The sequence below is a fragment of the Carettochelys insculpta genome, chromosome 2 (genome assembly GCF_033958435.1).
Source record: "Carettochelys insculpta isolate YL-2023 chromosome 2, ASM3395843v1, whole genome shotgun sequence".
NCBI lineage: Eukaryota > Metazoa > Chordata > Testudines > Carettochelyidae > Carettochelys > Carettochelys insculpta.
The window spans coordinates 269,121,552-269,265,730 of record NC_134138.1 but is presented as its reverse complement, the minus strand read 5'-3'; positions in this window follow the sequence as shown (position 1 = coordinate 269,265,730).

Here is a 144,179-nt window from a genome sequence, read left to right as displayed (position 1 = left end):
AAGGAAGTATTCTCATGCTCAGCCAGTCTACTGTCTGCCTCTGATCAAAGGAAAGACATTAGCACTCAGATTCTTAGCTGTATTACAGCTTGCACAGTCATTTACATCTGTGGAAAGGGGTTACAAAACAGGATGATAAGTTTATATCTGTCAAGTATCAGAGGGGTAGCCGTGTTAGTCTGGATCTATAACAGCAACGAAGGGTCCTGTGGCACCTTATAGACTAACAGAAAAGTTCTGAGCATGAGCTTTCGTGAGCACAGACTCACTTCATCAGATGCTGGTCTTGGAAATCTGCAGGGCCAGGTATAGATAAGCCAGAGCAAGGGTGGGGATAACAAGGTTAGCTCAGTCAGCAAGGGTGAGGCTTACTACCAGCAGTTGATCTGGAGGTGTGAACACCAAGGGAGGGGAAGCTGCTTCTGTATTTAGCCAGCCATTCGCAATCTTTGTTTAAGCCTGAGCTGAGGGCGTCAAATTTGCAGATGAATTGTAGCTCAGAAATTTCTCTTTGGAGTCTGGTCCTGAAATTTCTTTGCTGTAGGATAGCTACTTTTAAGTCTGCTACTGTGTGGCCTGGGAGATTGAAGTGCTCTCCTACGGGTTTTTGTATATTGCCATTTCTGATATCAGATTTGTGTGCGTTTATTCTTTTACATAGAGACTGTCCAGTTTGTCCGATGTATATAGCAGAGGGGCGTTGCTGGCACATGATGGCATAAATTATATTGGTAGATGTGCAGCTGAATGAACCCACGATGGTGTGGCTGATCTGGTTAGGTCCTGTAACGGTGTTGCTGGTGTAGATATGTGGGCAGAGCTGGCAATGAGGTTTGTTGCATGGATGGGTCCCTGAGTTAGAGTGACTGTGGTGCGGTGTATAGTTGCTGGTTAGGATTTGCTTCAGGTTGTCTGTGGGCAAGGACTGGTCTGCCTCCCAAGGCCTGAGAAAGTGGGGGATCATTGTCCAGGATGGGTTGTAAATCCCTGATGATGTGCTGTAGAGGTTTTAGCTGAGGACTGTAGGTGATGGCTAGTGGTGTTCTGTTGGTTTCTGTCTTGGGCTTGTCCTGTAGTAAGAGGCTTCGTGGCACACATCTGGCTCTGTTGATCTGTTTTTTCACTTCCTCAGGTGGGTATTGCAGTTTCAAGAATGCTTGGTAGAGATCCTGTAGGTGTTTGTCTCTGTCGGAGGGGTTGGAGCAAATGCGGTTATATCTTAGTGCTTGGCTGTAGACAATGGATCGTGTGGTGTGTCTGGGATGGAAGCTGGAGGCATGAAGGTAGGTGTAGCGGTCAGTGAGTTTACGGTACAGGGTGGTATTGATGTGGACATCGTGTATTAGCACCGTGGTGTCCAGGAAGTGGATCTCCTGTGTGGACTGTTCCAGGCTGAGGTTGATGTTGGGGTGAAAGTTGTTGAAGTCCCGGTGGAATTCCTCCAGAGTCTCCTTCCCATGGGTCCAGATGATGAAGATGTCATCAATGTAGTGTAAGTAGAGATGGGGTATTAGTGGATGAGAGCTAAGGAAGCTCTGTTCCAGGTCAGCCATGAAAATATTGGCATATTGAGGGGCCATGTGGGTACCCATAGCTGTGCCGCTGATTTGAAGGTATATATCGTCGCCAAATCTGAAATAGTTGTGTGTGAGGATAAAGTTACAGAGCTCAGCCATCAGATGTGCTGTAGCATCAACAGGGATACTGTTCCAGACAGCATTTTATATCTGATTTGCCTGGGGGTAGGAGTGTAAGCAAGGTGCAAGGCAAGGGGGAAGTTTTAATATGGTGATGTAGTATGTAGGCCCATTTATTGGCCTGAGAAAGAATTTTGGGTTTGATATTCTTGTATCCTTACTAACATGTGCGAACAAACTGTGCATTGCATCTGCCCACAACCAGATGGGGTTTACAGCAGAATAGAAAAAGATAAGGAATAGAGTTAAAATGCTGCTGGGTTTGGTGGGAGTTTAATATACAAGTGTGCACTTGAAGGCTTCCTGAATCCTCTCCCAATCCCAGGTCAAGCAACCAGCTGGGAGAGCTAAGAGGCATAAGAGTAGTAAGATAAGGGCCTGAAACATAGGTCCCTAAAACACAGGCCTAATGAGAGACCTGAGATCTAGGCAGTAATGGTCAAGACGTTGCATCTCTAAGGCAAAGTTAAGCTGTGAGCACAAGGCAGGCCCTGCTCACCCAGCTTGGTAAGAGCAGGGTTGATAGTGTAGAAACACTCATCTCTCAAAGGTACTAGGCATAGGTTGTAAACACACTCCAGAGAGCTGGTAATGAAACACCTCATTAGGAGACATCATGTGCTTAGCTGGATGGTTCTTGCTCACATGGCCAGGGCCAAACTGACCAGGGCCATGTCTACACTAGCCCCAAACTTCGAAATGGCCACGCAAATGGCCATTTTGAAGTTTACTAATGAAGTGCTGAAATGGATATTCAGCGCTTCATTTGCATGCGGGTGGCCGCGGCACTTCGAAATTGATGCTTCTTGCCACCGCGCGGCATGTCCCGACGGGGCTCCTTTTTGAAAGGACCCCGCCTACTTCGAAGTCTCCTTATTCCCATCAGCTCATGGGAATAAGGGGACTTCGAAGTAGGTGGGGTCCTTTCGAAAAGGAGCCCTGTTGGGATGAGCCGCGCGGCAGCGAGGTGCATCAATTTCGAAGTGCCGCGGACACCCGCATGCAAATGAAGCGCTGAATATGCATTTCAGTGCTTCATTAGTAAACTTCAAAATGGCCATTTGCGTGGCCATTTCGAAGTTTGGGGCTAGTGTAGACGTAGCCCATGTGTGGGGCAGGAAAAGAACTTTTCCCCAAGTTTGCTTGGTAGTCACCTTGGGGGGCGGGAGGATATCTTTCTCTGCAGCATATGAGTGCAGGTCACTTGCGCCCTGTGGAACTCCTTGCCAGAGGATGTTGTGAAGACCAGGACTTTAACAAGGTTCAGAAAAGAACTAGGTAACTTCATGGTGGTTAGGTCTATCAATGCCTATTAGCCAGGATGGATAGGAATGGTACCTGACAATGAAAATGGAGTGTGAAAGTGTACACTGCTTCTCTGATGGTTTACCATGATCCAGACAAGCTATTACTGTGGCCTTGTTAGGATGTCAGAGGATACATTTTAGTCAGCGCTGTCAGTCAGTGATGCAGGCAGGAGATGTATGAGCTGCAGAATTCCTGCAGTAGATGGCATCACAAGAGAGGCTGGTCTGAGGCCCAGCAGTTGTATGATGCACAGAGTGGCTCTGGGGACTTCTCAGTGAGCTCACTGAAGCTGCTTGAATGCTACCTGCACTTCGACTCTACATTTTTTAGGTCAAGTCGAGAAGAACTACTTCGCTAAACATCTCCCCGAACGCAACCCTGATCTGTTCCCACCAGAGCACACAGTGTGCCAAAGGGTTTGGCAGGAGGAGCCCTTGGGAAACCGAACCAAATTGACTTCTTTCCCAGACAAGGGTGTGTTTGAGAGAAGAGGTCTGACCCCTCCACTGATACACATCCTGCTGCTTACTAGCCAGTCTGCAACAGTCTGTCCTCTGGAGGATAACTTTGGCTGCGTCTACACGTGCACGCTACTTCGAAGTAGCGGCACCAACTTCGAAATAGCGCCCGTCGCGTCTACACGCGTCGGGCGCTATTTCGAAGTTAACTTCGACGTTAGGCGGCGAGACGTCGAAGTCGCTAACCTCATGAGGAGATAGGAATAGCGCCCTACTTCGACGTTCAACGTCGAAGTAGGGACTGTGTAGACGATCCGCGTCCCGCAACGTCGAAATTGCTGGGTCCTCCATGGCGGCCATCAGCTGCGGGGTTGAGAGATGCTCTCTCTCCAGCCCCTGCGGGGCTCTATGGTCACCGTGGGCAGCAGCCCTTAGCCCAGGGCTTCTGGCTGCTTCTGCAGCAGCTGGGGATCTATGCTGCAGGCACAGGGTCTGCAACCAGTTGTCAGCTCTGTGTATCTTGTGTTGTTTAGTGCAACTGTGTCTGGGAGGGGCCCTTTAAGGGAGCGGCTGGCTGGTGAGTCCGCCCTGTGACCCTGTCTGCAGCTGTGCCTGGCATCCCTATTTCGATGTGTGCTACTTTGACGTGTAGACGTTCCCTTGCTGCGCCTATTTCGATGTTGGGCTGAGCAACGTCGAAGTTGAACATCGATGTTGCTGGCCCTGGAGGACGTGTAGACGTTATTCATCGAAATAATGTATTTCGATGTTGGCTGCACGTGTAGACGTAGCCTTTATGAAGGAAAAAGCTGGAGACCCTGCTCTTCTCTTTACTGAGCTCTGATGCTGGTTCTTCACCAAGGCATTGTGCAAGTCTCTGTGTGTGCCAATGGAACATCTGGAGAACAGAGCTCCCAGCCTCCTCCATTTCCAGCCCTTTACAAACAAGAGGCTGTTTGGTTATAGGAATAAGGGGATTTTGATGTCTGCCAGGTCCTTTTGAAAAGGACCCCGTGTAGATGAGCCACGCGTGATCAAAAGTGGCACTTTCGAAGTGCTGCAGCTGCCATTCATAGTAGTGCCTCATTAGCATCCCTCTGTCAAAAGGGGGGTGCTAATGTCGACAAAGCCTACGTGTCTGGACATGCTATTTTGATACAGCTGGGTGCTATTTCAAAATGCATCTTTGTGTGTAGTGGTGTTATTTTGAAATCAGCTACTTCAGAATAGCTGCTCCAGAACAGATTCTTTTGAAATAATGCTGCAGTGTAGACATAGCCTGATATATTAGATGGATGGAAGAGATGAGTTAAAGCCATTTATATGGGCAGACACAAACTTTGCAGCTACAATAATAAATTAGGCACAACATTTCACAGACTCTCTCTTCAGTCCATAGGGTTACATAAGAACATAAGAATGGCCGTACTGGGTCAGACCAAAGGTCCATCCAGCCCAGCATCCCATCTGCCGACGGTGGCCAATGCCAGGTGCCCCAGAGAAGGAGAACAGAAGACAATGATCAAGTGATTTATCTCCTGCCATCCATCTCCTGCCCTTGTTCTGAAGGCTAGGGCACCATACTTTATCCCTGGCTAATAGCCATTTATGGACCTAACCTGCAAAGTTTATCAAGCTCTTTTTTAAACCCTAATAGGACATGTTTGGACTATCATCATCCCCTATAATACCACAGTATATAACTGGCCAAGCACATCAATGGAAATTCCTCAGCCTTCTCTAAAGCAGCAGGTATCTGCCAATTTCTATGTTGTTCTTGATTTTTATATTAGGAATCTGTGGCCTCGGTTTATTACCTGCGATCTTGCGCAGTGAGGCCACCGGACACAGCACACAGTAGCACCATTCCAGGAACGAAAGCTGAGAGCTTTAATCAGCAGAGGGCACTACCAGGTTTCTCTTCCACTCAATCTACCTGCTTTATTCAGCTGGAGAGGAGAGAATGGGTCTGATTCTCCTGGGTGATCAGTTACACTTGTGCAAAGGGTATAAAATGCTGTCAGATCTAAGCACGCTATGCCTTGTGTCCTCATTTACATGTGTGCCTGGCTGTGTCCAGCCCCCTGGGGTTAATTCAGAACTGAAACAAGCTCCCTCTTTCCTTTAGATTTTTTTTATACCTGGAGTGGGTTTTTCTTTAAGGCACGTTTTGCTCAGCCTAGCTGTCTGCTGGGATCAGGAGCTGTCTGGCCAGCTCTTGTGGTGGTATAGTATGTGCTGTTCTCCAGAGCTGTGCTGTTTTGGAGAGGCTGCTCCTTTTGGGAGACAGCCCACCCCGTAGTGTGCAGTGTTATTGATCAAAGCCTAACTGTAAGTAATCCCTCTGGGCCCCATGCCAGGCTCCTGTCTCAATACAGCCCTTTGATACCTGGCAAAGAGAATCTCCTTTAAGGAGTCCTAATCCTATTTAAGTGCTTTGGCCTAGCGTTTAACTGGAGGGCTGTTGCTCAGGTGGGAAATGTCAAACACATTTCTGAAATAATCTACTCGGGTTTGGAAAAGCAGCTCGTTTTAATTTGCTGTATGATGGTAATAGGCTGGTGCAGCCTTGGATTGCTGTGCATTATTTCTTAAGACCTAGTGATGTTACTCAGTGCTCCCTTCTTCTAGCCTCAGAAGTTTAATTACAGAATTAGAGAAATGTATGACAGGACAAGACCTTGACAGGTGGTCGTGGATTTAGAATTCGTGGTGCTCTGGGACCAGCTTCATTTTCACCCCATTTCCCATAAGGATGCAGCCAAGAATAAGAACCTTCCCTCTTATCTCCCCCCTCACTCCCCAACCCCGGCAGTTTTTATTCTTACTTTCTTCCTCCTCCATCTGTATAATAAGAAATAGGAATAAATGAAAATACAGGGACGTACCTGGATTGGGGCAATGGGCTGGGGTGCAGGGGGGCTGCAGGGTCTGGCTCTGGGAGGGATTGTGGATGCTGTACAGGGGCTGGATTGTGGGGGATGGTTGGGGTGCAGGTGGGGGTGAGGGTGTGGGTTCCGGATCTGGGAGGGATTGTGGATGCTGGAGCCAAAACAGACCCCATGGAAGGCACTGCGTTGCCACCAGCCCCATTAAGCAAACCATGGCCCAGCCATCTGTTTTCCACGGCCAGAACGACAGGGCCGGATTCTGCCTTTCCCAGCTGCTCGCCTGGGCCCCACCCTGGCGGTCAGAAGAGGAGCGAGGGACGCAGGAGGACTTGGCCTGTCCTTACTGTGCCGGACTGCAGAGGTGCGTTGTGCTTAGGTGCCCCCGGCCTGCTGTTGCCCTGCTCTGTGCACTCAGTCTGCCCTATTTCCAGCTGTCTTTATAGTCTTTATAGACTCACCAACAGGAAGGTGACACATGAATCCACGCACAGCCCGTAGTGACTTGTAATGATTACTTACTATTAAAGTATTTGTGCCCCCCACCTGCCGTCTGAGAACAAAGGCCCAATCCCACGGAAAACTTCCACCACCGGCTTATGAGCCCTTGACTTCAGAGTACCACTGCGTGGTGAGTCCCCTCTGGGGTACACTGGAGGCAGCAGCTTTTACTGACACTTTTTTGAACCAAAGATGGCGAATTCCCTCCCCAGTTATTACATGGGCCCAGTGACAATGGTGCTTGTGTAGATGGGTAACCCACACACCTATGTGTGGTTCACTGTCCCATGTAGTGGTACCTAGCCCACTTCACAGACAATGAGTGTCCTCTACAGAGTGAGCTAAGAGCCAGCTGGCCATTAACTCCCACCGCAGAGGAGCCTGCAGTAAGCTCCAGAGGTTCCAGGTTTGAGTTTGTCTGTGGGTAGTTTACAGATGCACCCAGAACAGGTGAGGGCACAGATGCTACATGCATTAACATTAGAAAGCCCTGTGCTAAGGAAACCTAATAATCCCATTCAAGCAGAGAGGCAGTCAAGTCACCCCACGTGGACAATCAGCTTGAGAGCCCCAGCCTCTGAATAAAACCCCCCAAGTAGGGCAGAAAGCTGGCTGATTATAGAACCCATGTAGGCTCTGTTTTGAGTTATCTGTGGTGTACCAAACCCCAGGTGGCTCATCCAACCCTTGGACATGTCCAGTGATCACAAGCACAAATTTTGTTGTTTGTAATCATTACAAGATTCCCAGCTGTTGTTCAGGAGGCTCTGCGGGGTTGGGATGACTCTTCCCAATGTTGGCAGAGGTGCTGAGAATATCAGTGGAATATAATAGAGTTCTGCAACTGAAGTGTCTCACAACTCTTCTGACTTCATATTCTGGTATGCCCAGTGCTGACAGGAGTCTCTTGCTCATCTCAGGCCATTTTCCTCTGGCCCCCAGGGGGAAGCCAAAGTATAGTACCTTTTTCGCACCAGTCAGGTTTTGGATTCGGGCTGACAACATTCTGTAGTGACGGACTTTCTCTGCCGCTGCATCATTGAATACTTGTTCTTTGTATGCAAAACGTACTGTCACATCGACCACCAGGGCTGTGCCATCTTTGACAAAAATGAGATCTGGTTTTCGCAGTTCGTTTTCAGCTCTGTGTAAACATGGTTCTTGATAAACTGACCATTGTAGTTGACACGCTTCCCTTTTAAGTATGTCACAGAGCGTATTATGGCGGCTTATGCGGGCCCTTTGTACAGTTGGACACTGTCCCAGAATATGTGATAGTGATTCTTAAGTGGCAGAGCAATGTCTGCACTTAATGACGTGTCCCACATGGACAGTCAGCTTGAGAGCCCCAGCCTCCAAATAAGACCCCCCCAAGTATGGCAGAAAGCTGGCTGAGCTATAACAGGGCCCACGCTGCTCCTTTTAGAAGCCAGCCTTAATGCTATCTCTGTATAAGTATGCTCAGGCAGCAAGTGATAAGTGCCTTAGAAATGCAGACAGCAGTAGTTTAATCACGTACATGCATTCTTATGAATATATGCAGCCTCTCTGTCTTGCTAGCTGCTTGTCTGCAGTTAATGCTGCACTGCCACAGGTTTGTCCTCTCCTGAGTGAGCAGAGGAGCTAGGGAACAGGAGCAGCAAACGGGTGGGCGGTGGGGGGGAATTTGCAAGGGAGGTCTCCAGGTGAGGGAGGCGTGAGTACATGACTCTTCAAGTGAGCTTGTTGATTGTTTACTTGCTTGCTGCTTTACTGTAGCAAATTGTGTGGTCTCTTTGGGGGGTGGTGTGCCAAGTTGAGTACCTGCCAGGCTTGCTGAGAACTTCTTAACAAGGCTTTGATCACTAGTCTCTTTAGAGTCCATTAACCAGGGGCAACTCTAGGAGAGCAGGAGGTTAAACACTGGCTCCAAAATGACCAGAGGAGCTACAGAACAGGAGCAATGCACAGGAGAATTTTGTTAGGGGACTCAGAGAGGGCAGTGAGTGAGGGAGCCAGCTATACCCAATATTCTCTAAGCTTGGGGCGATCTACTCTTGTGCATGAAGCTCATGGCCCACAGAGACCTGGTATGGGCTCTTAATTGTAGAGTCATAGACGATATGGTAGGGAGAGTCCTCAGGAGGTCACCTACTCCAACCCCCTCAAAGCAGGAGCTACCCCAACTAAATCATCCTCACCAGGCTTTGGTCAAGCCTGGTCTAAACTCTAATGATGGAGATTGGAACACCTCCCCAGACAGCCCAGTCCGGTGCTTCATCACCCTGCTAGTGAAACAGTTGTTCCTAATATCCAACCTAGGAGCCCCTCCCCACAATTGCAACTTGAGACTATTCCTCCTTCACCAGGAGCTTCTTGCACCTGATGAAGTGGGTCTTTGCCCACAAAAGTTTATGCTCCAAAAAAATCTGTTAGTCTATAAGGTGCCACAGGACATCTTGTTTTTGCAGAAACAGACTAACATGGCTACCTCTCTGATACCTGTTGCTCCTTGTTTTCTGGAGAGCAAGGTGGTTAGACTGGATGACAGCTCATGAGCTGGAGAGGCTAAGGAAGACAGAGGGATAAACAGATGAGACTTTCTGGGACATAGGATGACAGTCTCACTAATAGTCGGACAGCTTCTATGCTGTTGAAGAGGATTAGAGACTCAGGGAAGGAGAACATTTGAATCCCAGTTATTAGGAAGAGACAGGTCATAGTAATGGTTGAGTGGATCATTAGAACTACAGATAGATGGGTTTGTGATGTGTGGAGAGCTGCCCGATGAATTGATGGTCAGGTGCAATGATTGTAGCTCTTCTAGGTCAGTGGTTCCCAACCTTTTCCATAACATGGCACACGTCAATGAGACAAACAATTCCAGGGCACACCCACCTTTCCCAGCTGAATCGATTGCTCATAAATGTCACATTGACTTTGGTTTACTATGGTTTCAGAGGATGGAGACACTTTGTCACGGGGTGCAGGGTTGGTCAATTTCCCCCCAGCACCAGCTTTGCAAAGCCTTTGCGAGGGGAGACAGACCAACCCCAAGGCAGCTGGGAACCAGGCAGCCTTGCTGTTTGAACCCCCAGCCAGTGCAGGGTTGGTTAATTTCCCCTCCCCTCAGCTCTTTGCAGAGCCCTGGGGAGTGGGGGCAGGGAATTGATGACTCCAAGGCATTTAGGGGCTCAAGCAGCAAAGGTGCCTGATTCCCAGCTGGCTTGAAGTTGGTCAATTTCCCCTAACAGAGGCTTTGCAAAGCCGCAGGAGGGAAACTGACTACCCCACACCAGTGGGCATTCAGGCACCCTTGCTCATTGAGCCCCCAGCTGGTGTGGGGTCATCTAAGTACGCTGTGAAATTTCTTCAATTTCCCACCCACCCTTGGCTCTGCAAAGAGCTGGGGCGAGGGGAAACTGATGAAATTTCCACAGCACGCTTTGACAATCCTCACAGCATGCCAGTACGCCGCAGCACACTGGTTGAAAACTGCTGATATAGGCAGATGCTGCAGTGCTGGGGAGGAGCCAGTGATCATGGGTACACGTCAGTGCCAATGATATAGGTAGGACAGAGATCCTGGAGGCCAACTTTAAGCTGCTAGGACCTCCTGGTGCATTCTCTGAAACGCTTGATTCCACTCATGGGGCCAATTAGACAGGCAGAACTTCAAGGTCTCAATGTGTTGATGAGATGATGGCATAAACGTTTAGGTTTATTATGAAATGGGAAGCCTTTGGGGAAAAGAGAAGCCTAGTCAGAAAGAACGGGCTACAGCTAAATCAAAACCGAATCAGATTGTTGACATCTAACATTTAAGAGATGAAGATTTTTTTAAACGAAGGGCTGGGAGAAAGCCAGCAGGTGTGGAGTTTACTCACTCCCACACACACCATGCATGGCCTCATTTGCCTGACTGGAGCTGCACCACCAAATATAGAAGTGAAACTATGGCTATGCATGTCACCTCAGGATGGGTTACAGAGACAGTTTCTAGACAGCACTAATAACTACTTCTTGGAACAGCTTGTCGTGCAACCCACAAGAGGAGAGGTAATTCTTGATCAGTCCTAAGTGGAGTGAAGGAGCTGGTCCCAGAGGAGAATAAAGCTGACCTGCTTGGTAGGCCATAACATAATTAAATGTAACATCCTTCTTTGTGTCTTTGTGGTGGGACGGCCAAAGGAAAAAAACATGATAATGTTTAAATTCAGAAAGGGGAACAACACAAGAGGAAGTTAGTTAAAGGGAAATTAAAAAGAACAGTCACAAGAGTGAAATACGTTCATGGAAACTTTTTGAAAACACCACAATACGGGCTCTAATAAAATGTACACATCAAATTTAAAAGAATAGTAAGGGGACCAAAAAATGCCAATACAGGTTGAACCTCTCTAATCTGGAACTCTTTGGTCTATCAACATCCATAATCTGACATGATTTTAGTTAGCTGGACAACCACTTATCATGGGTGTGGCCAAATTTCTCGTGGTCCCATAAAGTTTGTTTATAGCCACCAGTCCTGGCTCTCAGTGTTATGCACTGTTATTTAGCTGTAGTTTACCCCAGTATGCAGTGGAAGTGTTGATAATGCTGCTAGACAATATTGACCTCCTGTAGTGTGGCAAATTCTCTCATCTGGCACCATCAGGTTGAGAGGGTGCTGGATCGATAGGTTCCACCTGTATGAGTAAACAACAGAGTAAAGGAAGCAGTTAGGAGCAATCAGACATTGTTTAAAATTTGGAAGTATAATGCTACAGAAGAAAATAGAAAGAAGCATACACTCTGGCACGTCAAGTGTAAAGGTATAATCAGGCAGAACAAAAAATGGTTTTTAGAATGGAGAGTGGTAAATAGAGTTGAAGAGTAACTGGTTACTTGATTACTGGCGGGAGGGCAGGGAGGAGGGGAAGGCAACTCCAGAGAGCAGGCTCCCCGCCCCACCAGCCCATTGGAGCTGCAACAAGGCATTTAAACCACGCCCCCCGCAACAAGCTCCCTCCCTGCCCCACTTGCCACAGCAGGGATGGGACATGGGATCCCCACCAGCCCGTTCAGGCTGGGAAGCAGCATTTTAGTGAGAACAGGCTCCTGTGGGGTCTGCAAAAAAACACTATGAGGGGAAATTGACAAACCCCGTGCCAGCAAGGCTGCCTGAGTCCCAGCTAGCACAGGCTCAATTTCCCTTTATCACAGTGAGGGGAAATTGAGGAAATGTCACAGCATGCTTGGACAGTTCTCATGGCACACCAGTATGTAGCAGCACATGGGCTGAAAACCGCTGGCTTAAAGACCTAGTCTTTGGCATTTTAACCATCATGTCTTCTCACCTGGCTCAGCCCCAGCAGCAAGTCTGCACGAGCTTTCCTCACACAGCTGCTTCTGACTGAACTGCACAGGTGGCCGTAGCAACAGGGAATGTCAGTGAACACGGTCGTTCATAGACAAGGCCCGAATATTGGAATTGGCAGCAAACAGATGAATCCATTGCCAGCAAGAACACTTGCTGTGTGAAAGCCTTTGTACGAAATATTTACCAGAAACCTTCTGGCTTCGAGGCGCTTGTGACTTCCATCTGCCTCTGGGTTGGAGTTAACTTTAGCTTTGCAGTACTCAGAGCCTTTCACAGGAGGTGGGTCAGTGGCTGGAAATCTTTGTTAGGATTTCTCAGTTGGGATTGTGGGAAAGGTGCCTGGTGCTGGACGTAGATGTGGCTCACACATAAAAGATTTTGGCCTCCAGTTCTCTCTGTCCTTCATGCCCTTGCCCTGGTTAAATCCATCACTACAATGAAAATGTAAAATTAGCCCAGGCAGAGCTGGAGTCTCACACACAAGCTGGTGGTGTTGGTCAGCAACTCAGTACTTCAATCAGAAAAAGGACAGGGATTGTAGTGGGGGTGGAGGGTTTGAGTCTATTATCTTTTCTTGAACATTTTGTCTTCTGAGGGGACGTGGAGGGGTCGGTCTCTGTTAGTGACAGCTCCCCACTCCAGCCCATTCACTCCCAGGCCCTGACACAGGAGGGGGCATAGCAACCCAGGCAAGCTCTAGCACTGTGCATAACCCATGCAGTGGGAAAAGGTCAGAGGCACCGTACCTCTCCACTTTCCTTGGCATGGGCTGTGCTTACAACTGGGACCTTTATTAGGAAAACAGTGGAATGGCATGATGCCCATGGGGCCCTGCAGCGCTTGTACTGACTTTCACAGGCTCCTTTCTCCCACAAGCTCTGCCTCCATTATCATTTGGAGAGTATCAGCCTGTGGGCGAGCAGTCAGCTCAGCCTGCCAGTTTCAGGTGGGTCTTGCTTTTCACCCGTAGGGTCTGCTCACCCTCACCATGGCTGGCAATGCATTCAGATTGCCCTTGGAGGTCCTGAGAACCTCAATGTTACTTAGTGTAGTAACAGAGAGTGAGCTGTGTTAGTCTGTATGCCAAAAAAAAAAAAAAACCCAGCAGAAATGTAGTACTTTAAAGACTAACAACATGATTTATTCAGTGATGAGCTTTCGTGGGACAGACCCACTTCATCGGATCAGTCTCATTTCCAATACAGACTGACATTTATAAGTACAGAGGACCAAAAAAAAATTGCAATAAAAACTGACAAATCGAGTACATGTTACTAAGTGTGGATCTCTAAGGGTAGAACTTAAAAGCAGACACCCTGCATGCTTTAACAAAGAAGCGTCACTGGGTCTCGACTGACAAGCAGAGGAAAGGTTTGTCCCATATGCTTGGTGAAAATATCTTCTCCTTCTGCTACTCTGCACCCAAAGGTCATTGAGCTCTCAGCCCAGAAATGATTGCATCTCCAGTGAAAGATTTTGTCATAAAGGCTGCTCAGAAAAGTGTCCAACTCTGATTTGGGGTCAAAAGATTTTTTTCCCAGAGGTAAAGGGGTTTTTTTTGACCAAAAGGAGATTTTTTTCTATGTGGAAAATTGTTATGTATGTTGGTGAAAATATTCCAGTTTTTCAACAATTCTCTCTTCTCTCCTTCCACCTCGCCACCCCAAGACATTTTTTTCCATTCGTCTTCTTCCAGTGTTGGAGGGAAGGAGGCATATGAAAAACATATAGTTTTCAAAATAAGTAGGAGTAATACGAAGCCTCTTTCACTCTGACATCTTGGGGCATGGGCCACTGATGACTCTTCGCTAGCGTCCCCTGTCCTGGGCGATCTTTTCTATATCTGACTAGGTGTATTCCATCTTTTTAGTGTCTGCCTTTTCTTTAAAAAAGTATGGAGATATAGCTATTTCATAAAACTGGAAGGGACCTTGAGCGGTCATCAAGTCCAGTCCCCTGTCCTCACCGCAGGATGCTATATCACCATCCCTGATAGGTCTCTACGTCAAATAAAGTATCACAAAAAATGAACAAAAATACTAATGATGCTAAATATTTTTCTCCTGGTTCAGGATGTTTTGTGGGAAAAACAGAGCAGTTTTGGGGCCAGAGCTGCTCACTACTATTCGTTCGTTACTCACTGGTTCACGAGAAGTAAGAATGGAAAGATAATAGGGATCTTAGAATAGTTCTACACAAACAGATCTCAGTGCAGCAGGAGTTTGTGGGATGGGTGGTAAAACTCCCCACTTGGGCATGACAAAGCTCAAGAGGCCATACAGCACCATGTCTCAGGTGGCACTGGTTCTGCTTTGAGAGCTCACCTCATTTGGTGCCACATGGGTAAGAAAGAAATCAAACCATTCATCTCACTGGCACCTGTCTAATTAGATTGTGCACAAGTGCTCTCCACCTGCAGGCCTGAAGGAAAAAGGAACGGAGACAACCTGGGGATAAGGGTGATCCATTGTAGCCCTTGTGTGTCCTTTTCCTGACTGAAGTCACTTGGCCAGTAGTGAGTGAGGAGAAATAAGCAGGGGTGGAGATGCTGAATATTGCTCTCCACTAACATGCCCAGAGTCTGAGATTTCTCTCTGGTGCTTCTCATATATCCCTAGTATGGGACTCGGAGGGCTACACTCAGCTAGAAAAATGACTGCCTTTAAAACAGGAACAACTGAATCTGTGCTGTGTCACTCTCCAATTAAACTGTAATGAAACAGGGGCTTAGTTCTGGGTACCTTGGCTTAGGTCAGAGGCTGGGTTCCCCGGAACAGAAAATGCAGGCCAGATTTTCAGAAGTACCCTGTGATTAGGTTGTCTAATGGGTGTCATTCAGCTCCTGGGAAATGCAGCCCTGTACCAGGAGGGAAACTGGGGTAGCAAAGGACACCTGAGCCCTTTCTCCCACCCACAGGACAGTAGCTAGCCAGCGAGTCTTCCAAAGCGAGTGGGTTGGTCAGAGAAAATGTATGGGTGTGCTCTCCCCTGGGGTATGCTGAGTTAGCACATTCCTGGTTGTCCCTCAGAACCCAGCAGGCTACTTGAAGCACTAGTTGAATGGGAGGCACTAGTGGGAGGGGCTATTTCTTTTAAACCAAGGGGGAGCGATAGCTCAGGCCTTTGGACATTGGCCTGCTAACTCTCTCATTGTGATCTCAATCCTTGAAGAGGCCATTGAGGAGCATGGGGCAAATAGGTTTAAAAAAAAAAAAGTCTGTTAGGGATTGTGTTTAGCCCTGCCAGGAGGGTAGGAGACTGGACTCAATGACCTCTCAATGTATCTTCCCACTCTATGAGATGTGTAATCTGCTAGGATACATCTGCACAGCAGAGCTAGTACCCAAAAGAGCCAATCCATGCCTTTGAAACATACCCTTCATTTAGAAACACTTTTTCCAAAATAATGGGAGGGCTATTTCAGCATCCCTGTGGCCCTCATTGCAGGAGGAGTAAGGGATGCCTTGACAGAGCGCTTTATTTCAACATTTGGCATGGTTTAGACAGTGCCAAATGGTGAAACAGCCTATTTCAAACTGCACTCAAAATAAGCTCTGCAATGTGCATAGTTAATTTTGCATTTAGGCTGTCATATAAACATCGCCCGAGTGTACCTGTAACTGCCATTAGGCAGACCTGAACCTACGACCTCTGGAGCTTAGTGCACAAGCCTGTACAGTTTGAGCTAAAAGTCAGCTGCCTCTCAGCTAAGGCTGGAGAGCAGATGCCTCTCTGTATAAAAGATCTAGGTGCTAACACCTAGTTGGATGTGTTACAGGAGCATCACCTCCTCTCCTCATTGACATGATGTATCTTTGTGAAATGGGCACTTGCTCATGTGTGAATTACATTGTCTAATGAGTCTATGTATGTGTCTCATGACAACGCCTCTTGATGCAGTGAATGAAAGCCAAGATGCTGTGCCACTCTCTTCAGCTGAATCTCACTCATGTTCCACAGCTTGGTGAGAAAACAAATCTGATGCTTTTGCATCCTCAGGAGAATCTTAGCGATTCTGTTCTGGACACTGCACGGATGGATCAACACCCCTTACATGAAATCTCCTTCTTCCTTTGTGTTTGTGAGTTCAGCCTGGACTGGCGGTGCCTGGACCAGCTGTCGGGGCTTGGTGTCCTGGCTGAAGTTCATTCTATTTGCTGAAATGTCTGCTGCCATCTTCATTTGGAAATAATGCTCTTTCTTTTTTCATTCATTAGGGAACCTATCACATGGAGCAACGCATGCAGAATGCTGCTGCTTTTCTAAGCCAATGGTGCCCCTAGCCATCCCACAAGGTAAAAGCTGTGTAAGGCGCTTTGGGATGCAAGGTGCTATAAACTCATTAACTGAGTCCTTGAGGTTGAATCTGACCTGATCTCGCAAGATAAAGACTTTGTGTTTTCATTAAACCATTGTCCAGATTTATGGGTGTCCCATAAGAAAAACCCATCTAAGGGAGACATGGGTCAGATTGTACTGAGGGAGATTAATTTAAAATAAGATACATGTAAAAAAGAGGATTTTGGAAAACCTGGTGAAGTGTTCTGATACCAAGGTGGTGACAAGCTGGAGAGAACGGATGGCACAGATCTGTAACAAGGTTATTTTGAAGGCAATGGTAAACATAGCAGGAAATCATATTCCATTCCCACAGGGTAACAACACTGCATTTCTTGAGGCACCCAAGCACTAGTCACTTTCTCTTCTCAGGAGGAGACAGAGCCTTCCAAACACGTCTAGCCTGGAGAGCCCAGTGGGAGGAGAGAATTGCATTAGGTGAACAGACTGAGGAATAATGTTGGTGGAACACCCACCCCTCTGGTGCTGATTTACCCTGCTAACCTAAGAACTAGAGATGGGTCTGGTGATGGTGGTGGAGTGAGTTCTACACACCTGTTGGCCATTTTAGCCAGTGCAGCCTTACTAAGCCCCTTGCCACCATGAGCAGTCTACGTTTGTCCAGGATAAGGACACGTTCTGAGCGTGTCTCAGCTTCGGGAGCTAAGCTGCATCCAACTGGCCACTGAACAGGGCTGCATTGCCGTAACCTGAGACAGAGCTGGCCTTTATCAACTCTGGCCCCAGTTCTCCCAGCTCCCAACAGTGCAAGCGTGGAGTTCAAGAAGTGAGGTGGCGGTGGGATCTCCAAGGCAGGAACTGGTTTATTTCTAAGAAAACATGTTCTTCTTCAGCCACAAGAGATGAGCTGGAGCTGGGTGAATTTCTATGGCCTGGGTTAGACAAGAGTTCAGACTAGATCATCTAATGCTCCCTCCTGGACTAAGATCTGTGGGGCTGTAATCCTGTATCTGCCCCTCACTGTTCCCCATCCTAAATCCTTTCTTGTCTCTCTGCATGCACCAGCAGCTGGCCTCCTCCCCTCGGGAGCCCACTCCCTCGACCGGTCTCTATGCTGCTAGTCCACTGAGACCACCTTCAGAAGGTAACACAGACGGAGCTTCCAAAAACCTGCCTTATGACAGCACCTGCATCTAGACTAGTGCCTGGCCATCAACATGTCCGTCCCTCCCTGGGCCTTATTTACTGGGGAAAAGAATCTTTTTCTAGGCCAGTGGTGCCCCTTGGGATGCCTAGAAAGCAGGTTGCAAGTGGGCTGCATTGTCAAGGGTTCTCAGACATCATTGCTCCTGGGCCCCAGACTCACATTTGGGGTGGGATGGGGGGAAACATCCCCTGTATGGGAGGGACCAGGGAATTTTTTTATTCAGAACGCTTAGGCTAGCTGGTTTCTTCACAGGCCATGAGAAGAAGAGGATATACAGACTGTGCCCATTGCCCTCAAGGGCACCCTTTGGGGGGCTATTAGTGGTCTACAGCCCCCTAATGTTTGAACCTTTGGATTTCATATTTGAGATCTGCTTGAAGCACATGCTTTAGCTTTCCTCTGAAACTCCCATTCATAACAGAAGGCAACAGCTAATAGCCAGGATGGGCAGGGATGGTGTCCCTAGCCTCTGTTTGCCAGAAGCTGGGAATGGGCTACAGGGGATGTATAATTTGATGATTGCCTCTTCTTTTCATGTCCTCTGAAGCACCTGGAATTGGCCATTGCTGGAAGACAGGATACTGGGCTAGAAGGACCATTGGTCTGACCTAGCATGGCCATTCTGATATTCTTATATACAGCCCAAAGTATATGCCTCCTTCTGCAATGCCCTAGATCAGTGAACACCAAACAAGAATATTTTTATGTGCAACACCTATGAAAATTTTCTTCAAAAAATTGTCAGACAACCTGTCCCCCCCGTCACCAAACTGCAACACAGACAGCAAAAACAAAATGAAGTAATTTAATCAGGTATCATAGCAATGAAGAAGTAACCTTCCATCTGGTTTTAATAACAGAAAAATATATACTTTGAATTATTTTTCAAAACACTCACGGCACACCTGCGAGTTGTTCATGGAACACCAATGTTCTGCGGGAACATAGTTTAAGAAACACTGCCCTTAACCCTACTCCCCTTCCAGAGCTAAGTTAGTAACAAACTGTACCCTGTAAGCCGTGCACTTGTGTGGCGATGCGGGCGAAAGTCCAAGGCCACACAGATGATTACCAGTTGCCCACAGCCAGGTTATTGTTTCTACTGTGGGTGCACATTCACACAATCCGCAGCACACATAAAATTTATTCTGCATATGGATGGAAAAAACTCGGCACAGGGATGGAAAAGGTTAGAGGGACCATTGGGAACAAAGTAAGAATATATATTAAAATGTTAAGGCTAACCAATGTTCCTTTAGTGACTTGCCACAAGATGTCAGATTACGTTAGTATTTGAGCTGAGTGGGTCTAACATTTATTTAATTTTCTTTCTTTTATATAGGAATTAGATTGGACACAATGCTCCCGTCAGTGAATTGCTAAATTATCTCCCCAAAAAACTAGAGTTTTCCAGTGCCTTAGCAGCTTTTGGAAAGAGCTGATGTGTGTGTGGGGGGGCAGATGGGGGTCACCTTTCCACCTTTTGTTGCTTGACTTGTACTGAGCATGCTCAGTAACACTGCTGAAGTGGTTGTCCTCAGTCTGCTCTCCATCACAGCATGCACAGGTTGCCCAGTCTCTCCCAAATCTAAAATGCCACCCCAACAGCCCCCCTCAGTTGTGGATCCCCAGTCCCAACCGGCAGAGGTGTAAAGTAACCAAGCACAAATCCTTGCACTACCCAAGTACATTTTTTCAGGATCCGTACTTTATTCAAGTCATTTATTTTCACACCACTTGTACTTTCACTTGTGTTTTTTTTAAGAAAATACTTTACTTTTTACTCACCTACCATCTCCAAAAGAATTTAATTACTCACTAATTCCATCATCCCACAAGCCAGTATTCCAGTTTGCTACAGCACAGCTGCACATGCATATTATCCAATCATCATGCAGTGACATGTTGCTAACCAGGAGCTGCTGAAGGCAGCTGGGGGCTGAGGTTGGGGTAGTCCCATCCTGTTCCCAGGGGGTAGATAATGCCCCTCACCCCAGTCCCTGTCCAGCAGGACTGTCTCCACTGTGTCAATTAGGGACCGAAACCACGTCTGACCCTGCAGCAGCTGCACTGCATCCATGCACACTGAGATATGATGAGCTGCCCCTCCTGGAACACAGCCCCTAGATACCCCCTGCCTGCACCCTGAGCTGTCTCTCTCTGCACACAGCCCCTAGATACCCCCTGCCTGCACCCTGAGCTGCTCCTCTCTGCACACAGCTCCTGGATACCCCTTGCCTGGAGTCAGTTCTTTTCTTGGTCACCAGCTTCCCTGTGTGTCTTTACCGCACTCCCCACTCATGCCCCAGTGAAATGCAGCCACCTCTGGGGTGAAACGTGGCAGCTGTTGAGCTGCACAACCTTACACCACAGTTTAGGCCAAGAAATGATGATGAATGGCATACCCAGTCGGAAGAGCTAGGAGTGGGATTTAATGAGGCAGGATAATTGCTCCTTATAACTGGTCAGGAATTTTCTGACTAAAAGGTTTTACACTGGAAAATGTCAATGCCAGAACTTCTCAAGGTCATGTATCAGTTTCAATGAAACGTTCCCCAGGAAATGATTTCACTGGTCTAGGAGAGAATTTCTGGCTGAAGCCAGAGAGGGATGGGGAGACCAAGGGCAACCTGCTCAGACTAGCTGTTAGCCCCAGGATTAGTGTCCCGTTGGGAATATTTGAGGTACACAGGGTGAAATCTTGGTTTGATCCAGAGATTGGGCTTGAATCTCAGTCTCCCATGCCCCCGTGCACAGGCTATTGTGGGCTGGGCTGCGCTCCCACATTTTTTCACAAAAACCTCACAAGGTCTGAGTTGCATCCTGATACACAATGGCAAACACTTTGATATCTCAATCATTTTCACGGTGTGTGAAAGCCATTTCTCTCCCAGTTATGCTCCTCAGATTGGAATTAGGTCAGGGCACCGAGGATAACACCTCTATTCTGGTGTATAGTGCAGCCTTGTAGAATATGTCATGACCATTTACCAGTCCTGACCTACAGTTTCATCCATTAGTTCTGAGTTACCTTAAAAAGGTCTTGTTTTCAGGAAGTGCAGCGACTCCTTTCCAGTGCCTCAAATTAGTCACCCACCAGTATAATTAACCTCTAAGCAGGCCAAAATCTATTTGCTTTTCTCGATCATAATGATTAACAATAATTAAAAACTAATGATATTTTACCCATCAGAAAAAAAATGCCTCAAGCAAGAAGACGTTTGCAAGGCTGGAATTGTGCCTTGGGACCTTTTGATATATTGCAAAGCCACATAACTATATGCAACAATCCTACATATATTATATTTATATCAGACCAAAATACAAATGTGGTACAGTAATAATGCGTATTTATTTCTTCTCTGTTAATATGAAAAATAGATTGGAAACACCACAAAATATTTTTTTTAATTATTACTTTGCAGCTGTCCCCATTTGTCTGTTGGGTGTACTGGGACTTTTTTTTCACATACAGTGTTTTTTAAACTGGTTTATTCCACAAAGCTTCTTCCTGGGCCCTTCCAGCTGATAAATGAGAGCTAGAAGAACAGTCACACCAGGAACGCTGGACCCACGTGTCTATGTTTCCAAAGTGCCAAATTGCACCCAGCATGGCATCTGTGTGGTCTATTATTTCAGCCTCTGCCAGATGTTGCAGAGACCTTATTACTCATAGATCAAATATGCCATGGATAAACTATTCCTGTAATCTGCCTCTTGGAATAGGCATTGCCTGTAAAAGCAGGGGTGGTGGGTGAACCATTACTATTACTATCTTTGCTGTATGATGAGAAATGAGCCTGCAGTCTCTGGTCCTATGGGAGAATAATCTGCAGTGTAGCGAGCAGGGTTTAGGGAGAGGTTGTATAATGACACTAGATAGCACAGACTGCGTTTAGTTAGTCTGGGAAAACTATAGCATTGTGTCCCGCACTGTCAGGGCACAACGTCCTTCCTGTTGATTCCAGCAGAGTTCAGTCCCTTTTCCACCAGGAAGTGTTAAATCATCTCATCAGATGCTGTTAGCTGGCCCTTTCACTGGCAGTTTCAGCAAGGAGAGATCAAGGATCGTATGTGCAACTCTAGTCAGTGTGTATTAAATATCCCCTTTGTACCTGATCCACAGAGGATGATGATCTGTTAGTGTCCACTTCAGCTCAGACAGAGGGAAGGGTTAGCTATGGAGTCCCTAGTTTAACCGCTGGTTTTGGAAGCTGTTATGTGAAGGGTGTTGTCTCTTTGTCCAGGAGACGCATCCGACACAGTGATCAGTGTAAACTGAGACTGGACTTCCTTCTCATCCCATCCCTCTGTGTAAGTACCTAACTGGTGAGGTCTGTGTTGCTGCTCACACTGGTCCTACATTGTGATCAGACAGAGAAGCAGCACTCATCATGGAAGGGGCCACACAAGTACCCCAAGACAGATGGCTTCCATACAGACAAACAACAACAATAAAATAACCACAGATTGCCCACTTCCAGTCGTCCCCTGCCAGTGCCACCCCATTCTGGACCCCCTAAGGTGTATCAATAAATATTACAACCCATTCCTGGCAGCATCCACACCCTGGAAGAGAGATTTCCCAGCTCCCCTCTCATGGGCTTCCAACTTAATCTCATTAAAATCAACGTCAGAAGCAAGACTAGGACATACCATCTCCAAGTGACACCAGGCAGTGCTAGAACAACAGACACAAAACCTGCAGCCATAGTACCACCGCTAGGATAATCAATACCTCCTACAACACACCCTTCAGCATCAACAGGTGCACACATGCCTAGGGCAACATGCGGTGTACCTCATCCAGTGCACTAAATGCCTCAACAGCAATGATGTGGGCAAAACCAGACAATCACTACAGTCACGAATGAGCTCACAAGGAAAATGACAAAAGACATAAATGGCCCACACCAGTGAAGTGTTCACTGACCGGCTTATGTGTATTGGTATCACCATCACTGGACCTAAACATGTTAGTTACAAGATCAAAGGCACATTCACGTGCACTTCCAGCAATATTATATAGGCCATTATGTGCCAACAATGCCCTGCCACTATGTACAATGGACAGACTGGGCAAAACCTTCGCTAAAGAATACTCAGACGCAGAACAGACATCAAGAAACTCAATACACATCAGCCAGTCAGTGAACACTTCAATGGAGTGGGCCATTCTGTTAAAGACCTGAGAATTTGTGTCCTGGAGCACAGAGAATTTAAAAGCCAATTACAGTGAGAAATTTGTGAGTTGGAATTCATATTCAAATGTGACACATTAACACACGGTATGAACAGAGACATCAATGACCTCACACATTACAAGGACTGCTCCCCTCCCTTTGATACTCTTAATTATCTCAGGCAGGGATCCCTCCTCCCACTCCTTCAGTCCTATGTGATTGTTAGTTTTTATTGCATTTTTGTTGTTGGTCCTTTGTACTTACAAATGTCAGTCTGTATTGGAAATGAGATTGATCTGGAGAAGTGGGTCTGTCCCACGAAAGGCCATCACCAAATAAACCATTTTGTTAAAATGCTACATTTCTGATGTTTTGTTTTGTTGGAGTACAGATTAACATGGCTCCCTCTCTGTTACTATTCATTTTAAGTCGTCATCTACAACATGGGTAAACCCATTACGCTTATCAGTCTTCCCCACCTTATAATTAGCTTGGAGACTCTCTTTATCTTTTCCAAGCCTAAGGAAAAGCTGGGTGAATCTTGAAAGCTTGTCCCTTTGACCATCACAAGTCTTGTTTCTCCCACACTGGCTACAACAACACTGCAATCAAAAGGTGTCAGCTTGCAGGCCCCTTTTCATTAGTGTTTAACAATTCACTCAAAATAAGTTAGGGGTTGAGGGTGGGTGGAAAAATGAGATAGGAGAATGATTTAATTGTAGGTCTACTCTCTTACCTATAACGCTGGTCTTATCGTACAAAATGATGGCACTTACAACGTGCTTGCTTGGGTCCAGATCTGTCATTTCTATCCAAACTGAGTAATTTTGTTATGTTGATACCAAGTCCAAGTCCTTCCCAAAATAGCATCTGCTGCTGCATTGTGCAGTGAAGTCCACTTGCTTGAGACAACAGCCCATTCATAATAATTGTTGTATGTGCTGTGTGCTCAGTAACAGCATGAGAGGACTCCATTTCAGCACAATGAAATGGGATCTTTATTAAGGAACTACCTAACTACCTCCTGCCTGCACCCTGAGCTACCTCCTGTCTGCACACAGAGCCTTGCTACCCTTAGCCTGCAACCTGAACTACCCCTCTTAGCACACAGCCCTAAGCTATCCTTTCTCTGTACCCAGAGCTACCCCCGCCCCCTGTTCCATCCACAACATTCCACCCACGTGCATGCAAACTGGGTATTTGGTGCCTTCTCTAAACTCTTCCCACCTGCAATCTCTGCTCCTCTCTTCAGTTCCAGGCAGATCACTACAACGTTAGTCAGCAATGGGTGAGCCGAATTTGGTGGTTCTCACAGTATTTCATTCAGTCTGTACTCAAAACAACCTGCCCGCCCCCCCCCCCCCCCGCCCCCAACTGATTTTGCCTGACCAAGGACTGTGCAAAGGCCTCAGGATCTTGTTTTGACCGGGTCATAAACCTGACCCTTTCACAGATGAGATCCTTCTTGGTTTTATTGTGCAGAGCCCCGAAGGGAAAAGGTCCACCAGAGAAGGAGGTCACAGTGGCTGAAACCTCCCCTGTAGCCATGGGCATTAAAGAAACACCATCTAAAAATGCCTCACTGTGGTGGGGTATGAAGGGTGTGAGAATTAGGAAGGAGCCAGCTTATAGAGCAGTGACAGAAATAAGTTCTCAAACCCTGAGCAGAAGGTGACATCACTGCCTGGCCCTGCTCTTGGGTGAATGGTCTGTGGAATGGAGGAGGATTAGAATCACAGAACACTGGAACTGAAAAGGACCTCAAAAAGTCATCAAGTCCAGTCCCCTGCCCTCCCAGTAGGACCAAGCATCCCTAGTAGGTGTCCATCTAACCTACTCTTAAATATCTCCAATGATCAAGATTCCACAACCTCCATAGACAATTTATTCTAGTGTTTAACCACCCTGACAGTTAGGCAGTTTGTCCTAATGTCCAACCTAAACCTCCCTTGCTGCAATTTAAGCCCATTGCTCCTTGTCCTATCCTCAGAGGCCAAGGAGAACAATGCTTCTCCCGCCTCCTTGTAACTCTCTTCTAGGTACTTGTAAACCACTATCATGTCCTCTCTCAGTCTTCTCTTTTCTAAACTAAACAAGCCCAGTTCTTTCAGTCTCCCCTCATAGCTCATGTTCTCTAAACCTTTAATCATTCTTATTGCTCTTCCCTGGACCTTTTCCAATTTCTTCACAACCTCTTGAAATATGGTGCCCAAAACTGGACATGATACTCAAACTGAGGCCTAAACAGCACAGAGTGGAAATATGATTTCTCGTGTCTTGCTCATAACACGCTTGGTAACACATCCCACAATCATGTCTGATCTTTTCCAACAGCATCACACTGTTGACTCATACTTAGCTTGTGGTAAGCCGGTAAGAGAAGAGCAGTTTATAACTCCTTCATGTGAATCTGGCCCTACATCTTCAAAGCACATTGCAGGCATGTTGTAAGTTATATGAATTATTGTGACACAAGCCTGGGATTAGAAAGACCCAATAATGGTTGAGTAAGAAAACTAACTCTTAAGAGAGAGATGGGATGCCCTGAGGTGATGACAAGACAACTCAGAAGACCTGAGCTTACTGCTTGGTTGTGCCACAGACTCCCTGTATAGCCTTGGGTGAGTCATTTATTCTTTGTGCCTCTGTTTCCCCAGCAGCCAGTCAAAATAATGCACATCCCTCACACAGCTATGAGGAGAAATTCATTGATCTTTGCAAGCTGCTCAGATATGATGATGACATGCCAGGAGGCAAACCACACAAATGTATTTAACAATTTTTGATGGACAACACAAAATAAAGATTTAAAACCTTGCTGTAAACACCACTTCCTATAAATGGTGCTACAGCACAAACAGCTCTTTGAAAAACAGTAAGGAAGATAAACCCCATACCACTGTGTCAGTCACAAATGGCAACAGAAGGGAACGCTTAGGTACTAGCCTTGGAAACTGTATTTTCCCAGTATGCAGTGGCAGGGAGGGAGAGACAGGAGGCACATAGTCCAGAGCTATTTATATTCCTGCTGCTTTGGATGGTCACGCCTCAGAAGACATACAGCCCTGCCTGCTTTCTGTAAGGACTTTCATGTGATGAGACATAAAGTATGAAATTAGACGATAGCTAATGAGGCCTCCATGGTAATAAGAGAACAGAATGGTCTCATTACTAATCGCTGTTTACAGTAGCTCCTTGACCCTCTTAGGGATGTATTTATTACGGGCAGTGGTAACTTGGGCATGCAATGTGTGTTCTCCAGGCTTAAAATAGCCCTTGAGTCTATTTCTGTCACGGAGAAGGGAGCTGAGCAAAGCAAGTCTTTGTTCAGCAGTTGTCTTTGACTTCAGGGTAGCTTTGAGTCTCAGCATTCCAAAGACAGACGGAAAAGGTTTGTGTGAAAATCGAGGGAGCTAATTTTAGAGCATGTGGTGAACAAAGTCAGTGAGGTAAAGATAGCTTTAGAGAGGTAGGGCTTCACATGTGCTACTTCAAAGGGAACACTGGACACCCTGCTGACTCTTGTTGCTCCAACATATTCGGTGAGCCAGATTCTCCATTGCCTTGACTTGCTGGTGCAAAGAGAGTATAAAATTCTACTGCTGGGATTTGGGCATATTGTAAAGCCTCTGCACTTGTGAGGCAAGCAGCAGAGCACCTAATCTGAGGGAGTCATTGAGCGGCAGAGGGGCAGGAAAGATGTGGAATAGCTCAGTGGTAAGAGCATTGGCCTTGTAAAGTCAGGGTTGTGAATTCAGCCTTCAAGGGATCTTTCAAGGGTCTGGGGCAGGTTAGATTTAAACAAAAATAATACTAATCTGTCAGGGATGGTGATAGGTCCTGCTGGGAGGGCTGGACAAAACAACCTCTCAAAGTCCCCACCAGTTCTGTGATATCACATGATATGATGGAGAAGTCGTGAAGGAAAGGGGCAGCATTATCCACTCCTGCACTTTTATTGTGAGCCTCAGGATATTTGGTTTCTTTTCTTCCACCCCAGCTCCTGGCCTGTTACTCTCGCGAGAATCTCCAGTTTCATATGTTTGTGGAGGGGTTTGAAAACAAAGTGTCTAGCTCTGATGGTTACAGAGTTAAACTGGGAAACGAGGTCCCCTCACAGTTTATAATCTAGAAGTCAGGCAGAAGAGGCTCAGGGGTATTTTATTTCAAAAAATCTCATGTTTTAAGCTCAGCCCATGATTTCGGGGGAGATAGGCTTACCATGATTGGCTGTGTGAGGCTGGCAATACTGATGACACTTTCCGATCAAAGTTATGGGAGAGGCAGGGACTGGAACCACTCAGTACCTTTAACCACTCCGTACCTTTGGAGCAGCTGTACCATGTGTTTCACCTCTCCGACTTCTGACATGTCGGCTGTGCAGATCAGGGAGCAGGAGGTTAATTAGAGCTAGCTGCATCAGCGTTGTGCAAGCTGAGGCTCCCTTGTGGTGGAAAGCACCCTCTGTCCCTTTACAGCAGTGGAGCCTGTTGCCAAGAACTGGGGTTGGACATTGAGTCCTGCATCTCATGCTATTGCTAATCTCCTTCTACACTTCATCATCTCCAAGCCAGGACACAGCGTATCCCAGACCAAATCCCAATTTAGAAAAAACTCTGTAGGGTAAATAACACTGATTGCTTGAGAAAGGATGGAGGAAAATTCAGCTAAACCCACCCTGGATCTGGGTGGTGCTTCTTGGCCAGCTGCACAACAATCGGTTTAGTCTAGTGGTTAGTAAAGCTGTGCTGGGAGTTTGTGGAAATTGGGTCCATTTTTGGTTTGGATGTGAGGTCCTGAAAGACATAACAGGCTGGTGCCTCAGTTTCCCTGGCTGTAGTATGAGGTTAATATTTACTTTCCTTACAGAGGCAGCTAGTGAGAAGGCACCTGATCCCCATCCAAGGGCCAGGACAACCCCCTTCCACCCTAGCCCATGCCTCTCCCCTCCCTGGCTCTGCCCCCCCACCTCTTCCTGCCCTCTCCACCATTGCTACGACACTCCCTGCCCTTGCTCTGCCCCTGCCCTGCCACATCCCCTCTCTGCCTCTTCCCCCAACACAGATAGCCCGGTGCACTAGCATGGCTGGAGGGCCAGTGATGGCTGCAGGGGTCCTCCCCCATCCACCGATAGTGGCCGGATAAGTGGGGCAAGGCAGCCCCAGCTGCTTCTCTCCCCTTGCCATGTCACTCCACTTCCCACTAGGGCAGGCAGGCTGGTTCCGGCCCCCACCCCCAAGTCCAGCACAGCAGAGACAGCAAAGGAGCTGAAGCCATCGGCCGCGTCTACACGTGCACACTACTTCGAAGTAGCGGCGCCAACTTCGAAATAGCGCCCGTCACGGCTACACGTGTTGGGCACTATTTCGAAGTTGAAATTGACGTTAGGTGGCGAGATGTCGAAGTCGCTAACTCCATGAGGGGATGGGAATAGCGCCCTACTTCGAAGTTGAACGTCGAACTAGGGCATGTGTAGCCAATCTGCGTCCCGCAACATCGAAATAGTGGGGTCCGCCATGGCGGCCATCAGCTGAGGGGTTGAGAGGCGCTCTCTCTCCAGCCCCTGCGGGGCTCTATGGTCACCGTGTGCAGCAGCCCTTAGCCCAGGGCTTCTGGCTGCTGCTGCTGCAGCTGGGGATCCATGCTGCATGCACAGGGTCTGCAACCAGTTGTCGGCTCTGTGGATCTTGTGTTGTTTAGTGCAACTGCGTCTGGGAGGGGCCCTTTAAGGGAGCGGCTTGCTGTTGAGTCCGCCCTGTGACCCTGTCTGCAGCTGTGCCTGGCACCCTTATTTCGATGTGTGCTACTTTGGGGTGTAGACGTTACCTCGCAGCGCCTATTTCGATGTGGTGCTGCCCAACATCGAAGTTGAACGTTGACGTTGCCAGCCCTGGAGGACGTGTAGACGTTATTCATCGAAATAGACTATTTCGATGTCGCTACATCGAAATAAGCTACTTCGATGTAGCATGCACGTGTAGACGTGGCCATCTTGAGCCCTTTATCCTCTCTCTGCTGATAGGGCGGGGGTGGGGGAGGTGCAGGCCTCTGTGCTGGTGCCAGCCTCCCCCCCCTACCCCCGTAGTTCTCTCTGCAGCTGCTCGTGCCCGGAGCATTTGAGGCACACATGAGCTCTCATGCACCTCTGCACGTAGCCCTCACCTTGGCTCATTGCGAGCCTTCTAAAATGCTGTGAGTGCCTCACGTGAAAGGGGCTACACAAGCTTAAATATTTTACGGTTCATGTTTCCTCACCTCGTCGCTGGCCTCTCTCACTCCAGATTCCCTGCAGACAGGAAGGCTATGTCTACACTACCAGATTAATTCAATTTTTAATAAACTCGATTTTTTAACCTCGTTCTTATGAATTCGAATTTAAGTGTCCACAAACCTAGAAATTCAACCCGCTGTTTTTCTGTGGCGAGTTTTCCCAAGTTCAACAGCATGAGCAGTGCATTGTGGGTTCCTCATCCCACAGTGCCTTAGCCCCAGTGGCTTGTGGGTGCTTCATGTTAGAATGCCAGAATGCAAAGCACCATTCCAGAATTCAGAGCACCCAGTAACAGAATTCAGCCCTCCACCGAACCCACTGGGGTTTCCTGTATCGTGCATCCTCTGTGGACCTCAGTGTAGTTGCAGGCAACTGTGCTGTCAGCACTGTCCACGCCTGCCTGGCTCTGTCAGCTGTGCATCCAGACCTTTATATTTGCAGGCCTGGGCACTGCAGAATTCTAATTCTAATTCTACTTCAATCAAAAATTCGCAGGCTTCCTGCGACCTTCTTCCTGCGCGCCTAGATGAAGAGCAGTGGAGAAAGAAGTGGCTATACAAGGAGGGTCACTGCATAGCTTTGTGGGATATGGGACACTTCTGGAAGCTAATAAATTCGAACTAAAGACATGGCACTTCCACATTAGCCTTTATTAGAAATTCTAAACTCAAATTAATGCTATACCCATGCAGTAATATCGACATTTTGTTATCAGTATTAGGGCTCACTAATTCGAGCTAATGATATTTACAGTGAAGACAGTGACATTTTAATATTGAGCTAATGCCTTTAAATTTGATTTTATCTCGTAGTGTAGATGCAGCTGAAGATTGTTTCTTCTGATAATCCATTGCTCTGAAGTATCAGAGGGGTAGCCGTGTTAGTCTGTATCTGCAAAAACAACAAGAAGTCCTGTGGCACCTTGTAGACTAACAGATATTTTGGAGCCTAAGCTTTCATGGGTAACGACCTGCTTTGAAGCAGATCTTTGCCCAAGAAAGCTTGTGCTCTAAAATATCTGTTAGTCTATAAGGTGCCACAGGACTTCTTGTTGTTTTTGATGTGAAATAATTTTTTTTTAAAAGGCTAAAACTCCACTGCCATGGACTTACATTTATTCAACCAGTGAAAATTCACAGTGACTTTACTGAAGTCAATGATGACCACTTCTTTACACCAGCATGAGAGTGCTCAAAATCAGGCCTCAGGTAAATGAGAAAGGATTTACTTCCATGTTTAGTGTTCTAAGTGGAGGGGAATATCATTTCGTTGAATCCGCTCGGCGTTTTCCATCAAACAATACCTGTGGGCTTTATTTTTCTTATCTGTTGAGTCAGTGGCAAACACTTGCTGAAGCCAGAGATCAAGTTTAACGTTGCAGTTTATTATACTTAAGGTAAAGAAGAATTAATATAAAAATAGATGTTTCAGCTGTAAATCACCACAGATTTGTTCACTTCAGTGGGGCTATAGTGATTCACACTAGTGGAAGATCTGGCTCCCAGTTCTGGAGAAATTGCTATTTTATGTAAGCCTGATACATTTTTAGTATTTTTAGTAATATTTATGGGAAAAGTCGTGTGGGTTGGTGTAATTAATATCCAGTCACTATCCATCACCACCAGCTTATTGTTATAAATGGTGATGCACATGCTGGCAATATGTGCAAGTTCAAAAGATCCTTCTTTTTTCATTACTGCTGTGATACACTTCGTCTCCCAGCTGCCATTCCCTCTGTCTCTCCATTGCCAGAAACCTCTCCTCCTCCTGGCCCCCTCAGTGCCAAATTCTGCTGTCCGACTACAATATCCTGCTCTGCATACTGTCACATCTATTCAATCACTTTAGTCCACCCTTCTGACATAACGTCACAATATATTTGAATAATACTAATTCTTTAACTCATTCAGGGTGTCAGAGATTTCTTAAGGCCTGAAGCAGTGATTATGATAAAAATCCCGTCACCATAGATAGCAAGGGATAAAATTAGAAGTTATGAAGTGCAGAAAATTGATAAGGGAAGCTAAGGATATTGTGACTAGTAGGGTTAAGGACAAGAAGGCGTTCTTATGTTTATTAGGAAATCTTAGCACTGACATAGGCCCATTGCTAAATTAGATGGTAGACATGCTAATAATGACGCAGAGTGAGACAAATGTGTTCAATAAATATTTCAGTTCTCTGTTTCAGAAGAATCAGGATGGTATACTCCTATCATATGAGGAAGAAGAAGTACTGTCTGGTGCAATGCAGATATGATCCTTAGATATATAAACAGAGTGGTAGTGAGTAGGAGTTAAGGAAATGATTTTATCTCTGTAGACAAATATCTGGTGTGACCAATACTGAAATATTGTGTCCAGTTCAGGCATCCAAATTTTAAAAAGGATGTTTGAAAAATTGGAGAAGGTGCAGAAAGAGCCATAAAAAGTGATTTTGGAGGGGGAGACATGCCTAATGGTGAGAAATATAAAATGGTCCATCTGTTTAGTTTCTCCAAATGAAGGTGACTTGATTATGGTTCCTGAGTACCTCAATGAGGAGAAAATACCACATGCTAAAGGATTCTATGCCAGTGCAGTGTGGGTCTTAAGCAGGGATATTTGGCGGGGCCTCCCCTCACAATGTATACTACTAATAATAAGGGGGCCCTCTGAGCTCCTCAGGTCTCAAGCAATTGCTAAGTCTGCTCACACCTAGGGTTGGCTCTGCTTTAACCTCTAGGAGAGATGCACAAGAGGCTAGCACTAAGGAAATTCAAATTAGACAGACGTTTTCAACAGCAAGGATGGAATAACCTAGGTGATAGGCTGCCCACCTCCTGATGTCCCATCAAAATTATCTGTCTTTCTGGGCGGCATGTGCTACTCACACACAAGTTATGGGGTTCAATACAGGCATATCAGGGCTCAGGATGGTTGGGAAGGAGGAGTCTGGGGCAACCCCCTCCCCCCAGTGTCCCAGGCATGGGGCCTGAGGCGACCTCCCCCACACTGCAGGCCCCGCCCCTCTCCTGCTCCTCTCTGCCCCCCACTCCCTAACCGTCTCCCACCCTCAGGCAACAGGGCCTGGGGACTAGCTGGGGTGAAGGGTTAGGCAGCAGAGGCAGCAAGAGCTGTCTCCCCTCCCACCTGGTGGTGGGAGCAGCAGCCTGCTCTGCCTTGCTGCACTGCACTGTCCTCCTGGCCCCCTGTGCCTCATTTCTCCTCAGGCTGCAGAAACCAGAGGGGTGTCTGCTTCCTGCCACTGCAGAGAAGTGAGGCGCAGCAGACTGGGAGGGCAGCGTGGGGTGGTACAGCAGGGCTACTGCTCCCACCACCTCCATGGGGAGCAGGGAGGAGAGGGGAGGTGACCCTGCTGCCTCCTCCATCCAACTCTTGGCCCCATGTAACTCACCGTCCCTCGCAACCACAGGATGGTTGTGGTGGCCACTATGGAGTCCCCAAAAGCACAGGGCCTGTGGTGCCCCCCCCAGTTTGTCATATGGGCAGGGCAGCTCTGTTGGGGCTTGTGGCATACGGGCCAGATTAGATGATCTAATGGTCTCTTCTGACCTTATACTCCATGATGTAAATCTAAACTGAGCTCCTGCATAACACAGGCCACAGAACTTCACCCAGTAACATCTGTATCAGGCCCAGAACTCCTGTCTGAGCTGTAGAATTTCTTTTAGGAAGATATCTAGTCAGACAAAGATCTGAGAGCTCTTCACAAGTATTAATACCTCTTGAGTCCCCCGTGATGACCTTTATCGCTGTATTAAAGATCGGACAATGAGGCACCACTACTGATTGGCCCAAGATTCAGCAGCAAAGAGCTGGGATGCAAAACCCCATAGTCTTGGCGGTTAAGCTCCTGCTTTTACCACTGGACTACTCAGTCTGTAGGTTTCCTTTATTTCTGGAGTCTAGAATACAATCTGGCTAATGGCTGGCTAACCTAAACTACTGTCTTGTCAAAAGCCCAGTGGACCACCCTGCTGAAACCTACCATCCGTATCCACAGTGGCTGAGGTACAGATGCTTCTGCATGCTCACTGCAAATCTCTGACTGTCGCAGTTGGGGAATGTGATGGGACACATATTTGTTACTGGGGAGACCTGAACACTGTAAGTCAAATTAATCTCTCGTATACAATCATGCCACTGTCATTAGTAGGGTAGAAGCAGGTATGAGCTTGGCATTGGGTGGTGTCATGAAATGGCTTTACAGACAGGTAAAACATGATAGATATCTGAGAAGCTATGAGAGTAAGCAGTGTTTGTCTCTGATTTGCATCTGCATTCATCCAGAGGGGCTCCCTGTCAGCAAAAGCTTTTTTCGCTTCTTCAGGCCATCTTGTATTTCATTTGAATGTTGTATGGCTGGGCGGGATTCTCCCTCACCAACCTGAGTGGAAGTTGGGTGGCTACATCTCTTGCATCTCTCTGAAGACTGAGAAGAATGAGCCTCAGCTGGTTTCACTTTGGGTCCTTGCAGCTGCTTGGAACTGCATTAATGCCAGCTGGGGTCCTGAGAGGTACTTGTCATTGGAGCGCAGACCAAATTGTCTGATTAGCGTGAATGAAGCTGAAATAGAAGTGGTAAATGGATGGCGTTGGCTGACTCTTTCCCCAAGCAACTGTGTGGGTCAGAGTGGCACCTGCACTCAGAAGAAAGGGCAAGATCAGGAATAGCTCCTTGCTGGTAGGAAGAGAAGAGGATGAGTTTAGAGCTGGTGAGAAAATACGGGAGTTTCTATAGGAAAAGTTTGATTTTTATAAAGTTAAAATTGGAATTCCAAAACCTGAAATATTATGGAATCTTCCTGCAGTGCCTTATGGGAAGTATGGTTCATGCTCCTACTATCTGTGGGCTGGACACATGGATTTCAAGTGACTTGCTCAGGGTCACCTAAGGAGCCAATGCAAAGTTTGGATTAGAACCCAGAAGTCCTGACTGCCAATCCCTGTACAAGTCAGTAAACAATAGCTCTTCCACCCTAGGAACAGAAAACATTTCCAGTAAAAACTCTCCATTGCTTCTGAGATAAAACATACATTGACAAAGGGGCCTAGAATGGGTCTCACCCCGATCCCACAACATTAAAATTAGCTACATTCATTCTGCTGCCTGGGTTGGCAGCAAGAGGTAACTACATAGAATAGGCTAGATCCTGTTCTGGTGTACATCAGCCCCGCTTCATCCCTTGGACCCCAGTGAGGATCTGTCCCAGTTTTCCAACAGAAGTTGTTTCAGACCCAGGAGAGCAGAAGGAACACTCTATGCTAAAATGTTGCTGCTGGGGCATGTCAGGACTGAGATTGTGTAACAAGCTTCTAGTAGATCACTTATTTATACATAGCACAAAGTAGGCCAAGGAGAGAGCCCAGAGGGACATCCATAATTCCATGTTACTTGGCAGGTTTCTGTCTTATCACAGACTGAGGGGAGCCTTTCTTGTCCCCATGGCTTTCCAAGCTCTCGCCCTGAGTCTCCCAAAGAGCTGAGGGGTCATTGAACGACAACTTTCCTTCGCTCTCTCTTAATCAGTCTATGCCCTTGCCAGATTAGACTGAGCTCTATGAACTATAGGAAGCCACTCAAGGGGAAGCTTATTTATGAAGCAATTGTACACTAGACAGGCCTGTAAGTGATGGTGAGGACTAGTGTATGGTTCAGCACCACTGTTCAGATATAACAGAGCTGGAGTAGGGAAGCTGGTAGCAATATGTAGGAGCTCTTGAACTAAACTTGGATAACAGATGGACACAGGCCAATTTCTGTCCTGAAGGAATAACACTGCACATTGGTGGGAAGTTAAAATCTGAATTAGGAAGCATGACAACATTTTGGCAGAACGCTGTATCTGCAAATACTCAGCATCTGTAAATCTCATGCTGGATGCTTTTGATGTCCAAGGCGTTTCAAATGTCTTTTGAAAAGTAAGATCATGATTGCAGAGGTGCTGGCAGGAGATGAAAAGGGCTGCTGAGGGGCTTGTGGGTCTTTATTTTTTTATTTTTGTGCACAAGTTGGATTCCAAAAGATATAAAAAAAAATGGTTGAACTGGGTATAGAATGAAGTTCGAAGGTCGTTTGTTGCGAGGGGAGAGAAGCTTTTGCGATGTTTTCATTATGCAGCCCAGGGCAGAAGATTTTAGGATTTTCCAAATATATTGTGTTTCCCATGTTGGGTTGATGCTGCTCAGTGTTGAGGTTTCAATTTGTAACCTTCTCATGTGAGTCAAGGATTCTGTGTCACTGCAGTAATTTAATTAGTGCTTCCTTGGTTTTGAGTCCAGACTCTAACCCTTAAGATTGCTCATTTCCATTCATACCTATGGATTAGAATGTGCTTTGATGCTGAGCCCTGGGCAAAGGTGGCAGAGACAGGGACAGTACAGGGAAGGAAACATTCCACTGAGACCATGCTCCAAGAAGCATCCACCTCTTGTTAGTTGTACCGGTAGCACATTGTTGCTCATGCCCCAACCACTAGGATGGGATAAGGAGCAGGCACTCACCTCCCATTGACCCCTATGCTCCTGGTGGAAGCCATGCAGGGAGAAACCAGGCTGTGTTAGGAAGTTGCGGTCACTTGGCTGGCCAGGAGCTGCAGAGAATCCAGAAGCAGAGGAGATAGCCCCACCCCTCCAGTAATTCTGCAGAGCCATGTGTAGATCAGGCTGTGACTGCTCGCCGCTACAGCTGGGTGCAGATGTGTGGAGGGCTTGTGGGAGAGCAACAGCAGCTGGACATGGAGCCAGCGCAGAGGGGCCCCAGTGAAAGACGTTAAGTGGGCCTGGCTTGGAAACGGAAAAGCTCCTATGTGACTCGTCTGGAGCGGGAACCCAAGGCACTATTTCTTGTCTGGGTTGCCCAGGAGACCAAACAAGAACCACTATCACTCACTTGGAGCTCTAACCATCTACCAGGGTATTTGCTGCCTTCCCTTTCCTGGCAGTCCTGGTAAGATACATGTTCCCTTTTGGGGCCCCACCAGCGATAGCACCAGCAGGCCCTAACTGCTGAATCATAGGTACTGACTCCTTGGGTGCTCCGGTGCTGTGCCAAGCACCCATCAGCAGGCAAGCTCCTGCCTCACCTCCTCCCACCATCTCAGACCCTCTTGCTCCCTGGCAGCTCTGCTGACCCTCTCCTCCCCCCCCCGCTACAGACAGCTGTTTTGTGGCATTCATGATGCTCTGGGGCGGGCGGGGGGAGCTGGGATCGAGAGCACTTCGGGGAGGCAGGCAGGAAGAAGCAGGGTGAGGGTAGGAGGGTGGGGGAAGTGGGGGAATGGGGCCAGGGCAGAGACAGGGTGGGGAGTTGGGGAGTAGGATGGGGCAGGAAGGAGGCAAAGCAGGGCTAGCGTTTGGGGGCAGGGGTGTAATGGGGCCAGGCTGGAGGCAAAGCAGTGGTGGGAAGAGGAAACAATGGGGACGTGGGGAGGGAGTGGAGTGAGGGTGGAGCCTGGGGCAGAGTGGGGGTTGAGTATCCCCAGGAAGTACCGTGAGCAGCGACCAGCATCCCTGGGCCACGGGACAGGAATGTCCTGGGAGGAAGGACATGTGCGGCCTGCACAACAGGCCCTACTGCATGTGGGCTCCACAGTGCCTCTGGGACCAGCCTACCCACAGCGCCCCCCCGCACTCCCTTGCTTGATGGGCTGGTGGCCAAGGGGGCTGGTGGGTGAGCCCAGAGCACTCTGGGTCTCCCAGGTGCCCTCTCCCACACACACTGCAGCTCGCAGCATTCTCTGTGGCAGTGGGTGCTGCCTCTTGCCTGCGGGCACGCCAGGTGCCACACTCCTCGGTGTGTCGGGGGCCAAGTCAGCACCCTTGCGGCCAGCCTGCTTCCAGCCAGGGCAGGTGGTAGCAGGGCCTTCCCCCTGAGGCCCGGGGCTCATGCGGCCTCCCACGCGGCTGGTAGCAGGCTGGTGCTTGTGCCTGTGGGCTGTCTACTGAGTCCGGGTGGTGCACACTACCCCGCACACGGTTGCCCGTGCCACGACTGCAGCACTAGGTCCCACCTGAGCCGGCGTGTCAACGGTCGGAGCACACCCCGTCCATTCCTCCCCCACGTTCTGGGGTGTGTGGCCCGTGGGGTACTTACCAGAGGGACCCTCACCCAGCACCGATGAAACCTGGGAGGTGGCCTGGCTGGTGTGGACCAACTCCAGCACTATGAAGAGGCTGCTGCTGTCCTCCAATGCCATGTCTGACTCCAGCTCTGTCGGGGGCTGGGGCTCAGAGGTCTATTCCTCCTGCTGGGTGTGCTCCAGCAGCGGAGAGGGGCTTCCAGCACCATGTTCACGCTGTGGGTAAAGGGTGATGTGCCCCCCCTGGATGGAGTAGAGCTCTGTGTAATAGGGGCAGTCAGTGGGCCCTGCCCTGGAGCGACAGGCAGTGTCCTGTGCCTGGATGTAGATCAGCTTGAGCTCCTTCACCTTCGCCCGGACCTGCTGCATGGACTGGGGGTCGGGGGCAGTTCTGCCAGGAAGATGGCCATCTGGGCATAGATGGGGACATTGCGGCACTTCACTTTGGAGTCTTGGACTATGTTCTCCTCCCCACACAGGTCCAAGAGGGCCTGGACCTCAGCCCCGTTCCAGGAAGGGCCCAGCTCCTCAAGCCCCAGGGTGACTCCTGGGACCCCTCAGGCTGGTCTCTCAGACTTTCATGGCATCTGTGTGCCTGCCTGCTGCTGGCTGGTGTGGCTGTGGGCACACTGGTGGGAACCACAGAGCACACTGCTGCTCCAATGCTCAGCTTCCTGCCGCCGGGTTTCCCAAGCTCCCTGTGGCTTTCAGAAGGGCCAGAGGCAGGAACCATAGAGCGCTGTTTGCTGTGGATCACTGATTGCTGCACGGAGCCCCAGAGGCCTTTTCTGCCAACAGAAGGCGCCCCAGAACATCCAGACCTGCCTTCTGTTGAAAGAGATCTGTCAACAGAGGCTTTCTTCCTCATGGGTGGTAGGATGCGGCTGTTGACAAAAGTGCTGCATTCTACCAACTTACTGTTGGCAGAACATGCTGGTGAATCTGGAGGGTCCCTGGATTTTGTTGACAAAATGACCATTTTGTTGACAAAACCCTCTAGTGTAGACATAGCCTTAGATTTTAGAGTCTAAAGGATTGGCACAGCGTGCTCTTTAGAGTAAGATCTGAGGTATACATTGAATGGCTTTGGGACTGGAAGAACTTGTTCAGTTTTAGTGAGATTGGTTTTCATAACCTCTCATCTGTGTAAGGAGTGGTACTGGTTGTGGCAGAAGAAGGAAAAGGTGTCATGTCTAATGGGATTGCTTGGGTGACTTCTTGATGACTAGCTGGCAAACAGAAGTATTCTTTAATAGCAACGAAGGGTCCTGTGGCACCTTATAGACTAACAGAAAAGTTTTGAGCATGAGCTTTCGTGAGCACAGACTCACTTCATCTGTGAAGTGAGTCTGTGCTCACGAAAGCTCATGCTCAAAACTTTTCTGTTAGTCTATAAGGTGCCACAGGACCCTTCGTTGCTATTACAGATCCAGACTAACACGGCTACCCCTCCGAGAAATATTCTTTGTGACTGGTTTGACATGTCATATGGTGGAGGACCCCCAATCAGGAACTATAAGCGGCCCTGGCTTTAAGCAATTCACCTTGATTTGGCTCTCTCAGTGGTGCCCCAGAATCCCACTATATTACACTCTAACACTGAACAGCCTCAGTGTTTATGTCATAAATAAGATATAAATAATTCTCTGCCTCAGCGGGCTCTGTGTGGATGGATTAACATTTGCAATGCACTCCAAAGATGTAAAGAGCTGTGTAGTGTGACTGCTGACACTGGAATGTTTCAAAGGGGCCGAATGTAATTTGGTACCCATCTCCCACTGACTTCGAACTCTTTGAAAATCGTCTCCTGAATATTAACAAGTGCAGCTGCCTCTAGGGTGAGAGGCAGAAACAGTTTACTTGTGCACAATGCAAAACTGGTCCGGATGGAAAGTGCAGAAGCCTGCTAGAGCCGGAGTTTAGGCAGGCAGAGTGAGATTACCCAAACTGCCAGGACTCCAGGGTTGAATAGCCCCTTGTGAGTACTGTCACTGGATCATGCTGAGGAATTGCTTACTTATACAAACGTGTGCAGTAATAAGTACTTTTGGTTTGAGCCAGTGCAAAATATTCCCAGGGTCCTATTGAAATGACACTTTGTTCTTTCCCGTGCAAAGCTTACAGAATGTGTCAGCAACACCACATGGGCAGGGCACCAGGCCTATCACCCCTTCTTCATGCCAACAACACCACGAGCACCTTCATGAGCCCAAGGGATCAGTACCTCCCATCTCTTCTAAAACGTGGCAAGTCCAGGTCTCCCCGCCTTGTACCCCATGCAATTAGCCCTTTGCCAAGTGTGTGTAAAATGCTACTGAATCAGAATGGAAGCACATTGCATAGGTACATATGACTATGAGAGGGGTGAGACACACTCTTTACCCAACAGCAGAGTACCCCTGTGAGGAGCAGGCCCTCTAGAAGGGCCCTACTTGAAGAGAAAATAACAATTTAATACTGCCTAGCCCTTAGATAGAGCTTCGCACCTCTTGATGTCAAAGCCCGTGACATAGGAGGGGAACAACATTAGTCTCATTTTACATGAAAGAAAACCAGAACACCAGAAGCTGATGTAGGCAGTAGGGATAGCTCAGTAGTTTGAGCACTGGCTTGCTAAACCCAGGGTTATGTGCTCAATCCTCAAGGTGCCTGTTTAGGAATCTGGGATAAATAGATTTAAAAAAAAATTAATCAGGGACTGGGGTAGGGCCTGTTGAGAAGTCAGGGGACTGGACTCAATGATCCCTCAAGGTCCGTTCCATAAGATAGGTATATTTATATGATAAAGCCAGAGCTAGAACCTAGTTCTCCTGAGTCCCAGACTCAAATGTTAGCCATTAGACCTCCCTGGTGACCTTCATGCTCTCTCATGAAGGTGCTAGAACTTTTCTCAGGCAGCCTTTTGTGCAAACACTCACCAGATCTTACTCTGCTCAGATCATGAGAGAGTTGGGCGTAACATAGCTGTGTCAGGGCATGGGAACATTTTAAATTTAAAACAAAAATACTGTATGGCACATTTAAAGTATATTGCAGCTTTACAGTAGAAGAAAATATGTAATTTAGAGTAGATGCAAAACGCATGTCTGTGCCTGACAACTCCTGCAAGAACACACCTATTTGCTAATTTGAGTGGCGTGAAATGTGAAGAATGTTGTTACTCTAATTGTGTTTTTATGCATACATACTCATTTCCTATTAGTGACAAAATCGTACTGGCTTCTGCCTAAAGGCAAAGAATTACCAGTGGACAGTTTAATCAGGATGAAAGAAGGAAAATAAAATTAATGTAGCATGCACCAGGCTCAGACGTTCGCACTGAAGAATGGTCACCTCTTTGTGGAGTGAAGTTGGGTCATGTTTATCTTAAAATATTGGAAATCAAGGTTAAATGATTCCAAATTAGAGGTTACAGAGAAAAGATTCACTGTCTGCCTAAGAGTCCTTATCAGCAGCCAAAGGTTCACAAAAGATAGGATACAATATACTACAGTTTTACCCAGTGTAATTCCATCCATGTATTTTATTATTGTATTAGCATGGTATTTAGAGTCCCCAGCTGCAGCTGAAGCCCTGTTGCATTATTCTAGACATTGTGGAAACGCAGAGTACAACGTAGCCCAGTATTTCTCAACCTTTTTTTTAATAAAGTACCCTTTTTCCAATAAATAACTAAATAAGTAAATACTCTCACTGCCTATAATTGTCAGATACATAGTTTATTTTCTACCTTTGTAAAACATTTGTTTTTAACAACTTAGTCATAACTGGCTGGTTGGAAGAAATTGCTGCTAGGCAATAAACTTGCCATTGTACGTAGGACTGTTCAAAAAGGAAAAACAAAAAAAAAGTCAGAGGAATGTAAAATCCAATTTTTTTTAATTTATAAAAAGGTTGAGAAATGTTGAGTTAATGTACCCCCTGGAAGAGCTCTACATACCCCCACGGGTACATGTGCCCTTGCTTAAGAACCACTGACATAGCCCATCCGTCATACAGAGTAGTAACTTACTGAGGCTGACCCAGCAGGACAGCTAAGCTTATCACACAAATGTCTGAGTGAAGCATCTCTTCACTAGAGCACACGGCCATCTGTACCTATTGCATTACTGCTTAGAGCTCTTCAGATCACACAATTGTCATACGGTCTTTCACAAGCACAAAATTAACTGGAAAAAACTCAAGTGAATGCCCCACAAGACAAAAAACAAATGTGGAAATGAATATGAGCTGGGAAACAGCACCACTTTTGTTTACATTTCTGTCAGCTCTGGCATCTATACAAGAATTCTATTCTGACATGATCAGTCTGACAGGAGGAATTTTCGTTGCCTGCATCTATTTATTTGAACATTCAATGCCAAGTCTGTTTTGTCAGGGAGGAGTGGCTTGCAGAACATGCAGTCCATGGACAATTTATCTTGTCCATGAGCAAATTAAGCAGAATGAATAATTAAATGCAACAGCTCAACCCATTTTTCTCTAACAATTCTCTGCCACATCTTGCCTCCTTCACCCACCGCTACCCAGATGATTTCAAGTAATGTATTCAGATGAATTACTTCAGGTGTTTAATCTGACCCATGCCACTAATGGCCAAAGGGCATTATTATCTAGGTGGCCAATTTGAAAGAGTTCAGTCAGCTCAATAATATTCTTAGAAGAAAAATCTTCACAGCACAACCCACCTTCACTACCACATAATTCATATTGACCAGGCCTGCTTGCTGGAAATTGTGTCAGGGAACCTAAGGACTGTGTAAACATAGAAAAGGGATGATTGTTTTACCAACAAAGGTGGTTCTTCCAGAACAGGATTTGAACACATTGACAGGTGAGCTTTCAGTGCTGCTACTTGTGCCATCGCTATTTGTCAGCTAAACAGAGGGTTCTGCTCTCCAGGGTTCTCATTGTGACTCCTGTTTCTAGTATTAAATTCACTTGATTTTAAAGGGAAATTCAAAAAAAAAATTAAGCCAAGACTTCATTGGAAGGGGTAGGGGTGGAAGAGGGGTTGTGTTGGTTATACATGGTACATTATACATGGAGAAAAGAATAAGCAAGAGATGGAAATCTGATTGTCCCCTGTGTGACATGATTCCTGGTGTGCAGCCTGGGACTGTGGGAATGTTTGCCCCATTAACTCTCCAGCCTGGGCTGTCTCTTATAATGCTTTGCTAGTGGCAAGCAGTAAACCCCTCCAGGTGCTATCATCGCTCGGCACAATTGCATGTGAAACCCCAAACCCAACTAACTTGTATGAATGCTCCCAGATCCACTCATGAATCACACAGACAAAGGCACCAGCCAAATCCCCATAACTCCCAGCCTTTTCCCTCAGGAATACACCCTCTTGCACTGCCCAAAATGAGCTGTGTAAGTTTATTAACTGGTTCACCACATCATCAGTGGAAAATACACCAGCCTCTGTAAAACTGAGTAGATTTAAACACTTCAGGAAAACTCATGGGTAAAGATAAACAATAAAACAAGTTTATTGATTACAAAAGAGAAATTTTAATAAGTGATAGGCAAAAAGTCAGAGTCCTTGCTAAAAGACAAGAAAATATAAGCATGCACTGTAAACTTTCAGCCCTATTAGACTGGCAACATCTAGATTAAGCAGTTTTTCTCACCCCACTGGATCCTGCAGCTCATGGAATATAGGTTTCATCTTTGAAAGCCAGGCTAGTCTCTTCTGTTGGAGTCTTTGGTTTTTGGAGTGTTTTTGTTGCTTATGGCATAGACTTAAGGAGAGATAGACAGGCTGGAGGGTAGGGATAGGGTCAAAAGTGACCTAGACAAACTGGAGGATTGGGACAAATGAAATCTGATGAATTTCAGCAAGGACAAGTTCAGACTCCTGCACTTGGGATGGAAGGATCCCATGCACTGCTACAGCCTAAATAGCTAAGCCACAGTTCTAAAGAAAAGGACCTGGGGATCACAATAGATGAGGAGCTGGATTTGAGTAAACAGAGTGCCCTTTTTGCCAAGAAGGCTAATGCATAAGTAGGAGCATTGCCAACAGCTCAGGAAAGTGATTATTGCCCTTTGTTTGGCACTGGTGAGGCTACATCTGGAGTACTGCATCCAATTTTGGGGCCCCCGCTACAGAAAGAATGTGGACAAATTGGAGACAGTCCAGCAGTGGGCAACAAAAATGATTAGGAGTCTGGGGTGCATGACTCACGAGGAAAGGCTGAGGGAAGGGGGCTTATTGAGTCTGCAGAAGAGAAGAATAAGGGGGGGAATTTGATAGCAGCCTTCAACTACCTGAAAAGAGGGTCCAAAGAGGATGGAGCCAGACTAGTCTCAGTAGTATCGAATGACAGAACAAGACACAATGGTCTCAAGTTACAGTGGGGGAGGTCCTAGGTTGGATATCAGGAAAAACTATATCACTAGAAGGGTGGTGAAGCATAGAAATGAGGGAGTATGGAAGCTACATCTTTAGACATTTGTAAGGCCAGACTTGATGAAGCCCTGGCTGGGATAATTTAGCTGTAGTTGGTCCTGCTTGAGGAGGGGGTTGGACATGACCTCTTGAGGTGTCTTCCAACTTTTGTCTTCTAGGATTCTATGGCCATGTCTACACGTGCACGCTACTTCGAAGTAGCGGCGCCAACTTCGAAATAGCGCCCGTCATGGCTACACGTGTTGGGCGCTATTTCGAAGTTGAAATCGACGTTAGGCAGCGAGACATCGAAGTCGCTAACCCCATGAGGGGATGGGAATAGCGCCCTACTTTGAAGTTGAATGTTGAAGTAGGGCACGTGTAGACGATCTGCGTCCAGCAACATTGAAATAGTGGGGTCCGCCATGGTGGCCATCAGCTGAGGGGTTGAGAGATGCTCTCTCTCCAGCCCCTGCGGGGCTCTATGGTCACCGTGTGCAGCAGCCCTTAGCCCAGGGCTTCTGGCTGCTGCTGCTGCAGCTGGGGATCCATGCTGCATGCACAGGGTCTGCAACCAGTTGTCAGCTCTGTAGATCTTGTGTTGTTTAGTGCAACTGTGTCTGGGAGGGGCCCTTTAAGGGAGCGGCTTGCTGTTGAGTCCGCCCTATGACCCTGTCTGCAGCTGTTCCTGGCACCCTTATTTCGATGTGTGCTACTTTGGCGTGTAGACGTTCCCTTGCAGCGCCTATTTCGATGTGGTGCTGCCCAACGTCGAAGTTGAACGTCGACGTTGCCAGCTCTGGAGGACGTGTAGACGTTATTCATCGAAATAGCCTATTTCGATGTCGCTACATCGAAATAAGCTACTTCGGTGTAGCGTGCACGTGTAGACGTAGCCTATGTATTAATGAGGATTTTGGGAGCTACAGAGCACTCTTTAAGGTAGAGCGTGTCACACCCTGCAAAACTATTTGGTTGGATTGCTATGTATGGGATTTAGAAAGTGTCTAACAAACTCCCACAGGAATGAAGAGGCATCACAAATCTCACTACCTTCTGTTGTAAGAGCAAGGCACATGTCCTTGAGCTGTGTGGACATATAACACATTACATGCCTCAGTTACACCAGCTCAGGATCTGGACCCATATTAATATTTTTTAAACAAATTCCAAATTTTCCTGGGAAAGTGAAAGAGAGAGATCCACAACTGGACCAGATGCCCATCAGACTGCTTAGCACACGTCTGGATGGTATATAGATAGTATGGTGATGGCAGCCGTAGGAGAGCCTGATTGGAATAGGAGTGGTGCGAACAGGAGGAAACAGAGAACAGGGCTGTAGTTGTGAGAGGAGGCTTTTGGACCTTTTATCCATGTTCTTGTTCCAAGAATATTTGTGTTTATTGGGTGGGTGGTGGGAGAAGGGAGGTTTCATTAGTAACCTGAGGTGTTACAGCCACTTTGCACTGAATTGTCACTGCATTAAAATCAGCCCTGCGGGATAAGGGTAAGATCCTGATTTCACCATAGTGATGGTATTTCATTGTGAGATTCCAAATCATGGAATTTTTCATGGGTGGCAGAGATTAATATGACTCAGCTCCTGACATGGAGAAAGGCCCAGACAGAATGGCTAGTACCACACTGGTGAAGGTAAAAAGCAGCAGTTGTGGCTTGTAGTAATCTGCTTTTTCACCTCTACCTAGGGCCCTTGTGGTGAACCAAGCACTCTGCAAAGCCCATGAATTCTGACACATCATTTCACATCATTCCCAAAGGATGGGATGAAAGCTGGCAGGACAGACCTTTTATGAATGGTTTCTGGAATATATACTGAGGGAGCCGGTCCTTGAAGACAAAATTACCTTCACAATGTCATAAGCAGAACAAACCAAGCCAGCCATTCAGCCACTGTCTGCACCTCCATAAAGGAGTCATGTGGAAGAATGTAATGAGCACCTGTGGGAGAATGTAGCTTGTCCAGATAAAGAAAGTGAAAGTCTCCTGTAATATAAGCATACAAACACACTCATGGAAAGAGATTTTCTTAGGACCACATTGAATTCCCTGGAACACATCCTCAGTTGCTATGAACTACACTGATGTAGCTACCTCCGTGTCAGTGAAGATGTCTCAGTTACACCAGCTCAGAATCTGGACCCATATTAGTATTTTTTAAATAAACTTCTCTTTAAAGTTTGAGGTAAATCCTTTTTGAAGTGCTTTTAAAATGCATGAATGCTACATCTGGATCATCTCCAAGTTCCCAGCCTTGCTCCCAAGTCGAGTTTGCAAAAACAAGTGCTGACAGCATTTCAGTAACAATCCAAGAGAGCCTGCAACCATCATAACTGCCAGTTGGATTCACGAGCAAGTGCTATATGATTCTTAATCTTGGCTTAAAAGAATAGGTGCCCTGCAGAGGTTGTACTATTGTGTTGATAATCACAGTATTCAAATGTGGTATGATCCTGCTAGGAAACTAAGATGGAACCTGCCAAATCAAAAGAATCATTGAACTCCAAGGAAGTTTGGATTTGGACCCAGGGAAGCCTGTTCATAGACACCAAAGAATTCATGGCTGGCTTCCCTCTGGACTTTTCCCTGTCTCAGTTGGGCAATGATTACCCTTCCTGGAAGATGCTGTATCTTTTGGTAGGAGAAGGAGATTGGTAGAGACAGAAAGCAGATTCTTAGTCACGGGAGCTACATCTACACTAGACAGTTTTGTCAACAAAACCCCGGTTTTTTTGACAAAATTTGCAAAGCGTCCACACTAAAAACGCATTTTGTCAACATACTGTTGACAGAACTCAACACATTTGTCAACAGACTTCTGCCTCTCCCCCATCAGGCAGAACACTTTTCTCGACAGAATCTGTAAACAAAAAATCCATGTGGATGCTCTGGAGGTGGCGTAGGGTGTCCTCTGTCAACAGGCAGGGCTTCCAGGTCATTGGCCCACCCTGTCTGCTGTGTTTCCTGTTGGCTGTTCTGTTGAGATAGTGGCTGGGCTGTCCAGCCACTCTCTGTCGATAGAGCAGATTGACAGAGCGATCTGCTTTCATGTGTGGCCTTGATCTGTCGACAGACGTTTTGTTGGAATATCTCTTCTGACAATAACGTCTGTTGTGAGAGCGCTGTAGTGTAGCTGTTGCCTTAGGGTATATCTACGCAGCAAAGTTATTTCAAAGTAACGGCCGCTATTTCAAAATAACTGTGAGTCTGAGTGTAGTTCTGAGTTGCTATTGATGTTTGGGAGGCTTTTGTAAGACTCAGGTTGGACTGCATCACGCTGGCTCAGAAACCTGGCATTTTCTGAGGGTGCTACCCTTTGTCCACAATCTCAGCTTTGCTTTCAACCTAATCTGTAGACAGCCTGAAACAATAGGTCAGAGCAGTACTAACTACTTGTGTTCGTTTGAGTGCTGTGTTAGTCAGATGCTCCAGGACAGTAATTTAAATGTTGACATTATTGATGTCACAGCTGATCAAAGCAAATACACCAGGGCTGTGTCTGCGCAAGAAGCATCTGTCAACAGAAGTGACTGTCAGAAGGGTTTTTCCTGCAAAACTTTTGTTGATTGTTTGTGTCTACGCAGAAAAGCAGATCGAAAGAGCCATCCGCTCTACTGACAGAGAGCAGCCAGACTGCCTGGCCCTCTCTAGACAGAATGTCTGACTGAAAGATTTGCAAACAGGCTGCCGGCTGAATCAGAAGCCCTGTCTGTTGATAAAAGGACCTCATAGCATCTCCACAGCTGTTTTGCTGACAGAACACTGTTGAGAGATGTGTTATACCTGAATGGGAAGAGGTACAATGATGCCGGCAGACGTGCTGGGTTTTGTTGACAAACTGTCAACAAAGCACATTTTGCGTGTAGACACTCCGTGTTTTTTCCTGACAAAAGCCCAGTTTTGCTGGGAAAAGCCACTCATGTAGATGTAGCCAAGGAGGGGGCAATCAAAGTCTGAAGATCGCCACATTTATCGGTAAGTGGAATCTCATTTTGACAGCTCAAGTGTGCAGGGTTTGGCTAGTGGGTGGAACTTTGGTGGGTCGGGGTGGGCGGGTTCCCTCTCAATTTGAGCCCTGCCTTAGCGGCATTTTTTGTTCATTAAACTTCCCTGTTCACCAGAAATTCCACCTCCCTGTTTTCAGGGTGCCTGCGTAAGTCCCAGCCAAGCAAAACTTACACCTTGTGCTGGATTTCATGGGCCATTGTCAGTACTTTGTGACTGATTTGGCAGCATATGAATTTGACCCCCAGCCCGCTGCCTGATTCTCAAATGACAGCATAGCAGCCAGTGCCGTCCTGTTCATCCATGACATTCTGGGGGAAGAGCCAGGAAATGTCTTATAGGCTAAATAAAGAAGCATAAAATAAATTTGCAGGGAGCTTGGGAAGCAGCAAGCATACCAATTAGCCAGCGCATAAGTAATACATTTACATTTTTTGGATTTGCTTAGTTGAAAGCAGGCAAAATTCACAATCTATGGAGTGCCAGACACAAGGCTTAAGGAGGTTACCTTTAGAAGAATTGCTCTGTTGGACACAAGACGTCATCCAGGCATACATTAAAGTGACCGTGATCTACTTTTAAGTGTTTCTGGGCAAGACAATGACTGTTAACCAATAGGCATCACAAGCAGCAAACAGTGATGGCATCAAAGTTTAATGCAGGGTAAAAAACACCTACTGAGATTAAAGATTAAATCCCTAGCTCAAAAAAATTTGCATTTTAAGGTTATACTACGAGGCTATGGTTATACGAGCAAGTTTTGCTGACAAAACCCTGGGTTTGTTGACAAAACTGGTGGACTGTCCACACACAAAATACATTTTGTTCACAGTCTGTGGACAAAACTCAGCACTTTTGCTCGCAGCGTTCTGCCTCAAAGCCATGAGGCATAACACTCCTGTTGACAGATTCTGTCAACATAAAAGCTGCGTGGACGCTCTGGGGAGAGCTTCTCTCGACGGACAGGGCATCCAGAACAATGGGCAGCTCTGTCTGCTGTGCTTCCTGGTGCCTGTTTTGTTGAGAGAGCAGTCTCCCAATTTGCTTTTTTGTGTGGCCACACTCTGTCAACAGAAATTTTGTCAGGAAATCTCTTCGCACAGCGACTTCTGTTGACAGAGTGCTGTAGTGTAACCATAGCCCATGTAAAGAAGTTAGTCAGAGAAGCCACATTAGAGTTGAGAGGAATAATGATATAAATCCTTCTGGGTCAAGACATAACAGCAAGCCACCTGACTGCCCAGGATTAGAAAAACAAAAAACCCTCACTCTACTGGGGGTTTGCAAGCTGTGTTTTCTACTTCATAATTGTCATTTGGGGGGTTTCTTACACCTTCCTCTGAGGCAGTGATTGCTGTCAGAGACTCAGTGCTAACAGAGGTGGACCATTTGTCTCAGGTGATTGTTGATACTCTTCCTTATCTGTGGCACGTTGCCAAAAGTGCTCCTCTGATCCCAGGTCAGGAAGAACGGCCCCTTTTGAAAGAATCTTTCAAAAACAAACTTGTGTAGGCGCGCCACGGACTGCTCTTTAGAAAGAGGAGTCCGCCATGGCATCGGCCAGCTGGCTTGCGGAGACGCCCTGGACAACGGGTGGCAGCAGAGGTCTATGCTCCCTGCATCCAGCCATGTTTCAAGCCACAGGGACCCAGAAACCCCGTGGCTGGAAGCTGAGAGAGTGCTGGTAGCAGGGAGAACACAAGCCAGGCACAGCATGCCCCCGAAGCCATCCCTGCAGGCCAGATGCCCCACATGGCCAGCAGCCAGCCCCCCTGAGAGCCCCTGGGAGCCCCCGCAGAGGCTTCACAGGGCTCACAGATGGCCAGGAAGCTCCCCAAATGAGGTGCCCCTCCTGGACAGACTCTGAGCTGCGGGACTTCCTCTGCCTGTGGGCGGAGGAGGAGGTCCTGAGAGAGATGTGCAGCAAGCAGCGCCACATGGCCACCTTTGCCTGGCTCGCCACCAGCCTTGCCACCCGGGGACACCTTGCCCACAGATCTGACCTAGTGAGGAGCAAAGTCAAGGAGTTGTGGCAGGGCTATGCCTGGGCCCAGGACTCTGCTGGCTGCTCTGGGGTGGGACCTGAATCCTGCCCTTACTGTCAGGATCTCTGCAGCCTCTTGGGGCCCAGGGACAGCTCCCCACCCCGCCATCCTGGACACCTCGGCAGGTGAGCCGCACCCCTGGGAGAAGCAGGAGCTGGGAGCTGATGACCACCCCATGCACCCGGAGCCAGAGCCAGAGCAGGCCACTGAGGCCTGCAGTGAGGAGAAGAACATCGTTATTGACTTGCCATCCCAGTCTTTGAGCCACGCGATGGGCAACTGGACATCCCCGGACCTTAGTGAGGGACCCTCTGGTAAGTACCCAGCAGGGAATACCCACCAGATCATGGGGCAGGGTCACCACAGCCGCCAGCAGGCCACCTACACACCCAGTGGACCCAAGACAGACACAGCACAGATGTTCGTGGCTCCCAGCTTGCTGCCACAGTCACTGGCAATACTCAGCAACTGCCCCAATGGACAGCACCATGAGCTGCATGTGCTGGAAGGGGTTGGGTGGGGCAGGACCATACCCGGGAACTGTCCCACATGGGCAGGGACCCCCACAGCATGCGCAACACCTCAAGGCCACCTGCTGCTGGACAGGGGATGGTGTCTAAAGGGGGGTAGAGGGGGCTCATCCCCCATGCCAGTAACAAGGAACTGTCTCTTCTTCCCCTTTCCCTCAGCCATGCCTCAGGAAAGCCAGGAGAACCCCACCCACTCTGTTGTCTTGGACAGCCATGCAGAGGAGGTGGACCGGTCATCACCCCCAGCAGCACCAAGAGGGGCCTGGAGCAGGAGGGCATGGTGGCAGCCAGCAGAGGATGACTCCTCCCATCGCCAAGCAGAGGTTGTGGAGCAGCACCTCTGCATGGACGAGGCCGACCGCGCATAGTGGAGGGCTGCGTGGGACACCCTGATGAGCCACCTGAGTGACATCATGGTGGTCCTGTGGGAGCACACGAGGAGTGTGCAGGTCGCGGGTGCTTGGGAGGGGCACTTTAATGGAGCAGCTGGCTGAGGCCCTGGAAAGGCCTGTCACCCATGCAACCCCATCTGCGGAGTTTCCTTCTGGTTGTGTAGACGCCCTCTTTCAGAAGAGCGAATCTGAAGAGCAGCTGCTGCTTGTGTGTGGACACGATCCTTTGAAAATCGGGTCGAAAGTGCGATGCACTTTTTTGTGTGCATGGACGTGCTCTTTCGAAAGGCGCTTTTCTGGGGCCATCTTCCAGGAGATCGCCTTTTGAAAGCATGATGTAGTGCAGATGTAGCTCTAGAGAGCCAGTCCCAACCATACAAGACCAATCAAGGGTTATCATATTTGAATTTTCAAGAGAGGACACCCCCTTTTACTTCTGACTATTTGATGAACTAGCTTTCAGAGACCCTCCACCAAAATCTGTATCTTACTAAGATATAGAATCCTTTGTGATGCTGAAAATCTTTGGAAAGATATTTTAACATAAACATAGAGAGAAATTTCATAAGCATGTCTTGCTTTGAAAATCACACAAAGTAAATTAGTCTTCTAAAAGCAAAGCACTTTGTTATGAACACACTAAAGGGCTCTGACCTATTAATTTCACATAATGTCTTTGTTTCAGTGAATTTAAATAAGTAGTAATCTCGAATGATGACTTTAGGAAGACTTAAGTGTATATGTAAAACATAACATCAGCTTTGAAATACTGATGAAGAAAATGTAAAACAGAGAAGAGCTGCATCATGTGTTCCATACTATTTAATGTATTCAGCAGGACATGTGTCTTGCCCTTCCTACAAAAGTTTTGCAAATAAACCTCTGATGCACTTCAGGTTATCTCACAAAACATGTGACTGAAAATTTTTATTCCAAAATTTAGTGGCTTTAATTAGGCACCTTCTGCATGTTCAGTCCTCAGAGTCTGGCAGGCAGTGGAAAACATGGTCCATCTTCTTTAGAAAGAAATTTTAGAAGAGTATTTTGCCCCACATGGCATGTGCTACATTTGGGTCCATGGATTTGGCTGGAATGGGTGAGCAGAAAGAAGAGGTAGACAGTGGGGAAGGTATGGGGCAGTGAGGAGGGGGCAGGGCCTAGAAGGGGCAAGGGTGGAGTGTGGGTAGTGCCATAGGCTGGAGAGCTTGCCTCCTCGTGCAGCGGCTTCACCCACCACCCATGCATTTCTCCCTTTGTCTTCCATCCAATGTGTCTTTGAGGAGTAATTAGATGGCTCTTTTTTCTGCACATCATTCTGGGGCAAACTGACCTGATCATGGGCTAAGACCCACTTCATCAGATGCATGTAGATGAAGACGTCCACTAGAAGATGCCACAAAAGCTTATGTTCCAAAAAATCTGTTAGTCTATATGGCGCCACAGGACTTCTCGTTTTTTGGTGAACCTTGTGAGTTCTTTGAAGAGGTCTCAGGCGTGCATATTATTTTGTGCGTTATATGATCTCTGTCAGTGCTTTGGTCTTTATTTATGTTGCGGTCCTTATATAGCAGACTTGTGCAAACGCCTCTGAAATCTTCCTACAAAATTCCCTGGACTTTAAAACAGCTTATGGCTTTGTCTACATTTATGGCCTCAAACTGGTGAGAGTTAGAACCAGGAATGCCCAAAGCAGCTTTTCAACTCTTAGATCTTGCTTGGTTTTCCTCCTGGATGTCTGTTCATGTGTGCTGAATATTTTAACAAGAGGGTCTCTTGGGAGGCATCAGTAATCTTGTTTATTATGGTAGTGTCTAGGGACCAACTGGGAATGGGGACCCTTGGTGGTAGGCACAGAATAAATACAGAGGTGCAGATGGGTGCTGCCCTGAGGATTTGCAGTCTAAGCAGACAAGACAGCCACTGGGCACGGGGAAGGGATAAGACACATGAGCAGAATGAACAATGTGCTTGCGATAAATGTCATTAGTTCCACAATTTGTTGAGGGTGAGAGATTAGTCGGGAGGAATAATTGTGAAGGGATATTTATAGAGAAGGTGAATTTTAAGGGTTAGATTGTCACAGTCCTTCCAAGGATGTGCAGAAGAAAGGCACTTGCTGCTACCTCCCTTGCTCAGGGGTGTGACTCTGGCCCTGGGCAGAGAGCAGGGAATAGTACTGGGATTCCCTCTGTTAGAAGCAAGAGGGTGGACAACGGACAGAGCTGGGAAAGGAGAGGAACGCTTGGTCTTCCTCAGCTTTACTTATTGACCATACCTGCTCCAACCAGCAGAGGGAATCACTCCCTCCCTGAGCAGGGGTGGAATGGCAACTGAGTCACAGTTCGTATTCCACTCTGCTCCTCTGACGTGCAGCTGTGTACAGTCCCTCAACTTGGGGCAGACTGTGCTGTTACAAAGCTCCTGTTACTAAGGCCAAATTTGATGCTCTTACCAGTGTTCCCGCTATTTCTTTCCATCCACGGGCAGAATAAATTTTGTTAAGTTCACTGAGGCATGTGCGAATGTGCACCGCCAATAAAAACACATGATGCCCACTGTGGGTGGCAGTGAGAGCTCTGCTAATCAGCTGGGTGTCCCTGAATTTCTCCAGGGTGGCTGCCCAAGTGCTCAGCTTACAGGGAATGCTGGTCCTTACTACTTCCATTATTCAACACCCTGTGACTCCTATTAAGTTAAAGGAAATGTGTGTAAGTCTGAAAATCATTTCCAATATCTTACTATGCAGCGGGATGGCTTGTTCCTGTGCCTTCAGTAAGACTTCTTTAAAATACTGCCAGTTTTCCTGAACTCTCTTCCCCTTCATCTTCGTTTCCCAAGGGATCCTGCCCATCAGTTCTTTCAGGGGCCGTGGCTACGCTAGCCCTTCCTTTTGGAAGGGCTATGGTAATGTGGTACTTAGGAATATGTTAATGGACCAGGTATAAATAAGCCAGAGCAAGGCTGGGGATAACAAGCTCTGGCTTATTTGTACCTGGCCCTGCAGATTTCCGTGGCCAGCATCTGATGAAGTGAATCTGTGCTCACGAAAGCTCATGCTCAAAACTTTTCTGTTAGTTTATAAGGTGCCACAGAACCCTTCGTTGCTGTTACAGATCCAGACTAACAAGGCTGCCCCTCCAATACTTGGAAGATTCAGGTGTTCTGGCCATTTTCCCTTCTTTCTGGAGACAGCTGATTCCTGACAGGTTGTCAAGGACATCTGGATGCCACCTTTTCAGATGTGACTTGCCCAGGACTGATGGCCCTCTTTCTGGCCCTAATAGGGCCCAGAGGATTTGGATGGTAGACTTCTGAGACCCATCCAGGATCCTTACCACATTACTCCTTCTCAACTTCTACCAGATGCATCAGAGTATTAGGAGGATATTGACCCAGATCTGCAGGTACTGACAGGAATCTCATTCTTGTCTCTGGAAGAAGCAGTCACTCTTTCCTCTCCATCTCGAAGGTAGGCCAGGGGCTGCTTCAGAGAATTGTTGATCTTCTGATATGGCTAGAAGAGGTCCTGGATACACCATACCGGATCATATATATTTGGCAACCTGTAGGCCTAAGTAACTTGGCACTTCCAATTAAAGAGGCCACCATGAAGCTGGCTGGATTAGTCTAGCATATTCCATCATCTAGCATCCCACACTAAAAAAGCTAAGAGGTGTTATTTCATCCCTACCAAAGACAGCTGAATTTATTTTCTTCCATCCTACTGCCAACTCTCTGGTGGTTCAGGCAGCTGCAGAGGAGGCTAGATCACCCTGATTGGTTAGAGCTCAAAGACCTGTTGGAAAAACAGGACATTTTCTACCCCAGTCCTGCAATTCCATATCACTAACAGGCTTTGTTACCAACGATATGATCTTAACCAATATTTCAGGCTGGTGGACTTTAAGGACAAGCTTCCCAATGAGGATGGAGCCCAGTTTCAAATGCTTCACAGAGGAGAGTAAGTTAACGTTAAGAACATCCCTTCAGCAGATCTGGCATCCAGAAGTCTGGCCATTGGTATAATTTCAGGAGAGATTCTTGACTACACTCTTCAGGTTTCCCCAGGGAGGTCAAGAATACCATACCATTGTTGTCTTCAACAAGCTGAATCTCTTCAATGAGAAATCAAAAGAGTCTCTACACCAGGGTTCAGTAACCCCCGGCATGGATGCCAAGAATGACACGTGAGTCTAATTTTCATTGGCATGTGAGGTGGGAGCTCAACCCCCCTGTTCTTCCCCATGCAGCCAGGAGCATGCTCAAAGCCAGGCTGCCCGTGAATTATCAAAAGGCCAGCTAAAGCTACCAACAGTTACCTAAACGGTAAAGCTCTTCCTCTTAATTTATTTATTAACGAAGCTGTTGTACGTAGGACTATTAGTGACTTTAAAATGTATCACTAGCAGTCAGACAGTATATAGAGGTCAAAGGTCAATTTTTGGCAGCACTCCACCTCAGAAAGGTTGCTGACCCTTGCCCCACACTCATTCAAGGATTTGACGCAGATGCTTATGCTCCTTGGGGATTTACAATCAGATCCCAAGGAGAAAACACCAGAAACAAGCCTAAAGACTGAGCCCCTGTTCCCTTTAACCATTCTACCACCAGCATCCAGCCAAGCATCTGCAGAAGCTTCAGAAGGCTCAGAGGCCTTCATTCTTCGATCTGTCTACCTGAATTTGGAGTGAGTTCTGAAAAGATTCTAAGCTACAGAAATTTAGTGTGTGAGTTCGTCAGGACTTAAATCTGTGTATTCACAATAAAGTTACCTAGTGCAGGGTTTCTCTCATCCTGGACCATCTCTTGTGTATGGTCACTGGGTGAAGAACACCATTGTGTGACCAGGTGTTCTTCCCATGGCTTTAGCTCAACTGTGGGTTAAAATCTCCAGGGGTGGAAAAAGTCTGTCTTGGAATCGTGTACACCAGCAAAGATTTTGCACAGTTAGTATGGCTGCAGCAGGGATGGGTTAAAGTTAATGGGAACCACTTGTTAAAATTATTCTATATAGGTTCTTAAATCATGTTCATCACCCTTGTATTGGGGCATCTTCCAGTTGTGCGTTAAGCAATAGTGCTAATGCTTGTTTATTATGATTCCTTCTCATTCTTCCTCTTCCCAAGGGAATAATTATGGGTGCAGTATTGTACCTTCTTTCAGCAAGATTTTGGGTTTTAAGTGCATATGTGTCTGTGTACACTGAAGAAGGAAGGTCAAAGAAGTATCCCTTGCCTTTGGAACGCAAAGCAATGAGGCTTATGAAACTCCACCTCCTCCCTCAGAGACAGGGAAAAGCTCCTCCCTCTTGACAACTCTCCACTGAGTTTCGTCCCCAGGACTGCTTTTTTGTCTTCTGGAAACAGTGTATCAGTAAGTCTAATAAAAATACTACTATAAAGCAAATACGTTATCTTTGCGGGATACACCTAAGGCTTATTTCATGAGAAAATGGGGATATGCTAAATGTGGCTGCTCCTAGAGAAGCAGGGAGCATTTGGTTCCATTTGTCAAGCATGTCAACCATGCAATGGAGGGCTCTCCCTGCCTCTGGCCAACTTGTTGTTAGATGCTCACAGAGTCCACATGGTGGCACTATGCCACAGCATCCCTAATAACTCATATTAGCAGACACAATATTCAACAAGACATTGTGTTCAATGTTGTAGAACACTAGAACTGGAAGGGATCTCCAGAGGTCATCAAGTCCAGTTCCCTGCCCTCTCCACAGGAACAAGCACCATCCCTGAGAGATTTTTTTTAAAAGGCTTATTTGCTCATAAATAGCCTCCTCAAAGACTGAGCTCACATCCCTGGGTTTAACAGGGGAATGCTCAAACCACTGAGCTATCAACACGAACAAGTTGCATGGGTCCCCTGGTGGTTGATGGTGCCATTAAGATTTAACCACATCCAGCCATCGTGAGGATACACAACTTACATTTGTCTGTGCGATCTTCAAGGTCATGTATTAGTTAGCATGACCTCTCAAGGTCATGTTTTATCATTGATAAAATTTAGGAGGGCATTTCCAAACAGTTCCCAATTGAAAATCTGCTTATAGCTTGACCAAACCTGGGGGTCAGCAACCAAAATAGCAAGAAAAGCCATTTTTTTTTTAATTTGCTGAAAACTCAATAATTGAAGAGCCATAATGCATGGAATATGAGACAGTCCTTAGTAAATAACATCATACCATACTTTTTGTAGAGCCTATTTTAAGAACAGCGCACACAATTGGTAATAACACAGGGTAAGCCATGCTAGTCTATAAACTATCAAAACAAAAAGCAGTCAAGTAGCTACTTGACTGCTTTTTGTTTTGACAATTGGTAATGCGATATATGTTTACTGAAGGACATTCACTAACTCTTTATATATTCTATTTCTTCACACTTTACAAGTGTATGTTTGTACCACTGTCATCCTGACTTTCACTCCCGAACCCACTTTAATTATGCCAGTTTTACTTCACGTTTAATTTCAGTTTTCTTTCTTAAAATGCATGTTGCCCTTCACAGCAGGAATACCATAATCTTGCCTTTTCTTTTCAAACTCAAGACTATTAGCAACACAATCAAAAGACAGACACAGCCTCATATCCCACAATGCACTGCACATATTAAAGGGAGAGTTATCTAGCATTTTGCGATCATGTATTGTTTGCTAGTTAGATATGAGTTGTTCATTGTTGGGCTTTTATACATTCACCAGGAGGTTTTCTTTAAACTTTGCAATTGCAGTGTCAGGAGACACAAAGAAATCCTTAAAGAACCACAGGTTGCAGACCCCTGACTAACCCATTGTGTATGACACAAGCTGAATGCTGTGCTGTATTATCCTATGCTTCTCAGTTTTTCAGGAAATTTCTCCTCTCCCCTCAGTATCTCTTCTCAGACAGTGATTTGTTTAGGTGGGAAAGCAAGAGCCCTGAGTCCCAGAGCCCTCCTTGTGCCACACATAAGTGGAGTGTGAGCGGTTCATTACAAGCCATGTGGAAAGGGGGATTTATGCAGGAGACACTTATTAAAATATCCCCCACCCCTACCAGACAGAGCTATTGTTGGAATCTTTTTCGAACAGTGACCTCTGATTGGAAATCACCAATAAATAAATAAATAAATAAATACATTGAATTATGGCTGCACTGATTTTTTAATGGAGAGCTCTAATTTTGACGAACACCCTCTGAAACGTACTTTGACATGTAGATCCAGAGGATCTGTGTTCCCTCCCTGCAGGTGATCTGACCAGGTGTCTCATTATACTTGTATGTGGCTCACAATGGCAATGATTTTCCAGATACAGACAACGAAATGCTTACAAACTCCATAATATTATGTAAAGATCCTTCTCACATTCACCCAGTGGTTTGCCTTACCCTCATGGCCTCCTGCTGTCTCTAGGGAAATGTGTTTCCAGCCCCATTCTTCTTGCACAGCTGCATGTTTATGTCCCTGCTCTTGTTTGGTGCTCAATAGCTCAGACATATATATCTTTGAAACAAAGGCAGCTCTGTGACTGCGCTGGCTTTGGAGGTGTGACTAATAGATCACCTGGAACTGAAGCCTGGGCCATTTTGTAACTGTTGTGGCAGAGACGGCAACAGATCATTCCAGATGAATGGAGCCTTAAGTAGTTAAAGTTCTTAGGAATTAATCAAGCTGTTCACTGCTGTGTACCTCATTTAAAACAGCAAAGCACTCCCTAGTGGAATCAGTTGGTGTCATTCTATTTTCATGGCAGGGAACCTTTGAGCAGCATTGCAGAGAGCTTTCCCTCACCCTCCCATCCAAATCCGGGATGCAGCCAGGAATTTTAAGTTGAGGCACGTATAGCAGGTCTGATCTGCCACTTCTCTTTACCTAGGGGCACCTGTCATGAGCTCCCACAGTAGGCATACCATTTCCACATTGTGAACATAGCACAGTCAGGCTACGTCTACACGTGAAGCCTACACGATGTAGTGACATCGAAATAGGCTATTTCGATGAATAACGTCTACACGTCCTCCAGGGCTGGCAACGTCGATGTTCAACTTCGACGTTGCACAGCCCAACATCGAAATAGGTGCTGCGACGGAACGTCTACACGCCAAAGTAGCACACATCGAAATAGGGATGCCAGGCACAGCTGCAGACAGGGTCACAGGGCGGACTAGCGCTTCCGGGGCAACAGCTAGCTGCTCCCTTAAAGGGCCCCTCCCAGACACACTCAGCCTGCACAGCACGCGGTCTGAGGAGCCATAGGCACACAGACCCCGGGCAACGCAGGCATGGACCCCCAGCAGCAGCAGCAGCAACAGCAGCAGCAGCAGCAGCAGCAGCCAGAGGTCCACCCAGCCCTCCCGGCAGGAGCAGGGCTTGCCCTGCTCCATGCCATGCGGGAGGTAGCTGAGCACCTCCTTGCTACACCGGAGGAGGAGCTGCCCCCAGGGCAGCAGGGCTCAACCCCCAACCCTGCAGCACCCCGCCCCCACCCCCGCCTCACACGCCGGCGGCTGTGGAGCTACCCCACCAGCACTGACTGGTGGGAGCGGCTGGTGCCTGGGGAGTGGGACGACGACCGCTGGCTCAGGATCTTCAGGATGAGCCGGCAGACATTTATGGAGCTGTGCCAGTGGCTCACCCCTGCACTCAGGCACCAGGACACCGCCAAGCGGCGTGCCCTCATAGTGCAGAAACGGGTCGGCATCACTGTCTGGAAGCTGGCCACTCCCGACAGCTACCGATCCGTGGGGCAGCAGTTTGATGTCGGCAAGGTCACCGTCGGGGCTGTCCTCATGGAGGTAAGATAACCCACGGGGGGAGGGCAGGGCAGGGGAAGGGGGTCCGGGCAGAGGAGGGCAGAGGAGGGGAGGGGAGGACGGGGGAGGGCAGGGCAGGGCAGAGGAGGGGAGGGAGGGCGGGGGAGGGCAGGGCAGGGCAGAGGAGGGGAGGGGAGGGCGGGGGAGGGCAGGGCAGAGGAGGGCAGGGCAGGGCGGGGGAGGGGAGGGGAGGGCAGGGCAGGGCAGGGCAGAGGAGGGCAGGGGATGGGAGGGCAGGGCAGGGCCACGCACACCCTGCTCACCCCTCATTGGTGCTGTCCCACGTGCTTTCCCTGCAGGTTGTGTGTGCCATCAATGCCATGCTCCTGCACAGGCTCGTGAGGCTGGGGGACCCAGATGCCACCATCGCGGCCTTTGCCACCCTTGGCTTCCCCAATTGCTTCGGGGCTCTGGATGGGACTCACATCCCCATCTGCGCCCTGCATCACAGTGGAGGACGCTACATGTATCGCAAGGGCTACCATTCTGTGGTCCTCCAGGCCTTGGTGGACAGCCGGGGCCGTTTCCAGGACATTTATGTGGGCTGGCCTGGCAGCACCCACGATGCCCGGGTTTTCCGGAACTTGGGCCTGTGCCGCCGGCTGGAGGCGGGGACCTACATCCCCCAGTGGGAGATCCCTCTGGGGGACACCACCATGCCCCTCTGCGTCATCGCAGATGCGGCATACTCCCTCCGGCCCTGGCTCATGCACCCGTACACGGGCCATCTCTCTGCTAGCCAGGAGCACTTCAACCAGCGCCTGAACCATGCGCGCCAGGTGGTGGAGTGCTCATTTGGCCGCCTGAAGGGACGCTGGAGATGTCTCCTGACCCGCCTGGATGCAGGCCCCAACAACATCCCCCTGATTGTGGGTGCCTGCTGCGCCCTGCACAATTTGGTGGAGAGCAAGGGGGAGGCCTTTTTCCAGGGCTGGGCTGTGGAGACCAGCAGGGCCGATGTGCAGCCACCCGCTGCCCCCAGTCAGCAGGTGGACCCCGAAGGGACCTGGGTCCGGGAGGCCCTGCGGGCCCACTTCGATGATGAGGCCGCGGGGTGAAATCTGCCAGGCCCCCCACTGCCCGCCCCTTCCTCCACCACACTCCCTGCCCCAACGCCCACACCATGGAGCACCCAACCTCACCCCCTTCCCACTTTTCCTGGACAAATGACAGCACGCACTTGTGGCTGAACTTAAACTGCTTTTTCTTTTAGAACTTTTTTTTTAAACTATAAATATAAAACAAGAGCAAACTATACAAAACATGTGGAACCAAAGTAATATGTACAAATAAAACAATAGTAATAAAAAAGTGTGCTTAGTAATAAGAAGAAAACCAGGGATGATAAAGGGGAGAACTATTTACATGGGGGGGACGGGGCAAACGGGGGGCACAAAATAATAAGTCCCAACTATATACAAGGCGGGGGGCCATGTCCCGGGCCCCTCGCCCCTAAAGTCCGGCACTGGGCGTGGGCGGCCGGGAGCCCCGCCGCGGCCGCAGCCCTGTCCGGGGCTGGCTGGGGGCGGGGCGGACCGGAAGATATGCCCGGCGAGTCTCAGCTGGCTCCAGGGGTCCCTCGGTGCTCCGGCCCTCGGCGGTGGGTGGCGGGGTGACGGCGGACGGGACGGCGATGGGCGGAGCAGCTGGTGGTGCGGCAGGTGGAGCAGGCACGTCGGGTGCTGCGGCGGCCGGCGCGGCATGGGGGGCCAGGTAGTCCACCAGGCGGTTGAAAGTCTCCATGTAGGCCCCCCATGCCTCTTGGTGCCAGGCCAGCGCCCACTCCTGCAGCTGCAGGTGCTGCTCCGCGACCTCCAGCTGCCGACGGTGGATGGCCAGCAGCTGGGGGTCCGTTGCCGTCGGCTGTTGGTGGCGCGGGGTCCGCCGTCTAGCCTGCCGTGGGGCCAGTCGGTCCTCGGCCAAGGGGCTTGCCTGGAGTGATGGCCCCGGAGGGCTCTCCGGGACCACTGAGGCCTCGCTGGCGCTCTCTTCCAGTCCTCCTGATGGTGCAGGTGCGGGACACGGGGCGGGGGGGAAGAAGAATGGAGACAGGCGTTAGTGTGGGCCCCGAGCCGTGGCCTTTGTCCCCCCAGCCCTGTGCTGCCGGTTCCCCATCCCCGTCCCCGGGAGATGCTGCTGTGATGGATGGGGTTCAGGGGTCCCCCTGCACTGCACCCCGTCCCCTGGTGGGAGCGACTCTCACTTCACTCCGCAGGGTCTGACAGGAGAGGTTTCTTAGGCCACAGATGCCCAGTTTCTCCCAGGAGTGACAGCACCAGCTGTCGGAAGAGACAGTCCTTCCAACCCGTCCTGGGGAGAAGACCCCAAGGGGGGCCCCTCTGGGATGCAGCTTTCCCCCTCCTCAGGCTGGCTGCCTTCCAGCTCTCCCTTCCCCCAGCCTCTACCTGTGGCCCCCGCCCTCCCCCCCCGCATTCAAAGCCAGCTTGGCTCCTCCTTCCTCTTTGTTCAGGGCAGATGTGTCACCTGCCAGCTGTAGCCCCAGGATCATCCTTTGCCCCTGGGAGCTATTCGGCTCTTGTTGCTCATATCTAGCCTGAGTCTCCCTTTTGCACTCCCCCCACTCCATCACATGCTGCTGCTGCTGCTGTTGCTGCTGCTGCTGCTGCTGCTGCTGCGGGGTGTCCCACCCGCTCCTTCCGGGGGCCCCTCGAGGTTCCGCTCCCCCCTGCCCCGGAGATGGGGCATGGCACTGTCATGCGGGGTGGGGGGGGCAGGGGCTGATGCAGTGCTGTGAGGGCCATGGCCCTGCTGTCCTTGGGGCCATGGCCATGTGAGCATGTGGGGGGCCCTGGACACATATCTATTACCCCCTGCCCCTCAAGCCCAGGGGTGTACACCAGAGGGGGGGTACATACCTGTCGGTCCACTCCCATAGTCCGGAGATCCCCGGGGGGCGGAGGCCCGGCTGCTGCTCCGGGATAGCAGGAGGAGGATCTGCAGCCCAGATTCTGCGGAGGAGGAGCCCCCCTCCTCCTCCTCCTCCTCCTCCTCCTGCTGCGATGTCCCGGGGGTGGGCGCCGGGGGGGGCCCCCGGGGTGCAGGGCTTACCTCCGGGGTGGACTCCGGCTGCAGGGCCTGCTGGGGCTCGTCGGCTGAAGTACCAAGGGTGGCCGGAGGGGAGGAGGTGTGCCGGGGGCCCAGGATGTCCCTGAGCTCCCTGTAAAAGGGGCAAGTGACAGGGGTGGCCCCAGATCGGCCGGCCGCATCCCGGGCCCGGGAGTAACCCTGCCGCAGCTCCTTCACCTTACTCCTGACGTGATCAGGAGTGCGGGCAGGGTGACCCCGGGCAGCCAGGCCGTCGGCCAGCCGAGCGAACGCATCTGCATTCCGCCTCTTGCTCCCCATTACCTGGAGCACCTTCTCCTCGCTCCAGAGCCCCAGCAGGTCCCGCAGCGCGGCCTCCGTACAGGAGGGGCCCTGCAGCCGCTTGTCAGCCTGGCTGCCCGCCTGGCTGGGCTGGCTGCCCTGGCTCCCCTTGGGGGGGGTCCCCTGGGTGTGCTGGGGGGTCTGCCGGGCAGCCATCGCTGGTGCTGGCCCTGTTCTGGGTGGCTGAGGAACGTGTAGGCTGGCCGCGTGTCTGGGCTGCCGCCTGCACATTCCCTCAGCTTCCTGCACAGGAAGGGAGGGGGAGGGGACCTTTAAGGGGCCGCTCCACGCGGCCACCATTGAGCTGAGGGGCTGCAGAGAGCGTCTCTCAACCCCTCAGCTGATGGCCGCCATGGAGGACCCCACAATTTTGACGTTGCGGGACGCGTAACGACTACACGGTCCCTACTTCGACGTTGAACGTCGAAGTAGGGCGCTATTCCTATCCCCTCATGGGGTTAGCGACTTCAAAGTCTCGCCGCCTAACGTCGAAGTTAACTTTGAAATAGCGCCCGACGCGTGTAGCCGTGACGGGCGCTATTTCGAAGTTAGTGCCGCTACTTCGAAGTAGCGTGCACGTGTAGACACGGCTTCAGTGTGTTAAAAAGAGAACTAACAGCAGCTCAACAGAAAACCTGATGAAGAACAAATCCTCCCTTGTGCCCACCAGTCTCCATATGCAATATGTACCAGAGGGATGGCTGAGTTAGTCTGTATCTTCAAAAACAAGAAGTCCTGTGGCACCTTATAGATTAACAGATAATTTGGAGTATAAGCTTTTGTGGCCAAAGACCCACTTCGTCAGATGCATGAGTCATGCATCTGACAAAGTGGGACTTTGCCCACGAAAGCTTGTGTTCCAAATTATGATAATCTATAAGATGCCAGAGGACTTCTTATTGTACATGAAACACAGTCGCTAGTTCATAGAAATCATCCCTGGGGGCCTACACCTGCCTACACCTTGGAGCAAGGATAGGGACTGCAGGCATGATTCTAAATCAGGAGTAACCCCATGGAAGTTAGTAGAATTACATAATCGTGAGTGAAAGGAAAGATAATGTTGACCCTACCAAAGAGATGACACATTGTAGTTTACCCCTTCTCCCCAGCCCTGCCCCATTCTACCCCCTCTTTCCCTCCACAAACTCAGGCTGGAAACGCCACTTTATGGGAAGCACTCAGTAGTACGTGGATGATGTCTCTCCCCCAGGAGAAATGTCATTACACCAATACTACCAGTCGCTTTAAACCTTCAGGATTTGGAAATGTGCAAGTTGTATCCAACAGCAGGTCTTCCCTATGACAAGCAACACAGTTCCACATGGCCCCACAGTATGGCAACATTTTTATGGCTGACCTGGAACAACGCTTCCTCAGTTCTTGTCCCCTAGCGCCCCTCCTCTACCTGTGCTCCACTGATGACATCTTCATCATCTAGACCCATGGAAGGAAGCTCTTGAAGAGTTCCACCGTGATTTCAACAGTTTCCACCCCTGCATCAACCTTAGCGTGGACCAGTCCACACAAGAGATCCACTTCCTGGACACCACTGTGCAGATAAGCGATGGTCACATAAATACCACCCTATAACGAAAACCCATGGACCACTATGCTTATCTACACACCTCCAGCTTCCACCCAGGGCACACTACACAATCCATTGTATACAGCCAGGCACTAAGGTACAACCGTATTTGCTCCAATCTGTCAGACAGAGGCAAACATCTACAAGACCTTTACCAAGCTTTCCTCAAACTAGAATGCCCATCTAAGGAAGTGAAGAAACAGATTGACAGAGCCAGATTGGTACCCAGAAGCCACCTGCTACAAGACAGGCCTCACAATGAAAACAAGAGAACACCACTCGCCATCACATACAGCCCCCAGGTAAAGCCTCTCCAATGCATCATTAGTGATCTGCAACCCATTCTGGACAATGATCCTTCACTCTCACAGACCTTGGGAGGCAGGCCTGTCCTCGCCTACAGACAGCCTGCCAGCCTTAAACAAATCCTCACCAGCAACTCTAGACCACAACACAGTAACTCTAAACCTGGAACCTATCCCTGCAACAAACCTCGCTGCCAGCTCTACTCACATATCTACACCAGCATTCTCATCACAGGACCTAATATCAACCAAACCATCAGGGGCTCCTTTACCTGCATATCTACTAATATAATATATGCCATCATGTGCCAGCAATGCCCCACTGCAGTTTACATTGGCCAAACTGGACAGTCTCTACGTAAAAGAATAAATGGACATAAATCATACATCAGAAACAGTAACATACATAAACCTGTAGGAGAACACTTCTATCTCCCTGGACACTCAGTAACAGATTTAAAAGTAACAGTCCTACAGCAAAAAAATTCAAAAATAAAATGGAGAGATAAACCTCTGAGCTGCAATTCATTTGCAAATTTGACTCCATTAACCAAGGATTAAACAGAGACTGGGAGTGACTGGCCCCTTACAAAAGCAGTTTCCCTGCTCTGGAAGTTCATACATCCACATTAGAATTTGACAATGGGCCACATCCCCCCTAATTGATCTGACTTATTTTTAATCCTCTCTTGATGTATACTACTGATAATGGGCCATTTCCACCCTGACTGAATAGACCTTGTCAGCTTGGGCACTCCCTTTCAGTGGGACCCCCACCCTTTAAACACTCCTCTGCACTGCCCCCCTCACTCATGCATCTGAGGAAGTGGGTCTTTGCCCACGAAAGCTTATGCTCCAAAAATCTGTTAGGCTATAAGGTGCCACAGGACTTCTTGTTGAATATGGTTCTTGTTGATATTGGCCTTCTAGTGATGTCACATGATCAGTTCCTTGGTGTAGCCTGTTTGCACTTAGCTACCTGGATGAGAGGCTCTTCAGAATCCCCTCAGAGACACCTTGAAGGAGTCAGCCAAGTGAACCTGCAATGGGCATCATACAAGGCACCTCTATATGCACAACCCAAGGTGTTATTCAAGGAGACACATGCTTCATTAGAGAGAGACGTTAAATCTTTAACAGAAGAGTAGCCTTTGCCCCATATTACATATACTGTAAAAGGCTTTAAATAATGTTTGCTCCTATGGCCCTGTAAAGGTCACCAGGTGGCTGAACTCTGTAAATCTGGGCAGCTGAGAAAATGAGAGCTGCAGAAATAAGGTACCCAGGGCATGCAGAAGCAACCACTGTGGTGTTCTGCTGCTCCTCATTGAAGGGATTCATGCAATCTCTAGCAACAGGGCTGCTTGAGGAGGGGCACAGAGAGGGAGTGGCAGGAGAGTGTAGTGTCCCAGCTATCTTCTGGCTCCTTGGGGAGTATAGCCACCTGGCGCAAGTTAGATTTCCTCCATCTCTGGGATGCTCTGGGTCAGGGGTGTGCAAATGGGGGGTGGGCTCCTTTGGAGGGGCGTGAAATTTCATAAGGGGGGTACAGCACAATCGGTTGCTGGGTCTCAGGCTCACCCATCTCATTAAAAATGTTGAAATCGGTTACTGGTTGTATGTCTGTGTATTCACATTTATATACCGATTACCACAGGTTTTACATTCTACAGACTTTTTTTCTTACACACGTTGAAAGTTTTTTTTTTTTCCTCCCATAGGAACATAACCAAAATTTCCATCAGTTTGGGTTATGTTAGGCAGGTGTGTAGGGGCTGCTAACTGCAGAGACAAAAAGTGAGGCCCAACATAAAAAGTTTGTTCACCCTTGCTCTGGGTGGCTATATGAGAAAGAAGAGCCATCTTTTCCTACCTGCTCAGGCAGAGCCAGTCAAGCTCCTGTCGGTGCTCTCCCTCTAGCTGTTATAGCCTGGCAGGGCAGCTGGCAATGGAGTCACCAGAGCCGCTAATCTCCTCTGTCCTCTGTGATGCACCAGTTGGCTAGGGCATGAACCAGCTGCTGTGGGGCAGGGATAGTAGCTACTCAGACAGGCACTGCCAAGTTCACAACACAGACACTGCTAGGGCAGTCCGGGAAGCAGTGGTATCCGGTGCCATCTGCCCCCGCAGAGTGATGCAGCTGCGTCAAACACTTCCATTTCAGCATCACAGAGTATAAGGCTCAGGAAACACATTTGCAATTCCAAATCAAACACGTTTTCTGCTTAATACACAGTCCGTCTAGGAGCCACAGGTCCAGACTATGGCTTGATCAAAACCTCCTCATAAAGGGAAGACTCATGTAGGAGACAGTTAACCAAAGCTGCTAATATGGATCCGGCTCCTATAAGAAAGTTAGAGACAGGGACCCTAACACCGCTCTTATGTCCGTTCTATGTTTAGATATTTAGCATCCATTAACATAGAGCCCTCATAATCTCTTTAAAGTGGATTTATCTCCCCAACAAACCTCTGAGGGAGCACATAAGAACATAAGGACAACTGCACTGGGTCAGACCAAAGATCCATCTAGCCCATTACCCTGTCTTCCAAAAGTCGCCAATTCCAGATACCCTCAGACGAGTGAACAGAATAGGGAATCATCAGAGCGATCCCTTTCCTTCATCCATTTTCAGCCTCTGGTGTCTAGGGATGCCATTCCTATCTATCCTGGCTAATAACCATTGATGGACTTAACCTCCATGACTTTATCTAGCTCTTCTCCAAACACTGTTAAAGTCCTGGTCTTCATGACACTGGGAAGAGCAGGTGGGAAGAACTAGCAAACCACAGATGGGGAAAGGAGGCAAAAACCATGTGACTTGCCCAAGGTCACCCACACAAATTGGTGAGAAGAGATAGAACCCAATTTATCTGTGTGACTGCCAAGGAGCCTTTTTAGTCTTTGGGCATGTCTACGCTTATGGGAATAGAGACATGTGGGCAGTCGATCTTCCAGGGTTCAATTTAGCACACTTAATGGAGACACGCTAAATCAAATGGTCAATGCATCACCACTGCTCCTGGTGTTCCTGAGAGTTGTAAAGTGTAAGAGAAATTGAGTGGAGACCTTCTCCCATCAACCTCCCACTGCTTGGATGGTGGCAAAAATCGATTTTAGGGAAGCTGACTTCAGCTATGGAATTATCTTAGCTCGATGTGCACATCTAAAATCGATCTTACCTCCTCGTGTTGACCTGGCCTCACTGAAGATGGAACCATATTGCAAAACCCTGACACACATCCAGGAGTCAGTGCTATGTGCTGTGCAATAGAAACAATGCCCCCACTCCACGGCCTGCCAGGGGTTACTCTGAGCAGACTGCATGTGCTCTGGCAACAAGAAGTGATGCAGAACTAAGAAGAATGAAAACGGCTGCATAGACAATCTGTGTTTCTCCACCACTGGAGGCACTGAGAAGAAAAGCATCTGATAACGATTCCCAGTTGGAGGCTAGCTCCTGCTCAAAGTGCTCAGCCAGCTGTGGCAACAGAGAAATAGGAGTGCTGAAGGACAGCTTTTACCCCCACCCCCACTCTTAAAAGCAACCTAGTTAGCTAGAGCCAGTATAAAAATCAGACATCTGTGTAGCAGATAGACACAGCTCCCTGTGTGTCTCTGTTGAGTCACCTGCAGCACGTTACATTACATTGTGAAGAAGAAAGAGACGGGAACTATTAGACAGCCCACAGCATAATTAATAATCAAACATGTTTTTTTTCTTTTTTACTTTGCCCTAATATTTCTTCCTTGCTTTGCAGTCCTCTGTCCTTTTTAATTAGCCTGATAGAGAGCTGGCTAGTCTGGCAAATATAAGGAGCTATTTTTGTTTTAAAAGAAAGTTTCTTCCGCTGTTTTTGTAAAAGGTCCTCACGTCTCCAATTTTCTCCAGCTAAGCATTAGTTTCTGACCCATTTTGCAAGAGAAAAGTGATGTTTTCAAGTTGAGAACAGATTTGATCTAAGACGGCAGCTCTCTAGCTGTGGCCCGGTGACCATGTCTAGTCTCTCAAGCCTAAAGGCCTAGCCTACAGAAGGGCACATTTGGAAAACTGAACAATAATGAACTGGGGTGATGACAGGGAAGATGGTCTATGAGAGAATGTCCCCCTTAAGTGATCCACGGAGAAAGGGGAAACAACTGGAGAACCACTAAGCTACAATAAAACTTCCCCATATCTGCCAGCAAATGCAATTGCCTGTGACAAAATTCCATCCTGTGGGGAAAATTGTACCCATGCAACATGTGGTAATTTAGTATGCTTTATAGATAAATGTCAGCATTTTAGCAGCCAGAAGTGCTCCTAGCATTAAAATGATCCTTTTCTGTCTCCAGAAACAACCATTTTTCTCTGTATAAATATTCAGAGGAAAGATGACTCAGAAATGGTAGCAGGATAACAAGTCTTCACCATTGTATACCCTGTTCAAATCCAGCTGTGGTCACCTGTTGCTCTCTTACAATACTTTGGTATTTGAAAACTGAGTTGATGGTTCCATTGCATTCACAAGACTGCAATATTATCTTGGAGTCACAAGATGATGTCGATACCAAAACATCTTTCAGGTTCAGCTTATCTGACCGGGTAGCCTGTTAGAACTCTGAGAAATGAACTGTCATGCTGTACATGTTTTTAGAAGTCATTGCATTTGTCTGTGGATCTGGTTTTATGTACAGTGAGCTGAATACCTTTAAAAATATTTGTGTTCCATGACTCTGGAACTCAAATAATAAATTGAAACTGCTTTGTGTTTGCTTAATATATCCTGGGATCTCATCTGCTTTTTTTCACAGCTGCATCATATTAGTGGTGTATAGTCATCCTATGAATGTCCTGTACACTCAGGACTCTCTCCTCCTCTGTCATGTCCAACTGATAAGCCCCCAGCTTGCAGCGGAGATTTTAATTAGACCCCAAACACTTGACTTTGCTCTTTGTACTACTGAATTTCATCCCATTTCTGTCACGCTACTATACAAGATCACCCCAATCTTTCTGTATAACATTCTGATGTTCTTTTGTGTCAATGATGGCTACCAATTTATTAGTGGATTTCATTAACATATTCGGATTTTTTTACTAAGGTCATAAATAAAAATGTTGGATAATGTTGGTCCAAAGTCTGATCTCTGAGGAACTCCACTGGTAACCTCCCTTCAGTCCAATAATTCGCCTTTTAGCTCAACCTGTTGCTTTTTTCTCTTCAACCAATTACTTACACACCTTACAGTTCTTGTTCTGATCCCACCTTCTTCCCTAAGTTAACTTAATAATTTCCCACATGGCTTTGGGTCAAATACTTGACTGAAGTCCAACTATAATCGATATAGTACATTTCCTTCACCTAAAAACAAGAAAAAAATCACTTCTTTTCTCAAAGAAGGAAATCAGGTAAATTACTCTTCTCTTCGCAATGTGTGCTAAAATTGCATGCTCCACACATGTCATACTAGTGGGGTAGCTCGGATCCCTTTATTTCCTCTTCTTAGATATACGTATGACATGCAGTGGAGATTGGTGAGAGAACTCCGGGAATGGACACTGACCACCTGCCCCCCTGCAACTTCCCCGTCCTTGCTCCACCTTGCCCCTCACCTGCCCCCTCTCCTCTTCTGCTCTGCCCCTGCCCATCACTGTCTGCCCCTCCCCACCCATTCCTCTGGTAGCTCCATGCCACTTCTGATGAGTGCGAGGATGGTCCCTTCCCACCTAGGGAACAATGTGGACTGAGAGCAGGGTGAGCTGCTCTCCAGGGAAAGGACAGGACTGCCCCCACACTTGCCAAAAGTGGCACAGTGTTTGGGGGTGCCTGTGATCCCTTGTGCATCTTCCCCCTACACATCACCCCAATGTTATTCTCCAGTCATATAGGCCTACCTGTGATTAGATAGACATGAGAAATCCTTGCCATTGAATTGGTGCTCTCTGCCATTTTCATGCAGAGAAGCAAAGGGCTGACCCAAGTCTCACTGAAGTCAATGGAAAGACACCTAATGGCATCAGGTGACATCGTACCAAGCCCTATATTGTCACAGATATTCTTCCCCTTGTCTAGCCCTAGCAACATTCTCTCCAGAGCAGGGCTGTTAACGCAGATGGAGCAGGGCAGGGGAGCTTTCACCACCCATGCTGTGTTTGTTTTGAACCAATCAGCTAGAGGGATGAAGGGCTGCAAGCGATAGAACTTTCTGTTCAGCATCTGACCACTGTGTTTTCAAGTGAAATTCTAATATTCCATGGAGGGTTTGTGGGGGATGGGTCTGGAAGGGCAATTCCCCCCCCCCGCCCCCACACACACAGAGCTGTGCTCACCCCTGACAGATTTAGGTCAAGCTCTTCATGCTGCAATAAGTGACAGTTGAATGTTGTGGCTCAACAACTTCCCTATTTCTGATGAGACTGCTTTAAAAACAAAATAAAACTGAACCCCCCCCACCACCACAGCCAAAGCTGATGCTATTTTCCGGGTAGCTTTTCCCATACTGTCTCTTCAACCCCTCCCTTGTGAATCTTGCCTAAAATAGACAAGCAACCGCAAATAGAGCAAGAGCCTGAGGAGCAGTTATTCAAAGCAGCCTCTTCTCTTTTGATATAACCCCTGTATCCCTGACCATCAGTAACAGTTGTGGGAAGGAGAGTGCTGGTAACACTGAAAATGCTGCACTTCGAGAGCTATATGTGGAGTTATACCAATCTCATTGAACTGGAAGGGACCTTCAGAGGTCATTGAATCCAGTCCCCTGCGCTTGCAGCAGGACCTGTCACCATCAGGGACACTTTTTTTTTTTTTAATCTATTTGGCCCAACTTGCTCAATGGCTTTCTCAAGGACTGAGCTCACAACCCTGGGTTTAGTGGGCCAGTGCTCAAAGCACTGTAACAAACACATTGTTCGCAATGACAGAACTCACCCTTGAATTTCATGGATTCACGGGGGTTTGGGGTTTTGCTTTTTAGTCCACAAGGGACAATTACAATCATCTCATCTGATCTCCTGCATAACAGGGGGGATCTCCTGCCTTGCAGGGTGACTTCTATTGGGTACTACTAAGTTCCTGCATAACACGATCCCACCGGGAAGAATGATATGACTACTACATTGCAAAATCAATGAAGTTTGACAGCACTAGCACATGCTGTTTGCCCCCTCATCCTCCCAAGGTATTATGTAGAACTGAATCCCATCCACTTTATTAAGTGGCAATCAGTCGGACTGGTCCTTAGGAGTGAAGGCCTGCACCGGTCACATTGAAGTCAAATGAGAATTTTTCCATTCACTTCAACTGGGACAGGATTTCTCTAGGTGGATGTTGAAAGGCAAACAGATTTCTCATCAGAGCAGAAGTTTTCTTTGGTGTCCTTGTCCTGGTTTTGTCTCCTTCCTATCCAAAAGCTGCCAATTGTCCCGAATTAGAAAGGAAGGGATGCCCTTAATTTTCTTTCTAAGTCAGTGGTTCCCAGCCTTTTCAGTAACACGGCACACTTCTACGAGACAAACAATTCCACGGCACACCCATTTTTTCCAGAATAACTGATTGGTCATAAAGGCCACATGTACTTACTTTTACAATGGTTATGGTCTCACTTGAGAAGTTTGTAACACATAGAGCATACAGCAAACTAAACAAGGATCAAATGTATTAATGTTTCAAACCCACCACAGAATACACCCTCTTTTAGGCTACGTCTACACGTGCACGCTACATCGAAATAGCTAATTTTGATGTAGCGACATCGAAATAGGCTATTTCGATGAATAGCGTCTACACGTCCTCCAGGGCCGGCAACGTCGATGTTCAACTTCGACGTTGCGCAGCCCAACATCGAAATAGGTGCAGCGAGGGAACGTCTACACGCCCAAGTAGCACACATCGAAATAGGGATGCCAGGCACAGCTGCAGACAGGGTCACAGGGCGGACTAGCGCTTCCGGGGCAACAGCTAGCCGCTCCCTTAAAGGGCCCCTCCCAGACACACTCAGCCTGCACAGCACGCGGTCTGAGGAGCCATAGGCACACAGACCCCGGGCAACACAGGCATGGACCCCCAGCAGCAGCAGCAGCAGCAGCAGCAGCAGCAGCCAGAGGTCCACCCAGCCCTCCTGGCAGGAGCAGGGCTTGCCCTGCTCCATGCCATGCGGGAGGCAGCTGAGCACCTCCTTGCTACACCGGAGGAGGAGCTGCCCCCAGGGCAGCAGGGCTCAACCTCTAACCCTGCAGCACCCCGCCCCGCCCCCCGCCTCACACAGCGGCGGCTGTGGAGCTACCCCACCAGCACCGACTGGTGGGAGCGGCTGGTGCTTGGGGAGTGGGACGACGACCGCTGGCTCAGGAACTTCAGGATGAGCCAGCAGACATTTATAGAGCTGTGCCAGTGGCTCACCCCCGAACTCAGGCACCAGGACACCGCCATGCGGCTTGCCCTCCCTGTGGAGAAACGGGTTGGCATCGCTGTCTGGAAGCTGGCCACTCCCGACAGCTACCGATCCGTGGGGCAGCAGTTTGGTGTCGGCAAGGCCACCGTTGGGGCTGTCCTCATGGAGGTAAGAGAACCCACGGGGGGAGGGCAGGGGAGGGGAGGGGAGGGGAGGCCAGGGCGGGGGAGGGGGGCCCGGGCAGAGGAGGGCAGGGCAGGGCAGGGCCACACACACCCTGCTCACCCCTCATTGGTGCTGTCCCATGTGCTTTCTCTGCAGGTTGTGCGTGCCATCAACGCCATGCTCCTGCACAGGCTCATGAGGCTGGGGGACCCAGATGCCACCATCGCGGCCTTTGCTACCCTGGGCTTCCCCAACTGCTTCGGGGCTCTGGATGGGACTCACATCCCCATCCGCGCCCTGCATCACAGTGGCGGACGATACCTCAATCGCAAGGGCTACCATTCTGTCGTCCTACAGGCCTTGGTGGACAGCCGGGGCCGTTTCCAGGACATTTACGTGGGCTGGCCTGGCAGCACCCACGACGCCCGGGTTTTCCGGAACTCGGGCCTGTGCCGCCGGCTGGAGGCGGGGACCTACATCCCCCAGTGGGAGATCCCTCTGGGGGACACCACCATGCCCTTCTGTGTCATCGCAGATGCGGCATACTCCCTCCGGCCGTGGCTCATGCACCTGTACACGGGCCATCTTTCCGCTAGCCAGGAGCACTTCAACCAGCGCCTGAACCACGCGCACCAGGTGGTGGAGCGCTCATTTGGCTGCCTGAAGGGACGCTGGAGATGTCTCCTGACCCGCCTGGATGTGGGCCCCAACAACATCCCCCAGATTGTGGGTGCCTGCTGTGCCCTGCACAATTTGGTGGAGAGCAAGGGGGACGCCTTTTTCCAGGGCTGGGCTGCAGAGGCCGGCAGGGCAGACGTCCAGCCACCTGCTGCCCCCAGTCGGCAGGTGGACCCCGAAGGGACCCGGGTCCGGGAGGCCCTGCGGGCCCACTTCAATGATGAGGCCGCGGGGTGAACTCTGCCCAGGCCCCCTACTGCCCGCCCCTTCCTCCACCACACTCCTGCCCCAACGCCCACACCATGGAGCACCCCACCACACCCCCCTCCCACTTTTCCTGGACAAATGACAACACGCACTTGTGGCTGAACTTAAACTTCTTTTTCTTTCAGAACTTTTTCTTTTAACTGTAAATATATGAAACAAGAACAAACTATATACAAACGTGGACACAAACTAATATGTACAAAAATAAAACAATACTAACAAACAAGTGTCCTCAATAATAAAAAGAAAACCAGGGAGGATAAAGGGGAGAACTATTTACATGGGGGGGACGGGGCAAACGGGGGGCACCAAATAAGAACTTTAAACTATATACAAGGGGGGGGGGGCCACGTCCCGGGCCTCTCGCCCCTATAGCCCGGCACTGGGCGTGGCCGGCCGGGAGCCCCGCCGCAGTCGCAGCCCTGGCTGGGGCTGGCTGGGGGCGGGCCGGACCGGAAGATAGGATGCCCTGTGAGTCTCAGGTGCCTCCAGGGGTCCCTCGGCGCTCCGGCCCTCGGCGGTGGGTGGCGGGGCGATGGCAGACGAGACGGCGACGGGCGGAGCAGCTGGTGGTGGGGCTGCAGGAGCAGGCAGGGCGCGCGCTGCAGCGGCCGGCGCGGCATTGGGGGCCAGGTAGTCCACCAGGCAGTTAAAAGTCTCCATGTAGGCCCCCCATGCCTCCTGGCGCCAGGCCAGGGCCCGCTCCTGCAGCTGCAGCTGCTGCTCCACGACCTCCAGCTGCCGTCGGTGCATGGCCAGCAGCTGGGGGTCCGTCGCCGTCGGCTGTTGGTGGCGCGGGGTCCGCCGTCTAGCCCGCCGTGGGGCCGGTCGGTCCTCGGCCGAGGAGCTGGCCTGGAGCGATGGTCCCGGAGGGCTCTCCGGGACGACTGAGGCCTCACTGGCGCTCTCTTCCGGTCCTTCTGATGGTGCAGGTGCGGGACACAGGAGAGGAGGGGGGAAGAAGAATGGAGACAGGCGTTAGTATGGGCCCCGAGCCGTGGCCTTTGTCCCCCCAGCCCTGTGCTGCAGGTTCCCCATCCCCGTCCCCGGGACATGCTGCTGTGATGGATGGGGTTCAGGGGTCCCCCTGCACTGCACCCCGTCCCCTGGTGGGAGCGACTCTCACTTCACCCCGCAGGGTCTGACAGCAGGAGAGGTTTCTTAGGCCACAGATGCCCAGTTTCTCCCAGGAGTGACAGCACCAGCTGTCGGAAGAGACAGTCCTTCCAACCCGTCGTGGGGAGAAGACCCCAAGGGGGGCCCCTCTGGGATGCAGCTTTCCCCCTCCTCAGGCTGGCTGCCTTCCAGCTCTCCCTTCCCCTAGTCTCTACCTGTGGCCCCCGCCCTCCCCCGCCGCATTCAAAGCCAGCTCGGCTCCTCCCTCCTCTTTGTTCAGGGCAGAGGTGTCACCTGCCAGCTGTAGCCCCAGGATCCTCCTTTGCCCCTGGGAGCTATTCGGCTCTTGGTGCTCATATGTAGCCTGAGTCTCTCTTTTGCACTCCCTCCACTGCATCACATGCTGCTGCTGTTGCTGCTGCTGCTGCTGCTGCGGGGTGTCCCACCCCCTCCTCCCGGGGGCCCCTCGAGGTTCCGCTCCCCCCTGGCCCGGGGATGGGGCATGGCACTGTCGTGCGGGGTGGAGGGGACAGGGGCTGATGCACTGCTGTGAGGGCCATGGCCCTGCTGTCCTTGGGGCCATGGCCATGTGAGCATGTGGGGGGCCCTGGACACATATCTATTACCCCCTGCCCCTCAAGCCCAGGGGTGTACACCAGAGGGGGCTACCTACCTGTCGGTCCGCTCCCATAGTCCGGAGATCCCCGGGGGGCGGAGGCCCGGCTGCTGCTCCGGGATGGCAGGAGGAGGATCTGCAGCCCGGATTCTGCAGAGGAGGAGCCCCCCTCCTCCTCCTCCTCCTCCTCCTGCCGCTATGTCCCGGGGGGGCCTCCGGGGGGGGGCCCCGGGGTGCGGGGCTTACCTCTGGGGCGGACTCCGGCTGCAGGGGCTCGTCGGCCGAGGTGTCAAGGGTGGCCGGAGGGGAGGAGGTGTGCCGGGGGCCCCAGGATGTCCCTGAGCTCCCTGTAAAAGGGGCAACTGACGGGGGCGGCCCCAGATCGGCCGGCCGCATCCTGGGCCCGGGAGTAACCCTGCTGCAGCTCCTTCACCTTACTCCTGACGTGATCAGGAGTGTGGGCAGGGTGACCCCGGGCAGCCAGGCCGTCAGCCAGCCGAGCGAACGCATCTGCGTTCCGCCTCTTGCTCCCCATTACCTGGAGCACCTCCTCCTTGCTCCACAGCCCCAGCAGGTCCCGCAGCTCGGCCTCCGTCCAGGAGGGGCCCCGCTGCTGCTTGCCAGCCTGGCTGCCCTTCTGGCTGGGCTGGCTGCCCTGGCTCCCCTTGGGGGGGGTCCCCTGGGGGCACTGGGGGGGCTGCCGGGCAGCCATCGCAGCTGGGTGGGTGGCTGAGGGACGTGCAGGCTGGCCACGTGTGTGGGCTGCCGCCTGCACGATCCCTCAGCTTGCTGCACAGGAAGGGAGGCGGAGGGGACCTTTAAGGGGCCGCTCCATGCGGCCACCATTGAGCTGAGGGGCTGGAGAGAGCGTCTCTCAACCCCTCAGCTGATGGCCGCCATGGAGGACCCGGCAATTTCGACGTTGTGGGACGCGCAATGACTACACGGTCCCTACTTTGATGTTGAACATCGAAGTAGGGCGCTATTCCTATCCCCTCATGGGGTTAGCGACTTCGATGTCTCGCCGCCTAACGTCGAAGTTAACTTCGAAATAGTGCCCGACGCGTGTAGCCGCGACGGGCGCTATTTCAAAGTTAGTGCCGCTACTTCGAAGTAGGGTGCACGTGTATACACGGCTTTAGACAGCCAGCATGTTGGATCACAGAGTCTAGACACCACGTATGAGGCAAGCAGGAGGGTTTATTACACACAGCTGGTGGCTGTCACCTCGCGTATTAGGCTCAGTGATCCCCATCAGACAATAGGTTACAATCGCTTATATGGATTATTGATGGACAGGGGGTAACTACGGCATGGGTGTTACCCAAGCCTGGTTAGGTCCTACAAGCAAGATGAAATGAACACAATAAGCCAATAATATGAAAAGGTTACAGAGTATCCCCAGCCATAGCTTATAGAACATCTTATCTCTAGTACAGGTGGTTTTCTTTAGCACATTACTTAAACAAAGCAGACATGCAATAACATCTCTGTGTCTAATTGGATGGATGATGCATCTACAAGAGCAATGATGACGCCTTTACACAGGCACATTCAGGGGAGCTTATCTAGAAGATTAAAGCAAAACAGACAGTAACAGCATAGAGCAATAACACATTTGTTTTGAGTGACAGCGTGGGATAGCAAATGGGATGGTGCCATATCCTGGTTCTCACTTGCATGGCCTTGTCTTGGAATCTGGTTGCTAGGGCAACTATCCCTCCCTCCAAACTCCAAGGCCCTGTCTGAGTTGGGGTGACCTTCCCTGGATCTTGTGAGTGAGATGTGGTGAGGGGGCAAGTGTGGGTAACCTTCCACTCATGCTAACTGGGTTCCTGAACTGTAGGACTATAGGCCTGCTCCAGACTTTAGGATTCGAATAGGGGGTCTTTAGCAGAATACCATAACCTGCCTCAGAAATTTCCATCCTACAGAGCACAGACACGTTTTCAAAATCTGCTCAGTGCCATGCTAGGGATGTCGAGTATACAAGTAACCATTGAAAGCCGGCTCCCCTCACCGCCAGCCCATTGGACATGGCATTTAAACTGCATCCCAGTTCCAACAGGCTCCAACCCTCCCTCCCTCTTGCCACAGCAGGAAGTGAGGACGGGGTTCCCACCGGCTTGTCTTGGCTGGGAAGCAGCATTTCAGTTGCCTCCTAGTGTGAATGGGGTCCTGCAGGGTCGGCATTTCCCCTCGTGGGGGCTCTGCAGAGAGCCACAGTGGGGGGATGGGTGTGTGTGTGGGAAATTGACAAACCCCGTTCCAGTTGGGACTCAGGCAGCCTTGTTCCTTGAACCCAGCTGCTACAGGGTCATCAATTTCTTCCCTGCTGTGGCTCTGCAAAGAGCCACAGCAAGTGGAAATTAACAAAATTTCATGGCACACTTGGACAGTTCTCACAGAATACCAGTGTGCCACGGCACACTGGTTGAAAACCACTGCTCTAAGTGTCCCTAGAGTGCTGCCCCCATGACCTAGTAGAATAGACTGCTGTTGCACTTAGGTTTACCCTCCTCAGGCAGTAGGTCTGTTAGGGCATATGATTTAGGACATGTGGACTTTAGGCTTGATGATGCCATTAGGTCTCAGGAGATTTGCATAGTTTGCAAAGCCTGCGCCTTATACTTAGCAAGGTGCAGTTTTGTATCAGAGCCCAAGATCAAGTTCTTTAATCGCACGTGCTGCTAGTGGGTCCTTTCATTTAGCTACAGAAAACCACAGACTGAAGGCAAGTCTGGATAGAAGGCACTTGCTGAGCCACTGAATTTTGTAGGTATGGCCAGATGTTCCATCAACCTCACTAGACTGTGCCTGCAGGGCAGATGCTGTGGAAGAACAATTGAAGGGTTAAATTTACTTCACCCCCCCTCTGCCTGGAGTGGTGGTCTGTCCTTTACTCGCATTTCCACTGTGTGAGGTTGCTGTGGCCAAAAGGCTTTGATGCACTGTGCAGCCGAGCTGGGTCTGGGACAGAAGAAAATGAAACGACTTTTTAGGGTGCCCACAATCACTGTCTGTCAGTCAGCACATACACAACTGCAAATCTTATCAGGCTGCTCTGCTGCCACTGAGTGTCTTGCTATCCTCCTCGCCATCAGCAATATATAGAAAACGGTTGTGCAGCTTAGCGACACCTAAATTTTGGTAATTCATCTCCAGATCTCTGCACAGGAAAGGACCTTCATTCTTGACTTTCTTGTACAAGAAATGGCTGCCAGTGTAGCCCAAAGGTTGTGGCTGTCTTACTGGATTGCTAGAAAGAGGGCAATGAAGAATGGAATAATGGGGATCACCATGTGCTCTGGCAGTGCACAGATCCTTTCAGCCAGCATGGCTCCCACCAAACACATCCCTTTGTCCATAGCATGGTTTGGAGACATTTGCAACCCATCCAAAATCCACCAGTCACCCATCTCTGCCATGTCCTGCAGGGTGGGTTGCAGGACTATGCTGCTTTGCAGGTATAAAATATATACTTCCATCTCCAGAGTTCTTAGCAAAGGCATGCACCGGGGGTGGAGGGTAAAAGCTAGGAGGGCAGCTAGTGCAAGCACGCTGTGCTGCAAGGCATGTGTGCGTTAGGGGCAATTTGTACCTAAGGACACTTCAATTAAATCTGTTATGAAAATGCCATGGAACCCTTAATATCCAAGCAGACCTCATGGGTGCTAGGCTGTTAAGGTGCCATCTGCAAGACTCCCACCACTAAACTGCATAGAATTCCACACAGCTATCTAATGGGGAGAGCAAACCAAGGTGAGCTTCCTACTGTTCAAACCTCCAGGAATCAAATTCGATGCTTAGATCTCTAAGTTTTTGTACTAGGCAGCATGTGGGTCTGGAGGTGGTGCTGCAGCATGCTGCAGCTAAGGAAGCCTGTGTGATTCACAGGCTAGGAGTCAGGGAGTTCTAGTCCTAACTACCTTCCTTGCTCTGTGGCCTTGGAGAAGTCCTGGACATCAGCCAAGTTTTCAAAAGCAGATGCTGAGTTTTGAGTGCTTCAGTTTTTGGATGCCAGCTCAAGACACTGAGGGCTGACACATAAAGAAGAGTAACAGAGAGGGAGCCGTGCTTGTCTATACACTATCAAAACAAAAAGCAGTCAAGTAGCACTTTAAAGACTAGCAAAATGGTTGCTGTGCCCACTTCTGAACTGCTCATGTGTCTCTATTTTATCATCTGAAAAATGCAGATAACTCCCATCTTCTGGGTGTGTGCACATGAGCAAATTGAGGGCAGATCCTGTGCTCTCTGCTTGAATGAAGTTTTGAATGAATGGTTGAATGAAGATTTTAGAAGCCAACAAAGTTTGAGCTGAGAAGAGGCTGGTGCTGGTCCAGAAATTCTGCACAGCTTTTGGACCCTGGTTACCCATTCTGCTATGAACCTTGTATGACTTTTATTATTTATTTATATTTCCATTGTGCCTAGGACCCCAAAGTGTGAGCTAGACCACATTAGCTGCGTCTACACGTGCACGCTACTTCGAAGTAGCGGCACCAACTTCGAAATAGCGCCCGTCGCGTCTACACGCGTTGGGCGCTATTTCGAAGTTAACTTCGACGTTAGGTGGCGAGACGTCGAAGTTGCTAACCTCATGAGGAGATAGGAATAGCACCCTACTTCGACGTTGAACGTCGAAGTAGGGACCGTGTAGACGATCCGCGTCCCGCAACGTCGAAATTGCTGGGTCCTCCATGGCGGCCATCAGCTGGGGGGTTGAGAGATGCTCTCTCTCCAGCCCCTGCGGGGCTCTATGGTCACCATGGGCAGCAGCCCTTAGCCCAGGGCTTCTGGCTGCTTCTGCGGCAGCTGGGGATCTATGCTGCAGGCACAGGGTCTGCAACCAGTTGTCAGCTCTGTGGATCTTGTGTTGTTTAGTGCAACTGTGTCTGGGAGGGGCCCTTTAAGGGAGCGGCTTGCTGTTGAGTCCGCCCTGTGACCCTGTCTGCAGCTGTGCCTGGCATCCCTATTTCGATGTGTGCTACTTTGACGTGTAGACGTTCCCTCGCTGCGCCTATTTCGATGTTGGGCTGAGCAACGTCGAAGTTGAACATCGACGTTGCCGGCCCTGGAGGACGTGTAGACGTTATTCATCGAAATAGACTATTTCGATGTCGCAACATCGAAATAAACTATTTCGATGTTGGCTGCACGTGTAGACGTAGACATTGTGTTAAGTGCTGTACAAACACAACACAAAAAGATGGCCCCTGCCCTCAAGGAGCTTACAATCTACAAGGTGAGAGATATTAGAGCAGTGGTCCTCAAACTTTTCGGCATCACACCCCCCTTTTGATTTTTGAGAAACCCTCACACCACTCCACCTCTTCTTTACCATCATCCAATCCCCTTTTAACAAAAAATTCAATTAATAATTTAAAATTAACACAAAAACTTGATATAAAAATGTTATTTAAAATTAAAGATAAGCACAAATAATTTTTCTCAGCCCCTTGTGGTTGCCTGGTGCAGTCCCAGCTGGCCTGCTGCCTGAGCCCCATGCTAGCCTCCAGAGCTGCCCACGCCAGCCGACTGCCTGCCTGAGACCTGGGCTGCCAGAGCTGCCCAACTGAGCCCCACACTGCCAAGGCCTGATATTGCCTGATGGTTTTCTCCACCTGTTTGGGTTTTCCTTGTTTTCCCTTCCTGTTTGATGACTCAGTTTATTGATTAAATGCAAGTTAAGGCAACCACACATTCCTTTGTTTTAGGCAGACTTGTCGGCCAACTTTGGGTTGGGCAGAGCTGTGGGGTTTGGAACATGTGTTAATTACATACAAGGGAAATCTTATAAACTCATCACACGTATTCTATCATGACAATACTGACCACCAAGCCATAAGCTTTCAAATGATACTTCACAAGGCATGCGTGCACAAAGATTATTACAATGGTGCACAGGGTATGACCACAGAGGTACATTCCATTACAGTAAGTACATAGATAGATAGTATCACAGCTGGTAATTCCAGCAGCAGGGCAGGTATGTTCTAATGTAAAGTGCTGAGTCCGTCCAGTAACAACATAGCCCCTTTCTTCTCTAGATCTCAAAGCATTTTACAAGGCAGTCACTATCATAACCCATTTTACAGATGAGGAACTGAGGCACAGAAGAATGATCGGACAAACATCATCCAGCAGACCAGTGGGAGAACCACAAATAGAAATCACTTCTCTTGAGTCCCAATGTGGTATTTTGTCCTTTACAGTCTACCTACACATAGCTGTTGGTCTAGTGTAAGTCCACAAGAGATGAAAATTAATTGTAAATTACTTTATGTGCAATTTTTTGTGTGAATTCATAGCTTTCTAGACAAAGTGCCTTCTGAATCTTCACCAATGTTGACCGTCTGTTTTCTGGTCCCTACCACAATTTTACAACCTAACTGTCAAAACAAACACTATGATCCTAATAGGTGGGACCAGAGACAAGAATGTCAGTATCCAATTTGGAATATTCTTGGGCAAGATATGGGCTTGAGGGTCAGCTATTGAGACAGTCCATTCAGGGACTAAACATATGGTCCCAAACAGTAGTACAAGACAATAGCAAACTTTCAAGTTCCTGCACGTATATCTTGCTATTAGAGTGTGAGGATTATTTAGCTCTATGGTCCCTCTAATTTTAACCATCCTTGGGTGGAAGGAATTTTGTTATGTGCGCCAAGGCATACGCAGATGTGCCCCACTAATAGAAGCACATGCTGCCAGCTATGAGTGGTGGCGGGCACTCTGCCAATCAGCTGACTGGCTTTTGAATCTCTCCTGGGTGGTCGCCCAAGCACTCAGCTTACAGGGAACACTGTCTATCAACCAGATCTTCAGAAGAGTTGCCCTCTCACCTAGGACTAAGGGAGCTAGTGGGTGCTGAATGCCCTTGACAACCTGGTTATGTAAGAACAAAGACCCTGCTTTGGTTTGTGATGACTACCCTTCCGGATGGCATTGTTTTCTAAATCAAAGGGAGTGTCACAGAGTGACGAGGTCCTATTCACCACAGGCTGATGGTGGAAGCGTGGGTCTGTGACTGAACAGCTTTTCGTTCAGCTTCACACTGAGAGTTCACCACTTACAGACTCGCACAGATACAGTCGTAGCACTTTGGAACTCAACTGCGCCTATCATCTCAGGATTCCAAACTGCTTTACGGGCATATTATTAAACCCCAGAGTGCTCCAGTGAGGTAGGTAAAGGATAGATAATGGCTTCCTCCCTCAGCCAAATTCAGCCACCCCTGGGATGGAATAGGGCAGCTATTTAACAGTGGACAGCACCATGATGCTGCAGCTGTATGGGTAGGCAGTGAAATCCAATTCCAACTGCAGGAGGAGGTGAAGTTGGTGGAATGGAATCTCCTGGGTGGCCATGTAGTTAGCTCACTGGTACAACACCCTGACTCTGTGAAAAGTTCCAGGGTGTTTCCCCTTATGCCAGACTGAAGCAGTAGCTCAGCGCTGTCTCAGAGGGAAGTGCACCAGCTAATTAATTACAAACATTACCTCTTGCAACCCCATCGTGTCTCTTTATTGGCTTGGCCCCCTTCCACGGCAAGACCTGACTAGACCAAGATCAAGCTGTTTCACAGGAAAGGTGCCTCAGATGTGAGATGCGTGAAGTATAAGCCGATAGGTTACAGTGCAAAGTGACACGGCTGCAAGCTGTGGATCTACCTACGTGGCACAGTGCCAACTAGTATTTCCATTTGTCGTCCCCACACACGTCACAAATATTGTGGTGTCTCAGGGTTAGTTATTTCCAGTTTTTCTGGCTTCCTGACTACTCGCCTGTCATGGCCAATTCCATGATTGTTTCCCCACAGGCTGTTCTGCTGTGTAATACCACTCCTTTGCTTTTTCTAACCTAAGTGGGGAGGGGACAAAACAGGCAGGAGTACCAGGATGCTTGAGAGGAAAGTGCAAAAAACTCTGTAAGGACAATCAGCCCACATGAAAGATTCCTGCCTGCTTCCCATCAGCTGGTGTTTAAAGACCTGAAGATCTTATATCCCTTACACTTTTTTTTTATTCTGGATGCCCTTGCTATCTCTGTAAATGATGAATCCTTTAACAGCCTTTCTAAACTACAAGTCTGGTAATATGTATGTAGTGGCTCTGGTGTTATTTATTTGCATGGACCATGACCCCATTTGTGCCTGGTGATTTACAGACATGAGAGACAGTTTCTGCCCTCAGGAGCTTGCAAGTCTTTCACCCATCATTTACATGGGTTCTAAAAGCAGTTACTATAATTCTGCACGCTCTCATGGTGGATGCCTATGCAAATGACCAACTGGGTGTTTAGCTGGTCTGTCGTACATGCAACTAGATCGTACTGTGTGTACAGTCCTGGTAATTTCTTGAGCAAATGACATGCAGTCTGCTTTTTTTTCCCCTTCCTTTTTTTTGTGCTCACCGTTCTAACAATCTGGGCCTTACTTTCTAGGTATACATCAGACACATCTTCTGATGGTGCTGTCTCAGTGATTGATGCTGCCTAGGGACTGCATCTCTAAGAACACAGTCTTGCCCTAGTGTCTGAATAATTATAATATGCAATTTTATGTTTCAACAGACATCTGTGTTAACAACTGAAAGAAAATGATGGCACATTAAAAGTTAAAAACTTTACAGCACCTTTGCAAATGACTTGCAATGTCCCTGGGGAGCACCAGTCATGTTTTTGCTGCTGCAAGTTACTCAGAATTATCCCTGAAAATAGCATACCCAACATTCCTTGGCAGCAGCATCCTCTAGCAAATTTAGTTATCTCCTGGAAAATAACACAAGAAGCTAAATGCAAGTCTCAGTTTCTATTTTTAGTGATGAATCTGACAAGCAGCAATAATTGTTTCAGCATATATACACTGTACAATGACACATCAAGAAATCTCAAGACACATTACAAAACTCAGCTGCCTATACTGGTGAAGCACACAAACTCTAGACCCATTCTACTGATGATTAATCTGAGGCACAGGACATTAGGTATCTTGCCAAATCCTGCCCTGTGATCCAATGAAATCAGCAAAAGAATCTAAGGCCTGGTCTACACTAGGGATCAAAGCTGATCCCAGATAGGCAATTCTAGCCACTCTATTAGTGTAGCTAGAATTGATGTTTCATGATCGACTTTGTTTCCTGGTGTAGATCAGGGATCTTCCAGCACGTGCTGATGTCCCTTACTCTGCACGTCAGCGTGGAGTACTAGGGTCAATGGCCAAGCCCAGAGAGATTGATTTTGCCACATCTTCACACACGCAGCAAACCTGATCCCTGGAAGATCAATTGTGGCATGCTGATCCCCACCATGAGTATAGACATACCCTAAGTCTTCCAACTTACAGTTCACTTCTCTGGCTGGGATAACTATTTTGTTACTCTTTAAAGTCCTACATGACTGCTTTTTTACTTCCTGGAATGTGATGACTCAGAGCCTGTCTGTGCTGGAGGGTATGGCTGCGTCTACACGTGCACGCTACTTCGAAGTAGCGGCAGTAACTTCGAAATAGCGCCCGTCACGTCTACACATGTTGGGCGCTATTTCGAAGTTGAAATCGACGTTAGGCGGCGAGACGTCGAAGTCGCTAACCCCATGAGCAGATGGGAATAGCGCCCTACTTCGACGTTCAACATCGAAGTAGGGACGTGTAGACGATCCGCGTCCCGCAACATCGAAATAGCGGGGTCCTCCATGGCGGCCATCAGCTGGGGGGTTGAGAGATACTCTCTCTCCAGCCCTTGCGGGGCTCTGTGGTCACCGTGGGCAGCAGCCCTTAGCCCAGGGCTTCTGGCTGCTGCTGCTGCAGCTGGGGGTCCGTGCTGCATATACAGGGTCTGCAACTAGTTGTTGGCTCTGTGTATCTTGCACTGTTTAATGAAAGTGTGTCTGGGAGGGGCCCTTTAAGGGAGCGACTTGCTGTTGAGTCCGCCCCGTGACCCTGTCTGCAGCTGTGCCTGGCTCCCTTATTTCGATGTGTGCTACTTTGGCGTGTAGACGTTCCCTCGCTGTGCCTATTTCGATGTTGGGCTGAGCAACGTCGAAGTTGAACATCGACGTTGCCAGCCCCGGAGGACGTGTAGACGTTATTCATCGAAATAGCCTATTTCGATGTCGCAACATCGAAATAAGCTATTTCGAAGTTGGGTGCACGTGTAGACGTAGCCTATGTGTACAGATGAAATTACACCTGCCTAGCAACTCTATGACAACTCCTCTTCATTGTGGGTTTGCACTGATGAGGCAGTATTTTCCAATGGTAAGGGCATTGGACTGGAATCAGGAGACCTGGGATGCTTGCCCGACTCTGCTACTGATATGTTGTAAGACCTTGGACAAGTTACTTTCCCCTCCTATGCTTCCATTTGCCCCTCAGTGAAATGGAGACAATGATACCTGCCCCATCAGTAAAATGCATTGAGCTGTACAGAAGAGAAGTACCAAGTAAGAGCGAGGAGAGAAAGTTGGGATGAGCAAATGGCCCATCCTCCACGTTCAAGAGCATAACATGTAGAACATGTCATAACATGTAGAACCACATAGAAGTCTAAATGTACTCTGGGGTCCAGAGAACCTAACCTTTGAACATATGGAGCTGTACTTTGCAGCTTTGGATGCTAAATGTACGTCAAGAGTGCCCACGGCTTTGGATGGGCTCTCTCAGGGATGGAGTTTGTATACGGCTAACATCTAACCTGAATGTAAGGGAACAGTCCCACTATTGTGGGGAACTTCCCTGGCTTCTACACTACCCCGGTGAAATGAGCTGGTGTCACAGTGTCCCATAAGCTTCTCGTTCTCCGAATGTGGCAAACTGGACACAGAGGTGTGGCAAAATGTGGCTCCTTAGAGCCACACACGTGGCATGCCCTGCACCTGGTTCACACACATGCCTCACCACTTGGTGGGAGAAGCGTGTGGTGGCTCCTCCTGGGGCTCCAGCCATGGGCCTTATCACGGCTTCAGCCCTGGTGAGTCACCGGCAGCTGCGTGGGGGGGAGGCATTTATTTTGAGCTGGGGTGGGGCACTGTGGCAATCCTTCAATTTTTATTGGACACCACAGGGCTAGTGAAAGGATGATAGTCCCCACTTCCAATTCCTTTACCCAGAGACACGCCCCCCTTATCTAGAGGGCTTCTCTCCTGCTGTCTTGTGGGGTAGTGGCATCATACCATCTAGTACCTAAAAAGGGGGGAGGAAGGTAACACGCAGAAATAATCAGAGGGAAGGGAAAAAGGGAAAGCAAAAGGTGTAACCCCTTTCTCAGAAGTGTAACTATTACCCGCTTATCTGGTATGTCTTCATCAGCAGACTAAGACTCCACTGTCATGTGGTGCAATATGAAATAGAGAGGAAACAGGTACGTATAATGAAAACAAGGAAGTGTGTGTTGAAGGATAAGACACAATAAAAGGAATGGGATGGCAGGGGGACACGTAAAACAATAGCTCCTACCATATAGTCAGTAAACTAACACAGTAAAACCCTGACACCCGGGGAGGGGAGGCTTGAAGGTTGGGCCCAAATCTATCCCTCCCTTGGTCAGAATCCTATAAAGAAGAGCTGTTCCTACCTCCAGGTGCTGGTTCCTACTTACTAGCTGCTACTTCAATGTGTTCAGTGGGACTGACAGCCCCACTGGGCACCTGGCAAGGCAAGGGGTGGGGCATTTGGTGGAAGGGGCGGGGCTTGGGGGCAGCCAGCCATCAGCACTGCCTGGAGCACGGGTTTGCAACCTGTGGCTCCAGAGCCACGTGTGACTCTTTAAGGACTTCTTTGTGGCTCCCGACACTGTAATTGCAAAGTTAAAAAAAAAAAAAGCCTCCTGATTATTTGATAAACAGCGAATGTCTAAAAGCCCAACAGCGAACAATTCATGTCTAAATAACAAATGATATGTGATCTCAAAACATTGGATAAATCCTCCTTTAATATGTGCAGTGCATTGTGGGATATGATACTGTATCTGTGTTTTGATCATGTTGCTAATAGACTTGATTTTGAAAAGGAGAAGGAAACTTGCGGCATTCCTGCTGGGCAGGGCAGAAGGTATTTTAAGAAAAAAAACTGATATTGAACATGAAGTAAAATTGGCATAATTAAAATAGGTTCCGGAGTCAAAGTCAATATGACAGTGCTACAAACACATTTGTAAAGTGTGAGGAAATCAAATATATAAAAAGTTTGTGAACAACCTGCAATAAACATGAATAGAATTACAAATCACTGTGTGCTGTTCTTAAAACAGGGGTGGCAAAAAGTACAATTTGGTGTTATTTATTAAGGACTGTCTCATAGTCACATGCTCTTGAATTACAGAGTTTTTTAGTGAATTTGAAAAAAAATGGCTCTTGATATTTTGGTTGCTAACCCCTGGCCTGGAGCATGTCACCCAATGGTCCTGCCTCCACAGGCAGCCCTAAGAGCTACCCAGAGTGCACTGCACGGTGCTTCTGCAGTGATTTAAAGGACCTGGTGATGTGGCTGCTGCTGCTACTGTGATAGCGGTGGCTGGGAGCTCTGGGTCCTTTGCTGTTACCAGGCCCTGTGGTAACTGCCCTGTTTCTCCCCTGCATTGGCGGGCCTGAGTGTGTGTTGATGATGCTCAGGACCTTGACTCTCAGGCTACTGACAGCCATCGAAGAAGAGCTCAGAGGAGTCCACTGGAGATGGCACATGTGTGCAGAGAAACCCCTCGAAGATGGATCTGTAGGCTGAGTACTGAAGAGCTGCCATGATCGTCCCACGGAGATGGTGCTCTCTGAGGTCTGGTTGGCACCAAAAGGAGCCCCAGGATGCATGCTGGGTGCCACTCAGATGGGCAACACAGTTCAGTGGCAGAACACGGCCTTTTATAGACTGTCAGGTGGGAAACCTGGGTCGTTGCATTTAGTCTGTCTGGGGTGAATGGAATGCTTAGTGCAGCTGGATGGAAACCAGTTGACTGCCCCAGGCCTCAAAGGCAGGAAAAATCCAGTCCAGAGGAGCTTAAAGTCAGAATTGTGTGTAAATAACAAGATGGATTCTAGAGTCACATGTTATCAGACTCCATTTTGTTTAGCATTAACTGTTGGATTTTTATCTCTGAAATTCCAACACGGCTGGGCCCAGAATTCATGTGAGAGCTTGACCCACAGCCTTTTGGTCACTTAGGGCAGGGGCTAGAGCCGTCCCCTCTCAGGGGTGCTTGGTCTGCGCTAGATGCTTCCCTGACCAATGATCGCTGCATACAGTTCAAAGCAAATACAATTCAATCATTTTTTTTAAACAGGGAAAAAAATGGGTGATGTTAAAGGAAAACACGCAACCCTGCTGTGTGGCAGGGCACATCACAAACTGCATCTCTGGAACATACGAGCAGCTCACAGGCTGTTTCTTGCACATGCCAGGCTTCCATCTCAGGCCCTGGCTGTGCTGCAGGGATGCTATGGGCCACATGTTTGCTTGGGCGGTCGTGATCCCCCTCCAAATCTGGCCTGCAAGGACCTTTGACTGGGGACACCTCTTTGATCCGGATCCTCTTCCCAGGGTCTCACCTGCTTCGTGGCCCCAGTTGCTCACCACCTCCAACTTCAGACTGCTCCAGCCCCAGCTCCGCGCCCTTAGCATGAATTCTGCTCTGACTCCAGCCCTCTGGGCTGCCTCTTTTGACCCTGTGGCTCTGGTTGCTGCAGTCCTGCTCCCAGCATGGATCTGTTCCCTGAGCTGTGTCTGTGGCTCTGCCCCGCAGCTCAGCTTGGACCCTGCTCTTTCCTTAGCTTGGCCAAACTTTTTCTGACCCAGACAAATTCATCTCACATGGAGGATGGGCATCCCCAGACACCTGACCCTCGCATTAGCCTGACTAATTAGCATCATACTGACTGGCAGGGCTTTTTTTCTAGGAAAAAGGGTGCTGAAACTCAAGCCCTAAACCACATCCCCCTGCCCGCAGGTTTAACACCCCTCCCCACAGGCCCAAACCACCCCAAACTACCCCCAGGTGGCTTAATCCCCACCACCCTCAGCCCCAAACTGCCCCCAGGTGGCTTAACCCCCACCCGCAGCCCCAGACTGATTCTTCAAACCCAGGATTCACTCACCTTAACTAGGACTCAGAGCTCTGCATGCTGCTGTTCTTTTGCCAGGCCGTCTGCTCTTCACTGTGGCTGCGTGGCTCCCCCCAGGCCTCTGGCTCCCACAGTACAGGGCAGCAGGGGCAGCCCCCAGTGCCCTGCCATGCTGAAATAATAGGACTCCTTTTAATTGGTTTAAACTAATTAAACAGAGTCCTCTTTCAGTGTGGCAGGGTGCTGGGAGTCAGAAGAGAACAGCAGCAGCAGAAGCTGCAAATGGCTCCTTAATGAGCCACATGTGACTTAGAGCTGCCCAGATATCTTTTAAAATGGCGGCCCCAGGAAAAAAGGTGCCGGAATTATGTTTGGTGGCGTTCTGGCAGAAAAAAAGCCCGACTGACTGGAGCATTGGCCTCTCCCCATTGGGCCTGTGGATTGTCAGTCTCAGGAATCTGATTTCTCATTGACCCTTCACCTTCCTTTTGGCACTAGAACTGAGCCAGCCAAAGTCCCTGCTGAGTTTCAGTAAGGGGCCCACAGTCTCTTTACATCTTGCTGAAGGGGAAGCTGGCTGAAGCTCAGTGCAGAGTCTTGATGACTCTGAGGTGGGATGTTGTATCGTTAGTTCTGGATTATCAAAAGCCCACAGGGACTTTGAGATCTGATCCCTACGAGCCAAAAACTAATCCTCGGAAGTGTTCAGGGAATGATTAAGAAACAGCTGTTTTTAACAGTCTGCGAATAAAGAGCACAAGCACCAGCAGGTATGTTTTCATGGCGGAGTTAACCTGCACTCTTCACAGATAGTTGCCTCCAGAACTGTTCCCTGCCTCCACCTACAAATCTTTCACTGGAGTTTGGTGGTAATTTCTGCCAGGGTTAGTTGGCCAGGCTGAGGGTGTGGGTTGGAATCTGGGTTCTGCTTTCGCTCGGTCTGGTAGCCTGTCCACAGCGAAGTGAAGACATAGGCTAAACTACGCCAGTGATGGGAGCCCGACAGTGCTTCCCCCAGCGTGCCCAGAAAACCAAATCATTTCTTCCAGAATTCATTGTGAAAGACTGAGAGCAGCTCATCTTACTGCTGTGCTAAGGATCAGGAGAGCTGTGCCCAGCATCCTGGTGACACACTCAGGGGAAGACAGCAATAACCCAGGCAGTGCTTGCCAGGCTGGCCTCCCACACTTAGGCTGGGATCAGCCAGATCACTCAGCCTCAGGTGCTGCTCATGTGAATGAATTCTGCTGTGAACAAATACCTGAAAAGGATTGAGAGCCCAAGTCCTGCTAACTTTCAGTCAGAGGAGAAGGTGAGCTGGTGCATCCTAGTGTGGTACTCTGGCAAGAAACCAGCTGGCCAGGGGCACTGAGCTGCAGGGGCCCTGAGACCTCCAGCCCTCTGCCCTGAATCCCTCCTCATACCCCCAGCCCTCTGCCTTGAGCCCCCTCCTAGCCTCTGCCCTGAGTCCCTCCTCATATCCCCACCCCCGAACCCTCATACTTCAAGCCCCCTTCCTGAGCCCCTCCTCATCCCCCCACCCTAAACCCCTCATATACCCCAACCCTGACTCCTGTCCCCTGTCCCCAGCTCCCTGCCCTAACTCCTGCACTCCCCACCCCCACCTTCTGCTCTGAGCTCCCTGCACCCCACCCCTTGCTTAAATTTCTTACAGGTATTGTTGTATTGCCACGCCCCACCCCCATACCAATAAGAAAAGTAGGTTACTTTCACCCCCGTTTTCTGTGGAACTAATGCTCCTAACTTAATTAGGTGCTTTCCAAAATCTCATAATAAAACCATTGACTGGCCAAATCTACCCAGAACTCCATCCCTTGCAGGATTTTGTGGCAAGCTCTGGAGAAGAAAACTAGAATGGGGTAAAATGGTTGAATTTTTCAGTGAAATCCTGACCCCACTGAAGTCAGTGGCAGCTTTGCGATCGATTTCCAAAAGAGCATGACTTCTCCCCACAGAATGCTTCCCCAGTGAAAAGAATTCAGTTTGCCCGTATATCTGTTTTAATTTCATGAAGACAGACACCTTCTCTAAGAGGAGGATGTAGAGTTTTCTCTATTTAGGAAATACAAAGTCCTGTAGGAGGGTCACTAAGATATTCAAGTGAGCAGAAAAGCAGCTGCAAACAAAAATAGCAGCTGCAATATTGTAAACACGCCGTATGTTCCTTCTATGCCATAAGTGGGCAGGGGAAAACATGTTTGGACATCTTCTTGAATCTCCCATACTCTTTGTTAACAAAGCCGCAGCTTAAAACTTAATTGCTAAGCCAAACCGTAGCATCTTCCCAACTGGCTTCCACACCAAAGTTTCCGTCCAACCTTTTGCAATTGTGTGAAAAGGCATGCAATATCAGACTACCCAGTAATTATTTTAATATTGTGTTATGAATAGGATCAAAGCTGTCTCTTATTGAAATGCTTCACTCTGGATGCCAAAAGTTGTCTCTGAATGACAAATGGATTGTCTCTCACCTCCGCACCGGCATGTTCTAACTGGACAAGGCTGGGCAGCGTATGGGATGGGGATTTTAATTAATAATATTTAATTTCTAAAGTGAAGCATTCAGATAAGAATGAATTCTGCAGCAGCTGCTGCTCTGGTACAGCCACAGCGCCTGCCTCCAGTTGTGAGTGAAAAGCACCCCATGCACTCATGAAGAATGACTCCATCAGCAAAAAGCATTGCAGCGTGTGCTGTGTAGTGCCGGCGTGTGAGCTGAATAACAAACATCTCCAACAGTTGCCTGAAATATTTCAGTCAGGTCAATTTTTCTCAGTTACTTAGCAGCATCAGTGTCGTAGTTCCTCAGGCTGATAGTAGCTATGGAAACCGTGACATCACTACAGACATAGTGATACATAAAAATGCAAGTGGCTGGGGACTGGTTGCTAGGAGAGCTCAACTCAGGAAAGTCATTGGGCAGGCAGCCAAGGGACTGGAATCTACTGAACATGCAGTACTTTACCCCTATGATTTTTTTCCTTTCCCCCTGTCAGACAAGTAGTCTTTTGCATTATTCAGCCTTAGATTATCTCAGAATTGTCAACAGTTGTGATCGGATCTAATTCAGTACATTTCCACAACATGTGCAAGGTCATCAAAAGAAACCTGATACCATATCTACAACCAAACAAAAGTTACTGTCACCAGTGATTTCAGTGGCCGAATTATCATAAATATGCATTTGTGATCACTGTTGGTCCAACACTGTCCAACACACACGCCCGTGCATGCACACAAACACACACACGCATGCACGCACGCACACAAAATGAGTGGACAATCCCTGACCAACAGCAACCACAAATATGTACAATAGATCACTATAGCCTGAGAATTAGGATTAGCTCAATGATGCACGGGGGAATGTGATTTTGTCCCAAGTAATTCTGAATTGGGGAAGTGAAAAGATGGCCGTCAGTTCTCACTCAATTCAATTTTCATAGATTTGGTTAATCTAATCATATATATATATATATATATATATATATATATATATATACATACAGTTATGTACTTAATATACTCACTCTACTAACAGCACACATTATATGTTTACGTATAATTAGCACAGACAATTTTGAAGTGCTTGTGAACAATCCTCAGACCCAAAGTATGCACAGAAATTATCTGGTGAATAATGTTGTTAAAAGAAGAAACACAGCAAAACCCCGAGTTACGTGGTGGTTGCGTTCCTGCAATTCCCATGTAACTCAAATTTTTGTGCAAGTCGGGGTGCAGAGCCAGGAATCAGGTTGCTGCTTATTTCCCAGATCCCTGCCACTTGTGGGACAGGGAAACTGACCAGCCCACCAGGGCTGGTCAGTTTCCTGACTGCTTTTCCCTGCTGTCCCCCAGCCACAGGCTGTCCACCACAGGGAGAAGGCAGGGAGAAGGGGCAGCTAGGCAGGCTGACAGGTTGTGGGCAGCTAGGCAGGCTGACAGCCGCAGAGCAGCTTCAAGTTGTGCTTATGTCGCATTAAAGTGAGTGACGTGCAACTTGAAGCTGTGTATTTTGAGAGTCTGCTGTATCAGAAGTTAGTAAGCCAACTAGGTAATTTGCCATAAAAAAGGGGGGAAATCACTGAACATGCTATTTGCTACAAATATCTTCTCTTGTCCTAGCGAACACAGACACAAATGTGGTTGGACACACAGACCCACACAGAGTACATGGGCACGCACACAATCAGAAATTCTTTCTATATAACTGGATAGGGTGACCATCACTTTTTGCTCCAAGGTGTAGTTGCACTCTGTGAAACAATGACTGTCTTTCCTCCTTGAGGTGGATCCCAAAAGCTGGATCCTGAAATGAACAGGATTATCCCTAGATTTAAATGTACCCTCCCTGCTATTACCTGTGGCTGAAGAAACATCTTGAACTGCTTGCTGATGAGAGGAGACTGGGGGTTTGTCTACCTTGCAGTTAACACCTGCGACTGGCCCACATCAGCTGACTCAGGTTTGCAGGGCTCAGGCTGCAGGCTATAAAATGGCAGTGTAGGCTTTCAGGCTGATGCTGGAGCCCAGGTTCTGGGACCCCACATCTTCTGCAAGGGGGGAGGGTTTAGTACTCCAGCTCCAGATTAAGCCTGAATGTCTACACTGCAGATGGATAATCCTGCAGCCCAAGCCCCACCCACCTGATTCAGCAGACACCTGCCAGCTAAGCGTGTTTAACTGCAGTGTAGACACACCCAAAGACATGAACGAGAGTTCTGGCAACTTGGTCAGTGAGAGCAGAGGCTGGGTTCAATGCGGCAGGTTAGAGAACCTGCCGGGTGTGAAAGACCAAAGAGATTTTGGAGTTGACTCAAAGGGCAGAGCCTTTGGGCTTCTCCACCCATACAAAAACAGATGAAAAGTTGGTTTAAATAATGTGCAGTGTGGAATCTGTGGGCGATGTAAAAGAGATGCAATCATCTCCGCCACCAGCTTTGCCCTGCCTAGGGCAGGGGGCATAGTGGGAGCATGCTATGGTCTGGTGATCCTGGATCAGAGCAATGGCCCGTATTGCCTGGGCAGTTTAAAGCAGCTTTGAGGTTACTTTAACACACATTGGGGACTCAACTGCTACTAAGCCGTTTGTGTCCTAGCTTGATCTGGGTGCTGAGCATTTCTCAGGTGCCTCTGAGGATCTGGCCCCTAGCATCCGGATGGCAGTGGTGAAATTGAGGTTTGAATCCCACCGGATCTGGTAAATTTTCTTTTCTAGCAGGATTTCATTTTTGCAAGCATTTTTGAAGAATGTTTTTGATATTTCTTCCTGACCCCCTCGCATTGCTCTCAATGGGGATTTTGCCATTCAGTGGCAGCAAGAATGAACATTTGGGGACTGAGCCGAAGCTTAGACTTGAACAGGCTTTGGTTTGGGCCCTTTATGATGTTGTCACAGACAACAGAAAAAAGATCTGAATTGCGAAAGGAATGAAGAGTTTGGTATGGTTTGTGTAGCAGGAGACCATCCTATACAATGTCTGTCTAACTGAAAAAGAAAAAAAAAATCTGCATGTATGTCAGAAAGAAAACCAGTTTAGAAATGCAACACAACTCTATGAGAGGCAATGTCTAAAAAAACCAGCTATCTTTGAGAAGGCACAACTTAACCTACCAAGTTAAACAATGCACACACAGAGCTAACTTGAGTCCCCTTTCCAGTTCACAGCCCCCTTGTGTGGGATTATGATCAATCTTAGGCACATTTAGTATAGTTTAACATAATCATTTAAACAGCTAGCCTTCTTCCAAGTTGGCTAGAGGTGTCTCTCTTCCATCTGCATGTCGCTAAGGTGTTCCTTTTTTTAGCTTGGCTTTGAGACATACAAAATATTTTGGATAACATATTACATTTTTCTCGCTTTAGAAAAATAGACAAGACTTAATTTTTAATGACGGTGATTGAAAAAATAACAGACTTTTAAAAATATAACCATAACCAGATGCAAATTTATCTCCTTTTGAAATAAGGAGACCTTTTATTATCCATCAGGATACATGAATCTTTGGCTACCATTCATCATATGTATAGGTGCTAAATTATCTATGAGATGGTCCCATTATTGTTTTTTAAATGCTAGGGGAGCATGTCTGAAGTTTCCAAGAGCAAAAGGAAATAATTAAAAATAGAATACGACCCAATAAAGTATTAAGAGCATTGCCTTGGACTGGCAGATGAAAAGTTATGAAAATTAGTGCTCTTGTTATATTGTGCTTTTTTCTGAAACAAAACAAGAGTTGTTTTAAAGGAGATTTTTGCTGTAAAATAATGCCATGTGCCTTCCACTGTTCTTACAATGGGTAAAGTTGGCCTCATGAAATGGAATTTTCCTAAAGGATGGGTTGTCTGCTTGTTTTAACACAGAAATTAGGAAAGGTGATGATATTATGATAAAGCTAAAAGATCTGAAATAGAACCCAGGGCTTCACTGCACCCAGTACTGGGTAAAAAACACTAGCATTCCTTTCCGGACACACATGTTAGGGCCTCTTTGCTGCCTTTAACTTTGGAAGGCTTTGGCCAGATTGTTGGAGGTCCTGGACCTTTGGATCAGGAGATAATCATAATAAAATTTAAAGAGGGGAAAGTCTGTTAAGTCTCTTGCTCCCTCTCATTGCTACTGCAGGGTTGTTCCTGTTGTGAATTAATCAGTTTGGGGTCTAATTTGGTTTCTACATGTATCAATTGATCAGTCAACTCCATTTCCCTTGGGAGAGACAGGCTAAGAGTAAACTTCACTCGGGAGGTTCTTCTAGTTCTGGTTCATTTTTCCCCTCTTAAATCCATTCCACTTGCCCTAGTTATTGCTCCTTTATCATAGCATATTTCATTTGTAGGCTATACATTTTTTTTTGATCTGCTGCCTCTTCTTCCTTGTAAACCGCCAGGAGTTTTATTTTTTAAAAACTGCAGATTGCTGAACAGTCCCTGGTGAAACTGCAATCTAATTACACTGCCTCTTAGGGCCGTTCCATCTCCTTCTAGCCTATTAGATGTTAATCTTTCTCTTTTTCAACCCTTCTCTCTGGGTTTCCTAACTCCTCAGAATTTTGCTTGCCTGAAATAAAATAACCTAACAATACAGAATTCCACTGCTGGTAACACAGGAGGGATGGATGAAAAATGGGTAGAGATTTTTTTGTTGCAAATAGGTTAAAATGTGACATTTCAATTTGGAGACGTGTGTAACCCATCTATTAATGGCAGGTGACTGCCAGATGGGCCAGGTTCATTTCCTGGGGGATTCCATCAATAATTCAACCAAACTGGCTTGAGCCCCCACCCAGTGACCTGAGACAATCTCACCCTGCTGGGTGCCGGTAAAGGGAGTTCTTCCCCTCTCGCAAATACAGAGCCTCAGCTAGAAATCACTTGTTTAATAGCAGTAGCCTAACATAAATCTGCACCACAACACATGAAGTATTCCCAAACAAAAGAAAGGAAAGGAAAACCCATTAAGTGAGGCACCGTCCCCAGAATCTCCTGAGCCAAGTCCCTTGCTTAGCACTCTTTATCTGCACACCCCCACTTATAGAGTGTACCCCTTCCTCAACTCCACTGACCAAACCCACCAAAGCTTATGCTCCAAAATATCTGTTAGTCTGTGAGGTGCCACAGGACTTTTCATTGTCTCCACTCACAGTGAAGTCCGGTCCATACCAACCCCGAGTTCACAGGTACCTGAGCATGGGCACTCTTGCCACACAGGCACAGAATCATCTGCTGGCCACCTACCACTTCCATCAGCTGCCCTCACCCCCAGCTGGCTGCAGTTCTAGGCAAAACCCTCAGATTTCAGCTCTCAGGGACTTCAGCTCAGGGCCTAGCCACAAGAATCTCAGTATCCACCAGGGTGGATTCTCACAGAATAATTACAGACCCCAGCATTGGTCTGGGCTTAGTTCTGGCTTTGAACAGTGGAGAGCCAAAACTAGTCAAACCAGACTTATGGATGCAGGACCAACAGACTCCCAGCAGACTCAACCAATACCCCTTTCTCCTTTCTACACCACAGTGCTATGCTGAGGGGAGCCCTGTGAGATCCACGTCTTACATAATGATGATGACTGCCTTATATCCCTACAATAATTTCAAGCATTGGTGATATTCTACAATTCCTACAATGGGTGATATCATAAGTTGTGACTTTACAACAAGTCGATTACAATATGTGTAACACCACTGCTTCATCTGTTACCAAGCAGGTCTTGCAAACAAAGCAGCTATTTACATAGAAACGTCTTGAAACTATTCCCATTTCCATGTAAGTGATCTGTAAAGAACACTAAGAAGTCCTGTGGCACCTCATAGACTAACAGATATTTTGGAGCATAAGCTTTCAGTCTTTGCCCACGAAAGCTTACGCTCCAAAATATCTGCTAGTCTACAAGGTGCCACAGGCCTTCTTGTTGCTCTCGAAGTTACAGACTAATTCGGCTACCCCTCTGATACTTGTAAAGAACACATCCCTCAAAATCCTGCTTCCACATGCCCTAAATATGTAAGCAGGATCTGAAGGAATGCATCATTTACAGCAGAGAGGGAAACCTCCAGCCCATGGTCTGGATCTGGCCTGCAACTTGCTGGATCCAGTCCCTGAGGCTCAGGGCTCCCCTGCCTTGCATACAGCCTGCTGTGGGCTGAGGGTGTTTGGAGCCCTACAACTCATGGGCTGGAGTCAGGCAAGCTGTGGGGCAGGGCACGAAATTCTTCTGTACACTCTTCACCTCAGGGGAGCAGCAGCACAGTGCTGCCGGGAGAGGCTCTTCTCCCACCACTCTAACTGGCTGGAATTGTACCCTAACAAGGTTCCTGCACCCCCCCTGCCCTCCCTCCCTCATCCTGCTTCTGCACCCCCTCTCACTCAGACCCCCAGCCCACTCCTGCATCATACTTCTACCCATACCCCCAACTCCAGCCCACTCCTGCACACTCCTTCCCACCCAGACCCTGCACCCCACATGGAACCCCTCATTATTGGCCTCACTCCAGAGCCTAGGGGAGCTCACAAAATCGACTAGCCCCTGTCCCCCTAGGCTCTGAGGGTGGCGTGGGGGGGAGGAAGTAGGGGGATGTCTTTTTGTTTTGGTTTTTCAGTCAGGGACCATGTCAGTGAGGGAGGTAGTTTATTTATTTATGCTTCTGACTTGTGCAGCCCCTGACTGATTTTTCTGTGGGTCAGTGACCCAAAAAATGTTCCCCATCCCACCTTACAGCTAGCTGGAAGTGCGGGGGGGTGACTAGGGTGCATCTATGTAAATACAGTTTGCTCCTGCTTTGCTTAGATTTGTTAGATGCTCGGCCGATGGAGGGGTATTTTGCTCATTGTAATCAACTTAATTTACGGCTCAGCACCAGCTCTGTTTGCATTAACTGCAAGAATGGGTGAAGTATGGTTACCAATGTTTGTAATGTTCTGGGAACACAGCAGAGTAGGACTGAGCTACATTGTTCAAAAGGAAAGGGCTGGCTGTTAGCGGAAAAATCTTACAAAGCAGTGGCTCGACTTCCAGCGCTCTGTGAGGGAAAGGAGTGAGAGTAGGTTACTCTAGTCAGGAGGCTGAACAGCCTTCCCTTGTCTGAGCTGGTTTGACTTGTTCTTCTTTCTGACCACCCTTCAAAGAACAGTGCTGAACAGGCATCCTTAGGAGCATCTGTCTTATGTTAGTTGTGTTAGAACTGGGCTGCGTTGCCCTGGCTTGCTAACAGCTGAAGTCACTTGAGACTGACAGGCAGAAATAACAGCCAGGAACTGGATGGCAGCAGATGGCAATGAACAGCCCTCTGGGAGGCAGCAGAGTGCTGAGTAGCCAGCAAGGGCAGCTGGGGAGAGGTGTGATGAGAGGCCAGCAGGATGGTGGTGGAGATGCATAATAGGTGGTGGCAATGAGTGGTAGTGAGTGACCAGTGGAGTGAGTAAGATGCCTCTTTACCTACGCCCACCCAAAGATAGGAGGAAGGTGACCTCTGAACTCTGGATCTGCACTGACCAAGGGCAGCAACTGTGAGCAGGGGTGTGTTGGACTTATGAAGGGGACATGTAGATGGCTGGACTTAAGAACCTGCAAAGAAAGGGACACTGCCCAAGCTACTGGGGTGGGAGTGTTATTCATGGAATTTTGCCAAGTTACTGCCCTCCCTTTTATTAAAAGTTTCTTTTCTCCACTCAGACGCTGTGCCTGCAAGAGGGGAGGTATCGCCTCTCTGAGGCACCCGGGTCAGTATGCGAATTTCCCAGGTTACTGGGTGGGGGCTTGAGCCAATTCTGTGTTGAATGGATGGAAAGGAGCCCCTAGATATTGAAGCTGGCCCTGGATGCTGCTGGCTTCACCTGGCCGAAGGGTTACCTATAAAAAGGAACACTTTCTATGCACTTTAAAAAGTGGGGAGAGGTGCATGGAACAGAGTGGGTTACAATTGTTTCCTCCTGGAGGAAGGAGATAGTGAAAACATTTTCAGGCTAAATTGAGGAAAACTGGCACACTTCTGCTAAGCATTTTCATTTTACAGAAACAGGTTTTTCAGCAAAAAGTGTGGTTTTTAAAAAATTTGTGCTGGCAGCAATGACTGATACTGCAAGTAGGATAGTCCCTTTGATTCACTAAATTGGTCGCTGACCAGGAAGTCACATGACCTGGGTTTTATTCTAGCCTCCCTCCTGTGTGACCTTCATCGCACAGCCTGCCTCAGTTTCCCCACCTGTTAAATGAGGGTAATGACTTGCAGCCACTTTTGTAAAGCATTAGATCTATGGGTGTAAAGTGCTGTATAATCTCCAAGAATTGTGTTCATATTCCATATGTCTGCAATACAAGTTGTCACGGAGCCAGACGCAGCAGAGTCAGTCTCCTAGCAACACACGGGCCACAACTGATCCTGGCCAGGGCTGCCTGATTGATTGCACTTCCTGACGGTGGAAGGATGGAACTAGCTACAGGTTGAGTTTCTCTTATCCTGCAGCCTCGGGACCTGACTGGTGCCAAACAAGAGAATTTGCCGGATCATGGGAGGTCAATATTGTTTAGCAGCTTCACCAACACTTCCACTGCTTACTAGGCTCATAGAAGACATTTAGGGGCAAATTACAAATAAATAGCACAGAACAATGAGATCCAGGAGTGGTGGCTGTAAACAAACTTTATGGGACCATGAAGAAATTTGGCCATGCCCATGGTAAGTGGTTGTCCGGCTAACTAAAATCATGCTGGATTACAGATGTTGCTGGACGACAGAGTGCTGCTCTAGAGAGGTTCAGCCTGTAGTACTTGAGTGCATCCCTAGGAGTCCTGCAGGCCTGATTCTTGACTCTGGCTCAGCTTCACTGTAATTTCCAGCCCTGGTCAGTCCCATGGCTCTGACCAATAGACCTGACCATCCACATCTCAGTCATATCCCAGATATCACTTTTCCCCAGTTCTGTGAAGGCTGCATTTTCAGTAAGGCTCAAAGTCGGCCCAAAGTCTGTATTGCATTTGTTTAGACTTTGTCTAAAGAGGAAAGACTGGATCATCTTGAGTAACCGTGGCGGACATCCTATCTTGTGGAGCAGTTTGAACAGTCCATCCCTGCTGACCAACTCGAAGGCCTTGGTTAGGTTGATGAAGGCAATATAGAGTGGCTTCCTCTGCTCCCTGCATTTCTCCTGCAGCTGCCTCAGAGAGAAGACCATGTTGACGGCAGATCTCTCTGCACGGAATCCGCACTGTGATTCAGGATACACCCTCTCAGCAATCTTCTGGAGTCTGCCGAGGATGACGCAAGCAAACAGTTTACCAGTGATGCTTAGGAGGGAGATTCCGTGGTAATTGTTGCAGTCGCTTCTGTCTCCTTTGTTCTTATACAAGGTTATGATGTTAGTGTCGTGCATGTCCTGTGGAACCTCTCCTTCTCTCCAGCACAGGCACAGTAGCTCATGTAGGGGTTCCAGGAGAGTGTCTGTGGCACACTTGATAACCTCTGGTGGTACCATCCTGGCCCGGGGCCTTTCCTACTGCAATGTTGTCAATGGCTTTCTTCAGTTCATCCACAGTTGGTTCCTGATCCAGTTCATCCATTACTGGTAGGAGTTCGACGGCATCAAGGGCTGAGTCGACCACAATGTTCTCGCGTGAGTACAGCTCGGAGTAGTACTCAACCCAGCGCTCCATCTGTTTGGCTTTGTCAGTGATGACTTCACCAGATTTGGATTTCAGAGGTGCCATCTTGTTCTGGGTGGGTACTAATGCCTTCTTGATGCTCTTGTACATTCCCCTGAGGTTACCAAAGTCAGCACTGGTCTGGATGCTGCTGCATAGCTTGAGCCAGTAGTTGTTGGCACAGCGCCTGGCCGTCTGCTGTACTGTTTTTCTGGCTGCTCTGAGCACTTGCAGGGTATTCTGGCTTGGCGAACGTTTGTACTCCAGGAGTGCAGTGCGCTTTTTTTCGATGGCTGGAATCATCTCATTGGAGTTAGCTTCGAAGAGACATTTGTGTTTCTAGCTCTTCTTCCAAACACCGATAAGGCCATGTTGTACATTGTATCCCTCAGATGCTGCCATCTGGATGTCACATCGGCACCCCCAGGGTTCTCCTTGAGGGTCGCTCTGAACTTCTCAGCTCTCTCTGAGTTAGCCGTCTTTCTGGCATTGATGCGGGGCCTTCCAGTTGGTTTAGAGTGGTGCAGCTTCTTGGGAATCACCTTGAGTTTGGAGCAAACTAACGAGGAACCGTCCAATACAATGGCACATTATCGAATGCTTTCAGCATCAGGAGCGGCGTCAAACAAGGATGCGTCCTTGCTCCGACATTGTTTGGGATCTTCTTCGCACTCCTCCTTAAACATGCCTTTGGATCTTCAACAGAGGGCATCTTTTTGCACACAAGATCTGACGGGAAACTGTTTAATCTTGCAAGGCTGAAAGCTAAATCTAAGGTGCGGGAAGTCTTCATCAGAGACGTGCTGTTTGCAGATGACGCTGCTGTCGTGTCACACACAGAAGACCAGCTTCAGAAGCTGCTGGATCAGTTCTCCAAAGCATGCAAGGACTTTGGGCTTTCCATCAGCCTAAAGAAGACGAATGTACTTGCTCAGGACGTTGCTGTTTCTCCATCAATCAGCATTGACAACTATACGTTAGAGGTCGTCCACGAGTTTGTTTACCTCTGGTCCACCATCACTGACACCCTGTCCTTGGAGACTGAGCTAAATAGGAGGATCAGTAAAGCAGCCACAACTCTGTCCGGACTCAGCGAGAGAGTGTGCAATAACAACAAGCTGTACACTCACACCAAAATGCAAGTCTACAGAGCCTGCATCCCTCAGCACCCTCCTTTAGAGCAGCAAGACTTGGACCCTGTACACCCGCCAGGAAGAAAGGCTGAACGTCTTCCACTTGCGTTGGCTAAGGCGCATCGTTGGAATATCATGGAAGGACAGAGTGTCCAACACTACTGTCGCTGAGCAAGCTGGAATCCCAAGTATGCACACCCTCCTCAGGCAGCAGCGGCTCTGCTGGCTTGGCCACGTCCACAGGATGAATGATGTTAGGATCCCAAAAAGACATCCTGTATGGCGAGATAGCCTCTGGCAAAAGACCTCCCAGATGCCCCCAGCTGCGCTACAAAGATGTTTGCAAGAGAGACCTCAGGGAAGTAGATATCAAGCCAGACAGCTGGGAGGAGCTGGCAGACGATCGCAGCAGATGGAGGCAGGAACTATACAAGGGCCTTCAGAAGGGTGAGCTGAGGATCAGACAGCTAGCAAAGGAGAAGTGAGCTCACAGAAATCACAGCAAGGACCTGCCAGACACCCGTTACATATGCAACAGATGCAGCAAGGACTGTCACTCTCGTGTGGGTCTTCACAGTCACAGCCGATGCTGCAAATGAGGATGCCAAACAGAACTACGAAGGGCGCGTTCCATAGTCTACGTAGACTGAAGGATGCTACTACTACTGTCTAAAGAGGTATTGGTAAAGCACCTGATCTCTGAGAACATCGACGCTTGTTCCTGGTTCCCTGCATTCATTACAAGGTCTTGGTGCGGTATGTGCTGACAATTCCACATCTTTCATCTCATCTCAGTAGCTAAAGCCCATCATGTCACTTCCTTACTGGTGGCTGGGATGTCTGGAGAAGAGTGTTAGAATTCCTTTTGTGTGCGCACTGGTGCTATTTCCAACATTAGGCAGCTGGTGGGGTTGGGGGCAGGGACACTGAAGCACTAAGCCCCTTTTCGCTGACCACCTCCAAACTAAAGCTTTTCATCTCTGAAGCTTCATCTGTCTCAGGGGGGCTTTCCTCAAACTGGAGTTACAGTATATGAGACCCTGCCAAAGCTGCCCATCTAACTGGGAGGTCTTGGAAATAAGGTTCAGGATAATTTTACTTGGCCAAGTATTTCAGTTATCAGCAAAACTAATTGTTTTGCTTTGTAATCAGGGCCTTCTCGTCTGTGGAAGTTAATGGCAAACTTCTCGTGGACTTCATCGTTATCACTGGCTAGGAATACTGGCTGGTTTTAGGGATGCAAACTTTCTGACTGGCAGAAAACTGAAGGCTGTTGCTTTGCCCCTTCTCTCATGGCCCCATCCCGTCTCACCCCCTTGTTAGCTCTACCTCACCCTCACTTACTCCCTCCTTTTCACCAGGCTGGAGCAAAGGATTGGGTGCAGGAAGGGGCTGAGGACCCCAGCTGGGAGTGTGGGCTCTGGGATGGGGCCAGGGATAAGAGATGTGGGGTGCAATAAGGGGCTTTGAGATGGAGGGGTGTGGCCAGGGGGTTCGAGTAAGGAGACTGCTCAGTGTGGTGGTGGGGGGGGGCAAGGGGTTTAGAATGTGGAGGTGGCCTGGGGTGGGGGATCTGTTTGGGAATTTGGGTGTGGGATGCGGCTCAGGTCTGGGGTTGGGGGTTGGGGTATGGCAGTGAGTTTAGGGTTAAGCTTCTGACTGGGTGACACCTCAAGTGACTCCTGGAAGAAGTTGGCATGTCCACCTCAGAGGTGAAGGCACAGCATGGTGGCTATGAGTGCTTCCTGCACCCCAGGCCCCACCCTCAGAGCTCCCATTGGCTGTGCTTCCCAGCCAATGGGAGTTGTGGAGCCAGTGCTTGAGGCATTGGCTCAGACCAGATTCTCCATGTCCACTTTATGACTGAGGGCCTCAGGGACATGCAGGCCACTTCGGGAGGCCATGCAGAGCCAGGGCAGGTAGGGAAACTGCCCTCTCTCACCTTCTGGGCCCATGCTGCCGACTGGGCTTGTAACCACCCATTCAGCAGTGCTGACCTGAGCCATTAGGGTACCTTTTTGACTGGGTGTTGAAAACCAGACATCTCGCAACCCTTGTTATTTTCCATTGTTGGTGAGAGTCAGAATTTATTTTTAGCTGCCAGATAATTTCCCCATTTATTTCCAGAAGACTTTTTAGTCATTTTTTGGAAATAAGAAGTAAAATTAGGATAATGACCATTTAAATTGTGATTCTGTTAATGATGTATTAAAAAGAGATTTGGGACAAACAAAAACACTGTCTAGAAACACCTCCAGTTTTGGGGGGAACCTGGGATTCAGGCTGGACCAGAACTACATGACTCATCCCTGTTTCTGTAATGCTGTCATCCTGACTTGGTGGCTTGTGCCTCTCTTAAAACAGGGTGTGATGGGGTGGCCACCCCATACAGGTTTAGAAAGGGTTAAGTCAGCCAGGCAAGTCACTTAACTGCAGAGGATGCACCTGGAGGAGCCAGAGCGCAGGGAGCTAAGTGATTGCGAGCAGGCTGACGGGTGCAGGAACAGGCAGGGCCTATAAAGCCAGGAAGCTGGAAACAGAGAAGGACTGCTGGAAAAGGCCGCAGAAAGGCAAGCAATTGTCACTCATTTGGAAGCAAGTTCTTTGAGTGGGTTCACCAAGTGGAGTAGGAAGCAGTCCAGGGAAGGAGCAGGGAGGTGACAGAGATGCTCATACCTATTGAGTTGAGAGTCCCTGGGTTGGAGCCCAGAGAAGAGGACTGGCCCAAGTGACCCTACCAGCCACTGCAGGCTTGGCATAGAACCAAGGCAGTACATGGGCGGGTGGCCTCATACTTGTAAAGGTCTGTCCCCAAGAAGGGGGTTTCTGCATGAGATCTCGCTGCAGGTCTGAGCTGCTGAGGCTCCAGGCGTGAGAACAACATGGCAGACCACAAGGAGAGACAGAGTTATGGCATCTACCTGAAGAGTGAGTCCTCAAAGGAAACCAGAAGGAGGCCTCGGACCAGCAGCAAACGATGCACCCTGTGATGCTGGGGGAAGTGGGTATGAGGGAGTAAATTGCCCAGGGTGGCTCTTGAAGTGCCAGAAACTTCTGCATTGTCTCACCAGCAGGTCACTGTTGGGCAGTTTAGACCCAGCACATAAGCCTGTGAGTATTTGCTGTCACCTGCAAAGGTCTTGGAAATCTCCAGCTGTGTGAAAATTTTCCCATGTATCCCCAAACCACTAATGAAACTCACATGGCTCCATGTTTACTTGTGTAGGGAATGTGGCAGAAGGAATGCAATGCTGCTGAAGTCTGGGAGGAATGTGTCTCCCAGAGGTCATCTGCAGGAGAATGCAAAGGGCCGCAGGTGTGATACTGAGGCTGGGAGGAGTGTGTCTCCCAGGCTACGTCTACACGTGCAGCCAACATCGAAATAGCTTATTTCGATATTGCGACATCGAAATAGTCTATTTTGATGAATAACGTCTACACGTCCTCCAGGGCCAGCAACGTCGATGTTCAACTTCGACGTTGCTGAGCCCAACATCGAAATAGGCGCAGCGAGGGAATGTCTACACGTCAAAGTAGCACACATTGAAATAGGGATGCCAGGCACAGCTGCAGACAGGGTCACAGGGCGGACTCAACAGCAAGCCGCTCCCTTAAAGGGCCCCTCCCAGACACAGTTGCACTAAACAACACAAGATACACAGAGCTGACAACTGGTTGCAGACCCTGTGCCTGCAGCATAGATCCCCAGCTGCCGCAGAAGCAGCCAGAAGCCCTGGGCTAAGGGATGCTGCCCACGGTGACCATAGAGCCCCACGGGGCTGGAGAGAGAGCATCTCTCAACCCCCCAGCTGATGGCCGCCATGGAGGACCCAGCAATTTCGACGTTGCGGGACGCGGATCGTCTACATGGTCCCTACTTCGACGTTGAACGTCGAAGTAGGGCGCTATTCCTATCTCCTCATGAGGTTAGCGACTTCGACGTCTCACCGCCTAACGTCGAAGTTGGTGCCGCTACTTCGAAGTAGTGTGCACGTGTAGACGCAGCTCCAGTGACCATTTGCATGAGAATGCAAAGGTGTGCATGTGTGATACCTTTTCAGGCAAAGCCTAATGGGTGGCAAGTAAGCCATGAGATTTGGTCTATTGTAAACATGTAGTTGTAAAATCACAATTTAAGCTGACACTTAATGCGGGAGTTGTGAGATCTCACCAATGCTCTGGGTTGTTGTGGGGGACAGGGCAGTCGCCTTAGCTGTGTAACACATTGATTACACAGGGCTCCCTGGTTTGAAGCATTGTGAGAAAGAGGTGAGGGGTACTGGTTGAGCCAGCTTGCTAAGTGCCTTAGCCCTGCCTATGCCATGGCCATATAGCTATAAACCTGGCTTGACTAATCCTCCCCACCTGTTGAAAGATAGAGCTGGATACTAGGGTGTTTGTGAAACCCCACGCTAGCGATAGCAAGAGCTGAAATCACAGAGTGACAGCTGAGGCCCCACAGAGCTGAAATCACAAAGTAGTAACTGAGGCCCCCCAGAGCTGAAATCACAGGGTTCTGCCTTAGGGCAATCCCAAGCAGTGGGATGAGGACCGGCGGGCGGCTGGTAGGAGCAGCGGCGGTGGACTGGCGGGCGGCTGGTAGGAGCGATGGCGGGCGGCTGGTAGGAGCAGGGGTGGACGATGGCGACTGGCAGATGGCTGGTGGCAGCAAGGGGAGGCTGCAGACAAGTGGACAGCTAGTATTGCCCTGGTGATGCATCTGTGGGCTTTGGGCTTGGGACTGTACTGCAGAAGGTACACCCTGTAACTGTTTGTGTGGGGGAAAAGGGCCCAAGAGCCCCAGCAAGAGACTGGGTTCTACTGCATATGGGGATGGTAGCTGGGTAAAGGGGGTTTGTCTCTTCTTTGCTTAGATATACTGCATCTGTCGCTGTAACCTTGGGGTAGGTTACGGTCATTAAACAAGCCATTTCTATCTCAGGCTCTGTGCTTGCGAGGGGGGAGAACCGCCTTACAGGCACTCAGCACGGGGGTGAAATTGTCCCAGGCCACTGGGTGGGGGCTCGAGCCGGCTGGTTGTATCCTTGATAGGAAAACCCCACAAGAGTTGAACCCGGCCCTTCTGGCAGACATCTGACGTTAATAGAAGGGTTACACTTGCAAACTTAAAAAATAGCCCAAGCCTCTTAAAAGCTTTGCTAAGTGGCACGTGAGCAAACCTGAGCTGATTTATTCTTTGGGGCTGGAGATAACGCAACATTAGCAGGTTGGAAATTTATGCTGAGGCCAGGTGGTTCTGAGTATGTTTTTGTCGGAAATCCCTCTGCGATAGGGTTGCTTTTAGTCAAAAGTGCCATGGAAGGCTAGTGACAATACAGAGAAGGATTAGACACTAATACGGAGCACGAAAACATCTACAGAGACCCTACATCGGGGAGAAATCAGATACAGGCCTTTATAAACCTGTTTCTCACTGATGGGAGTTGAGGAGAAATTACTACCAGTGCGGGTTATTCCATACTTGTCCCCTTATCATCAATGAGAAGATTCATCTAATTATACACAAAATTTCCAGTTGAGGACCAAAGCCCCATTGCGCTAGGAGCTGTACAAAGTGCAATAATATTATCTCTACGCACAAGACCTTACATTTTAAATAAAGGATGGGACTGCAGTGACTAAAAGTAGGGCAGGACACAAGAAAACCCTGAGGGTTTCTTCCTTTCTCCTCTGAAGCATTGAATACTGGCCACAGCTAGAGATGGGGTATTGGTACTGGCCTAGACAGACATCTGGCTGCTCTGGTATGGAAGGTCCCCACCTAATACTTTATCTTGGAGCTTCTGCTGGCCTGTTGGCCAGAGGTATGTGGTACTGCATAAGTAACCAGCGGGAGGAGCAGTTACACAGCTTGATCATTTGACCAGACGGATTTCAGGCTGTTTGGTGTCAGAATTCTGAAGAATGCTCTGCTTTCCTCTGACTAGACACCAAATCTGATTTTTTTCCCTAGCTTCTGACTCTCTTCTCGCCCTCTGGCTCCAGCAACAAATTTGGGAATGATTTGGCTCCAGATTTGACTCTAAGACCTGCGTCCTTTTTGCAAAACAACAGCACTCACAAATAGCACTGGTTTTACTTTCTTTTTAGGAACCTGGTCTACTTTGCAGCCCCAAAGTCTGCTGCATTGTGGAAGGGGAGCAAGTTTAGGGCAGCTACTTATAAACACTTTGATAGCTGCTGAAGTCCTGGAAATAAGATTATTGTGTGTTACCCAGAAAAAGGAGGAAATGGGGCCCCTAACTGCTTTAAAAATAGCCTTCTTTGCAGGGTTTGTATTTAAATTTATGACTGTGCCAGAATTCCAGCTCCATACCGTGCCAGAAAAAAAAAAGCTCATTGCCGACTCCTGCCAATCAGCTCCACACTCTATAAAGTATTTTACCAACAGTCCTGGGTAATTGTGCTTACAACAGCCTTACTACAGCATTGTGAGTGATTACTGCAGAATCCTACCATTGTTTTTTATAAGAAATAAAGGGAAATGGCCAGTATCTCATTGTGGAAGGAGAGATCCTCAGCCAGCATAGCTTCTATAGCTCCCAGCAAGTCAAGTGCCCTGTATATAAAGTGTGAAGCTGCCGAGCAGGGGTCGGGAATGAAGGTAGGCTGGTCTGTGCCAGCACATGACCTGGTGCCTGTTCCCAGAAGCCTGGAGGACTGGCTCTGAGCTGGCTTGGCACCAAGGTGGAAGATGGAGGGGGTAGTGGATTGAGAGGGGAGAGAAGCAGTGTTGACTGTGGAAGGAGGACAGGGGCTGGCCAGAATGGAACACCTGCAGAGCCTGACTCCCAAGGGAGGCAACGTTCAAGGCTATTTTTAGCTTCTCTGGCTTGCCTTGTGGAAGGCAAGCGCTGATTCACATGGAGCTGGGTCTGCCTTTCCAGGCTCTCTGCAGATCTGTGCCAGGGCATTGCTTGCTGGAGCCAGCGGGAGTTTGCTCACCACTCTGGGTAGGGTGCGGGCCATTTCAGGACCTGTTTCCACAGCCTCTCGACTCCTAGGAGTAGTGCTTTGGGAGCTAGCTGAGACTGCCTCTGATGCCCACACCCTATGGTTCTCTGCCTGAGCGAAGGCAACCTCCCCCCTTGCTTGGCACATGAACAAGTCAGCAAAACACCTGAACTGCTGCTGGACACAGCACCCAGGCCAGAGCCTGGCTCCCCACAGTGTCCTAGATCTTCATATGCTCATGGGGCTGGCTCTGTACAACCATTAATGCTGTTTGTTACGGTGGTGCTGAAGGGCATGTCTTCACTATGGGTTGGATGCACAGGCAGCAATCGATCCAGCGGGGACTGATTTATTGTGTCTATTCTAGACCCAGTAAATTGATCTCCGAGTGCTCTTCCATGGACTCAGGTACCAACCAGAAGGAGAGGAGTGAGTGAGGTCAATAGGAGAGTGTCAGAAGTCGACTTACAGCTGTGACGATACCGTTGACTTCAGCTTCGTTATTCACACAGCTGAGTTTGTGTGTGTTTTGCTGAAGGCCCGCGATAGTCAAGACAAAGCCTCAGAGCCAGCCAAAGCTGTGTGCACTGAACTCATGCGCTCGTGGAGCACAGGGCCTTTCATACAGGAGGTGGCCTGCCACACGCAGGAAATTGCTCTGAATTCTGGGGGACCCTGCTGTGAGCCGTGTAGTTGCCCCTCTGAGCCAGAAGAGAATTCATCCTCAGGAGGCCAGTTTATTGAAGTCAGCAGGGCTCCGCACAGGGTTGCCTGGGGGGGCTGAATCTGACTCCGCCACATGTAGGAAAGCTCAGGGAGTGGATCCCAGCCTACAGAGCCTAGCAAGTGCTGATGCAAGCCTGAGCAGCCAGGTGTGGGGCGCTGCCCCTGTCATTGACGTTCCAGGTGCCTGTTCTTCTCCTGGGATGTGGAGTCCAGCAGGGCAGGGGGGAGGAGGAGGCCTTCTGCTCCCTGCCAGGTGGTTTCAGTCCCTTGGCATCGTCACGCAATACTGGTGGCTTTGCTTCACTAGGCTACAGCACAAGGCAGCCACTCACCCTCCTGCAGAGCATTTCCTCCTCTGCAAAAATTGAGCACTGCCCCCATGCCCCCCCTCAACTTTCTCTTCCAGCTTGGTTCAGTCTCTGCACTGCCCTTCCCTGTTGTGTTTCTTGTCTCCAGCGTGGAAATCCCCTGCCTCTGCTTTCCTCTGCAGGGACAGGACCGTCCCCATGCAGTCCCTGTCTCGCCTATCTGTAATGTTATATCACCTAGCACGTCCCAGCTTCAGTTCAGTTTACCAGTGCTAATGAAGCCCATGTGGGGAAAGCACATCAGCTGGCTCGCCTTCCCTTAGTGTGCTAAGTCAGAACCCTCCAGACTCCGAAACCCTTGCAAGACTTTCCCACAGCACAGTAGCCGCTTCTCCATTTGTCCAGCAATGAACTTGAAGGGTGTGTTGCTCCCAGGAGTGCAATGCAGGGCTGCAAGATTCCCTGAGGTGGGAAAGTCACTGCAAAAGCCCGTTGTCCATGGAGTGTCTCTTACTGCTTTCTATATCTTTGTAGCAGTTCTTCCCAAAGTAGCCAAGCAAGATTAGCCCCCTGTTGGGGCTTGCACTGCACATGTTCTTAGGGAGAGACCATCCCTGTGTAACACCAACAGACCTGGGTTGCCAGCCCCAGGGATAGAACTTGAGAGCATAGGATCTAGAGCCCTGCACTCTACCAGGTGAGCTAAAGGCCAACTGGCTCTCAGCCAAGGCTGTACAGCAGAGACTTCACTCACCCCAGATGAGATCTCAGTGCCTCTGAATACTACATGCTTCCCCAGGCTGAGGAAGTGCATCCCAAGCTTCTGAGACCTTCTCGCAGTTCTTCCCATCCAGTGCACCACTTGTAATACCAACAGACCGAGGTTGCCAGCCCCAGGGATAGAACCTGCAAGCATAAGGTCAAAAGCCCTGTACTCTGCCATGTGAGCTAAGGGCCAGCTGGCTCTCAGGTGAGGCTGTAGAGCAGAGACTTCACTCACCTTGGATGAGGTCTCAGTGCCTCTGGGTACTGCACCTTGCCCTGACGCACTTACATTCCACATAGACAAAGCAAAACGTGCAAGGAGGGGTAGCCACAGAGATGAAGTGATTCACCAAGTCACACAGAAGGCCAGTGGGGCAGCCCGGACTGGTGCTCCCAATTCAGTGTCTATAGGCTACACTATTTCCCAGACATCTCCTGCCTCAGTTTCCAAGCCCCTTTCCCTCTTCGGTAACTGACACGTGCCCACTAGCGCAATGGGGAAAAGACAAGTTCTACACTTGCAAGAAGACTGACTTGATGATTTAGCTCAGGGGTGCACAGAGTGCCGGGCACGGGCCCTCTGGGGGCAGGAAATTTCACAATGGGGGCGCAGCATGATTGGCTGCTGGGTCTCAGGCTCATTCATCTCATTTAAAATGTTGAAATATGTTGCTGTTTTTACGCATGTGTATTCACATTTCTGTACCAATTAATAACATTTTTACTTTCTTATTTTCTTACACATGCTGAAAAGTTTTGTTTTGTTTTTTATATGACCCTAACTGACATTGCCGTCAGTTTGGATTATATTAGACGGGTCGGGGGGCCCTGCTAAGTGCAGGGACGAAAAGTGGGGTGTGATGTAAAAAGTTTGCTCACCCTGATCTAGCTGGTTTCTCATCTCTGACTTGTCTGTGCCTGTGATCGAAACCTGCCAGGCCACCTGTGCCCCTGGCGAGTCAGCCAGTTTCCTGTTCCAAGGGTTGTTCTGAACCTTGCTTGGGAATTCTGTGCTGGGTTTGTGCACCCCCAAAGTGGTTCAGGGAGCATTTTCCAGCATGGTGGCCCAGCTCCACCAGAAAGAGGGTTGTGGGGGAGCAGGGGTTACAGCACAGGGCAAGTATCAGAGGGGTGGCCATGTTAGCCTGTATCTTCAAAAACAACAAGAAGTCCTGTGGCAAATAGACTAACAGATATTTTGGATCATAAGCTTTTGTGGGCAAAGACCTGCTTCGTCATATGCACAGGGCAGGGGAGACTGGATCATCCACATGGTCGCTACTAATGAAGGAACCCCTAAAGAGGAGTTCTGTGGCACTGCTCTTCAAAGTTCTCATTGCTTGCAGAGTCTTCCTCCCAGCTCATGGTGTGTTTCTTTCTGCCTGAATCTGAACTTCCTGGGGAGATGAGAAGTAAACCTAGCAAAGAGGACTACCAGCAGCGCGCCCCTGTTCCCTACCTTGTTCTTGCTTATTACATAGGAGCTGGATTGGAGGCAAGCTACAGCAATTCAATGACTCTTGCCCTTGGTAGCCACATAATGCACTAAACAGCAAAATGGTCTTTATCTCCGCTCCTGGGCAAGGCGATGCTGACGTGAATCATGAATTTCCCAGAGGGTAGCTCGCCATTAGTGTTATGTGGACGAGACTGCCTTGTTCCTAAGTTATTAAAGAAGCCATCCTCAGCTGGTTTCACATTTCATGGCCTCCAGCCACTCCATCTTTGGCATCAGGTTCTGTGGCAAAGCAAGGTCGGTACGTGACTGGGAGACAACCCAAGGGAAGCTCTGGATCTGCAGGGAGTGGTGCTAGTGACTCAAGAAGGGGCACTCCTTACAGTAGGCTGCTCGTGCTCCATGGTGATGATCTGACAGAGGTCGCTGGTGCTATGTGAGGGCTGTCTTTCAGATGAGATCTGCAAACGAGGTGCTAATGGGGTGTGTCTGGATACCAGGCAACACATGCAATCAGTCTGGATGGCTTTCCTTTTAAATTAAGGAAGACCTGGACCAACAAGAAGTGGGTCTGTCCCACGAAAGCTCATCCAATACATTATTGCATTAGTCTTTAAAGTGCTACTTGACTGCTTTTTTTGTTCTCATTGTATATAGACTAGCAGGGCTTTCTCTCTGTTACTGAACAAACAAATGTGAGGTCTGCCTGGGGAGAGCACAGTGTGTGTGCACATGAATCCTCTAACAGTCTGCGCTGCAGTGCGACACCTGCCTCTGCTAAGAGCAGTACTGAGGTTTTTTAAAGGGACAGGACTCAGAAAGCACAGGTTACAAAGCTAAACGTATCTATGTGATCGGACATCAAGTATGTAAAGGGGCAATCCTGTATTTAAGCCCTCCTGCAGGTATATGGACTTTTTCTTAAAAACAGGAAAATTGTCCTTTATTGTCTATCCTTCTTCATCCCCCACACCCCCTGCATCATAACCGGTGAGTCCCACAGCTGTCTGGATTCCTGCTCACCAGCCCGCTGCCCACCAGCAATGTTTTTGGGGAGGCTCCAGAGACCAGCAATGGGGGTAGGTACACCAGGCTGGTGTCAGGGAAAAGCAGAAGTGTGTGGCTAGCTGCTTTCCCTATTGGTCCATCAGCACAGCCCATGCCCCCTGCATGCCAGGTCTCAGCCAGTAGGGCCCCACCCTCATTGCATTTCCAGCCAGGACGATGGCGTGCTGTGAGATGAGGCAGCTGTTGAGTATGGGCCTGCACTAGGCGGTGGCCAATTTGGTGTCACCTGGGCTGCACATCCAGTGGCCCTTTACATGGATCCCGATTTGCTGTTCTTTTCCTTCTTTGCCCTCCTGTCCCTCCCACAACTCTTCTGCTGCTGCAGCCCCCCTTGGCAGGGCACAGCCTGCTCCCAGTGCTGTGTGGAGACCAGCCCCACGATGGAGTACTCAGCTTGCCACCAGCCTGGTCGGCAGGCGCCTTCCTTCCCCCCCTGTTGCTTCTGCCTGGTGCTAGCAGCCCAGGGAAGACCACAACCCTCTGGCATGGGGGCCTAGTCAGGATGAGCTCAGCCCTGCATGTACCAAAGCCCCACACAGCACTGGCACCAGACCCCTCTCAGCCCCTCAGCTAAGCTCTGGAGTGGTGGTGGGAAGAAGGAAGCAATTTTCAGCCTGTTTATGCCCCCCAACCCTGCAAGCTCCACAGCAGCCCCCGGGCAGGGGCTTAGCACCCTCTTGACCTATCCCTTCCCCTCCCCAACAGGTCCTGCCTCCATGCAGTGTGGGGCTGCTCCCCAAAGCCATCTTGCTGGCTGGTTCCCTGAAGCCCCTGCGGCCAGGTTCCCTGGGCCCTGGTGCACAATGCATCCTTAGGGCCCTTGCTGCCTGCGCGGTATCCAGAAGGCAGCTGGGTTATGTTGGTGGCTGGCAGCCGTTTGGAGGTGTTAGCTATGTTGGCAGGAAGGAACATGCTGCTTCCCATTTGGGGACAGGGGATGGGGCAAGGTGAGCTCTGAAAAGACATAGGCCAGGCCATCGTTCCGTCTCTGCCCTCCAGTGCCCAAAGGTGGTGACGTCTGTCGGAAATATGGGGGAGGGGCTTGTGGCTGCATGTGTGTGTGAGCCTTCTCCATGTGTTGCCAAGACATGGTGGGGCCATCTGGGGGGCCCAGCCAGGCAAGACAGTAAAAGAAGGGTGGTTAAAGGAGGGCTGACTCGGTCAGTCACAGAGAGAGATGTACAGGAGTGTGTGTGTGTCACCTTTCCCCGTGTGAGCCCTGAAGTCTTAAAGATAAGAAGGGAAATAAAAAGAATCCAACTACACAGAATTGCTTTTTAATAAGGGCTCAGTCAGCTTAATGCTAATTTGAACATTTGTACGGCTTAGTTCTGATTGATTATTATTTCCTACATTCAGCATAGGGAAACAGAGTCACCCTAACCTGTGTTAGTCTGTGCTCCAACAAAACAAAACAGCAGGAATGTGGCACTTTAAAGGCTAACAAAATGGTTTATTCGGTGATGAGCTTTCGTGGGACAGACCCAAGTGGTCTGTCCCACGAAAGCTCATCACCGAATAAACCATTTTGTTAGCCTTTAAAGTGCCACATTCCTGCTGCTTTGTTTTGCTAAACATATAACATTAACCAACTGTGCTTATCAAAAATCCTCTGGCATGCCTCGCCCTGGTAGGGTGTTCTCGCCTACTCTCCTTATGAAAACAACAGTTGTCTACTGCCTGTCTTTAAAATTAGCTAAGAAACATGTGATTTGGAGAAAAGGAGGATGTGACTCCCCTAGAAAAAGTGAGCCGCAGCAGGCCAGATCCCCAGGACTGGCCCTTTTGTGTTCAGTGCAGCTTAGGAGAGAATGTGGATATGAAGACAAGTTCATGGGGCTTCTAGGTTCCAGTCTGACCCTGAGGCTTAATGCTAGAACTGTTTCAAGCCTGCACTGGAGGTGCCAGCAGGTAACAGCCACCAAGAGGCCATTATGGCTGCTGTGGATCTGCCAGGCTGTGACCACTCCTTAGCTATACCTCTGTGCTTGGGACCAGAAATAGGGGCAACTAGTATCTGAGCCCCTCTGTCACCTGGGGGTTTGCCCACAATGGAAGAGTCAAAGGGGAGCTAATTAAACAGCTTTTGGCCTGATTTGCACTGCCAGTGTGGGGCAAAGCAGGGAGCAAGATCTGAGTTCACGTCTTTGCAGTGTGGGTCACTGTGTTTGTGTGAGTGGCAAATTCTGATTTGGTAGCATTTTGCTCACACTTTGCAGTGGGCTGAATGGGCTTTAAATGGGAATCCCAATGTGCCATATGGCAGAGACATAAGCTTCTTCATGTCCTGCACACACATAACTGAAAGCCAGGTCAAGCCTTTGGCGCATGGAGCTCTTCTGAAGCTGAGTGTCAATCAATAGTTTGTCTAACTCTGCCTGGGTAACTCTACAAAGGCAGAATGTTCTCCTCCAATTAGGGAGGGAGCTGCATTGTTCTCCTGAAGGGGCATAAAACCCAGGGAAGCTAGTGATACTAGCATGTGTCAGGGTGACTTGCCTGAATTAGCATGGCTTTGATTCATTTGTTTCTTTGAGCAGGAAACATTTGGCTCAACCAGAGATTAATTCCACCCTCTCCTGATGTTTGCTTTAATAGATAAATCTCAGCTCCCTCTCTTGCTCCTCTGCAAGCAATTGAATCTATCTCTTGTTCATAAAAAAGCGTGCACGTGTTTACAGAAGAAGCTAGCAGGACAACCACCTTCAGATGGCATGCTGGTTACATGTTATTGATTAACACAATGAATGTCATCAAAAGGCTACTAGATATTGATTTGCTGATCTCTTGGTACGACTAGCAATGCAGCTCTTGTCACGGACAGCATGGAAAACCTGTGAGACCAGATGTACTTGGGTACCAGCTTAATGTAGAAGGTCTGTCCCAGTCTTTCAAGAATCCCAAGGTGGATGAAACTGACATGCTTGCTTTATAGAAGCTCATGCTGCAATTCAGGAGCAAGCTGTATCGTACACAATTCATACCTATGAACTTACGGCCATGGTGGGCAATATGAAATATGATCTTGCTAACCATGTCAGATGTATACTTAAAGATGGCTCAGCCCTGGAAGAATCCAAGACTTTAGCAATCTCAGTTGGTGCAATAAGAATCTGACACCTGACTAAAATAAATATCTATAACTCCCCTCTCCCCCGCAACTTTTTAATGCCCAAAACTTACCTTACTATTTTTTCCCACCCAGTTGTGTAGCTGGGTGACTGTAATAGCCACCACTCACAACAGGGCTATCACAGAAATGATGAAGCTGAAGAACTTACAGGCTATGTCTCATTCATAAATGTCCACCTTCTTTTTGACACCATACAATGCAGGACTTTTCACTTAGCTAGAAGGAGTACTGAATATGACCTTGAGCTCCATGGCACAGCAATAGCGGTGTTGCTCTGAAAGTTTGGTGAACTGTGCTCAGAAACTTCCATAACTACATGTTGCCTCTGCAGTTCTGCTCATTAAATCAGCACGAAGCCCAGACCTGGAATTTCTGCAGTGGAAATGGGGTTCCACGAAGTCCCACCGAGAAGGTGGACATTTATGAATGAAGCTTGGCTTTGGGCTGACTGCCTTCATTGTTTTTGCAATAAACTCATGGTGGTTGGTGGCAGTTAAAGTAGAATCTGAAGACTGGATGCACCATATTGCACTAGTCCCAGAAAAATATGACTCCCTCATTCGCTGTCTAATCAAAGCTGCTGTGAAATACATTCCCTGTGGTTATAGCAAGGTCTGTACAACTTGTTGGCAGCTGGAGACAGAAGAATTCTTCGAAGTGTTGGAGAGGACCAGTGATCCTGACCTAGCAAAGCACTATTAGTCATTGAACCCTGCTTGCCTGGAGAGAGGAAGAGGCTGTAGAGAGTCTTGACTTGACTTATTTCAGTTGCAAAGCCTGGACACTAAGTGCAGAGCCACTGTCCTGGTAAAGCACTATCAAGCAAAAGTGACAGACAGTGCTGTTACCTCTTCTAATCTAAAGACCAAAATGGACTTGCCAGAAAGTTCAGAAGGAGATGAAGACTCTTTTGGGGAGCAAATGGATGTGTGTGGTTGGCAGATCTATTCACTGCCATGCTTTAGATGTGGAAAAAGCCTAGAAAATTGGCATCAGTGGATAGTTGTTGCCCTTCTCAAACATGATGCTAACAGATATCATCCAATACCACTATCCACAATTTGCAAGATAATGGAGAGGGATTTACTGGCCATTGTCACCCCCCTTTTTAGGCTATTCTGCCAAGGAACAGGCTGCTTCTAGACCAGAACAATGGTGCTGTGAGCAAGTTTTTGTCACTACTAATTGCACTAGGTTCAACTTCTGGTGCAATCTGAAAATTGGAACTATACTAATGGATTTATCCACCGCCTAGGACACGGTGCAGACAAAACCCGAGGGTCACCACGCTGGGCACTCCTAGCAACAGTATTGCTTATTCACAGGGCAGACCAGCACTGGAAGCTTTGTCCCAGTGCCTCCCCAGCCTTTTATCTAAACATGCCATCAAGGAATGATTCAATGCAGGACACTGGAGAAGGGAGCCAAGGGACCCTGGAGCCTTCTGGTTTTATGGGTGGTAAGGGTGATTGACAGGGGAGAGAAGGAAAGAAGCAAGTGGGGAAGTGTTAGAGGAAAGGGGTGTTGCCTCAAGGAGAAGAGGCAGAGCCTGAGTTTGGGCACTGGCGACCTCTGGCCCTTTTAGGGACCTTCTACCACTCGTGATTCCATGTCACCTTTTGCAGTCAGCAGATCAGAACTGAGTCTTACCTGAAGTATCTGGGTTTAATGTTGGACACAAACTTAATTTTTGAAGCTCACCTGGAAGGGAAAAGCCTGTACTAGCCTCATTCAAAAATTTACGAGTCAAACTTTGACTCTAGTACTGGTACACTTGACTGTGGAATATTGTGCAGCAACTCACCACCTATGAAATCCCTGGATGTGCAGCTTCCTGCAATGATAAGCACTATAAACAGAATATTAAAATCAAAATCTGTTCAAAGATTGCCTCCCCACTAAGCCAGTATGACATGTTCACAGTTTGGGACTAAAATCAAACCATGGCCAACTTCAGTTTACCAGTTTGTGAAGACCTCCAGAGCCTTCCAAAGACCCATGAAATCTCACAAACCTTTTGGGGATTGGGCTAAAGCTCCTAATATATCCTCCTTCAATCCTGAGTGACACTGAAAATAATTCTAGGATAATATTTGTTTCCCAAACAAACACCTGGTTGCTGACCTCTCAAAAGCAATCCACGCCTCAGCCTACCCCAGAAACACTGGCCTACGTGGAACCATTTTCAAACATTGTGCGGCAGATGCTGTCACCTATTGTATCTCCAGATTGTGAGAGACGGTGCAGAATGTGACTGTGGACACCAATCAAAAACTATGGACCACATTGTAAATCAGTGCCCACTTTGATTGCTTGCAGGTGGCATCTCAAAATTACACCTAGTCTCCTGTGAGGATAATCTGGCCTTTGTAAGCTGAATGTTGATTATTACCTCTAATCATAGGAAAGAAGATGGAATAAATCCTTCATTCCATTTCCCTGCCAAGCCTGCAAAACATTCTGTTTTGGATAGAATCATAGGGCTGGGAAGGACCTCAGGAGGTCATCTAGTCCAGCCCCCGGCTTCAAGCAGGATCAACCACTGACAAGTCATCCCAGCCAGGATCTCGTCAAGCCGGGACTTAAAAACCTCGAGGGATGGAGAATCCACCATGTCCCTAGGCAATGCGCTCCAATGCTTCACCACCCTCCTGGCGAAATAGTTTTTCCTAATATCCAACCTACACCTCTCCCCCTTTAACTTCAGACCATTACTCCTTGTTCTGCCATCTGACACTACTGAGAACAGTTTCTCACCCTCCTCTTTAGAGCTCCCCTTCAGGAATTTGAAGGCTGCTATTAAATCGCCCCTCATTCTTCTCTTCTGTAAACTAAACAAGCCCAAATCCCTCAGCCTCTCCTCATAGGTCTTGTGCTCCAGCCTCTTAATCATTTTTGTTGCCCTCCGCTGAACCAGCTCCAGCACATCCACATCCTTTTTATATCAGGGGGCCCAAAACTGGATGCAATATTCCAAATGTGGCCTAACCAGTGCTGAATAGAGGGGATCAACCACTTCTCTAGAGCTGCTCAAAATGCTCCTCCTAATGCACCTTAGTATGCCGTTAGCCTTCTTGGTTACAAGGGCACACTCTTGACTTTCATCCACCATAACCCCTAGGTCCCTTTCCGCTGTACTGCTGTTTAGCCAGTTGGTCCCCAGCCTATAACAATGCTTGGGATTCTTCCATCCCAGGGGCAGGACTCTACACTTCTCCTTGTTGAACCGCATCAGATTTCCTTTGGCCCAATCCTCCAATTTATTCAGATCACTCTGGATTCTCTTTCTGCCCTCCAACATATCTACTTCTCCCCCTAGTTTTGTGCCATTCGCAAACCTGCTGAGGGTGCAATTCAGTTCCTCATCCAGGTCATTAATAAAGATGTTGAACAACACTGGCCCCAGAACTAAGCCTTGCGGCACTCTGCTTGAAACTGACCACCATCCAGATATTGAGCCATTGACCACTATGCGTTGGACCTGACTGTCAAGCCAGCTTTCTATCCATCTTATAGTCCAAGGATCCAATCCATATTTCCTTCACTTATGGGCAAGAATGTTGTGGGAGACTGTATCAAAAGCTTTAGTGAAGTCAAGGTATATCACAACCACTGACTTCCCCATGTACACAGAGCCTGTTAGCTTGTCATAGAAGCTAATCAGGTTGGTCAGGCAGGACTTGCCCAGGGTGAATCCATGTTGGCTACTTTTGATCATTTTTCCCTCTTCCAAGTGCTCCAAAATGGATTCCTTGAGGATCCCCTCCATTATTTTCCCAAGAATTGAGGCAAGGCTGACCAGTCTATAGTTCCGTGGATTGTCCTTCTTTCCTTTTTTAAAGATGGGCACTATGTTTGCCTTTTTCCAGTCATCCGGTATCTCTCCCGATCTCCAAGAGTCTTCAAAGATAATGTAGTGAACTTTCTCCTCTTTATTTTTAGGGCATGTTATGCTCCTGCATTACAAAATATGCAAGTTAGAGATGGGCCTGAATTGAAGCTGAGATCTAAGAGCACTCCAAACTATAGGGAATTTGGGACCTGATCTAGATCAACCTTTGTTTTTCTTCTTTGCAGCCCTGGATTTCTATGATGTGTCCAAACCTGAGCTCCAAACACTCCCAAACTTTAGGAAACTCCTTTGTAGTCTAGATCAAGTGTGTAAGGAGTGTCCAAAGGAATATTAACAAACATACTAAGTACCTAGCTATCAATTAACTCAAGATAAAAAAAAGTCTAGTGAAGACCAGCTGAGGGCCTTGCTTCACTGCTAAAAATGGTGTACGTTTTTACCTCAGGGTAACTAATGTGCACGTGCTATTTTGTGGGAAGCAAAATACTTTAGATTTCTTATGAGACAAAACAGATGAGGCTAACTCCAGGTGTGGGTATAGTGCTGATCTTGCCTAGTTTTCCTCATTGTAAAACAAAAATGCTTTGCCTTCACCATGGATTTTTTTACCTACTGATAGCTCCCATGTGCTGAGGTAAAAGAGGTGGCATTTTTAGAATTGAGAACAATGCCTGTGGGAAGAGAAATCCTAAGTAAAATCTCCTTGAACCTTATGCTATTTTGCTGCTTTAGACAAGCTATGAGATTTTATAAATTACTATTGTCAAAAGAATGACTTGAGATGAACTTTATCATACATGAAACTAGCAGTTTTGTTCTGTGGGGCCGGGGAGACAGACATTGCATCCAGTTCTGGAAAACATCCCTGAGGTAACATATCAAAACAAATGATCTGATCATGATCTGAAGAAGTGGGTCTGTTCCACGAAAGCTCAACACCTAATAAATTATTGTATCAGTCTTTAAAGTGCTACATGACTGCTTTTTTGTTTTGATAGAATACAGACTAACACGGCTATCTCTCTGTCACTGTTCAATTTGTGGTAACATAGTTTTTGTCCATGTGTGAAAAGGAGGTTCTTTCCTGCTTCATCACTGAATCTTGGCATGGATCTGCCCCACGAAAGCTCATCACCTAATACATTTTTTTAATTAGTCTTTCAAGTGCTACATGACGGCGTTTGTGTTTTGTGAAGCTACAGACTGACACGGCTACCTCTCTGTGACTCTTGGCATAGTGTGACTTACATCATTAACAGCACAACTGTCCTTTCTCTTTGCTTAGCTGGGTAGTCTCTGCTGGTGACACCAGCAAGATACAGATTCAACTTGTGGACTCTATACAGCTCCCAGCTATAGCATCGTTGAGTTGAGGGAACAATTGTGCACTTAGAAAGTAGCCACATTTATAAATAGTTCATAAAGGGTTGATAAATGATGAATAAATGTTATAGGCCTGGGCAGAATGTCTTACTGACAATTAGAGGACTATCAGTATGAGGTTATATAGATATCCATTATTGACCCGAGGGCCTCTATAACAATTGATTAATCATTAATTAACATATCTATTAATCATTTAATAATCCTTTATTAACTATTAATGAATATGCCATATAAACCAGGGAAAAATCTCACCCTTTGTTAAAGAAAGAGCACATTTTGGGCCCTTGTTCCTTGTGAAAAAGAAAATCTTAACAATATAAGCCTGTCTGCTGGAGTTGAAAGAGTTGGATCTGGGCTCTGTTTCTGCAGCAGAAAGCTGGCAGCGCCCAAATATCTTTCCCAATACACATCAGACTTTAATATTAAATGACCCCGTTACAATTTGAAAAGTATCGCCAAAAATCGACTCTGATTTTGCCCAGAGCCCTGTTCATTGTGTTGTGATAAGAGTGGTGGAAATCAGTTGTGTTGGGCGGAAAAGAGTGGCAAAAAGTGGCAAAACTTGCTAGTCAGCCCCAGATGCTTATCCTTGAGTGGCCAGATTCCCAGAGGGCGTAAGTAAGCCTAAATGTAAATCCTCCGCATGTGTAAATAAACATAGCTTCACAGACTTCAGTGGAACAACTCTGTTTTACACAGCTGAGCATCTGGCCCCTTGGACTTCTGCAAGAATGATCTTCCTTACAGGATGTGTAGGACTTCCAGTCCTGGCTGGCAACTCCACACAAGGATTTTTCCTTCTGGTGTTTCAGCCAGTCTAGTCCTGGCTGGAAAACACAATGAATAGGAAAAGCCATATGCAAATATTTCCATTGAACAAAAGACTTCATTCCAGCAATGTGGGGTATTTGGAGGCTGTGGGGTGGGGTATTTCCCCCATCCCTAATCTCAATGCTTGACAACTTTCCTTTGTCCATAGTTACTCCTTACAAACAACCTCCCAGCTGACACAGCTGATGCCATAAATATGCACTGCAGATGCTGGCTATTACTCCCCCATGGTGATGACTCACTCGGAGCTGGTTGGTAACAAGGCATGCTGAACCCTATGAGTCAGCAAGCCTAGTTTCTTTTGAACTCACACCTCACAGGAGAGGAAGTGTATGTCAACACAGTGCTTGGAGACCACTCGTCCCTTCCTAGATGCAGAGATGTTTGTTTATCAGGCCTTGACCCTTAGAAGTGATGGGTGCAAAAGGTCTAGCAGGTCACCATGCCCATTCTCAGATTGGTCTGCAGAGGGGGCTGAATCTGAGAACTTCAGCAGCAAAAACATGGGCCTTGACTACCTAACCCAAACGGAGAGCTTGCTTTGGTGAGTGTCTAGGGGTACACTACAGTGATCTGTTGACAGAGGTCACTGTCAGAAGAGATTTCCCGACAAGCCTTCTGTAGAGAGAGTGCAACCACATATCAAAGCCAATCGGAAGATCACTCCACTCTGTCAACACAGCAGACAGATTGCCTGGCTGGTCTCTTGACAAAACAGGCACCCAAAAGCACAGCAGACAGGGCTTCCCATTGTTGTGGATGCCCTGTCTGTTGAGAGAAGCTCCCCCCACGCCCCCAGAGCACGTACACAGCATTTTTGTTGACAGCAGTGTTATGCCTCATGGCTGAGAGGCAGAACGCTGCTGGCAAAAGTGCTGAGTTTTATCAACAAACTATCAACCAAATGCATTTTGTGTGTGGACGTACCACCAGTTTTGTTGTCAAAACTCACTAGTGTAGCTGTAGCCTGTGAGAAACTAATAGAACTATAGTACCTGGGACAAGCCTCCTGACTGACTCTTAGTCACCCACACTAGGCCAATGTGAAATGGAAAGAAAAGGCCAGGAAGGGGTTTCTTCCCTTGTGCTGAGGGAAGGTACTGATCCCTGCTAGTGTTCTGCAGTCCATAGCTAATGACAGCTAAGAGGTTTAGGGTACAAAACCTATGCTCCTCCTGACTCCCCTCACCCTCTCTCCCAGTGGAAGAACTAGCTGAACACAGAGCAGAGACCATGGTTCCCCTTGAGGATGCTGGAGCTGCCATTGCAGCAGCCTATAGCATCTGGGAGCCCCTACAGGCATGCCATAGGCCCTTTTAACCTCGCTTGTGTGGATAGTGTCTCATGATCAGGGCAGCTGGCTATGTCTACACAGCACCCTAAACTCGAAATAATATACACAATTTATGTATCTTATTTCAAGTTGATTTCGAAATAGGCTATTTTGGCAATTGGCACTGTTTTAGGGGTAGGGGGAAGGATAGAGGAGTGTTGGGGGCCAGCAGAAGTGATATAAGGCCATGCTGAAGGCACACATGAAAAAGTGCAGCTTCAGTGTCAATATCTGGGAGAACCTTGCCCTCAGTTCTGCTTAGGTACCGTCATAAAATCACTGAGTGATACTTGTGCAGCCCTTGGCGGTGACTTGATAACGAGCAGGACATCTTCATGTCGCCCTCCTATCTGTGAGTCCCTTGATGTCTGATCAGCCCAATTCAGGAGCCACAGGTCTTATCACAGAAGGGGCAGGTGGTGGTGGCTGTTGGATGGGTGTGGGCCAATTTTTGACTCTCTTTTCTTCTTCTCCACTTCTCCTCATCTGCACTGTGGTGGGACCTCTCGAATTGCACCACTCCCTCATGGGATTACCTTTCTCCTCTGGAGATGGTCTTGGAGATACACACATCTCATAGAGCTGGAAGGGACCTCCGGAGGTCATTCAGTCCAGTCCCCTGCCCTCTTGACAGGACCAAGTACCATCCCTTTTTCAAAAAAAAAGCCAAATATATATATTTTTCCCCAGCTTCCTAAATGACCCCCTCAAAGACTGAGTTCCCAAGCCTCAGTTTAGCAGGCTAATACTCAAACCACTGACGGATCCCTCAGTACTAAGGAAAAGTGGCACAAAAAAAGCATGGCAAAAAAACATGGTAAAAGAATGTTAAAGTTGCAAAGTTACATGCTCAGGAGTTTGCAAATTCCAGACTTAAGACTGTCTGTGCAATTTTAGCTCACTGTCCTTATGTTTATGCATTGTGATAATCTGTAAAGATGTGATCATGTACAAACTTTGTAGGAGGCTCACTTTGGCATAGGAGAGATACTGTGTGCATATGTCTATAAAATAAAGCTTTCCCACATATATATGCACAAAGGTGCTGCATTAAGGTTGCCGAGACAACCTTAATTCTGATATTCCCAACCCTAATTTTTCAATGCTTGCATTTTCAACCTTAATTGTCTTTTAACTCAGTTTTTTTGTGACATCATTATATAAAGTACATACTCAGCTAGAGATCTGGGACCAGCATCTGGTGCTTTCATCTCCAAAAGCCTAGACCTCTGGAATGTGAGAACTTGTTAAACTGGCTTCCCCAGCAGAGGGCACCATCTCTCACTGATTGATCCACGAGAGGCCAGCAAACTAGACTGATTCTCACCACTGAGGAGCTGGAGGGTGATTTAGACCCAAGGCTGTGTTTACACTGTGCTGCCGTGCAGGCTAACAGGTTTGAATTGCATGTATCCAATTCCCTGGGCAGATGCTGGTGGTGCAAACTAAATGGGACCCAGTTTATCTTAATACAGTCTCTTCGACCAGGCCTGTGTTAAGGCAAACAAGGTGTAAAGCTGTCAGAGCCTGGGTAACAGCAGGTGGGATTGGACCCCTAATCTTAGGGGCTAAAGATGTGTGCCTCTACTGCATGAGCTAAAAGCCCACCGGCTCTCTCCTAAGGCCATAGAGTGAGCTTTACTTTGCCTTATCAGTAGTCTCAGTCCTCGGGTTACAAAGGTATCTTCTCGTTCATGTTGGCAGCACCACTTGTATTTTTGCTCAGCTGCTTTTGAAGTATGTGTTGCCTTTTCTGGACCATACCAGGAGGTTCTGAGATGTTACAGTGCGGCACGTGGATGTGCTCTGTAGACAGATCCAGAGTGTCCTTCCTCCAAGGGGCGGAATACTCCAACCTCTCACTGCGAAGGGCACTCAGCACTATGCAGGATCAATCTTGCAGCCAGGAGGAAAGCCAGCACATGGACGAGAATTGTCTGTGTGTCCCACTCCTACCCAGTAGAGCATATGAATGGATGAATTATTTGGACTAATTGGGATGAAGTATATGCTTTGAAACACACGAGTCTTACCTATATGACACAGATTTCTAGTGCTTCTTAGTGGGGAGAAATAAAGTCTACTCTGCTCTCTCATTTTTTTTAATTATGTAGCCCCACCCAACTCATCTCAGAACCTCCTCTGACAGTCCAGAAAAGGCAACACAACCTTCATAAGCATCCAAGTAAAAATACAGCCCTGCTAAATTTGGACTAGCTTGATTTGAAATGCTATGTAGATTTTGTTCTATTTGTGGACAGAGGAGGTTGCCGAGTTTCTAAAATAAAGAATAAGAGAGAGAGATGTTACAAATTGAATTGTTTCATGGGGCTGGACTGTTTCAAAAATGTCAGCTGAAGATGGCAGATACAGACTGATGTACTGCCAAACACAACACATGTTGCTGTTTAGCAGCAGCATAAACAAACCAGAAAATGACACCGTCCGTATGCTGGCTATAGCCTGCAATGGACTAAATAGATCATTGTTGTCATTCCCCCTGGGGGCTACATTACAAGGAAATATGTGGGCTAATAGTCACTACTCTGCAGTGGCAGGGGGCTGTGTTCTGTTTTGGGGTGAGCCACTAGGCAGCTAGGTGATCTTGGACAAGCTGCTTCCTTGCTCTGTGCCTCAGTTTCTCCATCTGTAAAATTGGGGTATTGTTATTGATCTTCTCTGTGAAGTGCTTTGAGACCTACTGATGAAAAGGGGGATATAGGTGCTAGGTATTATTGTCCAAGCTCAAAGCTGAGGCCCTATGAAATCCTTTCTGGACCTTCAAAACAGAAAGCAGTCAAGTAGCACTTTAAAGACTAGCAACATAGTTTATTAGGTGAGCTTTCGTGGGACAGACCCACTTCTTCAGACCATAGCTGGACCCGAACAGACTCAATTTGCTTTTCCAACTTCAAGTTGCTTCAGGAAACCAGTTTCTGCCAGGAGGTGCTTAAATGACTCTCTTGTCACTAAAGAATCTAAACCAGAGGTGCATTATTCACCATGCGAACACATTATTTATTACAGTAGCACCAGAGGATGCAGGGACAGTTTAAGCAAGACAAAACAAAGGTGGGAGTGAGAACACAGACTTGCCCATGACTCAACAATAGGTCAGTGGCAAAGCAAGAGGGACTTCTTGATAGAGGTCAGAAAAGTACCCAAAAAGTTACTTGGAAGTGAGCTGTTTTCACTTCTGGATACTTGAGTACAACAAAAAATGTGACTTGTGTGTGTTTTACTCGAGTAGTTTTGCAAAGGGACATGAGTGACTTGTACTTAAGTACATCTCCCCCCAAAAGAAGCTGCATTTTTACTCAGATAACTTCTGGAGTACTTTTTCTACCTCTGCTGCTGGACTTTTAGCTGAGTACTTTATCCATTGGACCACAGGATCATGTACTCTCTACTGACTTCATCTCCTCTAGCCCTGTTCTTAATTTATATTGCAAATGCTGTGGCAGCAGGGACACTGTCTGCTTCCGTAAAGTGCCACACACAGCTACACTGGTACAATGGTAATTAATTGCATAATCCAAATATTGGTAGCTAGTTAGAATAGTAGATGGCGTTTGGATGTCAGGACTCAGAAGGATCAGTGCTTCAAAGAGAGATCTTACAGGAAAGCCCTGCTGAAGATGGAGAAAGACCAGAATTTTGAGTCTTGGAGACATGACTGAGAGGGACCTGACAACACTAGATGAAGTAAGTGAATAATAGTGAGGAGGTGGATGGTGCATTTCTATTCATCTTCTTCGTGATGCAACATTAAAGAGCTATAAAATGGAGAACTGCAAATTCAGAACTGGTAAAGACAAATAGTTTTTTCACATAATTCCCAATTAGCCTGTGGAACTCATTGCCACATGATAGCATGGAACCCTAAAGCTTCACAGGAGTCAGAACAAGAAAAATAATTCATCTTTGGCTGAGTAACTACTAGAGTGCTTTTCACTTGCTTGTATGAGAGTAAAATGCAGCGTCAGGAAAGAGTTTGTACGCAGGCTATCTTGACAGAAACCTCAGGGGTTTCCCCTTCTGCTGGAGCACTGAACAAGGCTACGTGAGCAATTTCCTGTGCTTGCAAATGGCAAACAGCTGCAGATCTCAGTTTGTTCTGTCCTGTCTCTGGATGACACCCCCTCTGCCAACAGACATGCCCCATGCTTCAGGAACCCTTCTTCTGAAACACTCTGGCAAACCCGAATAAGATATAGACATGTATGATTGTCCAGCCTTATTCTGGTAAACATGTGAGCCTTCCATCTAGCATTAGGTCTGTGCAAAGCACATGGTGATGTTCTTGCAGAAAGAACTCCTGCTAAGGAATCTGCCTGCAGAGGATTGAATTTATTGGCTAAAGTGAAAGCTTCTACTGTACTGCTGTGGATAACTGGAATATTTGTTGATCCTGGACTGCTCCCTGTGGATTTGATATCATGCCACGTGGCAGAGTGGAGGGGGCACTGGCAAGTACGCTAGGATGAAAAAAAACCCAACCCTATTGGTTGGAAGAAAGGAAGGGCAGGAAGGGAAGTACCTCAAGCAGGAAACTGGTCATTAGAAGTTGGGTGAGTCTCTAGGGTTCTTCAGTTATCAAAACCACCAGCTTCTTACTCTGTTAGTACTTCAACTCCCATGAGAACTACAGCTGCGTTTTCCAGGAAGGTAGAGGAGGATGCAAAGGGGAGTGATTGTCAGAGCTACAGATGCCAGAGGGTTGCTCACTCTCTACTGACTGAGTTTCTGGGGTTCAGCCACAACTTCTGCTGCATGCGTCGCTTAAAGTCAATAGATTTTTTTGCAATGAGAAGTATTAAGTTTTGGTTGCCAAAGTTTTGGGCAATTGGCTCAGCTATTCTAGTGCTGGAAAGTCTGCTAAATAGATAAGACTCAGGGCTGGTGAGGTAAGATACCAACCAATGAACAAGGGTAGAGGATAAAAAGGGAAGCTCATCTGTATTTGGTGGGCTGGATAAACCTGGTGGCCTGAGAGCCGCATGGGGATGGACACATAGCATCTGTTCCAAGCTCCTAGGGCTGGTAGGAACTGGAATGTGCTGAGGCACCATGTTCAGCCCCGGACGTGGGGAAGGCCAGGCTGCCACTCAAGCAAATACCAGTGTGGCATTGATGTGTCCTGGAAAAAGTTGTGTCCCGGCTTCCTTGCCAGGGAGAGAACAGTGCCGCGTCTGTGGCAGAGCCTCCTTGATGGCGGAGAGTGAAAATTACAGAGGGGAATACAAGGAAAAAGGATTGGCCTTGTAGGTAAGGTAGTGAGAGACTCTGGAACTCAGGGTTCACTTACTGGATGTGCTACAGAACCATAAAGGCCAGTTAAGCCCTATGTGTCTCAATTCCCTCTCTGAAAAGGGGATGATATTTCCCCCCTCTGGTTAGATTCTGAGAGCACAGCTACATTAATGCTTGTGAGATGCTCAGATCACATCATGATGAGAGACCTGTTGTCTAGATCCACCTTCCAGGGACTTCAGTAGGAAGTCCATTAGTTTTGGCTCAAACCCCAGGTAGATAGTGAGGCAGAGTCATGCACTCATGCTAAACCTTTGATGTTGCATATGACCCGGCATGGGCTGGCAGTCATCTGTGAGCAGATTGGTAGGATGAGCGTATACGGTTATGGACACTGCATCCCTACAGGAGCATCTGTGGGGTGTAATTTGGGACCTTTTCTCCAACTCGTCTTGAAGATGATCGAATTTGATGCCCTGCAAGCGCCAGTCAGTGCAGTCCTGGATGGCATTACTCAGACACTACAGCGGCTTTTGAACTGATGCAGAAGGACCAGACCAAGACACTTCAGAAACTATCACGGATGCATCAAGTTCATAATGCGCATGGAAATGAAAGTGACGTAGAGATCACAACATTCGTGCTAGAGCTTAACTTTTAGGCCTGACTGAAACCAGTCAGATCTCACCCAAGCCTGAAAGAGCAAATCATTTTCCAACCCAATCTCACCCAACAGTTCTCCCCAAGCCCAGGTCAGCCTTGTCACGCTGCCTCTTCCTGCCCTTGGGCTGGTGTTGTGGCAGCCAGGTTCCTTGCTCCTGCTATCTGCCACTCCCCGAAGTACTGCAGCACGAGAGGTGCTGTGACTCCTCAGTGCACACCACAGTGCAAGGTGGTGGTGGCTGGTCAAAGCAGGGCATGTCACTGCCATTGTGCTGACTCCATGGGCAAGAGGAGCACAGCTGACCCTTCCCACGCCTGAGAGAGGCCACCCAGACCTGCCCCTTCTAGTTGGGTCCTTTGAAGTTTGGCTTGACTTACAGGGCCAGATTCCCGGCCTGCTGTGCTCTCTATGCCCTAGCAGGGCCAAATCTTCACCTGCTCTAAGATAGGAGAGCCCCCTCGAGTCCAGTGAAGCCCATTTACATCCACTGGGGACCTAGCCCACAAAACTTTAATAAACATCCACAGGGTTTTTGACCCATCCTCATGAATCAAATGGACAAATAATAGATTATGTCCTGGCTAAGCAAGTCCACTGACTGTTCTAAAACAGTACCGACAAGTGCTCATTCTTGGATTCTGGAGCCTTTTAGAGTCACTTCTCTGCAGTCTTGTTTCTCTCATGGCTCCCAGACCAAGGAGGAGCAGCCAGGGCATTGCTTCCTCTGTTAGTGATGGTCTCCTAGCTGATGCTCCAGGGGAAATGACATCACAGGCAGTTCTCCCGGTAAGCTGTGTGTGTGGGTGGCCACCCAGAAGAGGTTCAGGTGCCGACCAGATGACTAGGAGAGCGCTCACAGCCACCCATGGTGGGCCACATGTTTTTCTACCGGTGGTGCATATTTGCACATGCCTCGGCACACATAACACAATTTATTCCAGCCAGGGCTGGGAAAAATGAGAGGGAACACTGATCTCAGGAAATACTGATGTGGAGTTGGGGGGAGCCGTGCGAGAGAACTCAATCTTACCTCACTCTTCCTTCCACTGTTGTCACTCCATTGACTCTAGTGGAGTCCCACTGGTGTATGTGGGTGGAGAGCTGGGCCCTTCACCAGTATTGTTCCCATCCTTAACCACCTGCTGTGTGATAGATTGTTTTCCATGCTAGGGGGCACGTTAGGATTACCATTAAGAACAGCTGCATCGTCTTGATTCTGGACTGCCAAATTTATCCAGTTGGTACAACACATTCTTTGATGACTTCACTTGAGGCTGGCAAATCTATCCTCAACTTCTTCCTGAAAGGGCGCTCTTGATTTTGAAAATTTTTTTTTATTTTCCCACTTGCTAGTTTCTCAGCGGTGGTTGGAGAGGTCCCTGCAGACTTCCCTGGACATTCTTATTGCAGCTCAGATTATATAAATCTCAGTCTTGTAAATTCTCCCAGAGGGTTTCATGGAGAGGCAGTTATTTTTATCCTTTTTCACCATCTCAAGGGACATATCTTCTTGCGGGTGTTTTCGTCGGCCATATCATTGTTTGAAAGAAAAAATACAGTGCTACAAGAGGCCAGTATCTTTCGTAAGCTCTTGATAAGGATGCAGCTTGTTTAATCACAAAGGTAATGGGGATGCTAACAAACCTAAAAGACAAGACAACATGATTAAAATGGGCAAACAGTATAATGTGAAATACAAGAGATATCAGACTGTGTGCCAGGACATAATTTACAGGCAGCGTTTCACTAGATTTTATTGGGTGTGTTATGGGATAATACAAAGATCCGTATCAGGGATTAAATTGTTCCAATTGGCTCAACATTGCACACTGCCATTATGCCCACTATGGGTGGGTGATCTGGTACAAACCAGGTAAGGATGTCTGCCTCCTTTTGGTCTTCCAAGGCCATGATGGGTCTGATTCTGTACTGGTGCAATTCCATTTAAGTCAGCAGTGTTACACTAGTGGAGAATTTTTGGTCCAGAAAGTTGCAAAATGTCAGCAGCTGGGAGATGAACTATTGTGGATGGGAGATGCTCATGCAGAACTTGGCTAACATGGAATACTGCCTTAGTGGCTGCGATCACGTCTCTTGCCTAGCAAGCAACTCCAGCCACTACATCAACTTTTTACTTGCAGCAAAGGGAGTTCTTTAGTTCTTGCAACCTACTGAAGTCACCAGTTCTGTAGTGTCTGAATGTTCATGTGCTGAAGGCATGTCCAGATTTAAGAAGTAGCTCATGGGGTCTGACCCTAGTAGCACAAACCTTTCTCTTAGTCATAATATCTAAGTGCCAGGGTCGCAAGGCTAGCTAATTGAGTCTATTCTGGCTCAAAGAAGCAACAGAAGTGTCAGAATATTGTAGGATGGGCTCTTTGCCTAGTATTGTTCATCTGGCCATAAACCAGAATTTTCAGCTGTCTTGTGATAATGTGCTGCCTGAGACTTCAGGCCTGGTACAACAGAAACTTTTGCTATGTAGGACCAAATGCCATGCTACTTTGTACCCTGATGCCAACAAGGATGCTGGGGGAGACAGACATTTTAGAATTTGCCTCTGAGTGTTCCACATGATGTCCTCAAAGTCCCATACAAGCACTACTGAATTAGTCCTTGCAATGCTCCTGCGGATGACCATGGGGGAAGAACAGCCATATTGGATCAGACCAAATGTCCATGTAACCTAGTATTCTTTCTTCCATCAGTGGCCAATGCCAGGTGCCCCGGAGAGAATTAAAAGAACAGGTGATCATCAAGTGATCCCTCCCCTGTCTTCCACTCCCAGCTTCCAGCAAACAAAGGCTAAGGATACCATCCCTGCCTGTCCTGGCTAACAGTCACTGACAGACCTATCCTCCATGAACTTACATCATTTATTTGAACCCTGTTATAAGTCTTGGCCTTCACAATGTCTTCTGGTAAAGAGACAGGTTAACTATGCATTGTGAGGAAAAATACTTCTTCTTGGTTATTTTAAACTTGCTGCTTATTAATGTCATGTGGTGATCCCTGCTCCTTGTGTTATGAGAGAGTAAATAACTTTTCCTTATTCACTTTTTCAAGAGCAGTCATGATTTTATAGCGCTATCATATCCCTTCTTAGTCATCCCTTTTCCAAGCTGAAAAGCCCCAGTCTTTTAAATTTTTTCTCATATGGAAGCTGTTCCATATCCCTAAACATTTTTGTTGCCCTTTTCTGGAACCTTTTCAATTCCAATATTAGAGGTAGGTTGATCACATCTGCACACAGTATTCAAGATGAGGTTGTACCATGGATTTATATAGAGGCAATATGATATTTTCTGCCTTGTTATCTATCCCTTTCATAATGATTCCCAACATTCAGATTGCTTTTTTGAATGCTGCTGCACATTGAGTGGATGTGTTCAAAGCACTCTCCACAATCATTCCAAAATCTCTTTCTTGATTTGTAACGGCTAATTTAGGCCCCATCATTACACATACACACATATATATAGTTGGGATTATATTTTCCAATGTGCATTGCTTTGCGTTTATCAAACTTGAATTTCATCTGCAACTTTGTTGCCCAGTCACACATTTTTCAGAGATACTTTTGCTACTTTTGCTACTTTGTCAAAGGCCTTCTGAAAATCTAGGTAGATTATATACCCTGGATCACCCGGGTCCACATGCTTGTTGACCTTCTCAAAGAATTCTAGCAGATTAGTGAGGCATGATTTCTCTTTACAATAACAATAATCACTCTGCCCCAACTAACTACGTTCAGCTATGTATCTGACAATTTTGTTCTTTATTACAGTTTCAACCAGTTTGCCAGGTATTAAAATCAAGCTTGCTGGCCTGTAATTGCCAGAATCACTTCTGGAACCCTTTTTGTAAAAGATGGCATTATATTAGCTATTCTCTAGTTATTAGGTACAAAAGCTGACTTAAAGAGAGGTTTGTACTTTGTAGGGCTGAAATTTCACATTTGAGTTCCTTCAGAATTCCTGGGTGAATACCATCTGGTCCTGGTGACTTACTACTGTTTAGTTTATCAGTTTGTTCCAAAACTTCCTCTGATACCTATATCTGGGCCAGTTACTCAGATTTGTCTCCTAAAAAGAATGGATGAGGTTTGGAAATCTCCCCCACATCCTCATCTGTAAAGCCTGACGCAAATAATTCATTTAGTTTCTCCCCAATGACCTTATTGTCATTCTTTGCTCCTTTAGCATCTAATTCATCCAGTGGCCTCACTGGTCAAGTAAAAGGCTTCCTGCATCTGGTATACTTATTTTGCTATTACTTGTTGAGTCTTTGGCTAGTTTTTCTTCAAATTCCTTTTTTGGCCTTCCTAATTATATTTTTACACTTTATTTGCTAGAGTATGTGCCCTTCTGTTTTTCTCACTAGGGTTTAACTTTCTTTTTATCCCTCACTGTGTTGTTCGGCTATATTGGCCTTTTTTTGGTTCTCATATTATGTCTTTTTTTTTTAATTTTGGCATATACGTTTAACTTGCGAAGTCATATTCCCATTGTATGAGCAAACTATTGAGATAAGGAGGTTCCTATGACTTTCCCCAAGCAACAGATTAAACCAGGACAAGAACTCAGACAGTGCAGGTTTCTCTAGCTGGGCTCAGATCATCACACAAAGTTGCTACCTCCTAGACTGGAGGGCCTGGCCAAGGGAACTGCTAAACCTTCACCTATCACCTCCATTCCTGTGCGTGCAGAGCCATTGCTTGGCTCTTTAGATGCTGTTCGCATTTGAAATACTCGCTTTAGTGCTGAACACCCCCAGAAGCAGCAAACCAAAGGGAAGCTTTTTAAAGAGAAATATTTGCGCTTTCAGAATAACAGTCATCCTATCTGCAAACTTTCAGTATTTCTCTATTTATGAATAAAATAGATCTCAGAACTTAAATTGCTCTGACTTTTGTCCAGGTTTTTCCATTGCACCTGTTGAAAAGTGCAACTATTTTTATTTTATTTTGCAAAAAGCCTCAGAATATCCTGGTGCTACCTAAGCTCTCACTTTGAGAAGGCACAGAGGAAGCACTTTGATAAAGTATTACAATGTCCAGCACCTAGTGCAATAGGATTCCAACCTCTATGCAAGATTAATATATCGTACAATTAGAAGAATAAATATTCTTAAGCAGGGCTGTGCAAGAGCAGAGCGCTCTGCATGGAGTGAAGTATGGAGGTAAACAAAGTGTTAAAACCCTTGGCAAAGCAGCTGCTGTTGACTTTCTGCTCTGAGGCACCACAAAACAAAGCTCCTGTTACAGCTGAACTCTAGCACCAGGTTCTGCAACCTAAGGGATCCTCTTAAAAGTTCATGTGTGCTTGTGAATGCTTCAGCATCATATGGAGATACACAACTCAGAGAACTGGAAGGGACCTCAGGAGGTCATCGAGTCCAGTCCCCTGCCTGCCTGCCTGCCTGGCAGGACCAAACAAACACCATCCCTTTTGAAAACAATAAAAAGAAAAAGAAAATATGTGATCTGTTTTCTCCAGATTCCTGGATGGGCCCCTCAAGACCGGAGCTCATAGCCCTAGGTTTAGCAAGCTAATACTCAAACCCCCAAGCTATCCCCCCTCCAGCCCTAGAGCTGTCAAAGATGCATGAGAGGAGTTTTCCATAAAAATACTAAGACTACCTGAGTCTCCTTCCAATCTTGCCTTAAAATTCAGCCTCTGCTGTGATACACCTTAAGCACTCCACACTGGCTGTGAGTTGTGTCCTGTGACAGCCAATGCTAATGCTAATCCTAATCTTCTCACCCTTATCTTGGGCTGCTCTGATCTGTTGGTATCTACGGAGTGTATCTGTCACAGACTGTGATCTCTGTGCCACAGCAGGTAGTCATTACACAATGTGTGTGTGCAGCGCCTGGCACAATGGGGTCCCAACACTGACAGTGTTCTGTGATATAAATAACTATCAACTATGTTAATGAGACATCAATTTGACTAGAGGTGAACTTGGGCCAGGAGCTGCTGCAGGCCAAAGGGTAAGGTGGACCTGACTCTCCATCCTGGAAGCAGAAGGACCAAAGATGGAAGGGGTGTGGCCAAGTGTGAAAAGGATGTGGCCTGAGGCAGTCAGGCCTGCCCTCTCCCACTCCCTCAGAGCCACATGCAGAGCAGGGGCACAGCACTCTGCAGCTTTTCGAAGGGGTCCAGATCTCTGGCCGTCACCATCACTATTTCAGGAGGAGCTGGAGCCCCAGGCTTCTGTCAAATGCTGGGCTCAGGGCAACTTCCCCCTTTCCCCTTGCCCCCCAGTGGCAGACCAAAACCACAGCTGAATAGACCAGTTTGGCTTCGTTCATAATGGTCTGGACAGAAACTATAGCTCTAAACATCCCCAAATTCTTTGGGATAATTGGGTTTAAAGAATTTCTAGATCAGAACTTCACACTTGTGGTCCAATCGTGAACCTAGTAGGCAAGAGAGAAACTTCTACATAACATGTGCAGTACCCAGAGGTACTGAGCCCTCATCTGGGGTGAGTGAATTCTCTGCTCCACAGCCTCAGCTGAGAGCCAGCTGGCCTTTAGCTCACCTGGTAGAGTGCAAGACTTTAGACCCTATGTGCTCACGTTCTGTCCCTAGGGCTGGCAACCCCAGGTCTGTCAATGTTACATGTGGTTTGGGTTACATTAGATGGTTTGGATGAGGGGTGGGGGTGGTAATTGCAGGGATGGAAAGTGAGGCCCCACTAAAAAGTTTGCTCATCCCAGTGTAAGGCAAAAGATACATAGGTAAGGCAGGGGTGGATACACACAAACAGTGAGTCCATGCGAATAAGCTGTTGCAAAATGCTTTGGGATTAGAAGAGGCTAGGTAAGTGCTGAGTCTTACTGTAGCCTGGCTTCAGTCTTTCACTACCGCGTCTCACTGGGGGAGTCTTATCTTCCCCTCTCGCTGTCCTAGCCTGTCAGTCTAGAAAGGAGCTCAGGGAACACTCATGCTGCAGGGAAGGAGGAATCACTTAGGGTACTCTCTACCTAACCACCACCCCTTCTCTGGGCACTGAACTGAAATACCAGTCAATACTGGAGACGAGGGAAAGGATACAGGTGCACAGTGGTCGGTAATGACTCCCTACCCAAAGCAGATGGCAAATTAAATAGCTGTTTAAGGCACTGCAGGGGTTAAGACAGGACACTCTTGGCCTAATGTCCTCCAGCTTTTTTTATTTCATATGATTGCTTTATAAATTTCCCCCCCTAAATTAACTAATTAATATCACCTAATCAGTTAATTGAATTAGCTAATTAGATTGCTTAATGGAATTTCTAAAGAACAGATTTAGAACCTGTTAAGGAGTCTTTAATCACTTTTTATCTGGAAAACAGGGCACCGACATCTCCTGACAGCCAGTGCTTTGTGTTCATTCAGCAATTTATAGCAATCACTGTTATCAGCAGAACATTTCTGAAAATCACTAGGAAGGCTCCAGCCAGCCCCAGAAGTGCTGCTACAATTACTAGGCTAGACAGGTCAGGGGGAACCTCCCATGCTTTAATTCATGGCCATTAGGTCTCCCTGAAAATCTCTGGCTAGAAAATGCTCAACACAACAGCTTTACCTGAGAGAAATGCTGAGGTAGCCCATTGCGTTTCAGTATTGGAAACCATTTGTTAGCCGGTGGCATTTTCTCAGCTTGTTTGTGGATCCTGTGTTTAAATGGCAGTGAATGATGGAAACCCACTCCCTTTTCCACTGCTGCAGTGACAGCGACAGCGATCAAAGTTCCGTATCTCCCGATCTGTCACGCGTGTGTGTAGACACCACACCTTCTGCTTTTTAAACGCCCCCCCCACAGCAGCTGTGTGACCAGCAAGGGCCTGTGTGTGCAGAATAAAAATACCACCCAAAGTGAGCCAGTGGCTCGAGAACACTCAGGACTGCTGAGGGAAGGGGCCTGTTACAACAGAGCAGTGCTCGAAAGATCTCGTGCTCTTAGGCCTTGTCTATGCTACAGAGTTTTGTTGACCAAAGTCAGGTTTCGCTGACAAACCTGTGGAAGTTTGCACAAGGGAGTGCTCCTTCCGCCACCAAAACTGTCCTGCTGTGTCCACCAAATAAAACCACCTCAGCAAGAACTGCCAAACTTTTTGCGATATGGTTCTATTGACGAAGTAGCATTGTAGACGCTGTCCTTGGTTACATCACTGGAAATGACCTCCAGGTGTCCCACAATGCCTATCCCAACAGTTCTGGTCAGCAGGCCCAACTAAGCTGCTCTGCACCCAAGTACATGGTCAGCTGCTCCTCTCCCCTTTAAAGGCCTAGGAGTTGTTTAAAGTCCGCTTTGTCTTTGCACAGCATAGCAGTGCCATGCAGCAAACACTTCTCTGCTTGGCGAATTTCACATAGCCTGTGTCTACACTAGCACACGATGTCAAAATAACCTATTTCAAAGTAAGAACATCGAAATAGGCTACTTCGACACGTATCGTCTACACGTCCTCCAGGGCTGGTGCTGTCGACGTTGAACGTCGAAGTAGCGCCGGGGAAAATCGAAAGGAGCCGCCCTGGAAGGAAACGCGGCGCGTCCACACACACAAGTGCTCCCCGTTGAAATAAGGGGCCAGGAAAGTCCGTGGATGGGGTCGCAGGCTGGACTAGCCCTCCCGGGACAACAGCAAGCCGCTCCTTTAAAGGGCCCCTCCCAGACACACCTGGCACGAGGTCTGCAGAGCGCTAGCCACATTCTCGCAGACCAACACACAGCAGCCATGGCCCCCAGCAGCAGCAGCAGCAGCAGCAGCACCTGGAAGCCCTCCACGTAGTCACCCAGGGAGCAAGCGTCCTGCTAGGTGCTGCACAGGAGGCCGCCCAGCAGTTCCTGGCAGGGGGAACCCTCCCCGGAGGCAGATGGGGACACCCCTGACCACTGGGCTCCCCTGTTCCTCCCCCGCTGGGTGCTCCGCCGCCTCTGGAGCTACCCCACCAGCTCCGAGTGGTGGGAGCAGCTGGTCATGGGGGAGTGGGACGATGACATGTGGCTGTGGAACTTCTGCATGTGCCAGCTGACTTTCCTGGAGCTTTGCCAGTGGCTCAGCCCTGCACTGAGGCACCAGGACACCCAGATGCGATGCGCCCTCCCGTGGAGAAGAGGGTTGCAATAGCTGTCTGGAATCTGGCCGCTCCAGACAGCTACCGCTCTGTGGGACACCAGTTCGGAGTGGGAAAGGCCACGGTTGGGGCCGTCATCATGGAGGTAAGGAGGCCTGGGCATGTGCCCCCTGTGGGGCGAGGGGGCTGGGGGGGCTGGATGTGGGGCTGGGGAGGGAGGGGTACTGGGGAAGGAGGGGCTGGGTGGGGGGGTGCCTGGGGAGGTACCCGGGAAGGGGGCTCGGCGGGAGGGGCCTGGGGCACCCTGAACACCCTCATGGGCACTTGTGTCCTCTCCCCACAGGTGGTCCGTGCCCTCAATGCCATGCTGCTGCAGAGGGTCATCCGACTCAGGCACCTGGATGCAGCCATCGCCAGATTTGCCGCCATGGGGTTACTGAACTGCTTTGGGGCCCTGGACAGGACCCACATCCTCATCCACGCCCCGGACCACAGTGGGGGTAGATACATCAACCACAGGAGCTACCACTCCGTGGTCCTGCAGGCCATGGTGGACAGCCGGGGCCGCTTCCAGGATGTGTACGTGGGCTGGCCCAGCTGCACACACAATGCCTGCGTCTTCCAGAACTCGGGTCTGTGCCGCCAGCTGGAGGCGGGGACCTACATCCCTCAGAGGGAGATCCCTCTGGGGGACACCACCGTGCCCCTCTGCCTCATGGCAGACGTGGCCTACCCCCTCCAGCCCTGGCTTATGTGCCCCTACATCGGCCACCTCAAGGCCAGCCAGGAGCAATTCAATGCCCACCTGAACCACGCCTGCCACGTGATGGAGAGGACCTTTGGCCACCTGAAGGGCTGCTGGCGGTGCCTCCTTGCCCACCTGGACGTCAGCCTCCAGAACATCCCCCAGGTTGTGGGCACATGCTGCACACTCCACAACATTGTCGAGAGCAAGGGGGAGGCCTTCATCCAGGGGTGGGCAGTTGATGCCGGCATGGGCTTCCCCCAGCCGGCCGCCGCACCCAGTCACCAGGCCCACTGTGGGCCCATTTTGATCAGGGAGACCCCTGAGAACCTCCCTGGCCTTCCCTGGAGGACCCTCCACACACTGCCTGCACACCACCCCACCGCCCACACACGACTCCCCCCAACAAGCACATGTCTCAGGTTCTTTGGAAAATGAAACTGTGAATTACTGAAAACTGATAACAGTGTTATGTGCACAACCAAAACTGCAACCAATATACAAAGGAGGACAACTATATACAAGGGGGACTACTATACACAAGGGGGACAACTATATACAAATGGGGGCCCAGCGGATGGCTCGGCCATTGGCCCATCAGTCTGGGGTGGGTGTAGAGGGGTGCAACCCCCAGTGGGTACAGGTTGCTACCCTCCCCGCCATCCATGGTCCCCCGGTGTGGCCAGCTGGGGGCCAGGAGGACCGGCTGGTATGTCCAGGATGCCTCCACCGGCTGGTCTTCAGCCCCAGTGGGCTCCGGTCCCGGGGGGCTGGCAAGCGACACAGCAGGTGGCTCAGCAGGTGGGGCGGCAGGCAGCGTGGCAGGGGATGAGGCAGGTGGGGTGGCGGGGGGGCATGGGGTGGAGCGGCAGGGAGGGCAGCGGGGGAGGCAGTGGGGGTTAGGAGCTGGGCGACAGCCTCCCGGATCAACCTGGCTATGTCCCGGAATACCCCCATGAATTCCTGCCATGCCGCCCAGCGGTGGATGGACTCCTCCGGGTCGAACTGGAGTCCTTCCTCAGCCACCTCCGTCTGCCGCTGGAGAGCCGCCAGGAGCTGGGGGTCCACGGGGGCCATCCCCTGGGTCCGTTGGTGGCATGACCGTCCCACTGGCCTTGGGAGTGTGCCTGGGTGCTGGCGGTGGCTGACCTCCGGCGGGCTCTCAGGGACCATGGAGGGTGCCTGGCTGCCGGGGGCCTCGGATGGTGCAGCTGCAGAGAGGGAGAGAGGGAGGGGAAGGCTGTTAGTACTGTGCCCTGGCCCGTGGCTCATTCCACCTGCCTCCCCTTGGGTGCTGGGTCTCTATCCCCATTGGTGGGTGTGATGTCACCGTTGCGTGTCCCCATTGCATGGTCCCCACCCCTGTGGGGTAAGGGCACAGTGCTGTCAACGGGTGTGGGTGCTGACGAACGCTGATGGCCGTGCCGCCGTCCTGAGACCATGCTGTGGCTGAGCAGTTGGGGGTCGGAGTCCGCTGGGGGTGTGTGTGGCTCCCGGTCATGTCTGGTGCCCCTGCCCCATGGCCTGAGGGTGTGTGCCCTGTGGGGCACGTACCTGACCGTCTATTGCCACGGTCAGGGGAACCCCAGTGGGCGGACACCCGGCTGGTGCTCCGGGAAGGGAAGACTATGAGGAGCCCCCCTCCCTCACTGCTGGACCCCTCCTCCACTGTCCCGAGGGGGGGCTCCTCAGGTGGGCCCCAGGGTGCGGGGCTGGCCTCTGGGCTGGAGTCCAGCTCCAAGGCCTGCTGGGGCTCGTCAGCTGTGGTGTCAAGGGTGGCTGGCGGGGGCGGAGGTGTCCTGGGAGCCCAGGATGGCTCTGAGATCCCTGTAATAGGGGCCAGCAGTGGGGGTGGCCCCAGACCGGCTGGCTGAGTCCCGGGCCCGGGCATACCCCTGCTGCAACTCCTTCATCTTGCTCCGGACATGATCCGGAGTGCGGGCAGGGTGACCCCGGGTGGCCAGGCCCTCGACCAGTTGGGCGAATGCTTCTGTGTTCTGCTGCTTGCTCCCCATCACATGGAGCACCTCCTCCTCACCCCAGAGCCCCAGCAGGTCTCAGAGCTCGGCCTCCGACCAGGAGGGGCCCCACCGCTTTTTGGCCCTCTGCTTGGCTGCTGGGGGTGCCTGGGTCCCCTCAGAGGGGGAGTCCTGGGGGTGCTTGGGGGGCTGGCTGGATGCCCTGGTGCTGGTTGGGATGTTCAGGGCCTCTGGAGGGCGTGCAGGGCTAGCACGTGCGTGTGCTGCTGCCTGCACGCTCTCCGCTTCCTGCCACAGGAAATCCAGGTCCGTGGTGCTTTAAGGGCTGCTGCGTGTGGGGACCATAGAGCCCCACAGGGGCTGGACAGAGTGTCTCAACCCCTCAGCTGATTGTCGCCAGGGAGGACCCCGCTATTTTGAAGTAGCAGGACGTGGATCGTCTACATGTGCCCTATTATGGAATGTTTTTTACCTCCTTGTTTAGCTCCTGATCTAAGCCCTACCTTGCAAGTTGAGAGGGGAGGGATAGCTTGGTGGTTTGAGCATTAGCCTGCTAAATGCAGGGCCATAAGCTCAATTCTTGGGCACCTTTTAGGGATTGGGGCAAACAGATGCCAGGAATGGTGCTTGGTCCTGTCAAGAGGGCAGGTCATTGGACTAGATGACCTACCAAGGTCCCTTCCACTCCTAGGAGATGTGTATCTCCAATTTAAAAAAAATAATCTAAGTCATCACTCTGAGCTGGGTGGATGGCAGCAGCAAAGGAGACAGGGCCTTGGTAGGCAGGTTTGATTTGCCTTATTGAATAGGACCACTGGTCCATTGAGTCTGACCTCCTGCTCCAGGAGGAGCATAAAAGCTCTGACAGCATAGCTCACCAGGTATGGAAGGAGTGGGGATCAATTCCTGGCCTCTGGGGCAATTAGTTTGCACTCTGGGATATGAGAGCTGATTGCCTCTACCTTAGAAGCATTAACTACAAGTATTTATGGTCATAAAATCCAGTTACAGTCTTTGACATCCTGAACTCCTGTGGCTGTGGATTTCACAGCCAGTTTCTTTCACTGTAATTGTTTTAAGTTCAACTGCCATTAATTTCAGCAAGTGACCCCTTGTTCTCCTTATGGGGACAGTGTAAAGTGGAAGGGTTGATCAATAATGACGCTTAACACTTCTACCACACTACATTTTCAAAGAGATGTACCAACATCAGCTGATTAATCAATCATTCCGTTTCTACTAAGCCCTTTGTAAAACTTAACATTATAGAAACCTCTGGGAGGTCAGCGACTGTCAGCTCGTACCACAGCAATTTCCTGCTTGAAGGACTTGTCTACACTGAAGATTTTCTCCAGTTTTAGCCA